Source organism: Macrobrachium nipponense, chromosome 17 (assembly GCF_015104395.2).
Source record: "Macrobrachium nipponense isolate FS-2020 chromosome 17, ASM1510439v2, whole genome shotgun sequence".
Classification (NCBI taxonomy): Eukaryota; Metazoa; Arthropoda; class Malacostraca; order Decapoda; family Palaemonidae; genus Macrobrachium; species Macrobrachium nipponense.
In genome coordinates, this window is record NC_087210.1 from 76204314 (window position 1) to 76307564 (window position 103251).

The 103251-nt window shown below is 37.6% G+C and overlaps 2 protein-coding genes and 1 long non-coding RNA gene across 3 annotated transcripts; 2 read left to right on the plus strand and 1 right to left on the minus strand.

The window, feature by feature from the left end:
• The first annotated feature begins 23595 nt into the window (after positions 1 to 23595).
• On the plus strand, positions 23596 to 53973 carry LOC135196339 (protein Wnt-5b-like). Its single transcript, XM_064223099.1, has 8 exons — positions 23596 to 24135; positions 39544 to 39885; positions 47046 to 47302; positions 48471 to 48651; positions 49253 to 49364; positions 50765 to 50867; positions 51674 to 51841; positions 53562 to 53973. Exons 2-8 carry the CDS (start codon positions 39770 to 39772, stop codon positions 53747 to 53749), a joined length of 1125 nt encoding a protein of 374 aa, XP_064079169.1. The 5' UTR covers positions 23596 to 24135; positions 39544 to 39769; the 3' UTR covers positions 53750 to 53973.
• Positions 53974 to 56875: 2902 nt separating this feature from the next.
• Positions 56876 to 64651, plus strand: LOC135196065 (uncharacterized). The gene is made up of 3 exons (XR_010310313.1): positions 56876 to 56993; positions 62675 to 62835; positions 64532 to 64651. It is a non-coding gene; the product is annotated as an uncharacterized LOC135196065 (long non-coding RNA).
• An 11982-nt stretch (positions 64652 to 76633) lies between these two features.
• Positions 76634 to 90061, minus strand: LOC135196340 (E3 ubiquitin-protein ligase RNF103-like). The gene is made up of 7 exons (XM_064223100.1): positions 89890 to 90061; positions 88588 to 88708; positions 88087 to 88181; positions 81987 to 82150; positions 81280 to 81544; positions 78640 to 78765; positions 76634 to 78490 (listed from the first exon to the last, which is right to left on the minus strand). Exons 1-7 carry the CDS (start codon positions 89995 to 89997, stop codon positions 77129 to 77131), a joined length of 2241 nt encoding a protein of 746 aa, XP_064079170.1. The 5' UTR covers positions 89998 to 90061; the 3' UTR covers positions 76634 to 77128.
• Positions 90062 to 103251: the final 13190 nt, after the last annotated feature.

Sequence of the window (103251 nt, forward strand, 5' to 3'; positions counted from 1 at the left end):
TCTTACTTCTTCCTAATGAACACCATATTCTTTGGAAGTTTGAATGTCAAGTCAATGGCCCCTGTGGGCTCGTTCCATATGAATAGGTTTCATCTTAAGAATAATAATAATAATAATAATAATAATAATAATAATAATAATAATAATAATAATAATAATAATAATTTGATTGTCAAAAAATCATGAAGAAAGTATCACTCACTGATGTCGCAATACCATGGGACACCAGAGTTGAAGAGATGGAAAGGGAAAAAATGGATAAGTATCAAGAACTAAAAATTGAAAAGGAATCTAGAAAAACTAGAGGCTGAAGTAGCTCAAGAACTCATGCAGAAGAGTGGGATGCTAGAAACGGCGCACATAGTAAGAAAAGTGATGGACTCCTATGGAGGCAGGATGCAACCTGGAAACCCACACGATAAATACCACGCAGTAGAATCGGAGGACTGTGATAGACCAAAAAAATAAATAATAAATAAATAGATAAAAAACAACAACAACAACAACAATAATAATAATAATAATAATAATAATCATAATTAATAATAATAATAATAATAATAAATAATAATAATAGTGACATCCTAATTCCTTCCTCCCAACCAATTGAAACAAAAATAACCATGTCAAGTTATAACTTCAACTTTACTTGTATAGGAATTTTATATAATTAGGAGTATTTTAGTCGGAACAAATCAACATAACAACTCATGAATTTTGAACGAATGTTATCCTTTAAACGACTAAAAAGGCTAAAATATTCACCGAAGAGAACGAAATACAGGACTGTAGAGTCGAGGGTCCTCTTGAATAGAGTCAGAGACACGACGTCATAAAGTATGCAGTGGGAGGTGACAAAGGAAGGCAAGTGATGTTAGTGAGGAGCAGGAGGGGGGGGGGGGGGGGGGGGGGGGGGGGGGTGGGGGGGGGGGGTGGTAAGAGATGAACAGGTATGAGGGATGGCAGATGAGGTAATGAGAAATGGTACACAGTAAACAAGACCGCAGACTTCTAATTACCAGGTATGAAGGCACCGGCGTCATCCGGCTTGAAAGAGGCCGAGGACAGGAATAAGACAGGTATCAGTCTCTCCAGCCTACAGGTATTAATTAAAGGTTTGCCAGGCAGGTTTTCTGTTGTTGTTGTTGTTTCGCAGGGACCTGATGATGTTTTTCTCCCTGTGAAGATGCGGTGACCAATGGGATGTTGTTGGGCGGTTGAGGTCATTCGTAAGAAATGGAGAAATTGGGGAGAAATTACGGAAGGTCAAGAAATTACTGGAAATTATTTGTGCTCTTTAGCTATAAATTTATTTGGTTTTTTCACAATTTTCCATTACGTCCATTATTATTGTATTTTCCTGTCGCCATGTTATAGCTGTGCATTGTAAAGAAGGATCCTAAATTTTTTGTTTATGTTTGTGTTCGTATCTATGTGCATATACATATATACTGTACATTTCTACTTTTAAATATTAAGCCACAAATAGTAAGTAATACTGAAATCACGCAGTGTATTGTATATGATATATGGTGGGTAAAATAACTTATTCCCTTTGGATGTAGATATTTCCCCATGTAAATTAAATTCGATATTAAGGGGGATTTTTTGCTAAATACATATCGAGGGTTCAAAAAGTCACGTGTAAATTAGAGACAAAACTATCATGCATAATGTTTATCTATTTAGTCTGTGTTTACAGGCAAATTATTTCATTATGCATCCTACAATAAACATGCTAACATTCCCATCCCAAAGAGAGAGAGAGAGAGAGAGAGAGAGAGAGAGAGAGAGAGGTGACAACAACCTGCCACAATGAGATCCAGGTAAAACCGAAGACGATACCTGTCGAGTATCTTTGTGACAAGAGGGCGGATCCAAGACACCCCACCTGAAGCCAGCCACCCAGCCTCCCCCCCAGCGCCCTGCGTTCGTCCAAAGGTCCTTCTTGCCTTAGCCAATAACCTTAAAAAACCACCAATGCCATAAACTGCGGTTAACCCCCTCCCTTGTATGGCCAAGCCTGCGTAACACTGCCTAGCCCTGTTTAGCACGGAGGGGTCCCCCCTACGTATTACGGGGCTTACCTATGGGGGCACGGTGGGGGTATCTCCTACCCGTGATGGAGGAGCAGCGAAATGCTGATGTTTCTAACGGAAGTTCAGACCTGCGTCAGCTGACTACGCATATGGTCTCCTCTCAAGTTTTTCCATTCGCTATTCTGGCTGTCTTCACAATATGGATATTGTTGTTCCGTTTTTCGTGAATTCCTTTATACGTTGCTTTCGCCTGAAACTGAACTGAGATTAAAACCTCTTTTCGGGCAACAGTGTAGGGTTCCAATTCGAGTAACTTATGGTACCATTAGTGAAAATGCAGCGATCATGGGATTTGAAAAAGGAAAGACATTAATTCTAAGTAATATTCTCAGTAGAAAGAAAAGACATTGTTGACATCATATTCATTATTCATTTATAAGTGAAAAATTTTTGGAAATCCTTTATACACTGTGTGCATCTGTGTTCGCACGCGCTAGCTCTTGTGTGCGTGTAAGAGAGAGAGAGAGAGAAAGAGAGAGAGAGAGAGAGAAAGAGAGAGAGAGAGAGAGAGAGCTTCCAGGAACTGAATCCTTGTTCAAAATAATTCACCTGGGTCATAACCAACAGAAAATAGCTTGAGCAACAGAAAACGGCTTTACCAGAGTAATTGTTACTTTGTTCAGAGTAATTGAGATTTTTCTGAGTCAGAAGTATTGTTCTTGATACATGAGCAAGATTGCTCTTTCTCATGTAAAGGAAATCCCACAGTTTTCTGCGAATTGATTTTGTATCATGAAAGATGAGAGAATAAGGGGATTCTTATAAGAATGAGTATGTTGATTCTTTGTAGAGAATTAATTTAGGATGGTTTTCGTTTGAATAATTAATAATAATAATAATATATAATAATAATAGATAAGAATATTGAGATTGCGAGGCACTTTAGGTATAATTTTCTAAAACAGTCATCAATATTGCAGCAATAATAATGATCACAACAAAGATGATAGTGATGATGGTATTTATTTACTATACATTGTATATTTTATATTTTTCTTTTCTTTACTTTTATTTTTTTTTTCTGGTGTAGTACCAGATAATTTATCATAGCTTTCCACCTTTGTCTTAATTTTTCTCTCCCTGTTTATATTTTTTTCTTCCTTTTTAATTTTTCTGGTTATTACTTTACCTTTCGTCCTATTCTGCTTCCTCATGACGTGATTTAGTCCACGATGCAGATTGCCAGATGCTTCCTTCTCCTCCATAGCCTTTTCCTACATTTTTATTATTATAGTATATATATATATTATATATATATATATATATATATATATATATATATATATTATATATATATATATATTCTACTGTAATATTATCCATGATTTTAATAGTATAATTTTTAAACCTTTTGGTAATTGTCACCGTATTACTACTACTATACTACTGCTAATATAATAATCAATAATAATAATAATAATAATAATAATAATAATAATAATAATAATAATAAGAACAATGGAGAAATAGATCCACAGTTATGTATGGGTACATATATTTTAAGAATAAAGCTGTACAAAGAGTTTCGGGAATCTGTTCGATTCCCTTTATCAATCTCTCTGTAGAGATTTATTCTTAGAATATATGTACACATAAATAACTGTAGATTTGTTTCATGACTCAAGTTACTGTGAGTATTTTCAATAATAATAATAATAATAATAAAATAATAATAATAATAATAATAATAATAATAATGACGAAATTCCTGCAGTTGCTTCAATTTATACCACCTTGTTCCCCGTCTGTCATTGTAAACCGCGAGTCATCTAAGCGACCAAATAAGGTACTAATCAGAAAGGCTGCCGAGACAGAAGCTCTTTTGTTGTCGATATTGTCGACGATCGGTTCCTCGTGTTTGTAAGCCACGACGTAAATCATTCTATTTTTTCTTCATAAATATTCCTGAATTTACGGGTCACTTGGACCCGAAGAACACGATTTTTTATTTCACGTCTCCTATGGGTGCGTTTCTGTTCTAATTCATTTTAAACCCTCTTAACACCCCCCCCCACCCCCCACCACCTCACCCATACAACTTCTCTTTCTCATGGAAATGAGTGTTTTGATATGATAACTCATTGTTTTTTTTATATAACTAAAACAGTTGTTTAAGAATACCATAAAAGTGACTTATTTCACTTATGTGAATTTTTTTTCTTAAACGAAAGCTGTATGACAGAGGATTGTTATTTTTGCCCAGCTTCTCTAACTTTTTTGATAAGGAGTTTAAAACAATGGAAAAGAAAATGAACAAGACATTAAAACTACGGAGAAGACAATGAACAAGACATTAATAAACAATGGAGAAGAAAATGAACAACACTAAAACAATGGAGAAGAAAATTAACAAGCCATTAAAACATTGAAAAGGAAAATGAATAAGACATTACAACAATGGTAAAGAAAATGAACAAGACATTAAAACAATGGAGAAGGAAATGAACAAGACATTAAAACATTGGTAAAGAAGATGAACAAGACATTAAAACAATGGTAAAAAAATGAGCAAGACATTAAAACAATGGAGAAGAAAATGAACAAGACATTAAAACAATGGTAAAGAAAATGAACAAGACATTCAAACAATGTTGAAAAAAATGAACAAGACATTAAAACAATAAAACAATGGTAAAGAAAAGGAACTAAACATTAAAATAATGGCAAAGAAAATGAACAAGACATTCAAACAATGAAGAAGAAAATGAACAAGACATTCAAACAATGAAGAAGAAAATGAACAAGTCATAAGTACATCTTTATTATAAAGTACGGACTGAATATTGTATTCGATATCTAGATATCTAAAGACAGGTACTGCAGAGCACGATAGAGAGATCAAGCTAATTGGTGTTGCCATCCACCACTGCATTCCAAAGCCTGACAACTATTGTAAAGTTGTCTCGTCGTGATGCGGCAACAAAAAATCGTCTGAAGGGTGTCTGTTTACTTCAGGATAAAGATAATGACAGCGCCTATCATATTCATAAAAAAAGAATTTGCGTTAATTGCAATTATATTTCACGCAGTTTAAAGCATCAACAAGCACGTCGATGCCACGAAGTAATGATAATGTCTTTGTGTAAGAGAGGATAATCATATAACAAGTATCAACTTTGTTTCGTGTTACTCCCTCTTCTGCTTGCCTCAGTTCTGGAGTAGAATTTTGTTTACATGCATGAGCGCATGCGTGACTGTTTATTTTCATTTCATGCGCTTATCCTCTCCTCGCATTCTTGATCTAAATCTATTCGCCTCACTAATGGCGTGGCCAGAGTTCGCCCACAGCTCGTCGTCACCCCAGCAGCGCGGAATTTCGCTGAATGACTGCCCGTGGGGGAAAGTGAAAGATGCAGGCGTTTTGATTAAACTTAATAACGGGGTTCGGGCCTTTTGTAATTAAGAGGAAAAAGGAGTAACTGGAACCACCGATGACTGGGGCTTTCAACTCCCCACAAATAATTATCTTGTGCCCTTCCTTTACTTCGGTCATATTGATTCTTCAGTTTGTAAACCCCTGGAGCGCTGTTCTCCGTCCTCTGGGAGCGGTTTCCCTTTGGCTCATTTTGTGTCTGGAATTTCTCCGTTTAATGACATCAGGTGGACATTCATGACTATCCGTGTACGGTTTTAATGACATTGGTCATTAAAGGGTTAAGACTTTCTTGAATGAAAAAGAAACCCACAAAATTACTGTGTATAACGTGTTTACTTATATGTATTTACATTTTATTTTGCTCAACACTCGAGTACTTTCAGGCCCTATCTGTGGCCCTTTTTCAGGAGATGCGTAAGTTTTCAGGAATATGATAAGGATAAATTCATGCACAGAATTCACGACTACTTTTTGATGCTGAAGGGACAGATAGACAGACAGACGGACAGAGGACAAACGAAGGCATGGGGAAACACTTGGCTTAAGAGGAAGAAAATGCTACGATTTATGACAAACAAACTAGACATTTTAGGCAACGCGGAATATGACAGATTTCCATTCTCTCAGATATTTGTCCAAAAATTTCATTCAATTCCAAAATCGCAATTCAGTCATTTTCATGAACTTAATTTAAAATGCGAAGAGAACCAATTATTATCTCTCTCTATTCCTTTGTCTTCTATAGATTTCTTAAGTCATTTTCGACGATGCTCGATTCAACTTCTTCAAGAGAGCCATTTCAAATCGATTCCTTAACTTGTACCATTATATCAATGGCGAAAGTTGCCTGGTTTGCGTTAGGCATCCCCCCCAATGGGACTGTTCTGGGAAATATCCTCCATTACCGAACGGACTCCTGTCGAGGATTATCCTTTAGATAGATTGTGTTTAGCCAAATGATCGCTTTTGCTAACCGTAAAGCTGCTTAATATTGTATCTTTGAGCCTTCTGTAATATACTTAGTATGTACGCCTATACTCGGTTTTTTTCCATCTGTCCATCCGCCTGTGGTGTTTGCGTATGGTAACACTGCGTCTCGGGCTTAAGATAGTTACAGTCAGCTTACATTCAACAATAATAACAATATCCTATTTCGAATATTAACGGTATAATTCGCATACTGTAAATTATTAAACCACTTTACAGTTGCAAATGTACACCCAGATATCCTTTTATTTACCTATAACTTACACATAGCGTAACTATTTAAAGCCCGGGACGCAGTGTTACCATACAAAAACACCACAGGCGGATGGACAGATGGAAAAAAAAAACAGAGTAAAGGTATATACTCCTAAAGTATTAGGATGATTTTTTATTGAATTTGTTTTTCTCTTGTTTGGTTCATAAACACAAGTTGATCCGTCAACCACGACCTCAACCAAACAACGACCCTCCCCCCCCCCCCCACCCCCCCCCCCCGCCCCACATACCCCCACCATCCCCACAGCCCTCCCATCCCCCACCCCCACACCACCTACTTTTTTATTGTCTGTTCGTTAATTTTGTGATAATATCATATGTTATCTTTTTTTGGGTGGGGGAGTTATTTCATAAATAATATTATATATATTATATATATATAGATATTATCATATATATATCTATATATATATAAATCGTTTATGATATATTTTTTTTATTGATACCCTAATATCCCTTTTTGCTACATTGCTACGTTCTCTTATTACCACAATGACTTCTATTATTTCTGATAGAATAACATGCTCTATCGTGTACTGTTATTATTCACGTTGTTGGTTTAGTATCACTACTTCTGTGATTGCTGTCGTCTCTACAGGTACTCGTTTCCTTTGACAGAGAGCTGTGTCAATGCAAGACAGATCACCAATAGAATCTGTTTACTTGCGAATATGTCTGTAATCAATTAAAAAAAAAACCATTAGGATAGACGATTTCACCTCTTACGTGATCCGTACCTTGGTAATACCTTATATCAGGTAACTCCGCAACACCGGACCTTTTCCTGCAAAGGAACTTTCGAAATGAAAAACTCCTTTTGCTAAGTTTTGGCGTTTCATTCTTTTCTGTAGTGATAAGCACGAAACTTCTTGCTGGATAAACAAACTTTCAGTTGTAAAGGATATATTATTTCATGCGTTTAGTTATGAAGTATGTTATTCTTACTTTTTGCTGCTTGTTTATTTGTAAGAATAAAAACCAAGGAGCCACCTTTTGATGTACACAATGTTCGCATTCAACAGCGTTTCGTGAGATTTCTCTAAAAAAAAAAAAAACTGAGATATCTCTTTTTATGTGCCTTTGGTGAACTCAATAGAACAACCCATCTGTAAAAGGAAAAACAAGTTATCTCCGGAAAGCCTACAGAGCTTGGGGTATCGGGGAAGCTAGGGGGAAGTGTTGAGGGGGAGGGGGGGGATTGATCTCTTATCGAGACCTAAGGGACCCCTTTTGAAAATCCGCCCTCTTGTTCCACGACAATTTATTCTGTCTCTACGTGGCTTTCCCGATAACACCCTTGACTGTCCCGTTTTCTGCCTCTCTCTCTCTCTCTCTCTCTCTCTCTCTCTCTCTCTCTCTTTCTTTTTCATCAAGTCCTCGTTCCTATCCTTATGCTGTCTCCTAAGGGACTTCTTCCCCCCCCCCCTCTTCTCGCCCCCTACCCGCCCCCCCCCCCCCCCCAAAAACCCCGCCTTCCCTTATCCTGGCACGGTGCCACTTTTATCCCTACGACATCCCGTGATTAGTGCCATATTCGCCCATTCGTTTGCTGATCCTGTTGTGGTGACTCGAATCCGTCGACAATTCAGTGGCGTATTTTTGATAGTTGGATGTTTTTGGGAAGACGAATAATGCGCTGCTGCTCAGCGTACCGTGAGAGAGAGAGAGAGAGAGAGAGAGAGAGAGAGAGAGAGAGATTCGGCACGCTTGTTAGGTCGCGGTTAACGAGGGGTTCAGAAGAGCGGCTTGTTCCCTCATTCGTAATGATGATGCCCAACAACCCATTTGTCAGCGACGTTTCCGCACCGGTGATGTCGGTGGCTCTTCTACTACTGCTACGCCGCCTCGTCGGAGGGGTCTACGTCGCCCCCATCCCCCATCCCCTCCCCGTACCCACCTCCTGTAGTCCCCCTTTCCCTGCTTCTGCTGCTGCTGCTGCTGCCTTCCTTTCTCTCTCTCTCTCTCTCTCTCTCTCTCTCTCTCTCTCTCTCTCTCCTAGCTGCGACTTGAGCTTGTCAGCAGTTTTGATTGACGGGGGCCTCTCTGATTGCTGACTGACGCCTTGATCCCGCTGCCTAGACAACCTTACACCGCCCCCTGGACACCCTCACCCCCCTCCCCCCCTGCCCCCTTCCCTGAAATCGTACCTAACACCCCCCTCCCCCACCCACCTCAACCCCCCTTGCTTGTCCGTCGATGGCGGATGTTTACTACCTCAATCCGATGAGGCATCATGATTCATACGGGTGTAGCTAGCAGGTCTCTCTCTCTCTCTCTTTCTCCATCAGATTCGGAGCGTTCAACATTACACGTATTCAAGAAGTGATTTTAATTCTAAGCGACCGACAGTTGGAAATTAAACAATATGACAGATATTATTTGCCTGAACGGTCTTAATCTAGAGTAGGTAATTGAAAACGAAACTAGCCATAAGTCTACATACTTCATATATTTATTCTATTCACCAATCTAATTGTAGCTTCAAATAACTGTCGACCATGTGGTAAGTCAACACATTTGAAATTATCATCTAAAAATATATTCCAATCAGACGATGAAGAAAAAATCTGTAGTAGTTGGTTCAAATAAAATGTTGTTTACCTGTGATGAGAGATGCTTATCTAAGAAGTCGAAAGCTGAACAGAGATGAAGTTCAATCAATCCCATTTTGCTCATTGAGAATCCTGTTGATTGACATACCTTAGACAGTGAATATTCATTTACACCAGCGACAGTGAATGAAAATATATATTCGTTCGTAGCAGAGACAATGAATTAATATTTATATTTATTCATACCAAAGGCAGTGAATGAATATTGATATTCATTCATACCAGAGACAGTGAATGAGTATTAATTAATATTTATTCATATCAGAGACAGTGGATGAATATTGATATTCATTCATACAGAGACAGCGAATGAATATTAATATTTATTCATATCAGAGACAGTGAATGAAAACTAATGTTCATTCATACAAAACAGTGAATAATGGGAATGACATGAATCGCAGTTCGATATACTATATACATATGTATATTTACACACATACATATGTTATATAATATATATATATATATATATATATATATATATATACATAATATGAAAATATATCATTTGGGAGGTAAAGTGAATTTAGATATTAAAGGACATTTGTAGCTTGAATTGATATATAAATGGATCACGGTTCGATGTGATAATTATTCATATATATATATATATATATATGTATATATATATATATATATATATATATATATATATTGAACTGCACTAAAGTAAGAAAAAGAGAACCAGTTTGATAGGGATTAGAATATGGTCGAACGACAAAAAAAGGAAACTGAGAGAGAGAAAGAGGAGAGAGAGAGAGAGAGAGAGAGAGAGAGAGAGAGGGAGTTGTAGAGGGGAGGGGGAAAGGTAATAATCTCCTCCCCTTCTTTTTGCCTTCTTTGTCCGTCCTTTCGTCCTTCCATCTCCGTTGATAAGAGGGAAAGTAGGGGACCCCGGGAGACCTGTGAGTGTGTAATCCTTTATCCAGTGGACCATGACACTTTTGACTTGTATGTAATTCTATAGACCCCTCATTCTAAACACAGACCCATTTTCGTCTAATTTTCTTTCGTTTCTTTTCTTTTCTTGTTGTTGATCCTTTCCTGTCTTCTTCTTGTGTGCCGTTGTACAGTTGTGAGCCGGAAGTGTAGGTATGTACGTGTGTGTTTGTGTGTACGTTATATATATATATATATATATATATATATATATATATATATATATATGTATATATATGCATATACATATATGTATATATATATATATGTATATATATATATGTATATATATATATATATATATATATATATAATATATATAGTATATATATGAAAAAAGCTCTCATCTCTCATCATTAGATTAGTGCTTTGTACAGTTGCTTGCACGCAAGCACACACGAGATACACACACACACACACACACACACACACACACACACACACATATATAATATATATATATATATATATATATATATATATATATACACTACATATATTCATATGTGTACTGTGTATGCATAATTTACAAAAATCTTTTTTTTTATTTGTTTTCGTTATGAAACTTTTCCTTCTAGAATTAATCCTTTGAACATTAGTATGTTGACAGAATGTCGTTTTCTCTAATTTAAATGATTCAGGATCGGGAATGTTTACCCAAAGCTGGCACTTATGTTATTGCCGATTCATATCGCTTAATCTTCGACAATCCTTTCTCTCTCTCTCTCTCTCTCTCTCTCTCTCTCTCTCTCTCTCTCTCTCTCTCTCTCTTTCTATAACATTTATGAGATTTTTTTTCTCTCTCTCCCCCTCTGTAACACTTATGATATACATTCCCTACTCTCTCTCTCTCTCTCTCTCTCTCTCTCTCTCTCTCTCTCTCTCTCTCATACACACTTAGCAATGTCTTCTCTATATTGACCAATAAGTTTCCAAGCCATTGATTACCCCCCTTGGGAGGTCAGGAGATGACCTCACATAAATATTCCTCATCATTGTATTATACGTTACATTTTGTTCCTGTTTGTTGAGGGCAGGAAAAGGACCTTTGTTTCCACCACCGCCCCAAACCCCCTTAGATAATTCATATACATTCATAAGTAATTATCATTTTTCTTTATTTCCCTCTCTTTACGTCACTCTTTCCATTATCTTTATTCCTCCTAATGAGCTTCCCTTAGGCCTTCTTTCCCCTGTTTTGGCATTTTTTTATAGTGCCTTCTCCATCACCTTCAGGATTGGAATATCGTACATTTTTTATTTTTTTTTTTTTTATTCTTTCGTCTTTCCATTCATTTTCTGCTCTCTGTTTGTAGCACTTATTCTCGGAGTTGTCCGTGCGTAGCAATATTGAACTGAATATTTTATTCTCACGGTTTTTAGGACATTAAACTACTTACATATTAGTTTTATTTATTTATACGACGTTTTAGGCGCCATTTTAAGTAGGGAAAAATCATACAGTTGATGTTTGCGAACAACTCATTATGAATTTACCTTTCGAATACGAGTATCTTTTACAGGACAGTATCTGCTAGCCAGCTTTATAACATTCGCCAACACAGACAGAAATTATATAGGATCTTTTGCTATTGTTTATGTTTTATCCTAATTAATCTTTATTGAACTCAATCTCTCATTTAATTCGACATTCCCGTCCGCATTGGTTAATATGACAGCGCCACTTATATTTTGCGAATTAGCAGTGCTTGCTTGAAGCTTGGCCATGCTTCACTCGAAAATGGAGGGCCATTTATCAGATAGGAAGTGAGGAATAATACCACTGAAATTACTTACACCTTAGCCAGTGCCAGACGGAAGTGAGGAATAATGCCACTGGAGTAACTTAATACCTTAGCCAGTGCCAGAAGGAGGGCCACTTATCAGAAATGGAAGTGAGGAATTATGCCACTGGAGTAACTTAATACCTTAGCCAGTGCCAGAAGTAGGGCCACTTATCAGAAAAGGAAGTGAGGAATAATGCCACTGGAATTACTTAAACCTTAGCCAGTGCCAGATGGAAGGCCACTTATCAGAAATGGAAGTGAGGAATAATACCACTGAAGTAACTTAATACCTTAGCCAGTGCCAGGAGCCCCACTTATCAGAAAAGGAAGTGAGGAATAATGCCACTGGAATTACTTACACCTTAGCCAGTGCCAGACGGAGGGCCATTTATATATCAAAAATGGAAGTGAGGAATAATGCCACTGGAGTAACTTCATACCTTAGCCAGTGCCAGACGGAGGGCCATTTATCAGTAAAGGAAGTGAGGAATAATGCTACTGGAATAATTTACACCTTAGCCAGTGCCAGATGGAAAAATGCATTTAATTGCTTAAAGCAATTTTACAGTAACTGGTGGTTGGCAAGTCGAAGCCAGTCTCACGCCGGCTTGGCCCTTGACACAGGCTATAGGTAAGGTGTTAAAGATAGAGGCTAAGTGTGGACCACCGTACTATGACCAACCAACAGAGATGGAACAGTAGCTATCAGATTCTGTTGTTTTAGTCAGTGGAGCGCCTCATGACACCAGCTTTTGCGTTTGTAGAATAAATGAGCTTTATTTTACGCACCCGGTATAGCGATTCAGACCTGGAAAGTAAGAATGAAAATATTAATAAATCAAACAATGAAGAAGGAGATAAAAGTATGAAAACGATCAGAATCTCAGAAATGAGGAAAGGATGAAAGACAACTCTTTTGAAACTGACGTTAAACGCCAAAGAAATATTCGGAGTCCCCAGTGCGGCAAAAGAGTATCCCAGTCGAGTCCAGCCTGCTGGAACGGACAACCGCGGCAATCTCCAGTCTAAACTGCTCAGGCAAAGATGCCTCTGAAATATGTGCCAAGCGCGGAAGCGCAACTCACAAATGTATCGGTAACAACCGCAAACCACCGGGTAATATTGTATTATTGGCGGTTTCGTCTAGCTGAGAGACGAGGGTAGTCTTTTTTTTTTCCCATGGCGGCCGTAAGACCGGATGGAATTACAAAACGAGGCGTTGATTCATGGCACCTAAGTGAAAGATAATAGGAGGTTGGGCAGGCTGGCGAAGGAAGATAAAATTCGTGATCTGATGGTGGCATGAGCTTCTGAAGAAGAGGATTCTGTCCTTTTTTTCGCCTTTTAGTTTTGCGTAAAAGAAAACTTTTCAGATGGCCATTTTGTCTGTCCGTCTGCCCTCAGATCTATAGAAACTACTGAGGTTAGAGGGCTGCAAATTGGTATATTGATCATCCACTCTCTAATCATCAAATGTACTAAATTGCAGTCCTCTATCCTCAGTAGTTTGTAATTTATTTAAGGTTAAAGTTAGCCATGATCGTTCGTCGGCACCACCGTATGTGGCAACAACACAGGCCAACACCAGGATGTGGCTGAAAGTGGCTGCGGCTGAGAGTTTTATGGGCCGTAGCTGAGAGTTTCATACAGCAATATACGCTGTACAGAAAACTTCGGCGCAATCTTGAACTTGATTTCTTCTGGTTTCAGTTCCAGAAAGTACTGAGTTGCCCATTAAAGTGGCAATTACATTTAGAAGATTCAGTATTATTTTAAGACACTAATCCTAAAGTTTTTCTGTTTTATTCAGCCATCTTGGAAACGAAACTGGTCAGGATTGATAATTTTAGTTAAATATTGAGATGCGTGTGCATGTACATATATAAGTACAACTGGTTACGATTCCCTAATACAGTTTAATGTATTTTCACTGGAGAACTTGAATCATACTCTGGTTAAGCATAAAGTGTAAAATTCCTTTTCATCACCAAGATTCGAACTAGATTTCTGTGGGATTTCATATCTGTTGAATTCAGATATACGTGAAACTAAGTTTTTTTTTTCCTGAAGATAATTTTAACTACGTCAGAGTTCGCAAGTGGATTTTAGGTATAACACACAGGGTATGTTGGTAATTACAACTCTTCCATTAAACACTGTTTCATACTATGGTCTTAATTAGCTCCATATGCCAAGGACAAGCCGGTCAGCTGTCATATAAAATAACCTTTCCTTTACCTACTGTATGCTCTTTATCTTAGGTCACCGTTGACCTTATGTCAGAGTCAGCTGTCATTATATAAGATAAACTTTCCTTCACCTACTGTATGATCTTTATCTTAGGTCACCGTTGACCTTATGCCAGAGTCAGCTGTCATTATATAAGATAAACTTTCCTTCACTTACTATTATAATCTTTATCTTAGGTCACCGTTGACCTTATGCCAGAGTCAGCTGTCATTATATAAGATAAACTTTCCTTCACTTACTATTACAATCTTTATCTTAGGTCATCGTTAACCTTACGCCAGAGACTTAACAGTCTGAAAAGCTAATTGTTCATTGTCACTTAAGAAATTATAACCATAGACATGTTTTTTATGACAACGTATCCACGACGTTATATTAGTCTTGCGAGAATTTCACTAGACGGGATTTTTAGCCTTAAGCAAATGAACAGGATAACAATTTTACTGCTCAGTGAATTGTATACGCATGCAATACATGTTTTTTTTTTATAAATGCAGGAATCCGCTTTATAAAAAGCTGTGTCGTTGAGTGGAACAGCTGAAAATACCGATTAACGTTAGATCTATTATTACTGTTGCACTTTGCAAGTGATATGTAATTAGGTTTCCTTTCAGGAAATGGAATGGTAAGATCGCCTCTGCTGCGTAATCCCTCCAGTCTCTCTCTCTCTCTCTCTCTCTCTCTCTCTCTCTCTCTCTCTCTCTCTCTCTCTTCTCTTCTCTTCTCTCTCTTCTATCTCTATCTTTCCTCTAATTTTCTCCCTCGCTCTTTCACCTACTTTCTCTCTCTCTCTCTCTCTCTCTCTCTCTCTCTCTCTCTCTCTCTCTTTTATTTTCTTCTCTATCTCTACCTTTTCTCTAATTCTCTCCCCTTCTCTCTCTCTCTGACCTCCTTCTCTTTCCCCACCCCATCGCCAGCACAGCGCATGCGCGGGCGCTTCGAAAATCGAGTCACCCCAGGGCACCACATAATCAAGTTTACCAGTAGCCTGAGATTACCACCTTCGAATTTGAGCGGAGGCGGGATCGGGAAAGGGGGTTGGACCAAAAAAAAAAAAAAAAGTATATATGTAGAGCTGAATTCTGCGATTTGCCCTCGCGAAATTTATGACTCGTTAACGCAATCTAGCATTTAATCTCTCCTCTAGCAGACCCAGGCGAGATTGGAACCCCAGATACGAATTAACTCTTTAAGAACCGAAGGCTGAGGCCGGATTTCAATAATGGTCAGAACTGCTCATATAAGGGAAAGATTTTGGTGTTATTATTATTATTATTATTATTATTATTATTATTATTATTACGAGAAACACCTCTGTGTTCTCGCTTTGTCTGCAGTTGCCATGAGTTTTGGTATAAATTCTGTCTGTATTTTGAGAAATGTCGGCCTATAATACCAAAGGGTTTATATATATATTTATCTAATGTATATTTATAGATATATGTATATATATATATATATATATATATATATATATATATATATATATATATATATATATATATATATGTATATATATATATATATATCATGTACACAATTCCACAGTTATTTAACGTGCGCTTTCTTTGTCTTTTTTTTCTTTTTACCTGCCAAATATTGTCAAAGATATTAACCTGTACAGTATAACCATTGGTTATATATTATAGAAACGCTGTATATTAGTGAAATAAGGTGATCTTACCTAAATTGTCATAAGTGAACCTTACAGATACATGCTAGGTAAACTGGTGACTTCCAAACATTGATAAGAGTATATGTCGCCGAAAATAGAATCTTAGTACCTGTAATTACGTAGAATGTGTCATGAGAACAGGAGGGAAGTAATTATCCAGTATTGTACAAATAGATATATATTTTTGAATTAAAAGCAAGTGTATACGTGCAACTCAGGAAGCTAATGGATTCAGTTGCTTTATGCTATACTTACTTTCTTGCGCTGAAGATTTAAAAAATTTTGAACCAACTGTAAAGCCGCATTTGTTTCAGGAAACAAAACCACTTTTTCTGTTGCAGATCAGTTACAGAAGTTAATTTACAGGATTAATGTTGTGAAAGCTTTGTAATAACTGCTTTTGCCGAAGCTTATATATTGAAGCAGCCACTTTTGAGAACCACCATCGTTCCTAAGCTTTTGGAATCTCCGTTGCGAGATCATAGTTGAAAATGCTTAACATTTATTCCAGAATAGCCTTGTTCCTCATATAATTCGGAATGTGTAATATATTTAGTAATCCCTTATTTTACTACTTTACGAGTGACATAATTTTTTTTTCTTTTTGTGATCTCCATTGTGGCTTAGCTAGTTCAAAGTCCCTCGTAAATATTTCATTTTATTATCTGACCACATTCTTGGTTACCGCAGAGTGCAGTTGAAAATAGTTCTTATAGACCTTCGTTTAACCTGTTTGTTTAAAACTTGGTGATGTTGTAATATACACACACGAATCCCTATTGGGAAATGGCGTCTATTTCGCACTTGACCGACTCGTTATTCTAAACAATTTCAAAATGAAAGACTTTCGAGGTCTTGTCTTTTCGTCTCACTCATTATTTTTATGTTTTTAATCAAGGATTACATTATTTCTTACAGACTCTGACTTGGATTATTGAAAATAATTTCTAACGATATTTTCTTCGTGTAATTTAAGTTTTATTTCCCACTCATTCATTTTGAATTGAACGGTGGAAATGTTGAGTTCGACATTTCTGAAATCATAATATTCGAAAAGAGGCTATTCTTGTATATATTAAGTTTTCTATCGCATTCATTGTTGTTTATTAAATATCTAAAATGTTGTGTTCCGATAGAAAATAAACATAAATTATGTTTATCTCCTCTTACTTCTTGATAATGAATATCTTATTCTTTGGAAGCTTGAATCTCAAGTCAGTGGCCCCTTTGGTGGGCTTGTTCCACATGAATAAGTTTCATCTTCTGAATAATAATAATAATAATAATAATAAAATAATAATTAATAATAATAATAATAATAATAATAATAATTAATAATAATAATAATAATAATGATAATAATAATAATAATAATAATATAATAATAATAATAATAATAATATACTTTATTGAAAGTAATGGCTACTTCAGCAGCGTTACACTTGAAGAGATTCTTCTCTATTTTGCGAATAGCGGCTTTTTCCGTGCTACTTAAACAGGCTAGTAGAACGTCTATAGAGGTCAAATACAGGGTCAAAATAGTGTATATATTTGAATAACGGGTACTCAAATAAATTAATCAGCAAGGAAGTTCGCACAGCCCTGGAGAAATGGTACGGTAGTGAGAGCCCGCAGCCCCGCCCCCAGGACAATATCAAGCTGTACTACAAAGCCTTCATGAGTTCCCATTACCGTGAAGAAGAGGACTCCATTAAGAAAATTATTTCTGAAAATGTATCCCCGACGGACGACACCAAGAATATCGACTTAATCATATATTACCAGAATCGGAGGACGCGCGACCTTATTATGAAAAATAACCCCTCTCCACAGGTACGAGAACCCCTGAAGCAGACGCATGTAGTGTACCAGTATACATGCCCAGTCCGCGAATGCAGCGGCGCCTACGTAGGTATGACTACCATGCGCCTGTCGAAGAGACTCTGGTGCCACGCCCAAGAGGGGGCTATCAAGAATCACGCCCGCACCAAACATCAGGAGGCCATCTCCCGGGATGTCATCATACAGAACACGAAAATCATCGGGAAGGCCCCTGATGCCCGTCGGTTGCGCCTGCTGGAGGCGCTCCTCATCCAGCAAATAAAACCTACACTGAATACGATGCAGGAAGAATTTCTCCTCCCTACGAGTATGAGAAGACCTGCCACCAACAATGACACCACCGATCACGACAACTCCACGGACGACAACGCCCCCGAACGAGATACTCCTGCAGCCGATGGAAATCAAATTAGCCGTGACGACCCACAGAGTAGCGCAACGCCCATCAACGTTACAGCGCCGCTCAGGAGGTCCAGACGGCTGCAGGATCTGCTGCAACGCAACCACCGGCTCGAAGAAAGTGGCTGGAGACCTGGCTCAGGCAACCAGCCAATAGGAGACAAGCATGGGGCAGACCCCCTGCTGTCAACCACAGATATAAGGAGGACGGACACCGCACCAAGATCAGTCCACCCTCAGCTTCCCAGCCCGATGATGTCTGGCAGCTCCAGACGAAAGCTCGCTTTAAGAAAGAGAGAGAGAAAATCGTTAATGACTTTGATGACTATGGTATCATAGTTTATCTGTAAAATTCAAATATATACACTATTTTGACCCTGTATTTGACCATGACCTCTGTAGGCGCTCTACTAGCCTGTTTAAGTAGCACGGAAAAACCCGCTATTCGCAAAATAGAGAAGAATCTCTACAAGTGTAACGCTGCTGAAGTAGCCATTACTTCAATAAAGTATGCTTGAGAGAGGGTCTGCTTCCTAAGTACAATAATAATAACAATAATAATAATAAAAATGATAATATGCTGGAAAAAGACCTTCACTAATACAGGTTTTATTGTAAACAATGACTATTTCAGTTGCGTTTATTTTGTATAGAAGAATAGGGAAAACTTCTATACAAAATAAACGCGGGATGAAATAGCACTATTTGAAATAATAATAATAATAATGTTTAGATTTTAAAGGGTTTAATTTTTTTTAAAGGGTTTTGTTCAAGTCGATCATTTTCCAATACCCAATACAGTATAGTTCTATAGGAACCTCTTTATCAGTCAGAGTTCTCTTTCAGTACCTACAGTCATTACATCATAAAGCAGTTAACATAGGCCTATCCGAAAGCGTTTCCTACTTTTATTAGCCTATTTCCGAGTACCCATGCCGCATTTCCTCATCTGGTCGTGGAAATCACCGTTGGTATCATCTTAAGGGTCGTTCTCTCTCTCTCTCTCTCTCTCTCTCTCTCTCTCTCTCTCTCTCTCTCTCTCTCTCTCAGCAGTGTTTCTGTTGCATAACATCGGTATCTTGTAACCCTCTTTAATAGGGTTGCAACATTATGATCATTTATATTATTAGTTTTTTTTCTCCTCCCCTCCTTATGAAAAAGCTTATTATTCTTTTTTTTAAGTTTGATACAAGACTAAAGCAATGATAAGTCATCTATATATTTATTTTTTTATTCCTGGTCAATTAATTATCATACATTCATGGAAATGTTATGTAGCTTCATATAAATCGCATGGAACCTTCAGTTGTACTGTTGGATTAAATTATGATATTTGATACCGTTAGATAAAAAGGAAAGAAAAAAAAAAGAGATCTGAATCTCGGGGATTTAGTTTTTATTGATTTTGATGACCAAATACCAAATATCTATTTTTATAAATGGTATAATACTCTTGAATTTTTTATATTTCATGTGTGAATGAAATCATGAAAAACAAAGAAGAATTATATTAAGTAATTCGAAAATAATATCTATTAGCTATCGTTTACCGTTAAAGTGTAATCTTATATAATTAAAGAATAACTGTTAACTTTATTGCATTTGATTTTGCTATGTGTCATTTTTACTCAAATTTTGGTGCAACATATAACAGATACTTCAAAATGGAAAATAAATAATTAGGTCTACTTAACTACTCCTCTTCTCCTTCTCTTCTCTCTCTCTCTCTCTCTCTCTCTCTCTCTCTCTCTCTCTCTCTCTCTTTTCCAAACGCGTTTTTAAAGAACATACAAGAACAAGGCTAGCTCATTCTCACCATGACAGCCGTCGTGCAAAGCAGCGTGAAAATTAATCTCTGCAAATTAGTTTAATTAACTTTAATTAGCTTCGTCTAATTGTTCAACAACTTTCCCATAAGGGCAGGAAGGTGTGACTACAACTGCTGGATCCTGCAGGGATTTTAGGTTTTTGTGCAGAAGGCCCCACACGGGATTGAGCCGGTGGTGGTTGGGGGGGGGGGGGGGGGTGTGAAAAATAAACGATAAATAAGATAGCTCACGGGAGTCCGTCATCTATTAGCCACAAGTGTCAGGTAGCTGTCAATCAGGGGAGACTTAGAAAATTGTGGTGATTATCGAGTCGTTCAGAATTTTCGTCAGTTGGCCGGTTATCGCCAATGGCTCGAAGAAATTGATCAGTAACTCTTATACTATACTACACTATACTATACTCACTGCAGCACAAAGGAACACGTACTTGAGAGTATCCTTAAATCCACGGTAGAAAGGTAAGTGAAACAGGGACTTGGAACAAGTACCTTCGTAGTATATTCTACTTGAAAATGTAGGATTTCAATTACCTTTCTACCGTGGATTACAGGACGTACTATACTATACTATACTATACTATATACTATACTATACTATACTATACTGGTGAGCAACTATTATTTTTCGATTCCAAGTTAATAAAAGAATTTATTAAGTTTCGATTCCAAGTTAATAAAAGAATTTATTAAGTTCGTGCTGTGCCAATAAGATACGAGAGTTGTTCAAACTGTTCATGCAAGGGTAAACTTTTCCTATCTGTGGTTGCTCACTTGTATGAGGCTAAATACATGCATACATATACATATAATACATTACGCAAAAGAATTAGTTCGGTCTTTGTAGGTAAGTTTTTGAGAGAGAGAGAGAGAGAGAGAGAGAGAGAGAGAGAGAGAGAGAGAGCACATACGGAAAACTTTTATCCATACGTATTTATATATATCCTATGTGAAATTATTTACATATCGTTCTTTGCAGGTACATTTCAGAGAGAGAGAGAGAGAGAGAGAGAGAGAGAGAGAGAGAGAGGAAGGAAACATGATCCCAAACGTGATATAAAACAAGATATTAATATTCATTACGCGAAGGAGAGAGAAAGAAAAAAAAAGACACTAGCACAAATCCGCGGCGGCCTGTATAACTTGTTTACCTTGTGTGTTGATCAACGGAAGACTGTTTACATTTGCGTGAACGGCAGCGGCTCCCTACTTCACGGTTGCATGCACCGCTATCATTTGTTTGCGTTGGACGAAGGGGAGGGGGTGAGTTGGGGGTTGGGGGGAAGGGGGTTCCCACTACCCTCTCACCAACTCCCCTAACCCCCTTTTTCACCTGGATGCTCTTGGTCTTTGCCGGGACGGAGGGTGTCTGTCTGTCTGTCTGTCTCTGTCTGTCTGTCTGTTTGACTGTTTCTTGGCCCTTCCAGGCGCCGAGTGGATTTCCCTCGTCAAATAAATCCTCCTCTCCTCCTCCTCCTCCTCAGGGGTACTTCCTCTGAAGGAGATACTTTGGAGTAAGATGCCCTTGCACAAAATTAACACTATTTGTTGCATGGTTCCAGTTATTGTTAGGAAAATATCTCTTCTCTCTAATCTTGTAAAGAAACGCGAACACACATTATATATATACATATATATATATATATATATATATATATATATATATATATATACTATATATATACTAAATATATACTTTATATACACACACACAAAATATATATATATATATATATATATATATATATATATATATCTATATATATATATATATATACTTTATATACACGCACACAAATATATATATTAGAGAAGCAGTTGTAACAAAAACCCGTTAAACCGGAGAAATAAATTGAAATAAACTGAAACTGAGACATCCGAAACGCTTCTTGGACTGATTTATCTAATTAATTTTTCTGCTTTCATTTATCTTTAAAAAAATTTTCTTTAATTTTTACTTTTTTTTATGTCATTTCTATCTTAGTGTTTCACCGAAATAAATCCAACAGTGGACGCAGAAAGACAAGAACTGGAATGGATTAGAATGCAGGATTTAGGCCAAAAAGACCAAGCGCTGGAATCTATGAGATCATTCAGCACTGTAAGGAAAATTAAGGGTAGAAAGTCTTGAGAGGTGTATATATAACAGGAGGAAAACATCCCAGTTGCACTATGTAACTACTAGGAGAGGGTGGAAAGTAAGATGGAAGAAAGAGAATATGAATGGAGGTACAATAAAATGAATGAAAGGGGTTGCAGCTAGGGGCCGAAGGGATGCTGCAAAGTATAGTCACTGCATACAGGAAAGACAAGAAAGACATCATCCTAATGGAAATGCTATGAAGCTCCAGGACTTGTCTGCCAAAAATGCTTTAAGTAATTCTACAGCATATCCCTGCGATGGTCGATAACCTAAAAATTGGCGGGTTTCTCCAGGTCCAGAATTTTCAATACATTTAAAGCTAGTTCTGGCGTTTGTAAGTTCGTAAGATGTTTATAAGGGCGGCAATGTTCGCAAAGTTATTTCTTGAGTTTGGCACTTTATTCCGTTCTGAAAACACAAACTGTATTTGAGGCTGTTGGCATTATTATTATTTATGACATTCATTAAAATGGAAAGTATTTCGCACATATTTTGATCTAAAAATAATGATATGTCATCAGTTTTTTAGATTTTCGTCCGTACACATGAATTACAAACTTTAAAATTTCAGCAGTAAAAACATTACGTATTTAGGCTTGAATCGTATATCATTATTTCCATGTCTGTGTGTGTGTGCATGTGTGTGTTACAGTTGTCATTGTAACAAATTACATTATGTTCTCCATAGTTTGAAGAGACATTGAAGGATGTATGAAAAATATTATGACGATAGTAATAAATTTACCTGTGCTGGACTATGAAAGTCACCTCTTGCTTAATTATCTAAATATTTGTCAACGTAGAAAGCCAATGAAATACCTGTGGAGATAAACTGTTTTAATCCACTCCATTAGAGCGATCGAAACTGCAATAAAATTTCTCATTAAATGACCAACTCACACTAGAATAGCATTAATGATAAAGAAAAAAAAATCAAGGATGAAATCATTTCACCTACGAAATTACAGCAGCCAGCTGACGACACCCACTTGCTCGTACGTCCGTCCGTCCTTTGATGAATTGCGATTCACATTCACCGGGATCCCGACGCAACCGGCAACGATGTCATTCATTTGGTGGCACATTCCTTTTGAAGAGGCTGGATTTGTAATACATAATGAGCGCGAGATGATTCAGGGATGGAGGGTGCTGGCAGCGACGCCCCTTCGGCCAATTGCATCTCGCATCGGCCAGTAATGTGTAAGAGTGGCCCCGCCCACTGTCCCATAACCAATGGAAGCCCTGGGTTATTTATGAAGGCCCGTCTGCCAGACGTAAGATGAATGGCACCGTGAAACGTCTGAACATCGATAGAATTTCAATCAGAAAGCCCCTTGGATGTTATTTACAATTAATTTGAGCCTCCTCGAGTGAGGAAGCTTCCGCCCTGGCCAAACCAGTTCTCGACAAGAGCAAAGGACGTTTCCCAAGTCGATCTCGAGGCGGAATGCGCATCGAGCATGAGAATGAAACATCTAAGTGAGTTAATCCATGTGGCTCAGTGAATGTCAGGCTCTTGGTCCGTGCAGATGCGGCGGTTTTTGCCTAGGTTTTGACCAGAGCCCGTTTGCCGTACCGAATCGAAGACATTTTTCTTATCATCATGGACTGCCAGTTGAGTTTAATGCCGAGATAGTGAATGACGAGTCCCTCGCTTTAAATAACGAACGAAGGACTGTATCGAGTGTCTCGTTGAAGAACAAGGACTGAGAATGCTGGAGATGAAGTGAGTGAAATGTGAATGAACTGTGAAAAAAAAAGGCGAGTGAGGTGAAATAGATGACTACGTGAGTGTTCGAACGAAAAGATGTTCGGTTTTGACTGATGTCAGGTTTTTAAGACGAAGAAGCTGTTGGTTGTGTGGGATAAATGCAGAATGACGTCAAAACAACCGCATCATCAAGACCTTGAGAAGATTACAGGTGAGACGTCATTTTCTTTGCTTCTTTTTTTTTATTAGTTATTCTCGGAACGAATGAACCAAGACAAAAAAAGGAGAAAATGAGTGTGCTCTTAACGTATACATGGCATGTCAGTCTTAATAAATTTTTATCCTTATTATGTTTTAATACTGGGAAATCTAGATAAATTATGTTCCCGTCATTTTTCTATGCTATGCAAAGATTCGTCAAAGAAAAAAGTACAGTTGGATTAATCTTATTATCACCACAAATTTAGGCAGTTTTTAAGTAGTTTTGGCATGTGTTAAACAACTCCATCAACAAAAACCATGCTGATACACTCTACGGAATGTAAACTATGGTTTTCGAATATATGACTGATGAGTACTACTCGAGCGCTTGTGTGTGCGCGTGTGTGTGTGTGTGTTTGTTTGTTTGTTTGTTTGTTTATACATTAAGGCTGTTCCTCTTAATCAACGTAAGATGACTATTTATTTTTACACGCAATTTTTGTTCTGTGGCTTTCGTAGTATACAAATCTAATTAAGATAAACTAGAGAAGGTTTAATATCCAATACCAATGTAATTCATGTTGAATTTTATGCATGCAAATACAAACACCTACACAATATATATATATATATATATATATATATATATATATATACATATATATATATATATATATATATATATATATATATATATATATATATATGGGATGCGGCTGCTGGCCGCACTCCTCCTTGTCCCATAGATGCTCGAGGGGATTATGCTCCTACAGTATCTGCCATATCTTCGTGGCCACCCACCCAAGTATAACCAAACATGCCTCTTTTTAACAGCAAATTATGGATATATATATATATATATATATATATATATATATAATATATATATAAACGTGTGTGTACATTTATAAAATTTCATATTATATATATATATATATATATATATATATATATATATATATATATATATATTTGTGTGTGTTATATATATTACATCTGTTACTTTTAAGGTAGCCCAAACTATAGTATCAGCTTAAAACCCTGTGCTGAATGTTACTCCCCATTTTGATGGTTACTTAAAACACTACGCCTTACTGAAACACTGCGAAAATGCCGTCATAACTTGCACATTATCATATAATCTTAAGTGAAGTTTTTCCGCTCAACAGGTATACCCGTAGACATCAGAAACACAACACTATAAAGCCAAATGTTTTGATCATCTTAGATGTAGTTAAATACATCATATTTCATTACTGATGCTACATTATATGTAACCTTTTTTTTACATAAATGTTTGATATCTACTTAACGATGAACGTTGGTAATTTTACGAGAAAAAAAAATTTTGGTATATGGAACAACGCATGAAGTACTTAGCATGTATAATTATTTCTGACGTTGACGTGGCTTGCAGACCACCAGATTAACGACGCCAGTTTTTTGTTTATTAAAAGGCAATGCACATCATCTTGTAAATGTTAATGAAGTAAATTCGGTCGCCATTATTACGCTATCAGTATTTCGTGCTGACTGAAGTATGTCTCCATTTTCAGAGAAAGTAAACACACATTGATGTCATCTCCATTTTCGGAGGAAGTAAGCACACATTGATGTCAGTTATTTCCACAGGTCGTGGGACTGTAATGATAATGATCAAATTTTGCCCTTACGGACGCGTCCTCTTATATACCATTATCAGTTTATTGTACGTACACTTTCCTCGAATCTTAAGACTGAATATGGGGGACAGCACATCTCCCTGACATGATATCGTGGCCTTCCCACTTCCTAGATTGTTATTAGGACAGTTTACTATTCAGTACCTATACTCGTTTCCATAGCTGTAAAACAGCGCAAACCTATTCATTTATTTATTTATTTATTTATTTATTTATTTATTTATTTATTTATTCATTTATTTATTTACTGTAGTAGTCATTAGCTTCTCCTTCGTCAAAATATGACGACGTTGATAAAAAAAAAGTAAAAATGATTTACTAGTTAGAAATGGGCGCCTTGCGATTCACTGAACTCACTGAAAGACCACCAGATCCAAACTTTGATGACTGAAAAGTTTGTTATATATACGCGCAGTCTCTTGTATGCTAATACTCATATGTCAGTAGATACGAAAGGAGTTCATGTCAACAGTGTAATAACTGTGAAGACCCTTGTATAGCGCTTTTAGAGATGATTATGTTTGGTACCAACTGTATCAGTTTTATGTGGCAACTGCCAGTTATTTCCATTCTGTGAAAAAAATAACGTCTTAATCTAATACTTCTGATGGAAATATACCAATGCTCGAGAGTTTTATATCACGGCTCATTGCGAATCCATTCTTAATCTTGAGGCTTGATATTATTAGGGACCCGGATTGTAAACGATCCAAGTCTAAAGTTAGGCAAGATCCGATTTGCAGCTATATGCTGGTTCTTAATACATCGAAATGGGAGGCCTTTGGTCTCCTTATGCCTTAGTAGTCAAAGACCCCATATTAATGATCACTGATCTGAGATTCGTTGACCAGTGTTAGATGGAAAAAGTAGACTAGCCTATATATATTATAAACAGCGTATTCCACTGCTGAAGCCGCCACTGTAAAAAAGGACTTCGGGCTTCAAGTTACACTTAAGCTGTTGAGAGACTGGTTTTTTCTTATTCTTTTTATTTGAAATTATGGCTTCTGTTTTGTTTAGGGATTAAGCAAAGACCATAATCTGCTGTTCCTGCGTATCAGCTGCAAGCTTCCTTGTCACTTGCGGCAAGACTACTTGTAGTCATCTTTCGATATATACCTTATTTGGATTATTTCTGCACCGTTGTTTGTTACACGTGTTTAATTTGTATCTGCATTACAACTCATCTAAAACTTATTTTTACATTTATCTACGTTACAACTCATCAAAATTTTACTTTTATCTACATTGCAACTCATCAAATACTAATTTTTACTTCTATCTAGTACATGACAACTCATCACAAATTAAGTTTTACTTTTATCTACATTACAACTCATTACAAACTAATTTTGACTTTTATTTACATTACAACTCATCAAATACTAATTTTTACTTTTATCTGCATTACAACTCATCACAAAATAAGTTTGAATTTTATCTACATAACAAGAAATGAAAAACTAACAAAATTACATCTTAAACTACATAACCTTCGATTTCCATGTTGACACCTCTTCAAAAGGAGAATGCGCTTGTTGTGTATCAATGTAAGGTAGACAATTAAGAATATCTGTATACCGAGTTTCTCTCTTGAAATGAAATTCAGGATTTAAAAAAAATGAAATCACTGGTAAAGGAAAGCATCTTCTATACCTTACTTCGATGTCGCTTTCGAAACTGGAGCGCTAAATTTTCGCGAAGTCATTCGAGTAGTTTGTGAGTAATTCTTGCTCGAAAAGTTATTTATTTAGGATACAATGCAGATATCATTTGCATTCTAAACCCGTTAGATTTCCAAACTTACCGCTCTTCTCCCCCCCCCAACCCCCTACCCCCCAAAAAGATGTTATAAAATGAGTGTGTGCGTGTGTGATTTTTTAACTCAAAAATACTGTCAAAAAATTCGGAAACTGGTTTACTCCAGAGTTGTATCTAATGAAAGTCGGAGATTATTTCATAATGTAAGTCATCCGAATGCACTAATTTGAAAATTATACGAAATTATACGGGGTTTCAAGGTCACGTTTATGTAAAGTCCAGGATAAGATATTCCTTATCTTCTCCTAAATTCACTTTAAATGACAATATTCGAAAGTGCTTGAAAAAGATTCATGTGCGAAGCTCCTTCAGATAAAAAGAGAAAATTGTCTGCCGAATTTAAAGAATGTCACGTCTGAAAGAACATAGCAATTTTAGTCGAATGTGTTGATGCCAGAACTCGCAGTGACTTGATCAATACCTGAGGATGTCGAATACAATCTTCTGTTTCATTTCCCATTATTTCTTTTAATGAAGAAATTGTGTTTTCTAAGTGGAAATGAACTGTGGCTTTCATTTCGCTGGGGAACCAGATGGTATGCAAGGTTTATGAAATTCTGTACTTAGTGATTTGTCATTACCCGGTAAAAATCGTCAAATAGAATCTTCTATATAATTTCCCGATATTTTTTTCCTTTCTCATAATGAAATTTTGTTTTATAAGTGGAAATGAACTCTCATTTTCATTTCGCTGGGAACCAGAAGGTATGGAAGTTTCTTTAGATTCAATACTGAGGTGATTTGTCATTATACCCGGTGAAAATGCTCTATTTCATTTCCCAGTTATTTTCCTGTTTAACGAAGATTTTGCGTTTTCTAAGTGGAAATTATCTCTTACTTTCATTTCACTCCTGTTTTGTTTTTTAATGATTATTCCAATGTGAAGAACTCGGTTTTTTTTTCATTTTCCAATCATTTTTTAATGAAGAATTCGTTCTTTTCTCGTTGGCAACGATCTCCTATACTGTCATTTCACTGGGAACCAAAACTATAAATATATTATATATATATATATATATATACATATATATATATATATATATATTATATATATATGATATATATATTATAATATAAATATATATAGATATATTAGTAGTCTAGGTATATATATTATAATATTATATTTTAATAATATATCTTATATATATATATATATGTGTGTGTGTGTGTGTGTGTGTGTGTTGTATTATATATATATATATATATATATATATATATATATATAGTATATATATATATACAAGTTACTTAAAAGTATTGTCCGATACCTTTAGATAGTCTTTTCTCTCATGCAATTGATGATGACGAAACAGGAAATCGCCTTTGAATGGCTTCCTGCATGATTCTCATGATTATCTCAAGGTAAAGATTTAGCCGAGAATCAATGGCCATCATTAGGGAACACTTTATACGAAGCAAACTTCGATATATACAATTTAAATCAATGACCTTCAAAATTTTGACATTGTTTGATTTTGTCACGTGTTGCGTCGTATTTTTCTAATTTATTTACTTTTTACCTTGTCCGTCCGCAAAACATTTTCAGTTTCGTGTTTCACATAATTCTCTCATAGTCAAATTCTGTGTGTTTCAGCTCACAAAGTTTTAAGTGAACCTTTTAAATATATTTTCTTTCAGTTAAAGTAGTCACACTAAAAAAAATTCCTTGTCAGAAATTCATTGTAATTAATGATATATATATATATATATATATATATATATATTATATATATATATATATATATACAAAAAGTGAGGATGGTATTCTACCTAAGTGTCAGCGGCGTCCCGTCCAGCTAAAGACCAAAGCCGATTTTGCTAAGCTTCGCTAATCGGCAGTCCATCGGGATAGCGATGAAGTTACTTCACTTTAAACATATATATATATATATATATATATATATATATATATATATATATATATATATATATAAATTCATATAGATTACGACTCTAATTCGAGTCGCCGTATTGAACAATAAAGTAAGTGTCAATAAACAAGTTTCGAACTCAGTCGTGTAACACGATGCGAGAATCTCTTCTGCTCCTATCTTCATCCAACCCCCACCCTCACCCCTCCTCTCTCTCGTCTCTCTCTCTCCCCTCTCTCTCTCGCTCTCTCTCCTCTTCTTCTCTCTCTCTCCTCTCTCATCGGCGAGGAATGGCTTTTGCTATCATTTGAATGTAATGTAGCCTATTCAGACATAGGCGACAGCTAATGTTTCGTTTGCTAATGTCTAACACTTTTCTCTCGCTATGTAATAAGTATATATATGTGAGTTTTATATATATATATATATATATATTATATATATATATATATATATGTGTGTGTGTGTGTGTGTGTCTGTGTGTGTGTGTGTGTGTGTGTGTGAGCATCAAGCTACAAATGTCCTTTAATATCCAATTCGCTCTACCTCGGAAATAGTACATTTTCATATAATTATGTTAACCAAAGTAGAATTTTTTGGTTGATACTAAGTTCGTCGTCTCGTGGGTTCGAACCACGGAAGACAAGAACTCAGGACTATAGTGAAAATATATTATTTGCCTTAAGCTGTATTTTTCCGTCTGTTTCTGACCGCCTCTCTCAGAATCAGTCAACGTAGAGACTTCGCGCAGATTGTAAATGGGAAAAAACGTCATTAGCGTTCTTCCAAATCTTCTGAAACTTTCCTATTTAAAATTAATCTATAAAAAGCAGCTTCAATTCTGATGACGATGAGGTGGCGATTATTGCAATTACCTGCGTAATGAATAAGTGCACGTCATTTCACACGATTGCCTCATTACTTGGTGTAATTTACCCAGGAATTAGGTTAATGGTCCGGATTTCTGTATTTCTCATTGAGAGATTCCAGTTGCATTCCCATTCCTTAATTTTCATTCCAGTTGCGGGGTTTCACTTGGGCTTGATGATTGTCCCATTTTATCTACAGCAGGGCTTAGGAACGTTCTCTTAGTTTATATTCTCCTCCTTTCTTTTAACTTTCCTATTTTTTTTCTTTTATTTCCAATTGGGTCATTTGCTTTCTTTTGGTTTATTACTTCAGAATGCTTTTCCTTTTCTGCTCCATAGTAGGTTCAGTAGGGAAATCAATTTACCCAGTTCCCTATGTAACTTTTAGGCTCTATGTAACTTTCAAGTTTGATGTAACTGTTAAGCCCTATGTAACTTTTAAGCGCTATGTAACTTTTAGGATCTATGTTACTTTTAAGCGATATGTAACTTTTAAGCGCTACATAACTTTAGGCTTTATGTAAGTTTTAAGCGCTATTTAACTTTTAAGCCCTATGTAACTTTTAAGCTACATGTATCTTTTAGGCTCTATGTAACTTTTAAGAAATAACCAAATTCGAATTTGGTATTTTTTCTTGTAAAGGCCACAAAGAGAAGAAAAAATGAGTAATATTATAATTTATAATCATTGCCTCAACGCTATGTGACGCAAATGCCCTCTGTGAAAGTCTGCCATTTGTCTTTATTGTGCTTTCACTTCCACAAATCTCCACTCATAACCAGCCTCCTTTCTGATCTGTCTCACCCAAGTAGGTCTGGTTCTTCCATAGAACTGTTGCCACGGACTGTTCTTTCCTTATATCTTCCATACTCATCTCATCTGCATATGGAAATTCCAATTTACCTTATGGTTTCATTTTTCACAATGTTGTGATCTGACTCTTAATATTACCATTTAGGTTTTATCCCAAATAAAAAAAATCTTGTAGATATGGTTAAATGGTTTCATTTTCATTCCATGATTCATGTCCGCACAGTAATACAGATCATACTACAATAGACTATTGTATAGACGGTCGTATAACCTCACTACTGAATACAGTTTTTTCTTTGATTTCCAATTCTTATCCAGCCTGCCCGTTGTTTGATTTGAATGTTTCAGTCTTTTATTAAATGTCAACCTGCAGTGGATTATCATAAGTTGCCAAATTTTTAAAACAGATTTTTTTTTTCTCTTCGGACTTGGCTTTATATTAACTGACCGGTTTCTATGAACTGGCGTGGGAAGAAATTTGGCGTCGCTACCTGGGCCAAAATTGGATATTGAAACTTTAATTGCGTCATTTTGAAAGCATATTTCATCGGTTAGACAATTTATGCTTAAAACTTTTTGTTTAGTTTTAAGCTGGTCCGCTGGTATGGTGGTTAGTGTCGTGGCATGCCGCTCAGAATGTGGCAGGTTCGCCTCTCTCCCAAGGCTATGAAAAATCGCTGGCTCTGTATCATGATTAGTTACTACTGCAATGTGGGGTCTACTGTGGGAGGTTGAAGCCAACATTCTTTGGAAGCTTGAATTTCAAGGCAATGGCCCCTGTGTGATTGTTCCATGTGAATAGGTTTTATGCACTGAAATAATAATAATAATAATAATAATAATAAATAGATCCCATTATGTGTTGTTGCTTCAGTAAAGCTTTATACGATGAAACAAGGCAAAGTCATTAGCATATTAATATTTTTTATGCACTTTTTTATCGAGTATTTTAAAGATCTACAATATTATTACGTAGCGTATTATTAAAGGGGAGAGAGAGACAGAGACAGAGAGACAAAAAGGGAGGCGACTGTACTGGCGGCCAATATTACCAAGGTACAAGAATACTTCGCCGGAATACATATATGTATTATTACGCAGACCCACAAACGATACCGACAATTTGGTAGGCAAGTCATGAAAGTACTCTAATTGAATGAAAAAACCGTAATTGCCTGTTATATATATATATATATATATATATATTATATATATATATATATATATATATATATATATATATATATATATATATGTATGTATGTATGTGTGTGGATATATATAATCTAAGGATAATATGCAATTGTAATAATTGTAATAGCTACAATGCCCTCTTAACTTCTGGAAATTTGCGCTTTTTTTAATTCGCTTATCCCCAAAAAAGCGCAAAGAATGCGAGAAGATTGTATTGTGTCTATTATGTATATATAAGTGCGTATGTGTATTTGTATCTGTTATAACGTTTAAATTAAAAAAACAATCTTGTTGGAAAGGCATAGATGTTAATTCACAGAACAACATTGTAACATCACAGCGAAAATCGGTACACAATCAAAATTACAACCAGAAATGAACAGATTAACGCCAAGACGATTAAGACATGATAAATAACGCACTGGACATAAATATCCCCATCTGTCATTCCTTCCTAATAAATCTCTCTCTCTCTCTCTCTCTCTCTCTCTCTCTCCCCATTCCATGAGATGCCATTAATCACTCTGTATAAGGCCAGGCTATTCTCTCTCTCTCTCTCTCTCTCTCTCTCGTCCAGGTGACATGATGAACAAAGGTAAATCAACTGTTACGACGCTGATAACTCCATAGTCGATACCTTGACGACCATCTTGCTTTGTGCACTTGTCACATAAATATCTTTTGTTGTCGCCATCTGCTTTGATTTGCTTTATTTCTTGCCTCGCGCCCTGTTCTGCTAAGACGTGTTTTTGTTGTTGTTTTTTTATTTGCTTCGTGAGGTATTTGTTTTTATCATTTTAAAATTTTTTTCATTAGTAAACTTTTTTTTTTTGTATCGTTTGGAAATGTTTTTCATGGGTGATTTTCTTTTATTTTTTTTGGTACGGTTTAAAAACTTTTTTTCATTAGTGAATTGGTAATTTTTTTTCTGATTTTTTGTATCATTTAAAAACGTTTGTAATGAGTGAACTGGTTTTTTTTGTATCGTTTGAAAATGTTTTTCATGAGTGAACTGGGTTTTTTTAATCTTTAAAAACTTTTTCATGAGTGAACTGTTTTTTTTTTTTTTGGTATCGTTTGAAAACTTGTCTGGTGAAGTTATTTTTCGCATATATTCTGTCGACTTTGTCTAAATCTTTGGCGAATATTTTCATAATGGCATTCATATTGTTTCCCGTTTTGTTCTAATTATTATTGATTTTTCATGATCTTGTTATTCAGTTATAATAGTTTACTGATGTTAATGGCCACCTCGATGGCTCCCTGTCTATTTAAATGATCCTGTGAGATGTGATCGGGGATATCAGTGATGTAAGTACATATATACACACATGCAAAAAAACTGACGTACGTACAACACGTGCGTGTATATATATACCTTGTATTTATACCTTGCATAGATATAAATACATATATATATATATAGATATATATGTATGTATATAATATATATATATATATGTGTGTGTGTGTGTGTGTGTGTGTGTGTGAGTATGTATGTATTATATCATACATTGTATACATACAAATTATAAATCCTGACCTGTTTCGTCTTTAGTTTACGTAAAAATCCGCAGAAGGTTCCGGTCAGGGTTTATACCTTTGTGTTGCGTTCCGGAGATTTTAAAGGATATAAATATAATCTATATATATATATATATAATATATATATATATATATATATATAGATATATATATTATATAGATATATATATGGATATATATATTATATATATATTATTTATTATTATTAATATCGCTCCAATATTTTCTGTGGGTTAATTATCTTATGACAGCAGTCAAATTTATTATCGAATTGTTTCTTTGGCGCCATTTCGTCTAGTCCTCTTTTGTAAGGCACGGCGAGATTTATGAATGGACAAATAAGACGACGATCCGTGGCTATTTTTAGAAGTCGAGCCTGCTGTTTTTTTTTTCTTTTTTTTATTTCGCTGTAAAGAAAACTATCGAGATGGCTATTTGTCTGTCCGTCCGCGCTTTTTCTGTCCGCCTTCAGATCTTAAAAACTACTGAGGCTAGAGGGCTGCAAATTGTTAGGTTGACCATCCACCCTCCAATCATCAAACATTCCAAATTGTAGCCCTCTAGCCTCAGTAGTTTTTATTTTATTGAAAGTTAAAGTTAGCCATGATCGCACGTCTGGCGCCGCTGTAGCTACCAACAATACAGGCCACCACAGGGTCGTGGCTGAAAGTTCCATAGGCCGCGGGTGACAGTTTCATGGGCCTTGGCTGAGAACAAGCTGTACAGAGAACTCGATTGCGCCAGAGAAATCTGTCGCGCCGGCAAATAGATTCTATCACTGTTAACATTATTTTTCATAACAATCTAGAGTTGCGCTTTCAAGCAATCTCATTTTTATTCCGTCAGAGAGTCCCACTTCATTCACTCTTAGTAGTATTTTACTCTTTTCCTGATATTAACTACCTTCGATACCTAAAAAAAATCTCATTTCTTTCTCAGAAAAGGGTCATGTATACGTTTTTTTTCTTCTTCTTCTTCTGAAGACGTGTTTATTACCACATACTCCTTGTCATCTTTATTTCTGATAGTCATCAATAAGTCCCCAATATACCTCAAAGCGCCTCAGTGGCGTGGTCGGTATGGTCTTGATCTGCCACCTCGGTGGCCGCGAGTTCGATTCTCGGGCATTCCATTGAGGTGTTAGAGATGTGTATATTTGGTATTTCTGGTGATAGAAGTTCACTTTCGACGTGGTTTGGAAGTCACGTAAAGCCGTTAGTCCCGTTGCTGAATAACCACTGGTTCCATGCAACGTAAAAACACCATACGGACAGACAGACCAATATAACTGAAGTATCATTTCGTAAATTGAAAATAGAAATTATTCAGCAAGTGTATGTTCTGCTTTTGGCAAAGCAGCGACATCTAAGAGAGTACATCAATGTGTCGGTTCTCTAGAACGTCTATGAAAGCATTAAATTTTTAAGATCAATACCTGTAGTATTGAGGAAATTTAGATGAACTGTAATAGAGCAAATTCATAATACCGGCGAAATGGCGGCGTTTTTGCACGACAAGACGTAATGAAAAATACCCTCTATCACTGGTTGGTTCCTGACGAGTCCTTCTTGAGATCGTCTTTTTATTATTTTAATTAAGGCAACCGATTTTGATATATACACAGTTTAATGCCAACCTTGAAACCATATTTAGTAGATGCTCCTCTCCGTATTCTAACCCCCTTCCTTTCATTGCCCTTGTGGAGGAAAACACGTAAAAAAAATAAACGATTGTACCTTTTCTTCTTGCATAATAAGACGTATTTTTTAGTTTATATACAAATATCAAACAATTCTAAATCAGCAACTAATTAGCAAAAAAATTAAATGCAATTAAAAACAAGAAAGATAATCCTTGCAATTAACCAAAAAAAAAAAAATAACAGGTAAAAAGAAGAAGAAGAAAAAAGGGAAGCTGTTATGATATCGTGTGAACTGTGGCAGGAGGAGAAAGCAGGGTGAGAGTAATTTTCGCATTGGCTTGATTGAGATTCGGAGGGGAAGCTGACAGAATGAGAATCATTGTAAAGGGTTTAGGTAGCGCCGAATTAGCAAGCAGATGATACTTTGTATATCATCTGTACACCCACGTTTGCACTGGTGGAGAATCAGCGGTCTGTTGCAACCCTTCTTTGTTTTTGCCACAACGAGAGTTACTTTTTTTCGGGTTTTAATAATCCAGTGTCTTCTTGTGCGGTATGTTGAATATCATGTTTCTTTTTTATTTTATTTATTCATTTATATTGTGTGTGTGTGGTTTTGTATAGGGATAATGCTTAAATACCACAATGCGAATTACTTTTCTTTTAAAATAATGAAGTGTCTTCTTGTGCGGTATGTTGAATATCATGTTTATTTGCTTTATTTTTATTTTATTTATTTATTTTGTGTGTGTAATTTTGTCTTTTTTATTTTATTTATTTATTTATTGTGTGTGTGTGTGATTTTGTATAGGGAAAATGCTTAATACCACAATGCGAATTATTTTTCTTTTTAATAATGCAGTGTCTTCATTTGCGGTATGTTGAATATCATGTTTCTTTTTTATTTCATTTATTTATTTATTGTGTGTGTGCGTAATTTTTGTCTTTTTTATTTTGTTTATTTATTTATTGTGTGTGTGTGTTTTATTTTGTATAAGGAATGTGTTTAATACCGCAATACGAATTACTTTTCTTTTTAATAATGCAGTCTCCATGTGCGGTATGTTGAATATCATGTTTATTTGTTTTTTTTTTTTTTTGTGATTTGGTATAGGGAAAATGTTAAATACCACACCGTGAATTATTTTTCCTTTTAATAATGCAGCTCTTCTTGCGAGGTATGTTGAATATCATAATCTTTTATTTTCTTTGTGATTTAGCATAGGGGACAATGTTAACACTTCATTTAAATAGGTTGGATGAACTTGAATATTGCTTTAGTATATATCAAGTACATGTTGAGTAAAAGGCCTGCAATATAAGTACGAGTTATATCATTTTTATCGCTTAATGAGATATGACTAAAATATTCCCCGGTTACATGTAAGGGAAACCATGCTTTGTCTTCCAATAGATTTGTTTGCCATAATTCCTACACGTTATCCAATTTCAGTATTTCTCTCTCTCTCTCTCTCTCTCTCTCTCTCTCTCTCTCTCTCTCTCTCTCTCTCTCTCTCTCTCTGTTCTAGTGATAATCAACAGATATTTTTTTTCTGGGGAGCGGTGGTTAGAGGAGGAAATAAGGTGTTGGATAATTGAGTTGTAGTTTTAAGAAATTGAAAAATCACTTTTCTCACCTATATCGAATACAAATCCCCGGTTTATAGAGTTATTGGAAGATTGCATAACATACTAATATCATTCGGTGATGGTTTAAATTAATTTCCATTGTTGCGAAAAGAAAGAACATCTCTTCAAAAAGTGTTTTTTTATATAAAATAGATTAGATCCCAAGATACTCCTAACATCCTTATACAAAAACAGAAATCTAATAATGGAAGAACAAACTATCTGAAACGTCGTATCAATACCAATGCCTAGTTTCTAGTTGTTTGTTTGTATGGTGTTTTTACGTTGCATGGAACCAGTGGTTATTCAGCAACGGGATCAACGGCTTTACGTGACTTCCGAACCACTCCTCAATGGAATGGCCGAGAATCGAACCCGTGACCACCGAGGTGAGAAGCAAACACCAAACCAACCACGCCACTGAGGCGCTTATTTTCTAGTTGCATTTTGGAATCAATATCTAGTAACATGAGAAAGGATCTGGTGTTGAACACTCAGAATCTTCAAGTGCAATGTTACCAATGCACAATGAATCATGATGTGGAACCCGGTGTAAGATTCCCAACTCAAAAAGGTTCCAGGGGCTCCTCCACCTTCCACCGATCTGTTTTAAAGACCCATTCAGACAGGAATTCCCTGTTCGTTCCCATTAGGGGAGAGTGAATAACTGCAGCAATCATTGCGTCCCCTGCATACCGTACTGTTTCATTTTCAAGGTTGATAATGACGTCGCTGGTGAAGAGTAATAAATAAGCAAGGTCCCTGAATACTTCTTTATGGAGCACGTGACGTCATAGGCCGAGGCTCGCTGTAAACCAATAGCTACTCTCTGTTGTTGGTGACCTAACAAAGTGTGGAAGACCTTTGAATCAGTAAGATTGGTATTGGGAAACAGTAACTGTGTTAACGGTGTCCCGTCTTCATTTCATAACAGAGGAATATCAGAAGTTGTGGATGAAATAGTAAATGATGTTAACGAGTAGTCTGGTAAAAGTGTAAAAAGTAATATAATAATAATAATAATAATAATAATAATAATAATAATAATAATAATAAAATGTTGTCATTTCCACCTTAAAGAATAAGCGCTAGTCTCTAATTCTTCGTTTCCTTCTTGTTTAAGAAGGAAACGAAGTCATTGATGAAGTTATTGGGATGTCATTCATTTTGGTCTTCAAAGTAAAGAACCTCACTCTGAAACAAATAAACAAATAAATAACAATTAAATAAAAAAATAAATCTTCCATTTCTTTCCCCCGAAACCGTCCTCATAAATTCAATCCGCAAGTTCTTGCATCGCCGAATAATGCGAGCCACATTCCACAGCTGCGGAGTGCAAAGAACAATACACAGGAGGCACCTGCGAACTTATTCATTTTCAGAATGCTGCTCTTACTGGCCATCACTTACCGGCCAAAGGGAAGACGGATGGCCACACCCGGCAATCAGAACGTGCTTGGCAAGATCGCTTGCATGCGAAGGGTAACATTAAACTTGTTAAAAGTGCAAACTTGTTCTTACACGACAGTCATGCGTTTGCACGAGAGGGTGTGTGAATTGTTCCGTGCGGTGAGAAGTTTGCAAGTTTATTTACTTATTTATGTTAGTACACTTTTCCAGCTTATTGATAATCCTTAGTCTAATCAGTATTGCGTTCGCCATGTATACACGATATTCATGAATGACCGGTGGGAAAATTCATTTAGTTTTTTACTTGAGTTGTTGTAGTTTCAGCTTACGATACATATCCCTGGGAGAACTTTACTGCTGTTTTGAAAGATAGGCTTGAAGTTTCACCGAACGAAGGCAAACAGATCGGTACCTGAGGACAAATTTATCTTTTTATTTTCATCAGTATTTCAAAATGTTCGCTTCAAAAGTGATTTACTTTGACGATGAATTTGACAAATCATTTTCTTCTCAGAATTTCTGACCCTTGACTTATCATATTTTCTTGCCCTGATTCTTGCATTTATTTATAGTTATGTTATATACTAGAAAATTTTATAACAGTGCATTAATATTGAATTTTGCATTAGAAATCACATCAGAAATCACATCAGATCATAGCACAAACGTTGGCAACTCTGTAGAAAAGAGAGTAAAATAAAAATGTTTAAAAATCAGTATGGAATCTTAATGAAGTTTAATTTTGTACCTCTCCCTTTGCAGGCATGTTATTTACTAGAAAAATATTATAACTGCATCAATATTGAATTTTGCATTAGAAATCACATTAGATCATAGCACAAACGTTGGCAACTCTGTTTAAAAGAGAGTAAAATAAAACATTTAAAAATCAATGTGAAATCTTAATGAAGTTTAATTTTGTATCTCTCCCCTTGCAGGCATGAGCGTGTTTGAGGTCCTAGTGGTAGGGGCGTGGTGGTAGGCGTGGGTGGTGGTGGTAGTGGTGTCGTCTTTTCTGAAGGGGGAGGTCGAAGCAGCATCGCGCGCCCCAGCGTCACTGCTGCTGCTGCTGCTGCTGCTGCTGCTGCTACTGCTGCTACAACTGCTACTGCAACTGCCGCAGCTGCTGCCTCTGCCTCTGCTTCTGCCGCTGCAACTGTCGCCATGGGGGGCACCACGACTCACCTGATGAGGAACCGCCTCTTCCTTCTTCCGACCCTCCTCACTGCCCTCCTCTGCTTAACCACGCCGACCTTCGCCAGACTCGTCGGGTCTTGGATGTGAGTATGAACTCTGCTCAGTTTGTTTATAGTCTTGGTGGGGATAGGAAGGTACTGGTGGTTGCTTAAACATGCACACATCCATACATTCATATATATACATAAATACAAACATACAATGTATATATATATATATATAATATATATATATATATATTATATCATATCAGTAGAAAGATCCACAGTAATGTTCTTGTTTATCAAAGACGAAATATATTTGTAGAAATATTACAATGATTATAATAACTTTCGTCCATCCTTCTGTGGACTTGATCACTAACTAAATGAGAGACATAGCATACATACATACATACATATAATATATATATATATATATAGATATATATTATATATATATATATATAATATATATATATATTAGTATATATATATATATATATATATATATATATATATATATATATATATATATGTACGTATGTATATATATGTATATAATGTATATATATATACGAATTTTTGTCAATTATACGAACGTGAACTTTTTTGCATTCACAAATGTTAAGCGACAAATATCGTTCGATATCTTATTCACTATACCTCGGGAATAACTTATACTCAAGGGGAATTATAACTGATAAATGCTTCGTTATCGGTTCGAATTCTGCACAAGAATATCATCAATAAACCCGCTGTAAAATCATTCACAAACTTCACACCTAGATTTTAGTTCAGGCGATGAAACCAACTTCAGAATGGGCTGCTAAATCTCCGGGCTAATTACAAATGATGCAGGCTATTGATCACATCATAAGTCATTTCGTAAACCAGTTTTGAATCGTGATTATTTTTCATGCAGAGCTTTATGCCTTCCATTACCATAGTTTCCAAAAAAAAGGGTAAAACTTTTGAAAGGGATCTCCATAAGATCAGTTTTTTGTTTCATTGCTAATTAGGATCTTTGTTGACGCCTGAAATCATATCAAATGGCATAGATACTCATTCTGCAAGGGATTCAACCTTGACGGAATAAAGAACACTGTATTACAAGGTATACAGCCTTATTTGAGCGATGACTAACGGATTAAGGAATACCGAATTCCTTCGAATTTTGCAAGCACTCATTGGATGATTCAGCATTACCTAACGGCTTGAATTGTAGACAATCGCAAGAAATATCGATGTATGATCAATTTTCAATATGACAGAATCAGGTCCAGGATAAAACCATTATAAAGATAGATTTTAAAAAATTATTTATATTCTTAAAACTAGGTCACAAGACTATATCAGTAAGCGTTAAAATATAATCAGTCATTTAAGAAGGGTGGGGGGGCAAAACTCCCCAAAAAGATTGTATTCGAAATGAAATAGTTGGTAAAAGCTTTTTATTTGTTACACTCATTTTCCGTCCCCGCCGTCATATATAATATCCTGAGAAGTTTCGTCGTCCTGAAGGCCATTAAAAGCCCCCTTCCAGCGGCCGATCAGAGGTTATAGGGATTCCGCAACCACAAGATGCCTTACATCTTCGTCGGCTCTGGAAACAAAACGGCAAAAGGGAATCTGGAAGGGTCGGGTGACACGCCTTAAGGAACTACCGTCGGTAACCTAATGAAAGGTCTGCTCTAATACAAAGACCTGCGCCGTCTGGTTTCGATCTTTTTCCTCAGCGAATGTTTTTTTTTCTTTTTTTTTCGTTTATTAAGTTCATATTTGGATGGGTGGTTGATTAAAGGTTCTTATGGTAATGATCGATCTTTCCCCCAACGATGATTCGAGTGTTTGACTTTTTTTTTTTAAGAGCTCTTTAAGTTCATCTTTGGATGGGTGGTTGATTAAAGGTTCTTATGGTTGTGAAATGTCAAGAACTTGTAAGTTTATAAGTGTTCATAGTATTAGGGGAGGGTGGGTCTTTGAACTCAGCTCTACTGTTGATGATCTAGTTAGGGGAAACGGGTGAATAACTTATCATATATATATATATATATATATATATATATATATATATAATATATATATATATATATATATATATATATATATATAATATAGTATATATATATATATATATATATATATATATATATATATATATGTGTGTGTGTGTATGTATGTGTGTGTGTGTGTATTGCTTAGAATTTACTATATCTTTTTTGTAATGACACCAAAGGCAAATACATCTTAAGTTAATTTTTCACAGGCGCCTCATTATGAGTTTCTCTCTGAAACGTATAGAAAACAATACATTGATTCTCATTTCGGATCCAGTGATGATGGTAATGTAGTACTAGAAATCGGTTTGTATACATATGAACGTTTTGCTCCTCTGAAATCTCGCGACTGTGAATTTAGCTTTCCCCGAATTCTGTTATGACGTATATTTGTTTATTTTAATCCATACGCTTTTCTTTGCGATGTGAACGAATATGTCCAGTTTTCCAGCAGAACTGTAGAGTTCACAGTATTTTTGTTTACCCTTGTTTATTTCTTGGCTTGTTTTTACCTCATTTCTTTATTAAAAACCAAGGGTTCTTATGCTGTGGCTTTTTACCCCATCGAATGAATATATGCTTCATGTAGATAATCTGCTGTGCAAACTGGAATCTTATATAAAAGAGAACACGCTTTATTATAGCTTAAACACTTAACTTCTGTCATTCGTTTCCTTGTTGACAAATGAATTATCCTATACTTCCTCTACTTGGCGCCACGTTAAGCAAAAACCACGTTATGCGAAAATCAATTGATTTAAATTTATTATTTACGTTACATTCCAAAATAGCCGTTGCATTAATGAGTGATGATGGTGTAGATATAACATTATGACAAGTTATGGCCTGTATCGCTGGACTTTCAATCTTTGGAACTTCTTCTTTTCTTCCGTGTGCCCATAATCCGATTTTATTTTCAAACGACAAGAAATACAAAAACTGGTGATTTGTACGCGTTTGAGACCGAGCTTGGCATTCGCAATCTATTTAGTAATGAAAAATCAGCAAAAACTTTGATATATAAATTGAAATACGCGGGGAACAGAAAACACGTGGTTTGATTTATCGAGTTTTTTATAGGTATTGTGTTAAGAAACAACTTGCAATAAATACCCATAGAAGAAATAAATAAATACTTTTAAGTCACGACATCCGCTCTGAAGGTAAAAGTAATGACAAGGCTGCGGGTTTTTTTTCCCGACATGTTGTGTTCAATGTCAGAATGGATCGTTAATCTTAGGGTTTTAAGGACGAAAGATGTAGACGCTGTTGAAGATAATGGAACTGTTGACAGCGTTATCTATGTCATTTGTTTTATAGCACGCTCTGTGGTCTTTTAATATATAGTATTTCCTGACTCTCTCTCTCTCTCTCTCTCTCTCTCTCTCTCTCTCTCTCCTCTCTCATTTTACTTAATTTAATGCATTATATTAAAGTAATTTAGCTTTAGTTTTTCATTTACCATTCTATATCTTTATCCTCCACAATAATTGTCAAGCACTTGTTTCTCTCTCTCTCTCTCTCTCTCTCTCCTCATTTAGTTATTTTGATTTAGTTATTTTGATGCATGTCTTTGCTTACCGCCATTATGCTCCAGCTCTTTTAATCTTAGTTGTTTCTTATTTGTCATTAACTACTCTCTCTCTCTCTCTCTCTCTCTCTCTCTCTCTCTCTCTCTCTCTCTCTCTCATATTTTAGTTATTTTGATGCATGTCTGCTTACCGCCGATACATATTGCTTAATCTTCGGTAATTCTCTGTCTCTCTCTCTCTGTAACATTTATGATATTTTAGCTGTCTCTCTCTCTCTGTAACATTTATAATATACATTCCCTTCTCTCTCTCTCTCTCTCTCTCTCTCTCTCTCTCTCTCTCTCTCTCTCTCTCTCTCATATTTTAGTTATTCTGATGCGTGTCTTTGCTTACCGCCGTTATATTGCATCTCATTTAATTTTAGTTGTTTCTCATTTGTCGTTATCTACTCTCTCTCTCTCTCTCTCTCTCTCTCTCTCTCTCTCTCTCTCTCTCTCTCTCTCTCTCTCTGAGACGAAGGACACAGGAAGAGGAGGAGGACCAAAGAAGTCCTACACATGGAAGTGAGGAAGAGTTTGACAGGATGTGGGAGACGATGAGGAGGAGGAGACCTCATGGGTAGAAAAGTCGACAGGGGAAAGATTGTGTTATTTTTTATAACATCTTTGAAACATTAAAGAGGTTCATGAAGAGACTATTGGGAAAAATATTTCAGTATTGCCTAATATCTGTATATAAGTTGACTAAAGCTTTTCACGTACAGCTCCAAATTGTCCTCGTGCAATGAATCTGCAGTCTGACGCGATATCGCGATAGTGAAAATGGTTAGGTAACTTGAGCACATTTATTTAGTCATAAATAGGTCAGTATGCTTAATGCACCCGCTATTTCTACATACTATCACGCATAGTAAGCACAGGATATTATATTATAGTCTATTCGGTGTAAAGGAATATTTTCAATGATAATATTAGAATCCCATAGTCTATTTGTTAATCATGATGATTTCAATTTAGTCTAGAACTCCATTAGATTCGAAGAATTGAGAGACATCCCTTCTTATCCTTTTCCTTTTTGTCTTTTGTTATTATGTTTTTTTTAAGGTGGCTTCAACTCTTCATCTATCGTTTGTAAATGTTTTAGCTTTACTTTCTTACCGGAGTCTTTTGCATAATAAATCCCCCTGTTGTGCAAATATCTTTTTAGTTTTCTGTACAGGAAAACTATTGTGACGGCTTAGTCTGCCCGTCCGTACTTTTTCTGTCCGACCTCAGGTCTTAAAAACTACTGAGGCTAGAGGGCTGCAAATTGGTATGTTGTTCATCCACCCTCCAGTCATCAAACATACCAAATTACAGGCCTCTAGCCTCACTGTTTTTTTTAAACTGAATAGGGGAAAAACCGAGAAAAGGTAATAGGTACACACTTTTCCTTACCGTTCAGGAATGAGTGGCCACATTATGATATTGCCCTAGAAAAATTAAAGCTCTTGAAGCTGCTGTGTTATGGATCACACATGATATATCATTTAAAATGCCCAGAGACCTGAAAACGAGAGATTCACTATTTTAATTAAGGTTAAAGTTAGCCATGATCGTGTGACTGGCAACGCTGCGGGACAGGTCACCACCTGGCCATGGTTTAAAGTACTTCATGGGCTACGGCTCTTACAGCATGTTTTTTAGTTGGTTTTTGAGCAATTTTACTTCCCTTTCCTCTCCCTCGCAGGGATTACTACGCATGAAGTGAAATATATGGGTGCAGCAGCATCAACAGCACTCCGTTAATTGAATTAAAAAAAAAAATGAATTCGAGAGGTGTCGAAAGGGAAGTAAAAACTAGACCGATGGTGTTCACTTTGGCTTCAGATAAGCGACTGCTCGTAAAATCCCTGTCCATCGACTCGATCTTATTTTTAATTAGCGGAGGAAAGAGCCATCGCCGAGCGTCGCCTTGTTGGGAGGCATTAAAAGTTTGAAGGACGCCTGTAGCAGAACTTGTCCGACACGGTTTATGGGCCCTTGTAGATTTGCTCATAAAACAAGAGACTGACGCCGGCGTTGATGGCCCTCTTCGTCCTTACGCGGGCGATTTCGTCCATAGCATCACTTCAAGTTGGGGAAGTTTCTCGAGGAACGTAAAGCACTGTATTTTACAGACTGGCTTTTGGAGATAATTAATCTTTAATATTTCGTTCATGGGGATGTCAGGACCTTTTTATGCAAATACTTTTTTTTCTATGAATATAGAAATTCTCAGTAAATTCTAGTAATGCTTTTTGAATACATTTTTACAGAGAACCAAAGTAGTTTCCCACGTGTAGCTTTCGAGAGAAATTTGTTCATTGCAATAAGAATAGAATTTATGAGCAATTATTCAAAGGCTAAATTCAAGAAAACCAAAAACTGCTTTCTTTACGTGTTATTATTGAAAATCGTAATAATTACGATGAAACTGTTTGAAGTATATACTTTCATAATCTGTTTAAATTACTGACTTTTTACATCGTGTCAATATAGATAACAGATATGTTTGCAGTTGCATGATAATTCAACCAAGTGTGATTTTGAAAACAGCATAAAATCGCGTAAAGAAACATACTATTGTTATTTATAACTTATGGATTGCATGATTTTCCAAATATATGTTAAAAGGATAGTCTTCATAAATATGATATTTATGGATAATGAAAGCGGCAGTAGTCTGATGTATGTATACGTACATTGTCTTACGTCTAAACGAATAATTAAATATTTATTGGCACGTTATAGCCAAACTACATTATGAATGGTGATTCAGTACTACCATTACTTGAAAAAAAAATGATGGTTCTAAATTAAGAGGGAATTGCGCTCGGAGGGGATAGGTGATAAAGATCCCCAGAGCTGATTTGAGGAAAGTGGGAGGTCATTATATTCACTTGTTTAGGTATGGGCGTTTTTAAGGCGTTGTGGAAGTTTCGCCACCAGGTACATACATACATACATATTGTAAATAGCTCTCGGTTTCTCTTTGTAAGTGGATGTCTGAACAACAGATTTATTCCCATGTGCCTTTTTTTATTATTAATTATACACCGAAATACCTTAGCTTTACGTAAGTTGCTTAACAATTACCGTGGCAATAAACGTGAACAATTCTTTGGAAGCCTGAAGGTGCTTCTGTTTGCTTGCTTATTAGCAAACAGATTCCCCCATGTAAATATATACGAGTGTATGTTATCCCTCTCCAGGGATTACGCATTATAAGACTTTATATGGATACTAAAGCATTTTGCATGAGGTCATTATTTTATAGAAGCACGGAATAATCCAAAAACATTTTATTTTCTGAAACCTCTCTTTCAAAGGATGTGACTTATGACCTACTAGCTTACAAGTAAATCAATGTCTTTAATACTGTATTAAGTCATTACTTTGCCAAGTACTAGGATTACTGAAGGGTATTCGCATTGTATTTTAATACATTTTTTCTCCTTATTAATTTATTTTTATCCCTTTTAATAATTGAGATCTATTCTTACTGTATTTCCCTTTACATCCTCTTACGTCTTCCTAATGAACGCCATATTCTTTGGGAGCTTGAATTTCAAGTCTTTGTCCCTTGTGGGTTCGTTCCAAATGAGTAGGGTTCATCTGTTAAATATTAATTGTAATACTAATTTCGTCCCCAGGAACCTGGGTCTCCAAGGATACGAAGTATGGCGCAACCCGCAGATTTACCTCATAGGAGCCCAGCCCTTGTGCACACAGATTCCTGGCTTGTCCCCTGGCCAGACCAAGCTGTGCCAGCTCTACCAGGATCACATGGGAAGCGTGGGCAGAGGTGCCAAGACAGGCATCCACGAGTGCCAGTGGCAGTTCAGACACAGACGCTGGAACTGTTCGACTGTCGACGATTCTACTGTCTTCGGTCCAGTCTTACAGATACGTGAGTATCGGTAGTCTTTATTTTGATGTGGCTAACATAACACCAATGATGTATTGGCATCGTAGTGAAGCAAGCCTCTTGCAAAAGCTTCATGTGAAATTGGCTATATCTATTATCATCTCAAAGACTTTAATTTTGACAAGAACTTGCCTTAAATTAAAAAAAGAAAGCCTTCATATGTAGACGAAAGAGTTATGTCGTTATCGTGTTTTAGACAAAACAAGAGAGCTGATATGATATCGTATGAGAAATATCTGTCATTTAGCATTGCTAACACAAGGCTGGCTTAATCGAGAGAGATATATAGCACTGCTATTAATTAGCAAATTAGTTCTACTGCACACGGTGCTGGATCAGCTAATTCTGACCATACACTTGTACGAACTCTGTCTATAAAAGCAATGAATTTTTATTAATAATTTTTGTAACAAAAACCTAAATATTCGATGTTAGATTACTGCAATACGGATGGAAATAGCTTCAGTTAATGTTTGCTTTTGCCAAATATTTAGAAAATTTACTTTGAATGACTTGAACACTGAAGGAAATAGCTTCAGTTAATATTTGTTTTTGCCAAATATTTTTAAAATTTGTTAAATAACTTGAACACAGGAGGAAATAGCTTCAGTTAAGGTTTTGATTTTGCCAAATATTAAAAAAAAATTACGTTAAATGACTTGAACACTGAAGGAGATAGCTTCTGTTAATGTTTGTTTTTGCCAGATTTTTAAACAAAATTTACGTTAAATGACTTGAACACTGAAGGAATTAGCTTCATTTAATGTTTGTTTTGCTAAATATTTTTTTAAATTACATTAAATGGTTGAACATTGGAGGAAATAGCTTCAGTTAATGTTTGTTTTTACCAAATATTTAAAAAAAATTACGTTAAATGACTTGAACACTGAAAGAAATAGATTCAGTTAGTTTGTTTTTGCCAAATATTTTAAAACATTTACGCTAAACGTGGAAATAGCTTTAGCTAATGTTTGTTTTTTGCCAGATATTTTTAAAAAATCTACGTTAATTTACTTGAACACTGAAAGAAATAGCTTCAGTTAATGTTTGTTTTGACCAAATATTTAAAAAATTTATGTTAAATGACTTGAACACTGAAGGAAATAGCACTTTGGTTTGATTGACCAAAATATCCGGTTCCCTCCTCCAGCAAGCCGGGAGGCCGCATTCGCCCACGCCATAGCCTCCGCAGGGGTGGTGGACAGCGTCTCGCGCTCCTGCAGGGATGGGAAGCTCACGACCTGCGGGTGTTCCCGGGCCCGCCGTCCGAGGGACCTCAACAAGGAGTGGATCTGGGGCGGATGTGGAGACAACGTGGAATATGGATACAAGTAGGGGAACTAGTACATTTTTTTGAAGGCTACGTTAAGTCAATAGGGGTTGCGGTAGAGAGAAGCTCGAATTCAACTGGGGGTTTATCAGTCTTTTTATAAATTAAAGTTATAAAGCTTGTTTTTATTGTTGATCATGTTTTTAGAATATCCAAAAAGAGTTTTGGTAGATTTCAGATTGCAAAGTGGTTCCGTAGCGACATTATAGATCACGTGTGATTACTGCAAAGTATTCATTCTCGTTTTTGTTTATGTATATATATAAATAAATAAATTAATAAATAAATAAATATATATATTATTATACATATATATATATATATATATATATATATATGTATATATATATATATATATCCACACACACACACACACACACACACATATATATATATTATATATATATATATATATATATATATCCCGCGTAACATACAAATGTATATATATATATATATATATATATATATATATATATATACATATATATAAAGAGAGAGAGAGAGAGAAAGACCTACCTAATCTAATCGTACATTGCTCTTTATTGAACCTAGATCCATTTTGGCACCTCCCAGATACTTACTTCCCTTATCCTTTGTAGGTTTACCCAGGGCTTTGTAGACGTGCGCGAGAGAGAGAAAAATTATAAGCGAGGAACGATCAAACAAGGCCGTCAGTTGATGAATCTGCATAATAATGAAGCAGGAAGAAGGGTAGGTTAATTCCATTGTTTTTCTCTATAGAGATCCTTAATTTGATTTTCCTTCTAATGAGTTCGGTCCTTACCTTTCTTTTTTTCGTTTTTTTTTTCCTCTAATTTGTTCTTCGTATCCTTTTTATTTTTATTCTGAATGGTTAGATTATCTGGATTTTGTAGAAGTATTTTTTACCTGTCGTAGAGACGATAGCTTAGATTAGTGTCATTTTGACAGAGTATCATTTTCAACTGCTCTCATGTTCTTGTGCTTATTTTTTAAATTAATATATTTATTGGTAGGGCCTGTGTGCTAAGGTTGAATTTCTTCCCATACCCCTTTCACAATCTTCCTTAGCGAATATTAAGACATATTACGCAGTCTGTGAATGTTTTAAAGTGGTAACTTTCCGTAGGCAGTCAATTTGGGAAGCCTCCTCTTGTGTTTGTGATATAGAATTAAAAGGTAATGCAAGGAGCCGCCCAAAGCAAAGAAACAAAGAAAACGTAGGTTTTTGTATATGATAGAAAACGCATAGTAATATATTCTGGATAACTTCTATAATTTGATTTGTACATTATTTGCATCAGGATGGAGACCTGGAAAGGAAACAGGAATATTTCGTGTATTAACCTTACAAAATTGTAATTTATGCTGTAATTAGTATTGCTAAAAAGTATTCGATTAAATTTTTGATAATGTTAAACTGTATTATACGTAAATGGTATGGCATAAGAAATGTGTAAAAAAAATGTGGAACAGCACAAGCCTTGTTTTTTACGACGTTAACAGTAGTGACCCGTGGTATGATTGTACATAGGCAAGTAGTTCCTATACCATACTATGTACGTATAATGCTATAATTATTATTAACAATCATACCCGTGGTATGATTGTACATAGGCAAGTAGTTCCTATACCATATTATGTACGTATAATGTTATAATTATTATTAATTATTATTGAAATATTCTTACAACACTATTGAGCGATTGAGCTGATAACGTACAATGAAATTTAATATATGGTTTGCTTGTCATGATAGCCATCTCACAAGAAGTGAAACGGCTATGGGTTCCATTCTCTGAAGAGTTAGAGTAATTCCATTAAAAAAAAAAAACATCGGCTTTTCTGACATGAACACTGAATTGTTCACATTGAAGTCTAACGATTTTCTGCTCAATTTTGCTGGTGGATGGCGTTGCTATCTTCAAATACCCTTCTTCATCCAGGCTGAGGTCCTTCAGTCTAAAACCTTTCTAACTTTTGGAAAATCTTTTATTCTTATCAAGTAGATATTCATATGTAAGGCATATAGTAAGGTTCTGAAGTGTGCTGAAGTATTCGTATCAAAATTATGCTTTTAATCATCTATTAATTATGGGATTAGTTTGCTCATTTGCATATTTGGTCAACAGGCAGTAATCCGCAAGACAAGAGTCACCTGCAAATGCCACGGTGTTTCTGGGTCATGCTCTCTCATTACCTGCTGGCAGCAATTAGCACCTTTCAGGGAAGTAGGTAAGTACAATACAGTGTGTCAATAAAGTCCCAGTACCATTACAAGTATTTATTGCCCAGAATGGTACTGGGACTTTATGGACACCCTATAGATTAAATTATTTGCCTTTACTACCATTACCTATTTGAAGAAACAAACGCATTTTTTCGGAAGTTTTTCTAATCATATGTCCTTCATTATTAATTATATATGTATATATATATATATATATATATATATCTATATATATAGATATATATATATATATATATATATATAGTATTGCTAAATTGCTAACATAAAAGAAGGAAGTAATTCTCTTAGATTTAATTGATGTTAAGAGGCCTCTTTAAAAGGCATATTAAAGGAACATTTAACTGATTTTTACACGACAGCCGTGTCGCCAGTCTTTTGTAACCAAATAGTTTAAATTTAAACATTGCCCTTTTCTATGTAACATAAACATATTTACTTTACATCGTTAACCACTATTATCCCCGTAGGGGGTAGTGCCGTCAGCGCACCTGTATCTGAGAGATGTAGTTATACGAAAATAAAGTTAGGTCGTGAACTATGTTTTTGATAAGATATAAACAGAGGTGATAACCAACCCTGTACTTAACGCAATCATCTTTAACTAACTAGCCATCGCCAAGTGCAAAAGATTAGATGGTGGGGCGTGTTTTCGAAAATCAATGTATTTTTTTTTTTTTTTATCTTGAACTCGTTTTTCTTCCCTTTCAACTTATTTATCGATTTAGAAATATTCCCAAGGAAAAATGTAAGAAAAATGCCAGGCTTCAGTTCTTTGTTTCTTTCTAAACAGGCGACTTGCTGAAAGAGAAGTACGATGGTGCTACAGAAGTCAAGATAAACCGCCGTGGGAAATTGCAGGTAAAACACCCTCAGTTTAATGTCCCTACAGCTGAGGATCTGGTTTACTTGAGTGACTCTCCAGACTACTGCAGACGCAACAATACTGTAGGGTCTCTGGGTAAGTGGAAAACGTTTGTCATTTTTTATATCTTACTCTTTTGCTGTTGCACAAATTTATAGCATTTTCCACTGCCGTGTGTTCAGTTGCAGTTATACTAAACCTAGGCATAGACTCAAAGTGCAGGATAAGGTTGACAATCTGTAAAACAATGTGAAAACTTAACCTTTTTTTCAGTTTTCTTGAGATTAGGATACTTCCGTTCAAACTTCAGATTGAAAATTATAAGGTTTAATACCTAGAGACCGCTTATGGGCCATTATTACGTAACTTTCATGTTATCTTTCTGTTTCAGTACTTTAGCATCTTTTAGCTCTTGTGATTTGCCAGAAAGCTTATTGTGCGTAGTGGTACAAGGACAACAGAACTTTTGTATTAGCACCGGACTTCTGATATTTCTAATATGACACGAGAGCATTGTCAAATAATTTGCATGTAATAATTGTACAACAGAGACTATTTTCCTTTTACGTCAGTAGACTGGAAACATTCTACGAATTCTTCGACGCAAGCAGAAACCTAACACCAAAACCCATCCATGGAAGTTAAGCTATACAAATTTAAACTTAGCAATACAGTTCATTTTTAGAGCTAAGGCTAATAATTCATTTGAAGTGAAAAAGTCATACTAGAAGCTCATATCCCACAGCTACTACAGATGTTTTCTCTCACCAGACGTTAATCAGAGCATGTTAGTATGAACGTCTTTCTTCTTTCTAAAAATAGAGTAAGACCACTAAAGGTTCCTTCCATTAGCTCACACTGTAACCTAAAACTAAATACTTCACACCATGGAGGTTTAGGTAACAGATCTTTCCGGAGGCTAAGGTTTATGACACCTTGTGAATTCTAAACTTATTAGGGATTGAAGTTGAATAATACACGCAAGTTGAAAGTCAGCAACACAACTTAGCAATTGAAATGATCAAAACTTGAAAGCTAAATCAAATAGTAATACTAGTACTTTCTGCCTTCTTCCTCAAATGCTTCGAAATCTAACTTTATTGAAGCTAAAACATGCATTTTGAAGCTGACTTTCGTAAAGTTAACTGGTTTCTATGTAGGTTAATGCAGGAGCGGGTTTTGAGTATGAATGACTTCAAATTCCCGCGATTTCAGTTCTTGGTAGAAGTTTGTTTGATGAACGGTTTCAGGTAATGGCGTAGATTTAGTAAATTTCTGTATTTGCTAGAAAAAATCTCCACTTCACCAAAGTTGTTAAAAACTTAAATTATATGAAGCGAATTGTTGTATCGTTATGGATGGGAATGCTCTGATCAAACTTCAAATAGTTCAGATGTTGCTTCCAGCTATAGTACCATATTATTCATAAACAGATCATGAAACCCGTAGACCTTTACGAAAAATTAAATTATATAAACAAGAAATGTAATTTTCAGGTATCTTAACATGAAACTATATTAAATCCCGATAAAAAAAATATTCTGCACACTCTTGGTATCAGTCCTTTTCCTCAGAAGTATTTCTAGTTTTTTTACCTTTCTTTTTTTGTAAAGTTCATTTACGTATGTGTCAGTACATCACCTGGTTAACTTTTAATCTTCACCATAACAGCATTGTTCTTTATCATGATCTTAGAATTTCCTAAAAAAAAATTGCAATCTGTACCACTTCAATGCCTATCCATTATATATAATGGTTTTGATACATTGAATTTAACACTATATGCTAAACGCTGATCGTTTTACTCTTTCCTCAGGAACCGTCGACCGAATTTGTAATAAAACATCCCAAGGAATGGATGGATGCGGGTTGCTGTGCTGTGGTCGAGGCTACAACTCCCAGAAAGTGACCCTCAAAGAGCGATGTCACTGCAAATTCCACTGGTGTTGCTTCGTGGAATGCAAAACTTGTACGAGAGTGGTGGACCTCCACACTTGCAAATAATCATGCTGTTGTCTTCACTTCGGGAAAGTGAGAAACAAAACAAAACAAACAAACAAACAAAAAAACTATTGCTGTAAAAATCTAAAAGCTGAGGAATGAGAAAATGAAAATGCTGCTCTGTGCAACTGGCGCTGTGATATAGAAAAAAGAAAGTACGATTCATTGACCGAAGTTTCAGCTGCTAAAATTCTGATCTGGAGAGACATTGGTGCAACAGCATGAGAGTTGGCAAATTCAGAAACATTGCATAGAGAAAATAAGTACTTAATGTAGTGAAAACTTTGACGAAATCAGTTGATGCTGTCAGTGATTAACTGTGACTACTGCATGTAGTGAAAAAAGACACCGTTTAAGAATAGTAGTGATAATGAATACTCGTTCAATATTTGTACTAAAATTGGCCAAGATTCCATGCAATGTCCCCCTGTAGAAATGTGAATTACCACTGCAGTTAGAGCTGTGCACGTACCAACATTTTCATTTTGTGCAATGTCATGAGAAAAAAATTGACATTTGCCGGAGATTATTTATGCACTTAACCTTAAGCCTGTATAGGACTCCCTTCTTATTAAAGCAATTTCATTCATGTAAACGATGTACAGTCTCCAGGTGTTAACTTTACATAATATATTAAAATATTTGTATTGTCAAGGTGTTTAGTGGCAGCTTTTATCTATTGTACAGTGTCTGTAAATAATGCATACTGTATAGTTTACTGTAGGAAGCTCATTAATGTCGCGTAGAGTATATCTTAGTAGGACAGTGTTGTAGAAGAGAAAAAAAAATTGTAGAACAATTCAGGGTTATTCACTATTCATTGTTTCTTTCCTATTTCACTTCTAGGACTCTTATTAAAACTGACTCTATCACATTCTGAAGATTTGTTCTCTATTAAAAGATAAGAGTTGTCTTACTAAAAATTCAATTTAAGTTTTATACCATTGTACAAATCTTGTAAATTTTAAAGAAATGTATTGTCTCGGTAATTTTTTAGTGTCCCTATTCATTACGAGAACTCCATTAATGTAATTCTCATGATAAAGAACTTGATGTCCAAGTCGTATTTTTTACATTCCTTTTACATTTCTAATCCTGGTGTTGGTTCCCAAATGGAACTTAGAATCTGGACATTAATCGTCAACATACTATTAAAGAACGGACACGTTATATACTAGAAATGACTGAGGTACAGCAATGGCACAACGGAATACTGAACTAATATCTGAGCTACAGAAATAAAACTTTTTTTATATGTGGTCTTTCGACATCAAACAATAAAAGCCACACTTTAAGATACCAAAACACGGCAAAATGATAGCGATATATTGCCTTTCGTGAGACCTTAAACCACAGTTGAACCTGCATTTTAAGACCAAACACTTCAAATCTAGAACTGTAGTGTCATTACTCAGTTGTGAACTGTAAGTTCATTCCAGTTCACAATCGCCTACAGACCTGTCAACTGTCACTGAAAAAGTAGCATATTGCGGTAAAAAATAAGCCATTTGGTAACTGAGGTGTCCATATTTGCTGGTAAGTTATTTCCCGTTATTGACTAAACTGCGTTCAACGAATGCCTTTCAAATGAAGGCAAACTGAAGCCATAGAAACTGATGATATCCATATTATGTCATAAATCCTTTATTAGTTGCAATAACTGGCGACCATACTGAGCTGATGACATGACAAACGATGTTTTTCAACTTTTTAATTTAGCTTATTCGCGTTTATAGTCAAGTTTGTGGGCGCCCGCACGTAGGGGCAAGGAGGGAGGCCACTTACCCCCTCCTGAAGTCCTGGAAAAAGTTTATAAACATATTATATTTATTGCATTTAATAACGACATCATCGTTTTCCTTCCATTCTACAGTATATTCTTATCTTATTATATAATATGTGTATGCATTATATAACTGCGTTATTATTTCAAGTAATGTTTGAGTCAGTTGAACAGTATATGGAACTACTGAAAAAATAGAAGTCAGTGTAACTTTCTATATTTCATCTTTATCGCATCTTGCTTCACTTAAATGATTGGCATCGCAATTCCACTACACACACACACACACACACACACACACACACACATATATATATATATATAATATTATAATATATATATAGATATATATATAAATATATATATAAGTATATATTATAGTAATTATACATTAAAGCAATACAGGCGCTGATACTGTTTTTTTTTTTAACTAACCTGTTAGTTCAAAGGTTCAAAAGTGTTTGTCTGCATGATACCGGAAACTATCCACGTACGTATTAAGATTTGCCCCGTCATGGAAAATATGCTGCGTGCGCCCGTGGTAAAGTCCAATCTAATCAGACTAGTGATCTCTTCATCAATATCAGTATCCTAAAACGACCATTAATAAGGTTCATTGGAAAATTAATTAAAATATAAAACGTCCTCTCAAAAACAATTAACAAAACACAGGTTAGTATGCAGAAACATACAACGTCCAAATTTCATTGCTAACAAGAACCGACAGATGTTTACTGTTTCAGCAACTGATACATATGTGCACACGCATGTGGTTGAGGTTTTCCTAATCAGAAATCCAATAATTAATTATAATCTTTGTGAGGACACTCCAGCCAACAGTAGCTGAAAGTTATGCCAGAAACTTGATGAAATATCAACTGTTATTAGACACTCATTCGAACAAGTTATGTAGAGTAACTGACAAGCAAAACAGGCGCCAACCAGTTACACCAGCAGAGGATTGATGGTGATCTTCTAAGGTCAAATGTGCAATGGTAGACATAGGAAAATTGGAACATACTTAATATCCATCGCAGATTCATAACCTGTACCTCAAATGGTTAGCCTATCAGACACAAATAAAATGTTTTATGGAAAATGAATGGCTGCTAGACATATATATTCATTGGGTTTAAGAGAAATTTTACTGAACGATATTACCCATTTCACACCAGCCCTAGATTTCCTAAAGTCAGCCAAACATTGTCATAGAAAATGGAGTTGAAAGAAAATGGTTTGTATTATTGTAGATGGCGCTGTTGCCTTTCAAGGACGTTAAAGCATTCAAAGTAGTATGAGATGTCTCCTTAATATCGAATACTTGGCTTCTCTATAGAGTGAAAACTGGAAATTCATTCCGTTTCCGGCTTTGTGCTTGTCTTCCTATGGTGTGCTTTGATTTCTGTCTTAGATTTTGTGGTTTACATGGGAATAATGAGGAAGGTCTGCTGGATTTTAATTACTGTAAGTGTGAATTCCAAGTTTTTATATTCTAAATACCTTTATCCGTTGTGGTCTAGGTTACACCAGATTTAATGTTTTAGGTTTTTTTGTTGGTTGCCAACTGAAGTATGTTTTACAAAGTTCGTGTATACTGAACAGTCTTAAGGAAAGCAGTGAAATACACTGCTTCAGCGGGTTTTCATTGTGTAAACGTATCTTAAAGAATATAGGTAATCAAAGACCTTGACGTAAGGAACACCTCTATGGTCTTGTGTATTCATAAGCTATATCACTTTTTAATGTGCTACCATTTTAGTAGATACGTTTTTAGGTAAATCTCTTAAACTAAGGACTAGTTTAAGCATGATTTTGTTTAGGTTAGTAACTGCAGCAGTTGCTGGTTGCTGCAAGACCCTAGAAAATATGAAAGTGCCGGCACTGGTACAAGTCTTTTGTTACTTAAGCAGGCCCGTACCCAGAGTTTTTTTAGGGGCCGGGGGGGGGGGGGGGGGGGGATTCGTTTTTTCCCAAAACTGGACCTTTTCTTCTACAAACGTCATTGCACATATAATTATATACAAGATGAAATACTTGAAATGTTGTTTTAGTTATATCAAGAAGAATAATTGGGTACCTATGCTGTCTATGCCCTTCTACCCGATTAGATGTTACTCAAAGTACTGACTTTGGTTGACAGAATTTTACTTATAATTTTGAAAGTTTGCACTGAAATTCAAAATTACATTTTCAGTTTTGTTGATTCATGAACCCCCGCCCCCTAGGTAGAGGCCTGTTAAGGTTATTTTACTCAACAGTATAAGTGAGGTGCTAAAACTTCGATTTGTCTCCCCAGAGTTGGATAGTGTCGTATATTTCTAGCTAGGAAACAGATATATCTTAGGAACTACGATATTCGTGTAAAAAATCTTTGACCAGGCTACTAAAGGTACTGGTTTCGTAAATAAACCTTTCAGAAATATGTTGAAGGCAGCCACAATAGTTGAAGGCTGAAAACTGCATTAAGGCAACATTGACACGGCGTCTTGGAAACTTGATAGCCCAAATAGAATAAATTTTTGAAGGCTATGGCAGTATTCATATTGCAGCCACTTAGTCTGTTTATGAATACTTGCAACTGTTTAGTTCAAGTAGAGGAACTGCTTGAAAATTATCTACCTTGTTTACTGCATAGGATGAGGGAAGTGATAATCGGGGAGCTATTGACAAAGTATGATTTCAGAATGGTCAACTATAGTGCTGATTTTCTAAGGAAATCTTTCTTGTAGGACTTAGGTTGTTCTATTTAATTATGTTGTGATATAACAATGTTTTGCAGCAACAATGTTAAACCACTGTTTTAACGTCTTTTGGTAGACTAAATTTTATGCGCAAAAATTTCCCGGAAATTTTATTTTATATAGTTGAGGTCAGTCAAGGGATCCATGGGACAAAGAAAAATTACCGTTTGACGTTCCAAGCTGAGAAAAGCAACGTAATAATTGGTTAAAATTCTTGCAGTCAAGGTTTCTATAAAAAAAAAAAAAAAAAAAAAATTACCACGGTCCTTTGGACAAGGAGAAAAGAGCATTGAGTGAATGCATTTTGGAATAGACCTTCCAAGCGTAAAAGGTTAAGGTAGATATTTTATTCTTTTACAGCAAGGTAAATAAGTAGAAGCTTAGCAAGGTCTTTAGAACGAAAATTACCATAGGATGAATAATTAGGAGAACCGCCAAACTAAAGAAAAAAAAGTGTTGGCCATCAAGATTTCTATGAAAAAAGTTTAGCAAGGATCCTACGACCAGGAAAAATTACTGTTGACTGGATTCATTTGGGAACAGACTCTTCTAGCTTGAAAAGTTAATGTAATTCTGTTAAAATGTGTGTGATATAAGTCTCGGAACAAAGGAGAAAAATAGTACGAATCAATTTTGGAAGAGGCCTTCCAAGCTAATAAATTTCATGTGATTTTCAATTACAATCTCCGCAGTAAAGGTTTGAGAAGTTAATAAGATCCCGGGATAAGAAAAATTACTGCAGAGTACTCTACTCTGGAATCGGCCATCTAAGTTGAAAAAGTTAAATGCGTGACTGCTAAGATTTAGGTCTTGGTTATAATGCTTGAGGGATGCTTGCTCGTGGACATGTAATCATTGGTCCTGTACTTTTACCGAAGCAATAACCTGACTCTCAGCATCATTTGCAAGTGCAATGACAGTTAATACAATCAGGGTAAGCAAAGGTAAATTTAACTGAAGGCTGTTTGCTCATCTCAAGTTTTAAGTGTAATTCAACTTAATCGTTGAAATTGTATAGTACTGATATAATTCAAGCAAAGTGCAAATTCAGTGTCTTAAAATTCATTCCGTACGGAAATGATCATGAGGATCCTTTGGGAATTTAAAAAGTTGGGATATCTCTTCCAAGAGTTTACCGAGCTTTGAATCTCGAAAACCATTTAATAGGCTTAATTAAAGTTTTTTTTTTTTTTTTTTTTTTTTTACTGAGTAGTAATCTATAAAGTGGCAGTACTATGAATATAAGGACAGATTCTGATTTGATTAAAGTTGAGCTTCAATAGAGTAAGATGTGCTTAAAAATTTCATCCCTTCGCCCAGTTGCTAGTTTTCATGTGTTAGTCGAGTCTTCAAAATAATCGAATTTGTAAGTTAATAACATCCTAACTACGTTTTATGTATTTTGAGTAATATATGATCAGTGGTCGAGTCTGTTTAATATCTTGTGGTCCTGGCACTTGTAGGGCTAGTAGAATGAAAGAAAAATATCCTAGAATTAATAGAAAAATTATAATTATAATTTTTGAGCATTTTTGGTAGATAAGTTGTAGGTATGTTCTTTAAATTTATAACTCGTTATAGTTGACACAGTATTCGAAACTAAACTAAGATCCAAGTTGTTGGAACTCTGATACCTGCTGAACGACAATTTTAAAGTTTGATTTACTTTCTAATATAATTCAACATCGATATAAATATTGATTTGTGAACCTAGATTTTTCACATGACCTTCCTCAGTTACCCCCTAACAAAAAGCTGATCAGGAATAATTTTCTTTAGATTTTATAAGCAGGTTTAAGTACGTACTTGGTTAGAAGTTACACGCACAAAATATTGCCTATGAGGCTTACATTCACACCGTCAGAAAGGGCTTATACCATCATTGTCTAGTTACCGTAGTGTTTGGATGAATTGACAATTTCCGCATTGTACGGAGATTTATCGCGCACGCTGGTGAATTATACCAGTACTATTAATCTAATTGTATTATCATCTTCATTATTTTCGCAAATAGAGGCAGAAAAACTTAAATTTTGACTATTGGAGTGGAGATTATCTTGCTGATAGGATTTCACTATCTTAGGACGATCTGAAGTGAAATTCGGTAGGTCCATTTGCTTTATGTTGGATAGAAATTAATTTTTCAAAGAATTATTGGCTTGTTTTTGCTCACATGGAAAGTTTTTACTTACAATGTCTTAGGACGATCTGAATTTAAATTCAGTAGGCTCATTTCCTTTATGTTGGGTACAACTTTGTTTTTCAAAAAGTTATTAGCTTGTTTTTGCTCACATGGAAATATTTTACTTACTGCTGTTTAAGTAGTAACCTGTTTTTTTTTTAACCTTTATCCGCAGTTTGCCCTTCGAATGTCAGTCTTCCAAAATCTGAAATCCTGAGGTATTAGTAAAACTTGGTTTAAAGTTTATTCATTTTGATTTACTGGAAATAGCATTGGGAAATTCCACTAGACGGTGGAATTTTATGTCGGCATGGTGAGGAGTTTGGCCCGATCTCTCAAATAAGGTTTTATTCATTGTTAAATGTAAGGAATAATTTCTTGTGATAGCGCAAGTTAAAACTGAAGTACCTACTATTACCCAGGAGTACACACACAAAAAATCATGGACGTGAGTTTTCCATAAGATTCATTGAACCAGTGTACTTGACTTCTGAGAGTAATTAGTGCCTGTTAGACCAAATTAAACCATACTCAAATGTTGAAATAAAATGCTTTGGTAAAATCAAGCCATTTACAAATGTTGAGATAAGCCATGTACTACGTTCGAATGAACTAAGGCCACATAATTTTGATATAATTAAGTTATATGCATGTTGAAATAGACTTTTGCGAATGCTGAGGTACAGCCATACAATAAACATGCCGAGATTAAATTAAGCCATAAAAAAGTGTAGAGATTAAAATTATACTACAATTGGAATTAAATTAGGCCATATAAAAATTAAATTAGGCCATATACAAATTAATTAGATTAGGCCATATACAATTAAATTAATGCATATATAAAAGTTTTGAGATTAAATTAATGCATATATACAAATGTTGAGATTAAATTTGGCCGCAAACAAAGGGTAAGATTAAAGTAAGCCATCCACAAATGCTGATAAATTAAGCCATAAAAAGGCTGAAATAGAATTAAATCTTACGCAATGGCAAAGATTGAATTAAGCTTAATGCAAATGCCGAGATTAAACTGATGATCTTCTATTAAATTAAGCCATACAAAAATATTACTGTGAATTTTAGATCTCCTGGCAGTTGATTCAATACTCTTTCAAATTTTCGAAAGTGTTAATCATTTCTACATCAAAATTCCATGAACAGGGTTCAAAAAGCTTCAGTATCAAGCTGTATGCAACATATGACTTGACATTAGTATATTTTGTCTCCTGTCAATCCTGTTAATATTGTATCATAAATTTCGTTAAGACGAGGTGAGAATGTTCGGTACTACTGTACCTGGAATTCATGCAAAAGTGCTTTAGAGGAAATCGTGTCACTCAAAAGATTATAAGAATGTAGCAACATTGCCTAAATTAAGCAGCATTTATACTTAACCCAAAAAGAGTAACTTTGGTTTAGTTTAACCAGATCAATTGCAAGGCTGCTTGAGGTTACGAAACAAAGGGTGGGGAGTTTTCCAAAAAAATTAGCCATCAGTTAATTTTTGGTAACTTAAGTTACTGTCCTAATGACTTTGACCACTTGCCATCACGGCTGTAAATTGAAAAGTAATCTAAATTATATAAAAGTTTCTCTTACTCCATACAGGGATCTGGAAGATACAGAAGTAGCCACCAGAGAACAATGAATTTTAGACGTAGGATGGTAATAATCTGAAGGAAATAAATCCAACAAACTTGTCGGGTACAGAAAGCAGTTTTGGGTATTGTAATGTATTTTTCTTGTCCTTGGATATATAGTTTGCCTTAACTGGTTGTATTTGTCCCGTAATAGTTAGGTTTTATGGAAACTCCTCTACTGCTTCCCCATAATAAACCTTTTTAATTCCCATTATTTTTGAGTAGTCGTCACTAACATCGCAAGATAAATTTAAAATAATTTTAAGAAATCTATGGGACAATGTGGATATGGCAGTACTTAACAAATCCAAAATATTTAATAACCATCTCGGTGAGATGTAATGTGTAAATATAATAAATTTTAACTTTGGAATCACTTAAAAATTTTCTTTGAATTGGATGTAGCTATATAAATCTTTAATGAAGATAGGAAATCTGTAGTTTACCCTGCCAAAATACATCACTATGAAAAAATACCGTAGCTTTCATTAAAGTTGAAATTTCAAAAGAATAACTTAACCCATTCGAAACCTGAATGGAACTTAAATGATCTGATTACTCATAGCTGTTGTATTGCAGGAGTGAATTTACCAAGCGAAGGCAGATGTGAGAAAATGATGAAATCTGCTTTTCTCTTCAGTTTGGTGCTTATGTTCATGCACCCACAGATACTTGAAATGATGTGTTGGTGAAAGAATCTCCCTGCAGTATTTTCCGTGATACCCGTGAGACTTCAAAAGGTTGGTTATCCAAAAATGTTTATCAGTTTCCTGAAAGAAGCGCCTCAATGGCGTGGTTGATATGGTTTTCCTCCTGTTACACCTTTCAAGGCTTTTTACTGTAAATTTCCCTTTCGGGGCTAAATGACCTCTTAGGTCCCAGTGCTTGGACTTTGGCCTAAATGCCATATTCAATTCAGTCTCCATCTACCCATTGGGGGTGAGAGTTATTGTAAAAATAACTTTCTTTTTCAAATGAGCCACCAATAGTTGAATTCTGAGCCAGGAAGGATGGAAGTACGGTAAAGAATAATTTGAACTGACCCCTTGACAAACCTTGTATCGTTCCTCGTTCTTGTTATCTAGTCATTACTGCCCCTTTGTGGCAAAGCACTTTTCTTAAAAACTTGATTGCTTCTGTACCGATTTTGTTATTCGGTAATTCTAAACCTGTGTACTATTTTTGTTTTTTACTTGTAAAGGAATCCAAACATCTGTAAATCTGTTGAATACTAGCTTACCAAGTTGTCTGGCCTAAATAGCCTAGCTGCAAACTTAAAATGGTGGAATAAGTATCTTTTCCTTGCATTTTCCTTTTGTTGCAACTTTACTTGAATGATGTTTAGGAACACTGGTTTAACTTACCCCAGAGGATAATGGATTGGCCAAAAGTTTTGGACATTTCCTGTTGTTTATACTTGATCTAGGTCTTCACTAAACTTTCACAAACGCAACTAATAAAATAGGGGACATGGTTACTTTGTGCCTGGTATTTTTGTTGTCAAGGGAAACTAGTTTCATAAATATTTTCTTCAAAGAAGTTTGAAATTTCTCGACCCTCTAGGAAGTTTTGAAATTTAAAGTGTTTTTGTACCGCAACGTACTAAGTCAGCCAGAGGTTTTTTTTTCTATTATACTGGCGTTTCCTATTTAAGGTGCGTCCACACGGTCAAACAATGTCCGACGGATAAACACTGTTAAATTAACAACTGTCTGCCGGTCTTTGCCTTGTGAGCAGAGTAAAAACAGTGATATACAACCTCATCTGGTACCACTGTTTGTTACCAGATCTACTTCCATCGTTTCATCGCTTATGACGTCATCCTGTTTCGCCTATGATATGGTAACTGTTTCCGTGAGCATTGTTCGACCGTGTGGACGCACCTCAAGCTTAACTAGTAATTCCAAGGTGAATATTTAATCAACTAAAATATTCCAGGTATGTTGACTTAAATGGTTTCAAAATTAATTTTGTAAAAAGCTATGGTGGTAATTACGATGTTTCAAACTTCATACAATGTCGTTAGTGAACAGCTTATAAAAGATTGTCTTTTACTTAGTGTTCAGTCTTTTAACTTATTTTAGTTTGGTTTTTAATCTTGTGCTGTTTATATCCCAGATTTAAATTTCATAAATTTATGTATTGGTTATTGGAATGGTTTTTTCAAAGGAGGCTGTCGTTTTACAATGGTGTTTTGCTAAGTATTTTGTTTAAAACTTAAAATTTTTTGTTAAAAATCTAGCGATTGAAAATTTTATATTTTGTTCTTTGATAGTTTGATCAAACTTTTAGGTAGAGTATTTTCATTCTAAATTTAGTATTAAAGTATTCAAATTGCTTTAGAATGTTATTCATTATATTTAGAATGTAAGCTACTTGGAATAATTTTTTAAAAACTAAACCATAGTATTTTTCAAACTAAAACTTTATTGCAAGTGATCTACGAGGAGTACGCCACTACGTGATTCATACATGGACCGGAATGGACGGAAATTTTAGCTGCTAGTACCAGAAAGACTTCGACTGAGAAAACAAAATTGCAAGATGAATTGTCGCAACGATAAAAGTTTGTGTTAACGGGAAGGAGAGGAAGCCGAGAAGAATACTACGTACTGATCCACCGGAGAGGGAAGAGGAAGGTGAGAAGAAACTTACGTACTGATCCACAGGAGAAGGGAGAAGAAAACTTCTACGTACTAATCCACCGGAGAAGGGAGAACGAAACTTCTCACCTTCCTCTCCCTTCTCCGGTGGATCAGTACGTAGAAGAAAATTACTACATACTGATCCACCAGAGAAGAGCATGAAGAAAACTGAAATATTTAAGCTATAGGGGAAAGAAAATTTTATTTCTGTACAGTATAATATTTTCTACCTCCTTGATGAAATTAAATCATATTTATTCTTAAAGGTTCCATGATATGCTATTCAGGCTAGACCTACTCATGTGTGGTGAGTAAAGGGTTCAGAGAAAACTAACCCATGCCAACAGTAGCAGTCTATTTTTCACTGCAAACCCATGCTAACAGTAGCGGCCTATTTTTCACTGCAAACAGTCTGCAGTAAAAAGGTCTTCTACTGTTAGCATGGGTTAGCTTTCTCTGGACCCTTTGCTTTCTCTGGACCTTTTGCTCACTTTCCTTATAATATTCCCGCCAAATAAGACAAAAGGTCTTGGCCGCAGAAAGTAGTTAGGTTCTCTTCTCTCAACGTTGTATAAAAAAACCACTTGGCTGCGAATACCTCTCAATGCAACATCAAACCACTCTGCCGCAGAAATTCTCTCAACGTTGCTTCAAAATTACTTGCTTAAAACTTCAGCACCAGTTGAATATTTTTCTGCTTTTCATAACCATGTTGGACTACCAGATCCGTTGAAAATCCACTCCTCAATTCTGAAAGTTAACTTTTGGTTAATATGGATTGGTTTCAAATATATATATTTAGTTTTAAAAAGAATAGTAACTAATTGGTTTTAAAAGATAAAGCAATAAATCACAAACCGGTAAATAATACTATTTCAGTATCCAATTAATTTCAGCATTAAAATTTATTCATAAGGTTCAATACTTTTGCTTTTAATGACAAAAAATTTAAAATTCCCAAATCTACGTAAATTCATTGTCATGTAACTCGAACTGACAATTGATGAATTTTAAAAATTCCCAAAACTACGTAAATTCTTTGCAACCCGAACTGAATTTTGAGATGCAAATAAAAAAATCAAGATTTAAATGTGGATTAGCAAATAAAATTTCTTACCATAATGATACTGCTAAAATTCCATGCATACAAGTGAACTTGTAACTCACGAACTAAAAATTCACACTAAGAATTATGAACAAAACTGACAAACTTGGATTATTTTACCATAATATTCACAGCTGATTCAAGCAACGTTAAATTGCTACCAGCTCATTAAGAAATTAACATTGAAAAACCAGTAAAACAACTCAAGTGATGGAAAAATGTCAGATAAAGTTTAAAAACAGTAATGTAGTGATGGAAAAATGTCAGATAGTTTAAAAACTGTAATATAATTGAATTTAAGCAATTAAAAATAAAACTTAAGCGATGGAAAATCAAAGTCCGATAAAGATGGAGAACAGTAAAGGTAATTAGATTTAAGCAATGCAAAAATATTCTAACTTTGCAAAATATTCTAACTTAAGTCAGTGCCTGGACTTTTGCCCTGCCAAACAAAATACTATTCTATCCAAAATATTCTAACTTAAGTCAGTGCCTGGACTTTTGCCCTGCCAAACAAAATACTATTCTATCTATTCCGTGCCTGGACTTTTGCCCTGCCAAACAAAATACTATTCTATCTATTCCGTGCCTGGACTTTTGCCCTGCCAAACAAAATACTATTCTATCTATTCCGTGCCTGGACTTTTGCCCTGCCAAACAAAATACTATTCTATCTATTCCGTGCCTGACTTTTGTTTTGCCCTGCCAAACAAAATACTATTCTATCTATTCCGTGCCTGGACTTTTGCCCTGCCAAACAAAATACCATTCTATCTAATGAGGTCTGAACGGATCTAAAATTAACATTACTGGGTTGAACCAGGCAAAACAATGGAGTAAAAGTACCATTTATAACTTCTCACATCTCCAATCCAATTAACATTAATAGATTGAACCAAGTAAAATTATCCGAATCCTTACATTATGTATTATAAGTAATAAATTTAAAACCTGGCATTCGAAAAATAAAGATAAACCAGCGAGCAATTAATAAATAAATCATATAACAAACTAGCATTATAGTTTAAATATTTCCAGGTATTCATACCGAGCATTAAAAATGTCTAGGACTCTAAAAAGCGAAAATCTTTATCAATTTAATGAAAATTCATAATTGGGTCATGTTGAATTGTATGCCAGCAGGTAAATACTATAATGGAGTATCTGCCAGTATTATGCCAATAAAGATCAGGTACAGGTTCTTGTGAAAATACATCTAAAAACTTTCAATACTCTATATTATAAAAGTACTGATATTGCTCAATTTAAATTAAATAATTAAATTACAGTCTGTCATACAACTAAATGCATGAAAAGGTTACCAAACCCCTTTCACGTAGTACTTTGACGTAAGCTTCAAATTCACTACTACATGACCTTAGATTTTACGTATATTAATTAATGCTAGTGGAATACAGTACTGGGAGAGCCGCCGCCACCACTAATTCTCTCCAGTTCCAGAACATTTCACTACTCCAAATTTACCAGTAGTATCCGAGGTCCTAGGGCTTATATAAATAGTACCTGCAAAAGAAATGGAAATTAAAATGGTACAACATACTGGCCAACAGAGAAAGGTTTATAGTGTTTAAGACTCATGTTTCAAACTTCATTTACTTTATATCAAAACCTAAGTAGACCTTAGTATGGCCAACACTTTTTAATTAGTTACTATTATCTTAGGTTTCTAGCATTTGAAATGAACACCTGTGTCAAATCTATCCTATTAAATAGCGGTCTCCTCAGTATCGATAATTATCGCATTCTATGTTTGGGCAATGAAATTTAAGGAATAATTTTCGGTTGATTGATTAAATACTCAAACAAGATCTCTTTAGTGTTTGAAAACATAAAATGTACGCAATACTACATTTACAAGCAATACACCAAACTAGAAACCTAGACAAATTATGTAAAACACGAAGATTTTTTAAACCTTAGAAATGGATTAAGTTTTAGCAAATGAATACAGAATGTTAGTAAAAATCTACACTAATTAAAATATGATAAAGCATAATCTGCTCAGATTACCTTTCGATTCCCAGGCTAGAGAAAATCTGCATGTTCTAATTACAAAGTTATTAAAAACTTTCAACTCTGTTACCAGCGCCTCAGTGGCGTGGGTTCGATTCTCGGCCATTCCATTGAGGAGTGAGATGTGTGTATTGCTGGTGATAGAAGTTCACTCTCGACGTGGTTCTGAAGTCACGTAAAGCCGTTGGTCCCGTTGCTGAATAACCACTGGTTCCATGCAACGTAAAAACACCATACAAGCAAGCAAATCAGTTACCCTATAGAACACACTCGGAGGATGTCGTGCGAGGATGTGCAATTGGCACTTAAGTTCAAGCGAAATTACAATGCATCACTACCACAATACTACTCTTGCATCTCAAGTGGGATATCTCTTGATTTCCCTTTACATCCTCTTCTTCCCAAGAAGACCATATTCTTTGGAAGCTTGAATTTCAAATCAATGGCCCCTATGGACTTGCTCCATATGAATGGGTTTCATCTACTGAATAATCATCATTATGCATTCCAGATGCTTCCTTCATCAACATCCCGGAGCACTTTCTTGAATCCTGTTGTCCAATCTGTCTTTCTGCTTCAGTGCAACAGTTTCCTCTTCCATTCCTCCTTTATATCCTTGAAATTCATCACCAACCGCTCCAACTCCTTCGCTTCAAGTCGAATGGCTGAAAAAGTGTCCCATCATTTGTCTTGCCAGCCTGAACTCGCTCATTCAAGCACTTCATATGACTTAAGACTTGCATAAATTTTAATTCCTTTACTATTAAAAGTCGTCATTCGTATATCCCAAACACTCGGGAAGAATTAGACTAAATTACCAAACTAATGCACCTAAAGGCTTGAATTTCTACTATGTTTTTACGTGAAATAATATGCTAGAGCTGAAATATGATTTTCCGATGTTTTAGAGTACTTTGAAAGTTCCCGACATTCAAATTAGCTTTTTCAGACGCTGGGGATTCCTTAAATCTTACAGTAATGAAGGAATGCAGTAACAAACCAGGGCATCTGAATTGGGGGTTGGGGGTGGGCAATACACGAAAGTGAAATATTGACAGGAATGTATCCTAGCCTAACCTATGATACAGGCCTTACCAAGCCCCTTAACCAACCCCTGGAACCTTCCTACTTAAAAGTATCAACTGCAGAAAATAGGGTTGTGACCCAACCAAATCGCATCTAACCTACCCTAACCTAGGATGCAGGGTCCTTAAAATGGCTTATTTTGCAACCCCTGAAACCCCAACCTAATCTATAGCACTATAAATCAAAATAGGGTTCACACTTTACCTAACCAAACCCCACCTAGGATGCAGGGACTTACCACTTTAGTGTAAGGTGTCACTCTGAAAATGTTCTACACAACTCACATTAATAATCTATTTTAGAACACGCCGCTGTATGTCTCACTTTACATTTTCCCCCACCCAACAACCCGAGATTCGTCCTATGGTCTTACCTTAACCACAATCAGAACTTGCTCAAGTATGGGAGGTTGGAATAGTACATGCATTTCCCATTATTTGTTATCCCCGACCAAAGATTATATTCTTACTGTGATTTAGATTATGCCCAGCATCTCAAGACTTAAATTTGCTACCGAAATGATCGCCAGAAACATTCAAAACGCTAATTACGCCTGAAAGTTTTTTAATACAGCTGAAATAATAATCATAAGGATCAAGATTACATGATAACCGAGGCTGGTTTTTCCAAGCAACAACTAATTCCATAAATGCCACGTAGCTGAAAAATGAAAACTTTAGAACTTAAAAGAACCCGTCAGTATTAAATATCGCCCACACACTTATTTAAAGATAAATAAAAAGCCAGCATCTTCCCCAACATATCGAGGGAAAAATCTGGAACCCCACTCACGGAAGTCAAAACGTACGAGGAAAAAGTTCAAATGGGTAACAATGTTCATCGGGAAACTTCTAACAATTTAAAGGATTTCAGATTAAATCTTCGCATTAAGAAGACCTAGACTGAAGGAAGCCCACTAAGATTGGAGGAGGAAGAACCTCCAATATCGAAAACTGGCATGAAAACTATCCAGAACTGCTATTAAAAATTACCCATAAAAATATGCACTTGAGTTTTCAATTATGGACACCAGTATATGCGCATGCACTAATTCAGATATTCATGGACTACTGCATGTACGCATTCACAGGAATGAAGAGGAATGACCGAGATGGTTGTGTTCATAAAATCAGGTATAAGGTAGATCTAGGGTACCTATCCGCGGCGGCCCAGACTATGGCAGTTACGGTTTTTCTATGCAGTTTTACCTACTGAACAAGAATTTTAAGTAATATTTATTCGGACGACTGTAATTAACCCCCAAGGTGCCAGTACTAAACACGGCGAAATACATTGGACCCCCCAATCCCTGGTAGATGTCGTATCCGCGGTTACGTTTCTTGCAGGGTAATTCTAAAGAATAGTTCTGCACGAACTGCAAGGAACGTAACCGCTGATAGAAATCCACTAGGGATTGGGGAGTCCAATGTATTTCTCCGTTTTTAGTACTGGCCCCTGGGAGTTAATTACAGTCGTCCGAATAAATATTACTTTAAGTTCTTGTTCAGTAAGAAAAATAACATAGGAGAACGTCAATTGCCATAGTCTAGGCCACCGCGGATTGCTTCTGTAGAAATACCAGGTATAATACTAAGTCAGCTGACTTAAACCTATTTACCCCCATATTATATGGGGTACAGGAATTCTCAGCTTCATTAATTCAAATAGTACCATGTTCTCGGAGGAAAAGGAATTTTTGTCTAAGATTTCTTCAAAGAAATTTAGTCTAGAAAGGTTGTAAATGGGGCACAAATTCTTTACTGAAATTGTAAAGAAATCCTGAAACACCAGGAATTCGGTAGGATTTCTATACTGGCAATTTAACTATCTAAAAATTAGCCTTTCCGATCACTTAGTGAAAATACTGTCTTTTGTCAAAAACATAACCGGTACACCACCAAACTTTTTTCTCCTTTCTAAATTTATACTGCTTATTACACATCAAACATTGTAGGCTACTGCTGCAGGTAACATAGCAGGTCTTAAAAAGGCAATACATTTTTTAATTTTCTAGAAATCGTGAACAAAGCGAAAATAATCAGTGTTACAAGAACACAAACTGTACACCTTCATTCTGTGAAAGACGAACCAAATGACAAGAGAAAATGCTTGACACCTGTAAGATTTTCATCAGGTCACGTAACTCCTAAACACGTTAACTACCCACAATGCAATTTTAAGGTAAAAAAACAATTTGCATCAGAACGACAATGCAGCACTAAAAACAAAAACAAACTCATCAGACCACAAACTGTGTTGTTAGTGAAAAATTTTTTTTTTGAGGATGGTGATTATATACACATTCATATCTCGGATATGGCGAATTTCCCCCAAAAATGTTCAGAGGCAGTAATTATTTTTTTATGCCAAATTCATCTGTAATACTATATATTGAGTTTGATGTAAAATAATAACATTCAAAATCTTGTGAACAAGTAACCAGACATGTTTCAGAGCCTGGAGATCTTAGGCTGAACACCAGCCTAAGATATTTCAGCCTAAGATATTCTATCAAGAAGTTGTCGAAATCTTAGAAATCTGTTATAAACTACGGATAATCCATAAATTTAGACCATAATCTTTTCCCAAAATTGAACATTTTCCGGTTATGAATAGCTATTTCTGACATTAACTTATGTAGCCAAGAGTTTGAGATAATGCACTTTCATATCTAATTTTTAGTGGGGGAGAGGCTTACTGGGACGCGTAGGACAAAACTAGTAGTAAACAGTTATGTACCTTAACATGGTGCGTTATATCCTCCCTTGGGCAATTTGATCTTGTGAAATTAAGGCGGTCTAGCCGAGCACCACTAACAACCTCCTTCCTCCAAAATATACCAGCCATCGTTACCAAAAAATACACCGGGGCAAATAGACAGGAAACTCCACTTACATGAAGGTCTAAATAGTTAAAACATTAAAAGGGTTGAATTATTAATCGGTATACATAAATTTAAATAGTTCTTATCAAGCATAGGATTTTAGAACAAAGCAAATCTACAATTTCGGGAACCTGTTCCAAAATAAAAATCCACCAACTTAGTCTCATGATTCTCGTGTCAAATGCACCACAGTTTGTAAATGGAAAATTTTTTGCATCCTATCAATACATAACTAAAATGATTGATATCGAATAAGAATCTTAGAATAATCTGAAATATCCTAAACTGTTCAACACCAGATTTGACATCGACCTAGGCGACAATCTAAAGTGAATATCGTTATCAAGAACTGACGAACCAATATCAGATTCCAGCTTAAAGTTGAAACGAAATGCTCCCATCCTTAAGAGCAATATCACTCAGACTAACACGAATTTTGCTAAACTAAGATACCAAGGAATATTATGCCAACTTGAAACTTTACCAGCTTTAAGAAATAAGTATTTCAAGCATAAAAATATACACCCAAAGACTTTACTTACAAATAAAAAAATCACTGAGCACCAAGAGATCACACTCAGCAACACGTCGGTTTCACAACAAACTAAACGCCGGTAATTTCAGAGGCTGGCAGTTTTAACTTCGGAAAACTCTTCCTCTACGTATCCTTAACAACAGGAAATATAGCTGTTTTCCATTACTGGATGACTTACTCTTTCATTCATACCAAAAGGTGGCGTTGGCTGTCGTGATTGGACAATAGAAACATTCTCGTAGGAGTTTCCAGAGGCTCTCCATCTTTCACAATGTTTCTGTTGAAGCTCAGTCATGTTTGCATCTTCCTCAAGGCAATGACGCAGTTTATATGTAGCAACTTACAAATGTGCATCCAATTACGCAAAATTTAGATTTTTTGTAAAGTGATCAAAAATTCTTTATCTTGATCACAGCAAAAAACTGAGTTCGGTTACATAGGAGCAGAGGGCATCATGACCAAATAGATATATCAGTCCAGGCATATAATATTAGAATAATTATATACATATATATATATATCTATATATATTAGATATATATATTTATTATATATATATATATATGTGTGTGTGTGTGTGTGTGTGTGTGTGTGTGTGTGTGTGTGTGTGTGTGTGTAATAAGATACTCCATTCTTTAGTGGTCTCTCTGTCACGTCGACATCCTCCAGTTCATGTTCATCTGCATTCACTGGCCTTTACAGTTTTGTCCTCATCATTCGGTTATTTCACTATTTTCAAGGTCTATTTTCTGTCATCTACATTAACCTTTATGACAGATCGGTCTGTAATTCAACCTCTCTTCCTTTAAATGTATATTTTCTCTAGGTATAGGGACTTGGGTCAGGCACCTTAATCCTCACATCTGGCAGAATTCCAGTACTTAGTTTCCTCTTCATGGTGTGTCTGAGAGCTATTTCTCCCATCACATTCACAAGAACATTTCATTATGCTCAAACTTGAGCGTATAGATTTTTTTTTTCTTAATTTAGTTTTCCATCCCTCTAAATTTTATCAGAATTTCCCAACAATTATCATGCTTTCTTCTGTCTCGTGACAATATCTGAACTTTACAATCGTAGTTTGATCATATTTTGTTGCTAGATGAATGGTAACAACCATAATTATATCATGTATATAGTCTGAATAACTTGTTGCTGTCATATCTTTGACCATATGAATTGATTATCCAATCTAAGAATACGTTTATCAAAAATATTCAGAGATTTTTCTACTATGATAATTCATTGAATGTTTTAACAGCCCTTAAAGTTCTAACAAATCAATATTTATGAAAAATTCGAGCACTATTCTATATTACTTGTCATTACAAGATTTACTATGTTCTATTCTCATAATGTAGCTGTCTTCAAAGGGGCTCATAAATGATTTCTTTTAGTTTCTCATGAAATTTCACGTTGGAACCAAATTACTCCTAAGCATTTGTGAATGAAATAATGTAGGTTTCATATGAGTCCGGTTCATAAGGTATTCACATCATATTATTATTGAGTGGCATATTTTCGGCGATATTCACTATTAAATTCACATTTTCGATATCATTGAACTGGTCCACATCTTGAGTAGAAAACGGGACTAAATAGAGAAAACGTAGACTAATTTCATGGTAGACTTATATAATAAAAGGAATTATCTCCACTACAAGAAAATTAGCTCCGAGGGAGCAAGTGCAGTCAGTGCATCTCACATGGTGTATTGTAGACATTATTAAAAGGTTTTTGTGGCGTTCCAACGTTCAGGTTTTTACTTTACCTCCACTCTGCTTCCTTTCTTCTACCTTTCCGTCCAACCGCTCCAACTCCCTTGAACGTTGTCTTGAGTAGTCTACTGCATGGCTGAATGTGCCCCAGTGCTTAGCTATATAGACAAATTCCAATAAATAACCGATAAACTCAATAATTGTGAAGATATATTGTAAGTTTGACAATCTCATTTACTTTCCAGACTTTTAACATATATTCCACGAGTTCTGTGGGAATAACATTCTATTTTATCTCTCTGCAGAAGGTCAACTTCACACTAGTCTCGATTTCCAGGGAAATGCTTGTTAAATTCTTTAAATTTATATTAACCATTTTTTAACTAAAACTATACTCTGGTATGAGTTCTGAACTCACGTGATAGGTAGTATAAGGAATTTCTTCCTCAACAAACTGTTAGGATTTACGTTATCCATCTAACTTTTGAGAATGTGTCTGTCCACATAAAAAAAAAAAAAAAAAAAAAAAAAAAAAAAAAAAAAAAAAAAAAAAAAAAAAAAAAAAAAAAAAAAAAAAAAAAAAAAAAAAAAAAAAAAAAAAAATTGGCTTTAAATGGCCTTAGGTTTTGGTTTCTAATTTGTAATCATATGCATACTAAACAGAAAATGAGTTCTATTCTTTTAACCTAGGTTGAGAGATTCCCCTTCACCAAGGATAAAACTGTGGAATCTTTAACTTAACCTACTATGTATGAAATTTTTGTCTCAATTGAAAGAAAGCGTACTTTTGCACCTGTTCTTCTTCCTTATAGTGTTTAGATAATAATAATTATTGGATAGTTAAACAGACCGAGCCAGAATATTTGACTTTCACTAGGACTGAGCCGCAAGCATTTGTCTTTAATGGTAAAATCTACATCTTTCTTAATTAATCGTGTCTAAAAAAAAACTGATAATTTAATACGTGAAACATGCGTAGTACCATTCTGAAAAATAAATCTTTAACTGACATTACACCCTTTTAAGGAAGGACCTCTTTTCATCAATAGGATCATAAGCTTTCGATATTCATATCTCTTATGTTTTGAGGGCATAATAATAATTATACCGAGCAGGAAATTCAAAGACTGCTATGTGCAAAAGCAGTTTCTATCTTCAATCCTTTGAAAGCTGCATTGTTATAATCAACATACTGATGTGTTTTATGCTGTAAAATTGGTTAACAAAAACAGTAATTTTCTGTTGCAGTTGTAGAGTAGACACCATCTTAGTTCACTTGACTAGGTGCAAACTTTCCCTCTGTGATGACAACAACCTTTGTTCAGCATCCTTACTGGTATATAAATTAACTGAGCAGATTTCTGCCTTGTAGTGCATATTACTTACTGTGAACTTTGTGTGGCACACCATAGATGGTACTAAGGTACTCTGCAGTGCCCCTTTCATTGTTTGTTTGTTTGTATGGTGTTTTAACGTTGCATGGAACCAGTGGTTATTCAGCAACGGGACCAATGGCTTTACGTGACTTCTGAACCACGTCGAGAGTGAACTTCTGTCACCAGAAATATACACATCTCTCACTCCTAAATGGAATGGCCGAGAATCGAACCCGCAACCACCAAGGTGAGAAGCAAACACCAAACCAACTACGCCACTGAGGCGCAGTGTCCCTTTTAGCCCCCAGCTGCATTCCCTTCTGTCTCTCCCAAGTTATTTGTGACCAACTTCTTTAATTTTACTTTGGTCAAATTATCACATTTTGTTTAAAACCAAATTCTTTGGGCAAGCCCTGCAAGACTGGAAATGTGATTCAGTGGTTTCATGAAACTAATTAACAATACTAATCACAGCCTGCAAAGTCCAAGTACTAATTACAGGCCTTCCTTCTGGGAAGTCACTGCAGTCATACTGACCATATTTGTAAAAAGAATTTATATTCTATGTATTTATATCAATAACAACCACATACTTATGGACTTCTTTGGGAAAATGAAACAAAACATTTAATGCAAAATGGACCTCAACTTAAACAGATTCTGAACTTATCAGCAACGTTATTATTAGTTTTTTTTGCTTCGGTACCATTTATGTGTAAAGTATATATTAGTTTAGGTTATGAAATACTATATGGAATTGCTGTTAGCTGTAAGATATCTACAAAATACTCAAGTTCAGCTTTTATTCAGAGGTCTTAAGTACTTAATACAATATGTACTATATTACTTATAAGACACCCAGAGCCCAAAGCATCTGTTAAGTTGAGGTGCTACTTGTGAAAGAAAATGAAGAATATACAGTGAAGGATAATGACCACACCAAAAGCTTCTATAAATGTGTCTGACGAAAACATTTTGGTTTTCAAAGGAAGATATAAAGAAGACACCAAATGGTTACCTACTGTTCTACTAATATTTTTCATGCACTAATGGTGGCATGCTAAAAAATAAGTTAAAGCAAGTTTTCATTGGTTTGTTTTTTAATGTGAAGATTTAGAAATTCCGTGTTCATCAAAGGATAAAGATACACATGAATTAACTGCGAATACTTAAGTGTAATGAGTCATCTGAAGTTTCACAAGCATTGAAAAACAACAGGGCACATTTATAGTGTGTTTCTTGTCTGACAGAAAAGTACTTTTTTCTTTCTTGTGCTGGTTCAAACCAAATATCATATGCTTTTGCTTTCCAAAATTCAACCTTAGAGAAAACCACAATGTGACCAAATACTAAGAAGACATGCTTAAAATCATGAATGACGAACATTATACAATCATCCACTTCTCAAAATTTTAATTATAAAGTCTTGACACATTGCCGAGTCTATCCAACATCAAATCTACAGATGAACATTACACATCTTTTCATTTAACACGTTACATTTGCTTGACTATAGATCCTGTCTCTTAATATCCAATTAAATGAGAATCCACAAGCAACATATTCGGAAATTTACTTAGAGCTAACAAATACATTTATATTTGAAATTATTCGATATAAAAATTGCATCATGTATCCTAAAGATAAAGTTTATTCTTCATGATCGTGAGAAAGATTATTTGATGGTTTACTTTTATAAGAAGGCCACCGACAAGTTGGGCAATGATGATTATCTTTTAACAGCCATTCTGTAATGCAAGAATGATGATAGTGATGTCCACATGGGAGACCACATAATACGGCTGACCATCGATAGCGGCTAAGACAGATTGCACATATGCGACTTTCAATTGCATGAGGAGGTGCTGTCCATTTAAGTTCTGTGAGTCGCTGTGGTGACAACAACCATCGTGAATTACTTACACTTTTAGTTAATTGTTTTGAATTTTCATTCATATTTTGCTGCTTCCTAGTTTTAGAACAGCTTTCACAGACTTTCAAAAGTCTTTCATATGCAAGATTTTGATGGATTCTATCACCAATTCTTCTATACCTTAAGTACTGTCTTTCTAGTTTACGCTTTAAAATGGCACATCTATGGCACACATATATTTCCTTGACAGTTGTCCAAAGCTCACATAATCGGCAATTTTCATCCTGACAACACGTATGAGAATCTAACAAAGTATCATTCTCATTTTCACTGACACTGTCTACATCGGTTTCACTTTCCGATTTTAAGTCATCTTCATTTCCCCATCCATCAAATCTCCACATTGGCAAGTGTTTCATATAATCTGTTGGTATCACTGGGTGCAACCACAAGTCTGGTGTTGCTAATCTTTCTATCAGAAGCTCCATTCCTTCCTCTAATCCTAAATCTTGAGATGGTCGTGGTCGAGATAACGATGCCATAGGTCGAAAGAGTACATTAACTAGGTATGAATCCATTGGGAATAAAGCCCACCAGTTAGAATCAACTTCTTCTTGGTCTCCACTCCTTCTAAAGCATACCCTCCATATAATCACCATGATACCAAATATTTTGGCTGACATCCAAAATATCACTGGATGATTTTCTACCATTAACCAGTGATATCTCAGCTGCCCAAAAAGCCAGGTACTATTGAAAAAACTCATTAACCAAGACCCAGACTGAAGAGCGGCATCAACGTACGAAAACTTGAGTAATGCCGTAACAGCGAGCCACACCAAAAACACAGTAACATTATACACAAGTACTCTTAAAAAGGTACGAACCACATGTTTCCAAGCTCTCAGTCTATAATCAAAAATATAAAAAAAGTCAGCAACAGCAAACAAGTTGGCCCCTACTAAGGAAATAAGGAAAACATCATTCATCCGTGGTTGTAACATACATATATAGGAATCTAGTGCTTGTCTTGTCATGGATTCTCCTTTTTTCCCTCCATAAGATGTAATCCCTTCAGATGTGACAACTGCAACTGTAGGAACTCCACTAAGTCCAGACTTTTTGAGTAAGCGTGAAACCTGAAACAAGTCCCATTGTTTAAAGTAAAATCATAATGAAGAGATATTGAAATCCTATTAAAATCAATTAAGCTACTACCAACAATAAAAATGGAAAATTCTTAAAAAAATCTTAAGCATGTCAATTTTTCCTGAGGAAGAAAACTTACCTGCTCCTTCTCTTCTTTCTTAACAGAAAATGCTGCCAACTTAATGCGACTTGACAAGCGCAGCCCTAGAGTTGCAATCAGTAAAGGAGGACTCAGTAGTTCGGAGATATAAACAACATGGGGAATCTGTTAACATAAAAAATTGTTGAAATTCCACTAATTATTACAGCTCCCTACATAAAATGGGCACCCCATATTTGCTTACTCCGGATTCGCGGACTCACGCATTCACGGATTTCTCTCTGGAACACGTCCCCCCTTATTCGCAGGAAATTCGTGGTATTTTTCAATGAGAAATATCCACAAATTCCTGTTTTTTTTTCATCAATTTCATCATAAAATGCCCTTTTTGTGATAAAACTATTTAAAAAACAAGGTCTAAAACTTTTAGTGGGATTTTCTTGAGTTTTAACTATCAAAATAGGCTGTTTTAAGCATTTTTATTAAAGGGGTTCCAACTATTCACAAGTTCTAGCTATTTGCGGGGGTCTGGTACGCATCCCCCGCGAATACGGGGGGGACCACTGTAATCACAAAAGCCATCAATAAGATAAGCAGTAAGCAATATATACAGCACTGTCTATACTAAAAATAAAATATTTGTGTATTTAAATAGGAAATTCTTTTTACTCAATTTCACTTATTTCAATGTGTCAACCTTATTAATCCTTTCTCCATTCAATGTTTATTCTTCCCCATATAATAAAAAAGAAAATAGATCCACCAATTTTACCTAATATATCTTTTTCTCCTATTACCAGTTAGAACCTGAATGTTTATTGAATTTTTATTATTAATGATAATGATAGCAATAATCAGTCATTAGGGATTCTATGTTTTTTTTTTACTCTTAGGTGTTGGTGTTAATTGTTTGGGGCTCTTGATGTATGTAAAATTAATTCTTTGCAATTCCTCTCTGCAACAATTTAGAGCAATTTGCCCTCCATTAGTAATGTAAAGCAATAAATCAAAGGGCATTAAACTTCTCAGTGTTACAGGCTACCCATTTTTGTTCTCTAAATACTTTTACTGTAAATTTTCAGCCACAGTTTTACATTTAAAAAAATGTAAAACTGTGGCTGAAAATTTACAGTGAAGGTATTTAGAAAACAAAAATGGGTAGCCTGTAACACTGAGAAGTTTAATGCCCTTTGATTTATTGCTTTACATTACTAATGGAGGGCACATTGCTCTAAATTGTTGCAGAGAGGAATTGCAAAGAATTAATTTTACATACATCAAGAGGCCCAAACAATTAACACCAACACCTAAGAGTAAAAAAAAAAAAAACTTTGAATCCCTAATGACTGATTATTGCTATCATTATCATTAATAATAAAAATTCAGCAAACATTCAGGTTCTAACTGGTAATAGGAGAAAAAGATATATTAGGTAAAATTAGTGAATCTATTTTTTTTTTTATTACACATGGAAGAATAAACATTGAATGGAGAAAGGATTAATAAGGTTGACACATTGAAATAGTATGGAAAACTAAATACAAAACAGGTTCCATTGAATAGAATGTTACTGTTAGAGAATAAAGCTTTAAAAAGCACACTAAGAGGCAAATGACAAGATAGTTAGAAATTATTCCATACAGGAGGTTATGGAAGTTCAATACTATACAGATGAGATAACAATGAAAGGGAAACAAGGATTGTTTAGAACGTGTCTTTTGTACAACCCTTAGGAGAATTTTTGTATTACTGCTTTTGTATCTCACTTCAACCTATGGATTTTATCCTAACAATGTACAGCTAGTACTATATTTCTGTGTTGAATGCTTATGGCTCTTAGGCGTTGCTTTTTATGGAAATCCAAATTTTGTCATCACATAGGAGTCACACCCCATACAAGGGCCGTTTTCTTTTGATTATCTTTGCTTTTGTTACTGCATATTTTGTTCCTAACTGTATTGCTAAAATGAGAGATGAAATCATATTTGTCATATCTAAATTTATCAGTGCTTTCTTTATCATAAAAATTTTTTTTTACTCATGTGAACCATTCTGGGTATGCAAGTTTCATAAAATGATCTTATATGTGTCTGATTTTTTCTCTAATTATTCTGACTGCATATCCTGAAAGCGCTAAGAAAAAATCCTACTATTATGTCTTAATTCATGTTTTCGATGCAAAATTAAAATATTACTTGAAAATTAGTAACTTGGATATCTGCATAAAACATTAAAATTTATATACAGTATATAATCCAAAACTGAAACAAGGATTTGCACTGTAAACATTTCTGTATTCAAGTCTTTTACCTAGTAAAGATAAAGAAAAGGGTGAAAAACCTGCAATCTTTTTCATTCCCTTTGCAGTGATAAAATTTTACTAAATTACCTTTATTCCACTTTTCAATGAGTTGCACTCATTTTAATCACAAGCACTTCATGAGTAACCCACAAGAATGGGTTTAACAACTAGAAGGCAAGATTGTAAGGGTGAAGACCACTTATCACATCTCTCCTCAAAACACTATCATACACACTAGGCAACTCATAATTTTATTAACCTAAATCAGATATCTAGCCAGTTAAGGATGAAACAAAACTACTGCACTACATAATTGTACATACACATGAACTTCTAAAACTCATATCTGGCACTTAAGAGTTAAAAACATTCCTCACCTTTTTCTCAGCTACATTTGTCACATTAATCCACGTTTCTTCCAGTGCTTTCACATTATCCACCACTTTGACTCTCAACAAAATCTGCTCATAAAGCCAAGTCAAAACTGCACTGACAGGCAAATGAACAGCAGATGGCAAAGCAATATTCTTCCTGACAGCTATTCGACCAAGGTTTCGTGAACGACTTGATTTTTCAAAATGCTCATTTGAAGGCAGAATCAACAGTAACTGAGGGTGGCTCCATCCTTGTCTAGCACAAAATCTGAAATTAAAAATGCAAAGTAAGAAAGGCATTTCTAATTTAAAAACTTTAAAATAATAACAGCTGTTGGATACAAGCAGACCTCTTTACTTGTGCAAAGAACACAAACAATGTTTAAGAGAGTCAAGGGTCCCTTACTGATTACATCACTAGTATCATCTATACCTCAGCAAACTTCAGCAACTCTAAAAATCTATGAGATAAAAGGAGAGAAGGGTATCTCCAGGAAAATAAGAGGTCTGTCTTTACAGGATATAAAATTTTCTAAAATTTTATATCCTGTACATAGTGAACACCAAGATGGGACAAGCTTATCCTGAATAGTGAACACCAAGATGGGACAAGCTTATTAAAGGCGTTTACGATGATGGTGACGATAATAACAGGTGTATTGCATAAAAATACATTATTTACAGTATTTAAAAAAAAGAAATAAACTTACCTACGGTCATACTGACAGCTAACTATGGCGCCATTAATTTGAAGGGTTTGCAACTTTGGCGACAGAGAATGCCATGCTCGATCATCAAGTACTCTATGTCCAGCATACTGTCCTTCCCCAGGTATTATTTCAACCAACCAAATTGACTCTTTTTCTTCATAAATCTGAAATATACATATAAATTAGTAAAACAAACAAGTAAAATTTTAAATATGGTAATGATTTATAAATGTTAAATTTTTTTTTACCAATCACTACTGCTTGGAGTGTGATTATCTGAGGGTGTCAACTGAACGAGTTTAAGCCATTCTGCCAGTCGTTTGTACTTATCCCCATGTCATTACCTATCAGTTTTGATCTCTCCTGGCTAAAACTACTTGATAAACCCCATTGGTGGGAATGAGAAGAGCATACTCCCAATAAAACAGGATGTTAATAACCAATGTCAGCCAAGTCATTCAGCAAGATAATATAATTGATAACCTTTACTCATACTGTCACTAACTCAACAGGTGATATAATGACTCTCCAGCATTCACCCAAGTTCACTCACAACTCCAATACCATGTTAAGTTTTTGGACACTTTCTGAATTACACTGGTATAGAAACATAAAAAATTACCTTGTGGTATCAGCTTGCTGAGTGACTTGACTGACATTGGTCCTACTAGACCACATAAAAAATTCTCAAGATCATGACTACTGAGGGACCAACAATTGCAGGTGGAGAGCTTATCTCCATCTCCAGATTAGTTGCATTCCTGGACAGAATCAAGTCTGATTTCCTGCAAGTGAGTTGTGGACCCAGGTATTGGCATAGTAATGCTGCAATTTCCACTAAAACCAACCAGTAATCCTCCACAGCCTTAGGCAGGCCCAGTGTATCCCTTCATCAGTGGCTGATGGCATGGAACTGGAATATGTTCCTTCTTAGATTAAGCAGAAGCATCTCCTTCATGTAGGATAAACTTGGATGAGGAAGCAAATAACCCAATCCTTCATGTAGGATAAACTTGGATGCGAAAGCAAATAACCCAAATGTCCAAGGATAACGAGTTGCTGCCTGATTGACTCCCTCACCACCTTCACTGTTCCCACATAAAGATAATAGACTGCTAAACTTACTCACCAAGCTGAGGTCATTGGCTAGGATAATGATAGGTATCTTTTCCTTCCTTCTAAAACTCAAGGGTTGGTTGAAGGCCGACATAATTTCCCAAAGATCTCAGCTCCAAGTGCAGATGCACTCTTCCCACTATTGTCTCGTGACGACGACCATGAAAATGCTCAGGAACCTCTCTGTCTTATCTGACTAAGCAGGTGATAACGCAGCAGCAGACAAATGTTCAGTATTCAAAATATCTACTTTTAGACAAAACTACAAGTCTAAGGTTCAGCAGGTTGAAGGCAATCACAGCATCTTAAAGATCTCCTGCTGTCAAACAGGAGCCTTCCATGCAGTTGTGAGGGGAATGCAAAACTCCTGCTTCTGGTTTCAGAAGATGAATCTTTTGGTCTCAACTCTGGCAAATGCCACTCATTATCAATGATGCTGTCAAAGGATGAACACCTTGCAGACGAAACTTTTACTTCAGAAAAAGAAAACCACTTCTTGTAATCTCCAGTTGCTGTCTTCTCTCAATTTCAATAGAAATAACCACCAAACAAACAAAGTTGTGGAATGATATGGAATATAGAATTTAGGCCAAAGGCCAAGTGCTGGGGCATATGAGGTCAACCAGCATTGAAAGGGAAATTGAGCTTAGAAAGGTTTCAAAGCTGTTACAGGTGGAAAATTTGTAGCTGCACACTGAAACAATCATTAGGAATGGGTGATAGCAAGATATAGCAAGATGGAAGAGGAAATATGAATGGAGGTAGAGTAATAGGAATGAAAAGGGTTGCAGTTAGGGGTCAGAGGGATGGTGCAAAGAACCTCAAGTAACCCTTACAGTACACTGCACAAGGTGCATTGCCAGCACTAGCTCTCTACAGGGATAGGATGACATAAAATAAGCTTTTCCAGAATGACTGGAGTACCAGAGGACAAGGTCATAACAAAGGCAATCACATAGAGAGGTTCCTGACTACCTAATTGGGGACACCAGTATAACAGCCTCCCAGGTTTGGCAAAATTTACAGTTTAAGATAGATGGGATGACTGTCCTGTAGGACTCTGGGAACAACTTGGCCTTGGCAAAGCCTTTACCTATGCCAGGCACTACCGCATCAGAAGGGAATCCAGGAAAAGACAGGCTAGAATAACCATAGTAAAAAAGAGATGTGTTTCACCCTGAGTAGATGCAGCTTTGGAGCAGCAACTGTACAAGTTGATACAGACAAAAGCTGAATCATAGTAAGAAGAGCAGCAACCTCAACCGATGTAGTAGTGAAGAACAAGTAAAGGTCCTAGAAAGAGCTGTACTTGCTAAAGTAATGCACATCAGCGAAGGTGAAGATATAAGACTGACCAAAACAGAAATACAAATATCTAAACCAGCATGAATAATATCAGCAACATAACTTGAGTAACAATCAATGAAACCATGGACATCAGAATCATTGGAACGATCACAGGCATATTACTACTGGTATAAACTAACCAGTTGCAAACGAGACAGTGACCTCAGCAGACAGCACAAAAACTGCATACACAGGAATAATCAAACAAAAGTTGTACATGCAAGAACAGGCGAAGCAGTTAGCAAACCAGGAGCTGTAAGTACAAGACAAGATGAACAGCAGCTGCCAGAAAGGGAAGGCACTGCAGGCAGAACAGGAGCTCTATGTGCCAGAATTAGTCAAGCAGAAGCTTTCAGAACAGCAGGCAATTCATTACAGTAATATGTACGCAGGAAGAACATATACTGGAGGCTTGGCAAAGCAGCAGTAGCAGACAGGGCAGAGGTAATTGCTGGAACAGCATGGTCAGTCATCAGCGCAGCCAAAACAGCAGAAGTGCAGGATCAGTTATTAGCTGCAGTACAAACACTATGAGCAACAAGACTGACCCTCTGTGGAGCAGGAACAATACGACTGGTCACTAGACATGCAGGACTTTTTACATGAACAGCAGCATCAACAGTAAGAGCAGGAACAGCAACAGTGGTAAAGTGGCATTTGTAACATCAATCACTGGAACTGTATGAGCAGGAGTAAACAACACTGACTGAAGGGCAGCAACAGAAGCAAAGGCAGGGGCAGTCATTGGTGTAGTATCCCGGACAGGGAAATCAGGAGCAGCAAATGCAGAGTGGTCCAATAGCAAGGTGGCAATAACTGGTTGAAAAATAGACATGGAAGATGCAAAGCAACACCAGACACTGAAACAGAGATACTTCCTGAAATGAAGCAAGATCTGGAAATGCTTGGAAAAGCATCAATGGCACTGGCAGTAGCACCATTGAAGAACCAGGAGCAGAAGAGGCAAGCACAGTCGATGCAACAAGCTGATCCCCTGACAGAGCAAGCAGTACATAACCAGGATCGTAAGCAAGGGAGTGGGCTGGAAAGGGAGTGAGTTTAAACAACGAGAGGCTCCAGTTAGCAGGCAAAACAGTTGATTGGGCACATGCGAGCAGCCACTGGCAAGTGAACCTGGCAGTAGCAGGTAGCATAAGTATGCCACAAGTGGGCAGGTAAAGGAACAGCCATGTCAAGGGAAATGGTTAATGTTTCTAAAAAAGCTGGTATCTTGTTGACATATTTTCAAGTGTTTCAGGATGAAGCCATTAAATCTAATTGCTTTGACTCTTTTCTTCTTCCTTGTTTGGATTACTGTTCTCCAGTGCTAACTTTTTTCTCAAACTTTTGAATACAATTAGGCAATCAGTCAAGTTTATTTTGCCAGCTCTTAACGGTGACTTGTGGCACAGACATAAAGTGAGTTCATCATGTTTGTTGCATAAAATGTACTACAACATCAAGCATCCTCTGCAGTCTTCCTTACATGACCTAACTGTTTTTGCCTGCAACACTAGGCAGGCTGCTGCCGCAGTGCGTCATTTTTCTAGCACCAGGTTTAATACTAGTCAGTTGGCTAGTAGTTTTATCTTGGCTACAACTAAAATGTGGAATCTCCAAATATTTAAGCAAGGAGTACATTCATTCCTACTATCTGCTGATGACTTCTGAATTTTAGGTGTATGGATTTTATTTTCTATTCCCTCATATTTATTTATTTATCACCTTTCACAAAACTTGTCTCTTTCCACAGGTTTATAGTTTGCTGACTCCATCCACAAGGGTTTTCAACTGAAGATTTAAAGAGAAAGAAAGAAAGAAACAACAGCACTGCTGGCAGTAAGCATCTCTGGCCTTGACGACAGACACGTTCAGTCTCAGAAGGTACTATTGCAGATTAAGACTGTGACAACAGTGCCAGCCGCAGCACAGACAAGCCTAACTGGTGAGGATCCATCTCCAAAGATACAGTAAACAACAGTCTAAAGGGTGGAACTACAACATAGTACTGATCAATATGGTTGAATACTTTCAGTACCAAGCAGTCTGGAAAAAACTGTAAATTATTAATTCTATCATTCACGGGTGAGCAAAACAGGCCCTAATAGCATATCAATTTTTATATGGTGATAGTACCGACAAAAAAATCTCCGAAATATGTTCACAATACCAGAACAAATGGAAAATTCATTAAAATGGAATACACCCTGTTCACTTACAAGAAGATAGGAATAAGAAATTCATGATTAACTAATATTCATTTTTGAAAAGTAAGAAAAGAAGATTTGATTAGACAATAATTAAAGTTAATTAATTAAATGAATGAGAAGGGAAAATTTTTTAATCAATTTGTATTTTTCATAACAAACAAACTTGAGGTCTTTAGGTATGATTAAAATCTCTCTATTACAACTGGATCTGGTTAAAAATAGAACAAGGTTTGGTAGCATGAGTGTATCAACCAATGGAGAGAGAGAGTAGTCAGGGTCTGACCTCTTTTCCCCATTGCATATGCTATGAGTCATCAGTTGTCTTCCAGCCCAGGTAACTGTATGGGGGTGGCTTGAGGTGAGCCATTCAGGTAAAGACCTCAGGTTATTAGTTATGAAAAATACAATATGATAAAAAAAATTTGTCATTTCTTTATATATTGAACAAACCATAGGCCTTTATGCATGGGGACACACTTTTGGTGGGAGGATAAAGTAAGCTTTAAAATGCCTGTGGTTTGACTTACCGGAGCTCACTTTTTGGTCAGTTATTAGAACATGGGAAGGAGTATATGCCTCTGATCTATTAGGTGAAAGATTACTCAAAAGCTAAACATCCGGGCTTTGACACAATTGGAATTCCAGTCTACATTGTGTCTAGGAAGATAAGAACCTGTAATTGTCAGAGACAAGAAAACCAAGGGTAGCTAATGACCTTGTTCTATTGTCCTTTCCTCTCTCCCTTGAGTTAGACTGTCCAAACTGCTGAGACAAACTGGGACGAATTCTGATATTGTGTTAACACAACTCAAACAAACAGAAGAAGAGGAAGGCAGTTCTTACCTAACAATGGACAATGGTGAATGATTATTTCCAGCTATTCAGAGGATACAGGTCAGGGGAAGCTGACATGGCAGATTCAGGCTAATTAAGATTTGATGGGTTTGACATGAAGCACCAAACTATCTTAGTAAGGGAGGGTTAATTATTGGAAATATTATCCAACAGCTATTTTTTATCAGACTTGACGAATAAATGATTGGCAGAATGTCAAGAAGAATCAAACATTTGCTATTCATGTACGAGACATCTGGTAGTAATTAGAGCACACAACAGAGCTAATAATTTCATTAAAATATTCTATAAGAAATGTTGCTAAACTAACTGACCACAAAAGTCTCAGCAATGAACTATTTGTGTATGAATGCTTAGCATATCAAATCTTTTATCTTCTTTTAAGTATAATCTTTGAAGGAAAAATAGGTGAGATTAGATATAACCCTGAAGGGTAATCATCTCAGGATAAAAGTTTACTGACACCATTTTTTGTTCATTAATTATCTCTTCAGCATTTGATTACAAATCCTTGTTAACTTTTCTAAATCTCAATTAGCTTAAAAACCCCTTTTCGCCACTTTTTCATATACCTGCTCATTAAAATCTTCTTTCCCTGATATTTCAAGAGGACCATGAGATTCAGCAGTGTGCATTCTCCCTAATAATTCTCCATACTGAACAGGACCTGTAAGATAAATACAGTAATGTAAGAACATGAACTTATCTTCTTGCATACTTGAGTGACCAAGTTTCTTCTCTAATAAATGGTATAATAACACTAATCTGTTCAAACAAGAGCCAGAAGATAGATAGAAACTAATAACACATTGGAAAACTGTTTTAAATGATAAACAATAATAAAAGTATACTATACCAGTTTTCATGTATTCTAATTTCAAACCCTTGTCAGGTTATCATCTCAGACTCACTAATTGCGCAGTACCTAAGTCTCTAAAGCAAAAAGTGGTGCTAGAACGCTTTCACAAAACAAATAATAACTGCAAATTAAATGTAATTAAAAGAAATACATGTCCTTACATTATGACACTGGGGTTATTTCCAAGCTTTGAGATATATTATAAGCTACTTACCTGACTTTTGAAGTAGTTCAATTATTTCAGATTTCTCAAGTAAGGCGGCATATTGAATGCCTCTCATCTCAAGTAAAGTTCTTATTTGTGTTACAGTGAGGTTTCGAAGAGGATTTACAATCTGTAATAAAATATGAGGACTGTATTACAAGTATGAAAGTATATACTGCATAATGGAAGCGATGCAATGTCATGAACCATAATGTATGCTTAATACATAATTATGACTCTTATCAAAATTGAATTTTGGACATATTTCTTGGGTGTCTGTCTACAATATGTAGTTATCATGGTTAATCTCCCAATGATGTTATATGTGTAATATATGTAGTAAGCATTCACTTAAAGTAATTAAAAAAAAATTTGTCACACAGTTTCTGAGAGAGAGAGAGAGAGAGAGAGAGAGAGAGAGAGAGAGAGAGAGCATACATCAATATGCACAAATATTCAAAATTCCACCAGTATAAAAATCTCAAACAAACAGCATTTTGATCATGAAAACAAAAGTTCTCAAAAACATTATCAGTATGATCATGTTTTGAAGTGACAAAGGTGAAGTCATGAGAGCACTGACAAAATAGGCAGTACACACACTTGCTACTGGGGAAACCATGACAAGAGATAAAATCTTGAAAATTGATGACAAAGGACTAGTCTATACACTGCACTCCACTTGGTACATTTTCACCATTTATTAGGACATACATAAGAGTTGGTAGCCTTTACAAAGACAATGTAAGATTTGAACCATAGATACTGATATCTCTGAAGAAGTTAATCAAGTTACCTTTTACAGTGGACCCCCCGTATTCGCGTTCTCCAGATTCGCGGACTCACACATTCGCGGATTTCTCTCGGGAACCTTTCCCTGCATTATTCGCGGAAAATTCGCGCATTCGCGGTATTTTTCCATGGTAAATATCCACAAATTCCTGGGTTTTTTTATGAATTTCATCATAAAATGCACTTTTTGTGATAAAACTATTAAAAAAACCATGTATGAAAAGTTTTAGTGGGTTTTTCTTGAGTTTTAACTAACAAAATAGGCTGTTTTTAGCATTTTTATAGGGGTTCCAAACATTTGCGGGTTCTAACTATTCACGGGGGGGTCTGGTACGCATCCCCCGCGAATACGGGGGGAACACTGTACTCTCATCTACTGGTGGTAACAATGATACTGTGCTTATTCTTCTATTGATTTATTTGCATCTCTGAAAGCACATGGCTCAAGTTGAAAATACACTGCAAGCTTTAAGAAAAGAAGCAACCATTAAACAAATTTCTCAATAAACATACACTTACCTGATATGATGTATAGCTGGTGTCCCACCAGAAACCTAGCTCTACCATCCATGTAACCACAACCACAACTGTCAAATATAGCAAAACAAGAACTGGTCGCCTCCACATAATTGAAGTAATTTTATGGCACAGTGTCAGATACCAATGGCCTGAAAAAAAACAATAATTTAGAAAGGATGAAAGGTTTAATGAATAAAAAAAAAGTTCACACTACATAAATAAACATCTTCCAAAATGCCTCACAAGTTGATACCAACCAGGAATAAGGTAAGCAGTGAAGAAAATCAACTGCAATTGTGGAACAAGTGGGTTGTTGGCTATTGTATCTGCCTCTAAGTGGTAGAACCAAGGAGTAGGCCATCAGAGTGTTTGAACAGTACATAAATATCTTGTCACAATTACAAAATGTACCCTAAATATGTTGTCACTATTACAAAGAGATAACAGGATTAATATTTAGTATTCATCCATCAACAATTTGCCAAGAGAAGTGGAAGAAACTATCTATTCACCGGGGCAATTATTCCTCTGGATAGTACCCTAGAAACATTTATTAAGTCATTCAATTTGGTCTTTACAGTCTAGACTTTACAAAGTGATTAGTGTGGAGGTGGGAAATCCCTATTATTTAAACTGATTCGTTTATATTACAGAAATATAACTTTATAAAATTCTCATTTATTTGACACAATTCCATTAGTCCACATTTACCAAGTAACCATTCATGCTGTGAGAACTGAACCAAGGTGGTAAAGCAACTTGTTGGAGAGTGGTTGCAACCAGAAAGGTATCACTCTCACAACACCAACGACATACGTAGTACTGTAAGACAAACCTCTGGGTAGACTACAACAGTGAAGAGACAGTGACATTACATACTGATGATATCTCAGCAGGTGTGATGGACACAGAATGGGCAATATAGGAGTATTCTGTCCAGTGCCTCAATCAGAAGAGCCAGCATATCAGGGTACCACTTAGCTTGGGGTCAATGAGTCACCCTGAGCCCCAGAATAATTAGCACTGGTTAATAATCTAAAATGGATCTACCTATATTGTGTTAGGTTATACATCTACACTTTTCTGAACAAACTTCTCACTTGACAACTATCTAGCCATCCTTGTGCAAACATGTCTCATTTCTTAAAACTTCACACCTTCATTTCCCACACAATTATCCAATTTCTTACATCCCCAAACCTATCCCATTTCCAACAGCCATATCCTGCATTTCTCACACACAAACCACCTAATCCCATCACAATGCTAACTCACATCCTAGGCTTACCACTCATGCCTGCTTCTCCTCTGCTATGATTACCCTATTATCCTAATGGGTTATGTTTACAGTTAGCAGAAACTAAGGATTCAACAGATCTAATGGCACCAAAAAACTTTTTTGCTGGAAGTATGATACATTACTTTTATTTGATGGATAACTGTGGTCGACCTGACTACTGATTCATAGAGAAATTGGTTAATTAATCATATCTCTCTCCTTCACTATTTTAGCCCGTCTGCTTCTACACCCATATATTGTACGTATTTTGTTGTGTGCATGAGAACTCAATTGCACGCAGACATACACACATTGCCCCATATGGCATTTCTTGACATTGAAGTAGGCAGACTACTGAGTCAACATTGTGCAATATCACACTCAGACTTCATAACTTGCCTAAAAGTTTGCCTTGACTGGTATGACACCCCAATCCCAATTTTTTCCCAATTCTTAATGTTGTCTAAACTTTTTACAATAAAATGCATACAAGCTTCTCTACTCTTGAATATTACCTTCTGTCTGGGCCTCTTAAACTTTTTTCAACTTCTTTTGATTGATCCTTGTCTCATCTAAATTATTATATTACTTGCTTCCCCATCAGAAGGCCTTCTCCCAACAGCTTAAAAAAACTTTTGAAAATGCTAATCTATAGCACTTGCATAACTGGTTCTGATATAGCTGTTCCCAAAATTTTGTAATCAATTTTCTGGTCTCCCGTTTGTGGTGCACTGGCTGTTATTTGGAACCCCACACACTCTTTTTGACAATACTATCAGTTTCCATTGGGTAAATGTCTTCTGGTGAGTGAAATCCTGTTGCCTAAAACTTTGAGAGAGCCAGGTTAGCCTACTGTTTTACCAACACAAAAGTTGACAGTGTAGGTCAATTTGATCTTGGCTACAGTTAACTTTACCTAATTTGGGCTGTTAAATACAACATGATACCTGTGATCAGTTACTAAATAGGTTAGGGTAAATGATTGAATGGCCTCCTAGCAACCAACTGGACGGTAGCGCAACCACCTTCCTAAAAAATAACTTTAACACTAGGCTATCTGTAACCCAAGACAGACATCAGTCATGAGGCAGCGCCCATGGAAGCAACACCTCAAGGTCTCTACCTACTTTCCTCTCGAAGTGTTAAAGTGGTTTTTTGGGAAGGTGGTCGCATTACCATCAAGGTGGTCGCCAGAAGGCCATTCGATCATTTACCCTATACGTACAAGCAAGGGCATAATTTTGGCCTAAACGTACCTGTAGGGTAGTGGCCTAAATCTTTAACTTCTTTACCAATAAAAATTAGGGTAAACAACCGCATGGCTTGGCTCAACTCACCGACGATCACGGCAAGCCACCCTCCGAAAAAGTACTTATAACGCGTCCTGACACCGGGTTGGGCATCAGTTGCGACTTGTTGGTGAGAGACGGAGCTAAAGACCTCTACTCTCCTTTCGAAGTAAGTATTTTCTCTAGAGTTAGAAATTAAGGCCAAATTTAAAGCATTAAATAGAGGGTAGTGAAAAGGGTGTCCAACACAGTGCAAATCTCACCAAAACGCTTTCGAAATTTTTACTTACGCTTAAATATTTTAGAAGATTGACACCATCTCGATGTTTGCGGAGTCGCTTGTGTCAACAAACTTCCCATTTCCTGTGATAAATCCTCACACCACTTGTACCCACAGACGCTGGGGCACTTTCATCACAAAAATCGGAACACGGTCCCTAACCACGACGTTTTTAAGGAAACTACAGCTTTGGTAGAAGAAGATGATGAAGCGTGCACTAGATAATTATTTAAATAAATAGTAAAATATCAATATTTTACATATTTATGATGATTAATTTGAATATATTCGTTATTGAAAAAGTAACTCGATTCTGACTCAAATTTAAGTTATTATTTTTTGGAATTAGAACGTTCTTTTAAGTTCTGTAGTATTATGACGTCACGACATCTTGACTTTCGTACCTATAGTAAATGAATTGCTATACTCAACTTTCTTGCAGAACAGTTTACCAGTTATTCATGCAGATTGTTATCAGCTATTCATGTAATTGTTATAATCGTAATGCGCATATAGTATATCTTTATTATTTACTTTTTGGATATATGAAGATGTTTTACTGCCGGATTACCACGGTAGTGTGATGCAATCGCTTTCGGTCCCTGGGCCTCTGTCTGTTTTTGCACCATAAGAAATTATGGGGCCAAATTTGCAATGACCAGAAAGTCGTTAAAATGACAATTTGTCGAAAATTGCATTTTTCCTAACTATACAAACCTGAGGTCCTTTAACAATAGGAAGTAGCTAGCGGCAGCTGGAACGGTCGTAAGCTTCGAACAAGGGGAGAACGGTAGTTAACTGCTTGTCCGACAGTCGCGCGCCGCGCGACTGGGAGGTAAACAAATCACTTTTGCTTTTGGCCCATGCAAAATACGCAGAGTGAGGGGTGGCATGAGGAGGGACTATATGTAAAGGACCTCAGGTTTGTATAGTTAGGAAAAATGCAATTTTCGACAAATTGTCATTTGTTCCGATACGTAATACAAACCATCGGTCCTTTAACAATAGGAAGACTCACTTCTTGGTGGGAGGAATCTGAGTCTTTTGATGAACAGACTGGTGTTCGTCCATCCCTGGAATGCCTCCCTGGTCGTAGGAGCGAGGGAGGGATCCAAGCCTCTGTCCGATTGATCGGGGTGTGCACCGCAGGATCAATGGTCAGACCTCTGGGCCGAGTACTAAGAGAGAGGCAAGCGTATCTCTTCGTACCAGCAAGCAAGAACTTGTTCCTGTTTGCAAGAGGCAACATAAAGTATGGGTTGTCTCAAGCTGGCATCCACTTCCTCCCCCTTGTTGGAGGAAGTGGTGGATATACGCTCCTATCCCTAGTGAAAGGGATAGGATGGGGCTCTGTTGAGTAGCTCACCTGCATCTTGTCCTTATCCAGCAGGGTGACGACCGTGTCCCTCTAACCACAGGTAGAGGGGAAGAAAAAGATGGGAAGAGGAGCCAGTCACACTCTCATTCACTCATCCATTCTTACGGTCACACCAGGACTCGATGCTGTTCAGCCTGCGAGGGTCTGGGTTCGCTACACAACGTGTTGAGCAGCCACCACGGGTCCCAAGGAAAAAGATCCAAGGACCTGTGGGCAATATCCCGAAGGTAGAAGGAAGGGCATGTGGTCTGGTTGGACCAGACCCCTGCCTTCAGTACCTGCGCCACGGAGAAGTTCTTGCGGACAAGGCAGCATCTCCTTCGCATCGAAGGCGGTGAAGTCCATTAGGGAGGGGATTGTGAACGACTCGAACCAATCGTCAGGGACCGAAGGGTTCTGAGTCTTCGCTACGAAGTTCGGTACGAAATCGAGCGTCACGGATCCCCATCCCCTGAATGCTTGACTTCGCAGGAGAAGTCATGCAGTTCCTCAGAGGAAAAGAAGGAAATAGTCGCATGACCTATCCCTCTTCTCTACTTCGGTGATGTCCAGTACCCATACTGGTCTGTCCGTTTGCCACGAAGTCTCTCGCATCCTCCTATCCCTATGCAGCGAAGTTCTCGGTAGTGGATAGGACACCGACACTCCATGGTGGGTGTCGATGGTATAGGTACTGTGACAAGCTATTAAAACGAAGTAATGATTGCTCTGTAACAACCGAACTAAGTCAACAGCATAGTTCGTAACTGACTCGGGCGCTCTGACAGCTGCCGACTGACTGCGTTCGGTAGCAGGCAAGTTGTCAAAGCATCCGAGTAAGTCACGTGACCTTCGCCTTTAACCTCTTCATTACCGAAAGTTTGTTTGGAGGTAGGTGGGTACCACCATTCAAGTCTACTACACCGCACCGGGTGCATAAAGGTGGTATGCGTAGTACCACCAAAACTCCTCTTTTCAGATAGGGACTTCCAATCATTCTGTAATTTCGGTTTGAAGAGTTTGGAGCAAAATGACAATTTGTCCAAAATTGCATTTTTCCTAACTATACAAACCTGAGGTCCTTTTACAATAGGAAGGTACTAGCGGCAGCTGGATAGGTCGTAAGCTTTCGAACAAGGGGTTCGGTAGTTAACTGCTTGTCCGACAGGCGCGCGCGCGCGACTGGGAGGTAAACAAATCACTTTTGCTTTTGGCCCAAGCAAAAACTGCAGAGTGAGGGGTGGCATGAGGTGGGGCTATGTGTAAAAGGACCTCAGGTTTGTATAGTTAGGAAAAATGCAATTTTGGACAAATTGTCATTTGTTCCGACACGGCATACAAACCTTCGGTCCTTTTACAATAGGAAGACTCACTTCTTGGTGGGAGGAATCTGAGTCTTTTGTGAACAGACTGGTGTTCGCCCAACCTTGGAAGCCTCCCTGGTCGTAAGAGCGAGGGAGGGATCCAAGCCTCTGTCCGATTGATCGGGGTGTGCACCGCAGGATCAATGGTCAGACCTCTGGACCGAGTACTAAGAGAGAGGCATGCGTATCTCTTCGTACCAGCAATGTAAGAACTTGTTCCTGTACAGGAGCAAATATAAAGTCATGGGTTTGACTCTTGTAGGCATCCACTTCCCCCCCTTGTAGAAGGAAGTGGTGGATATTCTGCTCCTATCCCTAGTGAAAGGGATAGGATGGGCTCTGTCATATAGCTCACCTGCATCTCGTCCTCATCCAGCGTAGTGACGACCATGGCCCTCTGCCCACAGGTAGAGGGGAAGGAAAAGATGGGAAGAGAGAGCCAGTCACTCACTCACTCACACATCCATCCACACAGTCACACCAGGACTCGATGCTGTTCAGCCTGCGAGGGTCTGGGTTAGCTACACAACTTGTTGAGCAGCCACCACGGGTCCCAAGGAAAAAGTATCCAAGGACCTGTGGGCAATATCCCGAAGGTAGAAGGACGTAAAGGTAGTCTGGTTAGACCAGACCCCTGCCTTCAGGACCTGCGCCACGGAGAAGTTCTTACGGAACGCCAACGACGGGCCAATACTTCTGACTTCGTGAGCTCCTCGGACGGGACGTACGGATGTCGTCACTACCATCAGCCTCATACGCCCTCCTGATGACCTCACGCAGCCAGAAAGAAAGAGTGTTCTTGGATACTTCTTTCTTGGTGACCCGGTGCTAACGAGAGGCGTCGACACTCAGGCCTGAGGTGTCGAGTTCTCTTCAGATAGCGCCGTAGCGCCCTCACAGGACAAAGCAGCATCTCATCCGCATCATTATCGGTGAAGTCCATTAGGGAGGGAATCGTGAATGACTCGAACCTGTCGTCAGGGACCGACGGTTTCTGAGTCTTCGCAACGAAGTTCGGGACGAAATCGAGCGTCACGGATCCCCATCCCCTGGAGTGTCGTACATCATAGGAAAGACCATGAAGTTCCCCTACTCTCTTCGCCGATGCCAGGGCCAGCAAGAAGAGGGTCTTGAGGGTCAGATCCCTGTCTGACGACTCCCGGAGTGGCTCGAACGGCGTTCGAGTCAAACTCCTAAGGACGAGAGTCACCATCCCACGCAGGGGGCCTGAGTTCCCTGGGTGGGCAAGACCTTTCGAAGCTCCTCATAAGCAAGGAGATCTCGAACGAGTTCGAGATGTCCAACCCCCTCAGTTTCAGGACGAGCGCCAAGGCGGCTCTGTATACCTTTGACTGTGGGGACTGAGAGGAGCTTTCTCTCGGCGAAGAAAACGAGGAAATCCGCTACCTGCTGAAGAGTGGCTCTGAGAGGAGATAGACCCCGTCTACGACACCAACCACAGAAGACGGCCCACTTCCCCTGGTACACAGCTGCAGAGGACTGACGGACGTTTCCAGCCATCTCTGTTGCTGCGCTACGAGAAAAGCCTCTCGTTCGCAAGAGATGGTGGATAACAGCCAGCCGTGAAGACGTAGGGACTGGACTGCTCGGTGGTACCGCTCGACGTGTGGCTGGGCGAGAAGGTTGTGCCAAGGGGGAATCTCTCTCGGTTCTCCTGCGAGAAGAGCCAGCAGGTCCGGATACCAAATGGCCTGTGGCCACTTGGGAGCCACCAGGATCATCCTGAGATTCGGGGTGACCAGTGCTCGACTGATCACCTTGCGAATCAGGCTGAACGGGGGAAAGGCATAGGCGAAGAGGTTGTCCCACGGGTGTTGAAGAGCGTCCTCTGCAGCTGCCCATGGGTCCGGCACGGCCGAGAAGAACACCTGCGCTTCCTGTTGTGCCGGGTGGCGAACAGATCCACGACTGGTCGCCCCCACAGGTCGAAGAGCCTTTCCTTTCCGCCACGTCCTGGTGTAGAGACCATTCGGTCCCTATCACCTGATCCCGACGGCTGAGCGTGTCTGCTACTACATTCCTCTTCCCTGGAATGTAGCGTGCCGACAGCTCTATTGAGTGTGCCTGAGCCCACTCGTGCACCTGCCGAGTCAACTGGTACAACGGGAGAGACACTAGGCCCCCCTGTTTGTTGACGTAAGCCACCACCGTGGTGTTGTCGCACATCAACACCACTGAGTGTCCCATCAAGCGGTCCTGAAACTCTTGGAGAGCGAGAAACGCTGCCTTGAGTTCCAGTACATTGATGTGAAGGTGCTTGTCGTTCTCGTCCCACAATTCTGAAGTCAGCAACTCCTCCAGGTGTGCGCCCCATCCCTCGGTCGATGCGTCTGAGAACAGCTGCATGCCGCCGGGGGGGGAGTGCGCAGAGGCACTCCTCTTAAGAGGTTCCTGTCGTCCAGCCACCAGGCTAGGTCCTGCCTCACCTCCTGTGTCAGTGACACTGGAAAGCTTGGGGGATCCGTCGCCTGCGACCAACTCTCCTTTAGTCTCCACTGAAGAGACCGCAGGTGAAGACGCCCGTGAGGGACTACTTCTCGAGCGACGACAGGTGTCGATCACGACTTGCCATCGCTGAGCTACCTGTTTCCTGCCGAGACAGGAATCTGGTTGGCTGCCTCCCTGAATCTGCTGATCCGCGAGTTCGCCTGCGGGGAAGACTCGCCCTGCTACCGTGTCGATCAGCATACCCAGGTAACTTCATCCTCTGCTTGGGCTCGAGATCGGACTTCTCGAAGTTCACCACGATCCCCAGATCGCGACAGAACTCGAGCAGTCGATCCCTGTCCTGTAGCAACTGCGAGCGGGAGCTCGCCAGGACTAACCAATCGTCGAGATACCTCATCAGACGTATCCCGTGCGAATGGGCCCAAGCAGACACCAGAGTGAACACTCGCGTGAACACCTGTGGGGCGGTTGAGAGACCGAAGCACAGTGCCCTGAACTGGTACACCGTCCCGTCGAGGATGAAGCGGAGGTACTTTCTGGAGGACTGATGAATGGGTATTTGGAAATACGCATCCTTCAAGTCCACTGAAAGCATGAAATCGTTCTCCCTGATGGAGTCGAGCACTGAGCGTTGCCGTCTCCATCGTGAACCGGGCTGGCGAACAAAACCGGGTTCAGGGGAGAGAGATCTATCACCGGGCGCCAGCCTCCCGTAGACTTTTCCACCAGGAAGAGTCGACTGTAAAAGCCCGGTGACTGATCCGTGACGATCTCTACAGCTCTCTTGCTCAGCATGGTCTTTATCTCCTGTCTCAGTGCTACGTCCTTCGATGATCCTGGAACGTACGACTGCTGTTGGACCGGGTTGGAGGTGAGGTGTGGCCGAGATTCGAAGGGTAATAGATATCCCTCCCGAAGGACATCTACAATCCAGGTCTCGGCGCCGTAGCGCTGCCAAGTTGCCCAATGGCTGGCCAGGCACCCCCCCACTTCCGGCAGCAGGTGAGGGGGAACGCCGTCCCTAGCGTTTCCCCCCTTTCTTCGACTTCTTCCCAGAGCCCTCCACGGGATGAGGAGGGCTGGGAGGAGGGCTGGTTACGGCTCCCCTTGCCAGAAGTCGAAGAAGACAGAGTCATTCCCCAGGGGCTTCGACGCAGCAACCGTCTTAGCCGCCGAGGAAGCGCTAGCCGAGCTCTTAGACTTGGCCGCAGTCCGAGGCTGCCCAGAAGCCTTCGAGACTGCCTGGTGAACCAGACGGTCACTGTCGTCAGTGCGCCGTCTGTCCACCGCAGCGTCCACCATCTCTCCTGGGAAGAGAGACGTGGAACTCCGTAGAGGTCCGTTTCGAAGTCCCAACGCCGCTTCACGCCCGGCCGCCCTGGAAACCCGAGTAAGGACAGCGTCCCTTCGTCGGAGAACCAGGTTGGCCCACAGGTTCACCGTCTGGTGGGCAAGGAAGGAGATGGCTCTTCCCAGACTGGCAAATTCTCCTGAAGGCCGAGTCATCTTCGGGAGAAAAATTCCCCCCCGGAGTTTGGCTGCGACCTTAGATACTGTGAGGGACCACAGATCTAGCCAGGAGACGGCCTGGAAAGCTGCCATGGCGGTAGATTCCAGGCCGAGTGCCTCTTGCTGCGAGAACCACAGGTTCTCGGACAGGAGCTGCTGCAGAGACACACCCGGAGTCCAGCCTGGCTAACTCCGGGTTCACCTGTTTGGGCGCATCGGTCTTCAGATGGCACGTAAAACCGCCGCCACTGTCATAGCAGAGGAGGTGGGGAAGCAGCTTGCTCGACCTGCCAGACTTGAGCGAACCGTCTTGTCCGGAGACAAGCGATTCAACCTGGTCCAGCACTGAGTCCGCAAGCTCCGAACGCTGGCAAACCCACCGTCGGTCTGGGTTCCCTCTTCGGGCCTCCCCAGAACGACTCGAGCCGGGACGTGGGCTCGGATGGTGGGAGCGGCGATCCTTCCCCGAGGTCGTTGTTGCTGACGAATCAGCGCAATAACCTCGGCAAAGTTCCTCTGGATACTCAGGAGTGACTGCATCCTGCGGAGTTGGACCGTCCAGTCCCTCAAACAGGAGCACCTCCCGAGACCCTACTCCCTCAAGGAGAGGAGCAGCGACAGCCCCCTCTCGGTCTCCTCCAACCACCTGTGCGTACGACCTGGCTGGTCCGAGAACCGAGCCTGGTGCGTACGACGCGGTGGCGGGATCCTGAGGGGCGCACCCTTCACGATCACTCCTCAATACCTCGCCCCTCCCCGGGTGTAACCCGAGGAGGTTGAAGGTATGGGAGAGGAAGACCTGACGCTCTCTCCTCCTCGCTCGCTGGTAGAACCAGCGGGCTTGGAGGACTGCAGGCGATCGCCAACCCGCGGTGGCGATCGAGCTGCAGACCTAGTCGAGCCGTCTCGCTGTGGAGAACGGCTGGACCGAGAACAGCGGCCCCGGTCTCGTGTGTCAGAGGAGCTGGTGCTGGTCGCCGTACCCGATCGCTCTCTGTGAGAGCGACGGTCAGCGACCGGCGAGCTCCACTGTCACGGTGAGATCGGTGCGTATCCTCACGGTGCGTCAGTTCGCTGGTACAGCCGTGGCTGGTGCCGGCGAACGGGGGGACCTCTTCCCATCCTCAGCCCCGTGGCCGGTCATGGACCGTCACGTCCGCCCGGGTAGCCAGCCTGCTCGCCGCGAGAGCGAGAGCTGGCCTGGTGAGAGTCGCGTGAGCGGCTGTCACCAGTCTTCCGCTCCGTGCCGTGAACCTGACGCTGAGCGGACTCAGAGGTCTGGTTCCTGCTGCACGGTCGCTGTTAGGCGACCGACACCTCGGTACCTCTCGCGAACGAGCGGCCGAGCCGGACCCTGCTGCTGTGGCCGAAAACCACTGACAGCAGGTGAGGAAGTGCCGGTGTTAGCCGGCACCCCTCTGGTCCCCGTAGTCTTCTTCCTTGCGGGAGAAGAGACGGGTCCTGCTCCCGAAGGAGCAGGGCGACCAGCGGAAGAACCCCCCGTCTCACCAGAGCGAGACGGGCCCTTAGAAGTTCCCGAAGGAGACTTCTTAGGGGGGGTGGGGGGGGGGGGGAGGGGGGGGGGAGGCGAACCTTCTCCTTCTTTCGGCGGGGGAGCCTTAGAAGAAGAAGGGGAAGAAGGCGGCAGACGACGACGACGACGAAGAAGACGATGAAGACGACGACGACACCTTCCTCCTCTTCTTCTTCTTCTTCGTCAACCTCCTCAGGACCGACGTCAGATCTGTCATCCAGGACGGAGCCGGGCTGCTGTTGCCGAAGCAACAGGGCCCGGACGTACTGTCCGAACAGACCAGCATCGGGAGCAGCGGCGCCAGGAACAGGAACAAAACATCAGCAGGTGCGAACATCACAGGAACGGCAGACGAGACAGCAGGAGCAGGTACAGGTACAGCAGCGGTGGTCACGGCAGGTACGGCAGACTGTGTGCGGTACAGGTGGTCGAACCAGCGGCACAGACATCCTAGGTACCGGTGGGAGGTCCAGGGGCGGAGCTCTTCGGGCACATGAAGTCCGGTCGCGGCAGCACGGCAAACCCAGGTGGCGGCATCACACTCCCCCGAGTTACGGCGACTGGCCCCTGCACCGATGTAGTGGGTGTTACAGAGGACCGCGTGCTGGGTGTACAACCAGGTGAGGAGGTGAAGCATAGCCAGGGGTTGTAAGGGTCGTGGTGGTGGTCGTGACCGTTGCATGGGTGACCGCCACGGAGCCAGCGAGATGATAGAGCAGCCCCTGGACACTCGGCACGCCCTGCAGCCCCAACGATGCCCACACCTGTCCGAGGTCATCCTTCGCGGCAACCGCACCTGAGGAGGCAAAAGTCGGGTGATTAGAAGGATCCTCTACCCGTTCGCGCGAAGACGAACGGATAGAGGACCCAGAGTACAACTCTACGTCAGGGTATCTAGCGCCCTCCTCCACACTCGACACGTCAGGAGAGGAGAAGGACCTAGACACCCCCCCCGAAGGGGAAGGCGCGAGACGTGGAAGTTGAGCGGGCGGCAGGAAAGAAGACGAAGTGTCCGTCACCAAAGGAGTCGCGGGAGAGCTTTCCGACGACTCCTTTGCAGGCCTTCGCTTCTTCCTGCCCTCATACAAAGTCCACTGCGCCTCCGACCAATCAATACACACATCACAGGGCTCGGCTCGGGTGCATTCGCGCCCCCGACACCGAGCACACAAAATATGAGGGTCAATCTCCGGGAACGATCTGAACTTCCCGCATTTACGCCCTTCGATACCCGGGCAAAGTCTCCGTGGGGTAGCGAGGCGAGGAGATTCCATCATAATCAATAATTGAAGGCAGCAATTAATATGAAAAAGAGAATAATTGTACTTACAATAACTCTTTCATACACAATTACAACCAAATACTCAGAAAGCAACGACGAGAAGCGGGCAGAGAGCGTCGAACAACACGTCCATCCAACTGCGAGGCCGAAAGCAAAAGTGATTTGTTTACCTCCCAGTCGCGCGCGCGCGCCTGTCGGACAAGCAGGTTAACTACCGAACCCCTTGTTCGAAAGCTTACGACCTATCCAGCTGCCGCTAGTACCTTCCTATTGTAAAAGGACCGAAGGTTTGTATGCCGTGTCGGAACAAATAAACAGTATGACACGATGCCAGACGTATGATGAACCCAAAAAAATATTATTATTGCTTATAGTAGTGTGTAGGTGACAGATGACTGCGGTCTCAACAAAAAATCACAAAACCAGACAAGCGTAAACATGTAATAACTTCTACCCAAGTAGAAAAACCAGTTGTATCATCATTTACTGTATTTATTTATTTATTCACATTACATTTTACAAATAAAAGATATGAACACCAGATAAATGAAGGTAGAAATAAAGCCTTATAGTAACTTTATATATATAAAAAACCAAACCAGAGAAAAAGCGATTTTTTCTGAGGACAAGAAACTTGAAAATTAGTTTAGATACCCCTGATGCCCCTAAAGTTGTTTTCTGTGATGAAACTAATCTTAGAAAACGTAGAAAATGACATTGACCGGAATTTTTGAAAGATATACTATAAAATTTGCGATTTCCATATTTATTGGCGGGGCTTTCGCTTTAGTTTTTGCTCTTTTTTTTTTGTTATTACGTGCTTATTTACGGTTCTATTTTGATAATACTTATGTGCATGTTCCAGGTGCGATATACCAACATTCTGTAAGACCGAATTTCTATTCCAGACCGTAGTTTTCTCACCGACCACCAGTGTCCCTTGTACAAGGGACACTGAGTTTCACATTTTTTTCATAAAATTTATTTTCCTGTAGGATG

Coding starts and splice junctions, on each gene's coding strand:
- LOC135196339 (XM_064223099.1), top strand. CDS start 39,770: ATGGGGGGCACCACGACTCACCTGATGAGGAACCGCCTCTTCCTTCTT. Junction 49,365..50,764: donor ATAATGAAGCAGGAAGAAGG/GTAGGTTAATTC, acceptor TTTGGTCAACAG/GCAGTAATCCGCAAGACAAG. Junction 51,842..53,561: donor CAATACTGTAGGGTCTCTGG/GTAAGTGGAAAA, acceptor CTCTTTCCTCAG/GAACCGTCGACCGAATTTGT.
- LOC135196340 (XM_064223100.1), bottom strand. CDS start 89,997: ATGTGGAGGCGACCAGTTCTTGTTTTGCTATATTTGACAGTTGTGGTT. Junction 88,709..89,889: donor CCAGCTATACATCATATCAG/GTAAGTGTATGT, acceptor ATTTTATTACAG/ATTGTAAATCCTCTTCGAAA. Junction 78,766..81,279: donor CAAATGTAGCTGAGAAAAAG/GTGAGGAATGTT, acceptor TTATGTTAACAG/ATTCCCCATGTTGTTTATAT.